The sequence below is a fragment of the Mus musculus genome, chromosome 4 (genome assembly GCF_000001635.26).
Source record: "Mus musculus strain C57BL/6J chromosome 4, GRCm38.p6 C57BL/6J".
Taxonomy (NCBI): domain Eukaryota; kingdom Metazoa; phylum Chordata; class Mammalia; order Rodentia; family Muridae; genus Mus; species Mus musculus.
This window is the reverse complement of record NC_000070.6, coordinates 84112334-84256512: the sequence shown is the minus strand read 5'-3', so window position 1 is coordinate 84256512 and position 144179 is coordinate 84112334. Positions and strand designations below refer to the sequence as shown.

At 45.1% G+C, this 144179-nt stretch overlaps 2 long non-coding RNA genes across 3 annotated transcripts in view; one reads left to right on the top strand and one right to left on the bottom strand.

The window, feature by feature from the left end:
- The first annotated feature begins 35779 nt into the window (after positions 1–35779).
- On the top strand, positions 35780–130808 carry Gm33597. 2 transcript variants are annotated; one of them, XR_390690.3, is made up of 11 exons: positions 35780–35823; positions 38496–38552; positions 38704–38773; positions 42285–42458; positions 43047–43234; positions 99598–99738; positions 120065–120235; positions 122845–123004; positions 123239–126627; positions 130074–130162; positions 130519–130808. It is a non-coding gene; the product is annotated as a predicted gene, 33597 (long non-coding RNA). The 2 variants fall into 2 exon arrangements; XR_390691.2 differs by lacking the exons at positions 99598–99738; positions 120065–120235; positions 122845–123004; ... (1 more) ...; positions 130074–130162; positions 130519–130808 and adding exons at positions 45993–46220; positions 53183–54826 and having other exon boundaries at positions 38496–38773.
- Positions 130809–143350: 12542 nt separating this feature from the next.
- Positions 143351–144179, bottom strand: part of Gm42310 — a 2816-nt gene continuing 1987 nt past the window's right edge. Inside the window, exon 3 of the long non-coding RNA XR_881393.2 lies at positions 143351–143683. This is a non-coding gene — a long non-coding RNA (predicted gene, 42310). The remainder of the gene's footprint in view (positions 143684–144179) is intronic.

Genomic DNA, 144179 nt, shown 5'->3' with positions numbered 1-144179 from the left:
GAGGTGCTCTTGAGACCTGGAACTCTGATCTCCAAGGAGTGCACAGCTTGCCCACTGGTACCCCTGAGGTGGTCCAAGCTATTGAGATGGGGAAAGCCGAGCAAAGTTTAAAATAACTTCTGTTTCAGCAACATTGATAGGCACAGCAGACATGCAGGAAGGGGCAAGTCTATTCTTTCCCTATTGCTAATATCTCTGGAATTAGCACCATTGCCACTGTGAACAGTGATCCAATTGGCAAAGGAGGAATGGGAGTAACACAAGGCCCTACCATCCCTTGAATCTTGGCTTCAGACCTTGAAGACTACAGCACAGAGCCACGAATACTATTAATCACAGTGCTCAAGTTTGGGGTCAAGGAGTCTCCTCCCCAGAGCTATGGCAGATTAGGGAGGTCTCCGAGAGGAGGTGAGCACACACTGAAATCAGGCTTGTCCTCCATAAACTGAGGGACCCCAAGAGCAGAGGCAGAAATACAGGAAAGTTTGGGTCTTCTTTCGGCCATTTTACAGACAGGGGAGCCAGGGGTAGAAGGGCTTAGGAGAGAAAAGAGAGTTACAAACAACTAAAATAATCAAGTAAATGTCAATGTCAGCTTGCCTTCCCTGGCAAAAGTAAGGAGTTGGCAATTATCTTTTCTAAAGTAAAGAAAATGGCTGAGACATGGCATAGCCATCCCTCCTGCTTCTTAATGACACCCCACAGCCTGCTCCTTGTCAATGTATGGAAGATAGCAAAAGGACAGGGTTCCTGACCCTCTGTGTCCTCAGAAATTATCCAGAGCCGTGACTTTTAAGAGTATGTATGTTTATTGCTTCCTTTACAACAGTTTTTCCCAAACAAAATACTTGGGTGCAGCAAGTATTTACCAAGAAGTAAATAGAAGCAGAGAGCCCTGTACGTTGGGCCTTTTCTTCCTCGGCAGATGGAGGAAGCTGTTCTGCTGCCCTAAGAACCAGAACACACTTTGAATGTGTTAACTGATGACCTCAGTGACATTCCCTCTCCTAATTTTTAGATGAGGAAGCTGAGGTACAGAAAGGTCACTGGATTCACCTGAGGTCATCCCACCAATCGATGGCAGAATTGTGATTAAAATGCAAATCTCCTGACTTCTGATCTAAGACCATTCCCATTAGAGGTGAGCAACCACTTAATTTTCTGTCTAAGTCAGGACACATTTTAGAGTGGGAAGAAAAGGCATAAAAATAATTGTATTAACATGTCCCTGCCAGTGGTTACCTGGGACTCTCGGGAGCTAACCAGAGTATGTGGTATGCCTAATGAAGCCACACTGCCTGCCATCTGTCCTCTTCAGAGCACACATTACCTTGATCTTGACCTCTGTGTGTGTGTGCATATGTGTGTATGCATAAGTGCATATGTATGTGCTTGAGTATGTGTGTATGTGTATATGCATATGTGTGCTTGAGTATGTGTATGTATGTGTACATGTATGTATATGTGTGTTTGATCATGCACACGTGTGCATGTGTGTGTTTCTGTGTGTGCCCCATTGCTTTACAATCCCTCCCACTCAGGTTACTCATACAGCGTCTCTCTGTGAAAACTGTTTCTGGGTAGCACGGCCTACACAACAATCCCTTGTGAGCAGAAACTGAGTCTAAGCAAGCCTGGGTTAACTGTGAACCCTCCTTAGCTGGAAGCAGTAGACACCAACTGACAGTTGCTCACAAGAGAGGAAAAACAGCTAGCATTTTACTAACCTCAAGTACCAGACAGGGACAGGAGCAGTTACATACTGAGGTAAAGCTCCCACCATAGATCTGGTCTAAGAGGACTTGTTCTTGACTCCACATCGGAATGTCACCCTGAGGCCCTACATGACATTCACATGTCTACTGAGATGGCTTTCAATCCTAAGAGGCCAAGTTGGGGAGTCTTGGGTGGCCTGTTTCTTGCAAGAGTTGTCTTTGTAGGTTCATAACTCTGTGTGTGTGTGGGGGGGGGGGGTGTGTGTGGGGGGGGTGTCCGTGGTGGTTCTGCATACAGGAATATGCTTTCATCCCCAACACCTATTGTTCCTAGGGGAAGAATTATGCTTCAATGCCTCTCTGACAGCAAAATTAGCCATGTTTCTTACTTTGGCCAATGGAATATGATCAGAAATGGTGCTGATAACTTCCCAGTAGAAGCATCAAGAGCCAACATGAACTGTGTGTCAGCTTTCCTTCTGCTTCAAGAACAGCAGTGTTCCAGATTGGCCTGCCACTTGACCCGGATCCTGCATGTCTGGAAGACGCAGAGCCATTGTCCCATGATATGAGGCAGTATCTAGAATTCAATACTTGATAGCCATAAAGACTGGGGGTTGCTTCCATTTCTCACTCCCACTTTCGCTGAGATTCCTATGACAAGAATTCTCAACTGTGAGAAAGGGTTTCAGAGGCTTAGTGAGAAAGAATGACATTGGGTTAAAAACTTCTTTTCATTTATAAAATCCATCCAAATGTATAATAAAGAGCCCTCCGTCCTTCTTCCTTAAGCTTCCCTTGCTTGCAGCCTACTCAGGGCTGTGTTGAATCCTCACTGGATATTTGGGGTCCAACGTCTGCTTGAACAGAGGAACCCTGGGGCCAAATCAGCTAATTCTTTACAATTCCTATTCATTTTTTACCATTTCTATTCTGTGTTTGTTAGAGAGATTATTTATATTGATCTTTGTTGTGTGTGTGTGTATTTTCAAATCACCGAATGTTAAAAATTGATCAGAGAAGTCTTCCACTGGGAGAGAATGGTTTTTGAAAACACTCAAGGCAGGTTTAGACAATAAAAAATTGTCAACAAGTAAATGGGTGTGTGTGTGTGTGTGTGTGTGCATGTATATGTGTGAATGCAACAAATCTGGTTTTAGATGGATTTATTTCTTTTAGAAAGTTACATTTTTTATTTTAATGTATTTAAAAAAACAAGGAATCTATTATTTTTGAGTTGTATAATCAAAATAAAATAGCCGTAGCTGTTCAGTATACAATTACTTTCCTCTCCTAAGGAAACGGAGCTCAGTACGGTTGCCTGGCTTTCTCCAAAGTGAGGAGGCTCCACACTGATACTCACATCTGCTCAGCATGCCCAGTCCTTTAGACGCGGTTCACAGGCTGAAGACCCCTTACGTCAGAAAGCAGGTCAACCAACAAATTCCAAGAAGAATTCACCTCAAGGGCTTTTTAGAGGAGGTCAGGCAGAACCTGGTGATGGTGCCAGGTGCTGGCTGACCCACAGCAAAGAGATAATTTTGGGGATCCAGTCTCTCATTACCTGAGGTCAAGAGAAGCAGAGCACACTCATCTCAAATGTCTTTGTCTTTTTAAATCATTTCCCTTCCATTAATGAGGGATATTCCTGTGGAACACATTTCTTCTGTCCCTTCTCAAATCCCATCAATCCAGTCTTGACACCAGTGCAGCCACTGGGATACTATGTCGAGAGTCTTTCTCATCAAGGATGTAGCCGTTGGGCTACTACTATGTGTGAGTCTCCCAATATACCCGAGGAGGATGGAGTTATCTATCTATGTGCAGGGTACAGAACGCTATGACTCACTAGTGCCAACACACCTCTGAAAGATAGAGAGGGTCTGTTTTGTAAGTCATTTTGAAAGCTTTGTCTGAGGAGTGGAAGCAAAGGTAGGATTCCTACAGTGAATGCAGAAACAAAGATGGGAGAATTACTTGGATTGGTAAATGGATGGGGTGGGAAGGAAATGCATTGAGCAACTGTTTGGAAGACAGAGAGCTAGAATGAAATTCCCAAGTAGTCAAGGATTTCCACCACCAACCAGTACTAAATGAAGCTCAAGGTGTTGCTAGGAGAGGGTTACCTTTGTATCTGTCCATGGAGAGGCTGTGGATAAACATTACTATGAGGGACACCAAGAACACTTCTTAAATGCTGATATGATCTGTAAGAACCAACTAAGTGGAGGTATGCCATATGATAAAATCCATATCACTTTCTTGAAAATCTCAAGAGAATGATAACCCAGCTACTATCTTGGTGATGATGTAAAGACATGGCCCCTCTTCAAGATCTTTAAACACAAGTGAATTCCCTATTCACTAAACCATGTCTGTCTTCCCCCATCACCCTTCACAATTCTAATAGCAGTGTCAAACAAAGCAAAGGTGTGAAGGGAAAACATTGCGTGTGCCAACAGATGATTTCTCAACAAGTGCCAGAAAGAGGGACTGAAGCACAGAGCTTGGTACTCCAATAATAATACAAAATAGGGACCAGCCTTCATCATAAGGAAAGCAGTGAATAATGTTTTCTCAAGGTTCTCTGAGGGTCTATGCATCATTTTAAAACAGTATTTGGAGCTATCAAGATGGCTCAATGGCTTAACTCACTAGTCATATCAGCATGCTAACTGAGCTCAAACCCCAGAACCCACGAACAGGTTAAAAGAGAGAACCCACTCCACAGAGCTGTCCTCTGAACTCCACATCTGCGTCAAGGCACATGAAAACCCACCCCCACACACCACACACATAATGACAAGAAATAAATAATTTTTAAATTCTGGTGTATCTGAATGTAATGACATAGAAAGATTTGTAACATCTATAACCAAGTTTACAGAACAAGGTGAAAAACAATATCTGAAATTTTGATAGGAAAAAAAAAATCTTCAAAATATAATTACAAGTTTGAATATGTATGTACATTTCCCTTGGGTGGGAAAAGGGCTGAGTAAAGACCTGGAGATAAAAACCTATTTTGTTAGAAAAATTTTAACCAGGAGAATATATTCATGTAGTACTTACATAATTAAAATGCAGAAAAAGTTTCAAGTAATATAAAAATTAAACAGAGCAGTGCATTAGGAGTATAGGTCATTAGGTTTACACACACATAATGCTGACTATATAAATTGAGATTAAAGAACCCGATTTAAATTGCATTCTGATTGTTCACATCAGAAAACACTAGTCCTTGGAAAAACCAAGGATATGGTATGCACACAGGACATGTGACAGCTACCCTCTGGAGACTCTAAAACGTAGGGTCTTGCCACCTGTCGCATTTACACCCTCTCTTAGCAGTATTGTTTAACAGTGGTCTCCTCTTTCACTCTCTTCTACGAGACAGAAAGGAGAGGGTAGCCTGTGTGGGTGTCATAGCTGATCCATTTTGGAAGGAAGCCAATACTGGTCCTCCCGTTAGGTATGAAGATAATGCACACGGCTCACAGGGCATGGATCTTGCTTGTTATTATTCTGAATGCTCTATGTCAGACTTGGATGGAGGTCTTCTGCTTTCTTCTCTTGTGTGCAACTCCTGAGCCCAGTTTCTTCTGTCTCCTATGAATTCTCTTTTCCAAGCATCTTTCTTTCTCTGCTGCTGCTGCCTTCTGTGTGAAATGATGGATGTTAAACAAAGTCTTCTGTTCACGATCCCACCCATTCAACTTCCTCTCCTCAAGGTCTGCTTGAATGCTTAGCCCTTCTTCGCTTTTCCCTCCTCTTCCTCACAACTTCCTCCACTGCCTTCCAATGCTCACAACTTCAGTTCTTCACTTGTCAATTTGTCACTCTTGCCAAGGTCATCAATGCCCTCTCTTAAGTAAAGGATCTCGTCTCCATCCATCAAGATTGATCGCCAAAGTCCCCGACTAAAACTCCCCTGGGCACTGCTTTGGGTTTCTCATCCCTGGAACCAGTGTTTCTCTCGTGGTTCTTTAGGGATCTCCTTGGTCTGATTCTCCATGTCATTTCACCCATAGAAATTTCAACCCAACCCACGCGTTCAGTTCTTGCTTTTACAGAGCTGATCCCACACTGACACCAGAGCATCAGCCACTCTCTGTGGGCTCCGGGTACCCAGTGGCAACATAGCTCCCACATATGAATGCCCTGGTATTTTAGGCTTACTCCGTGTAAATCCGGATTTATCCCCTTCCTCCCTTGTTCTGCTTCTTTGCCCTGAATTTTGTGAACCCCAAAGGGTCAAAAGCATCATCTCTTTCTCCAACCCCTATCAGAAACAGTGCTCACTTCTGTTAACTTCCCTTGATTTCTTGTTCTGTCTTGTTTTATTGTCACTTACACACACACACACACACACACACACACACACACACACACACACTGCTCTATCAGTGTGACCATCCCAGAGCATCAGGATGTCTCTTAAGGAATAACATTTTCCTTCTTAGATCCATCCACGGTACTTCACAATTTTCTGAATTAACCTATAGGGAATTATCTACTAACAAGATCTTTTTACCCTAATGTATGAGTCTAAGAAAAAGAAAGACTTTCCCAAAGTCTGTGTAGAGAGACTGGGCATCCTCAAGAGTCTCTAGAATGTAGAGATCAGAGCATCTCTGGGGTCTGAGCTTTGTCACCCAAGTTAAAGTGACTGCCTCTTTCATCAGGAGACACTGTCCATGGAACCTTTTCCCATGGCCTTCGGGCCTCCCATGTGGCTTCATGAACCCTTCCTAACTGGTTTTCTAAGAAAGGCTGAAGGAACAGACACAGGGCAAACCTGGGAAGCCAAACAAAAATGGTTAAATGCATGCAGGGCTGCCATCAGGGCATGGTGACCACCCACAGAGCTCCCTGTATTCAATTTGACTATCTAGACTTCCCTGAACCCAGAAGCTATTCTCCTATAAACCTGAAAAATCAAATCATCATCATAACTTAACATTTGAAGAATCCCTTCTGGGGCAATGCTTTGCTGCTCTTAGCCATTCCCACTCTGCATGCTGGGCTTTGTCTAAAACCTAGAAGAAAGTAGCTTTTCTGCCAGGAGCATCGTATAGCTTTCTTTTCTTAGCTCTCATAACTGAGGACTTTGTGTTATTTAAATCCACCCCCCCCCATGTGTCCTCTGTGAGGTGAATGATCTTACTTAGCACCTCTCTGTGGATTTACTAACTAAAGTCATGAGCTCAGTGCTGCTGGTAGGGTTCAGATAACGGGTTTCTCTGTGTTCCCTAGCCAAACAATGTTAGTTCTTTTAATCAATGAAGTCTTATTCCTGATGTCTTCTTTTTCCATGTCTGATTTTTTTTATCCATTTGCTATTTATTAATGACATGCTTGGAATTGTTCTGGTCCCCAGCAGTACTGAACTGCATGACCAGCGCCCTGTGACTTCATGAGCACCTTGCTTGTAGCAGTGTTGGGTGATACCTTCCTCCAGCCATATCTGAATGACCCTCTCTCCAATGCCTGTTCCCAGCTGGCAGGACCACCTTTCAGTCTCTGTACTCTGCTCTTACCTCAATTTCTGGTGTCTTTATGCCAAGACTTGTAGCCTATGGCAGTATATGATCTGGGAGGAAATACCATGGGGGAAACACACTTAAGTGCTTAAAGATGCAAGAAGGCTTCTCAAAGTACCCTCATGGAGTCTGAAAAATCATCAACACTCAAGAAGTAATAAGGAGAAGAAATGTTCATCGTGAACTAAAACATTCCTCACCATCAATCAGAAAGCTATCATCAGATCAGTAGGCATGTAGACCAAATTACTGCACTGACCGGCTTGCTGTCTACATACAGCTTGTAGCCAGACTTGAGTCATTTTACATGAATTAGTTTAAACCAAATTCCAAGGATCCATGAGCACTCTGGTGCTACTGTATCTTCTTTTTTTTTCCATTTTTTATTAGGTATTTAGCTCATTTACATTTCCAATGCTATACCAAAAGTCCCCCATACCCACCCACCCCCACTCCCCTACCCACCCACTCCCCCTTTTTGGCCCTGGCATTCCCCTGTACTGGGGCATATAAAGTTTGCGTGTCCAATGGGCCTCTCTTTCCAGTGATGGCCGACTAGGCCATCTTTTGATACATATGCAGCTAGAGTCAAGAGCTCCGGGGTACTGGTTAGTTCATAATGTTGTTCCACCTATAGGGTTACAGATCCCTTTAGCTTCTTGGGTACTTTCTCTAGCTCCTTCATTGGGGGCCATGTGATCCATCCAATAGCCGACTGTGAGCATCCACTTCTATGTTTGCTAGGCCCAGGCATACTCTGACAAGAGACAGCTATATCAGGGTCCTTTCAGCATAATCTTGCTAGTGTATGCAATGGTGTCAGCATTTGGAAGCTGATTATGGGATGGATCCCCGGGTATGGCAGTCTCTACATGGTCCATCTTTTTATCTCAGCTCCAAACTTTGTCTCTGTACCTCCTTCCAAGGGTGTTTTGTTCCCACTTCTAAGGAGGGGCATAGTGTCCACACTTCAGTCTTCATTTTTCTTGAGTTTCATGTGTTTAGGAAATTGTATCTTATATCTTGGGTCCTTTCCCTATTAACGCTACTGTATCTTCTAATGCTATTTTCCGGTACTGACTAGATGCTCAGCAAGTTGTAGCAACTATCTCTCCAAATTACCTTTCTCTGTGATACCAAAAACCCCTGAAAGGCTGGCCACTTTTTCCGCCAGCTTTCGTGTTTGTCTCCTCAGCACAGAGCCTGATATAGACCCGGCTTTCAGTAAATGTTTGTTAAATGGACAAAGGAGTAAACAAAGGGACAGAAAGATATGAGGAGAGGGATTTGGGGCAGTTCATTCTGACACATCAGCTCTGGGTTCAGTACTCCCTACCCCATAATGCCATAGAGTCATGTCTGTGTGAGGCCAGCACCCCTCCCTCACTGTGCCACATGACAGGGGGCCTTCTCTGATCAGCCTGCTTTGGAAAACTGCTTGCACCTGGCCTAGAAGAACACAATTAAAAGATGCCGTAAAAATTGACAGATCCCCGTGCGAAGAGCTGAAAATACATTACAATTCCGATCGAACTATAAATAAAGCCCCTAAATTAAATAAATCTCACACAATTATGGATTAAAACATGTTTAGTGTTAATGGCCTTGCACATGGACCCTGACTCCTGAAATTGTTGCTGAGGCTGCATGGCTGGGGGATTGCATCATAATTAACACCAGGCCAGCCTTCAAGGAGCTGGCCTGGAGTTCAACTGTGAGCTTCAGGAAGAGAGGAGGAGGCCCCACTTGGGGCCACTGGCTATTTCTGGAAAGACTCTAACTTGGAGATGGCAGTTAGCTCCAAAGACCTGACTCTGGATACAGAGGCATCTGGGTCCTGCCTCCTTAGTACATTTTCTTCTACAAAGGTCCACATGGGCCATGCAAATGGCCCAACACCAGAGAGAATCATGGAAGAAATACTTGGATGTCCGGTTATTTGCTCATTTCTAACTCATTGCTTAGAAGTCCATATTTGGATACAAATAACCAACAATAATATTATATATTTAGATAGAGTTTCCCATAGAAATTCTCAAAACGAATTACTTGACCAAGGAAGTCAGTGCCATTTCAAACCACAGGCAAGGGGGTTCTAAAGTTCAGAATTCCTTACAAGAGGAAAACACGGAGTCAAGGAACTTTATTTCTATTATTATTATTATTATTATTATTATCATTAGAATCTAGCATAGAAAAGCAGCTCCAGTCCTGCACTGGAGCATGGCCCCCTTAGCATGGCCAGGCAGCTGAGAGCAGGGCTCTAGAACCTGGTGGATAGGGTTCCCGGCCGAGCTCTACTGCTTTCTAGGTGCAGATTCCTGTTTCTATGTGCGCATCCCTACGGTGATGAGAATACCACTTGACTGTCTTTAGCTATGCATTCAACGAAATACACAAAGTATTTATAAAATCAGTCAATCAAATGTCTCTGAAAAACATCAGTAGATGGTTTTCATCTGTATTTCCTGAATAACATGGTAGAATAACAAAATAACTGTGTGTGTAGCATTCCTGTGGTTTTTAGGGAGTAGGAGAAATAACCTAGAGATGCTGAAAGTGTAGAGTGAGGATGGATGGGCATAAGTTATTTGAAAAATCAACATTATATATAGATTCAATTTGAGGTTCTTTGGGGGTCCTGTAACTAGTCCCCTTTGGTATTTCTGTTGTCTTACCCAACTCCAAGAGATTCTGGAAGTCAGATCTCCTTAGCTCTGGAAGGGCTGATTAAGAAAGCTGAGCCCCATGGAGGACTGTCTTTCAACAACTAGAAGACACTATCAGATGCCCTGGGATTCTTAGCCAGAAATGGTTGAACCCTTGACTTATCTTCTTACAGTCCTGAGCTAGACTCTTAGAACCATGTTGGTCTCCGCAGATATTTTAGAATGCTCATCTTCTCTGGTCATTTTTTTTTTTTTGCTTAAAAAAACAATTGTCACTGGGTCTCCCTTAGGATAAAGTATAAAGCTCCTTACTGGTGTTTACAAAAGAGGGTAATTGATCCATCTTAATCTCTCCATTTTGCGCCCTGCCTTTCAGTCATATTGATGCTATTTACAGTATCTCACTGTCCGAGCTCTTTGCTCCACCACGGAGTTTGCACACTTTCCTAAGCTCCCAGCTTCCTTCCTATTCTTAGGAAACCTTACCTGGTTGACTTGGAGACTTGAGCTGGATGCTGCATCCAGACAAAGCCTGCCCTGACCTAGCTTGCAGAACGTTGGAGCCCTTCCCAGTGTTTCCTCTGGCTCCTGCTCAGCACGCACTACCCACACTTGGATCTACTGGAGTTGTCCACTTACAGGCTTCTATCTTTCACAGAGCAATAAGCTCTCAGCATCAATGGAATGGGGTTTTATTTCCTTCTTCTCTAAATCCTTGTACATCACAGCCCCTTACTGTGAGTAGCACTCAGGAAACACTCACCAAGTGAATGAATGAGCTGCTCATTCTTGTGTCCCTGCTGCTCTGTGACTGTGGCTTTCAGGTATCACCACAAATGCTTTGCAGGAAGCTCAGGGAGAGAGAAGCATGTATCTTCTTCACCCACTCAATACACGGTGTATATAAGGAGGATGGTTCTGTAGCATAGGCAGGCTTCCTGTCCTGTCCTTCATCCTTTATACCTTCTCCAAAGGCCTCATCGGAATGGGACCGTAGGATGTGTGATCTACAGAAGAATCTTTTGTAATGAATGAACTACACTAAAGTATGGAAAGGTGGCATATAATGTGATTATTCTTATTTATTCCCAAAATAAGAATGCAGAAAGCCCCTCCCCAATGCCAGCAAGCAGGCCAGACATGAGTGCCCTTTAGCTTAGGTGCCTGAGTACAGCCATGTGCTTGTTTGTGGCTAATTTCCATGCAATGGTGACCCAGTTGATTGTCAAACAGTTTGACTAGCAACCCTGGGCAAAACAAGACATGCTTGGACCAATATGTTTTAAGCATAATCTGCCCACCACCCCCATCATAGAAGTAGGATGTGGCAAAGACTGCTTCCTTGGGTTAAGAAGTCCCTCTGGCAGGAGGCCTGGTGGGAGCAAGCCCATGGTGAAGAGTTCATAGAGACTGATGCTTGCTAGCAAACTATGAGTGCTGGAACAGGAAGAGAACTCACTGATTACCAGATCAAACTCCCGGGGACAAGAATCATGCATCCTTAGATAATTCCAAAGATGTTCATTAATGAGAGAAAGGAGGCACAGGATCCGCTTAGGCTGAACAACGGAACACACAATAGCTTCCTCATTTGCTTATATATTCAATCATTACTTATGGAGTACCTACAGTAGATATCATGGAAGGCCCTGTCCTAGCTGCTGGGGACACAATAGCAACTGTTTATGACTAAACTTAAGTTTATGACTTTACCCTGAACTCCCTACTTGTAAACAAGCTTTGCAGGTCAGAGGTTAGATCTGTCTTCCTCATGCTTAAAAGAGACCTGGTATTTTTCCCCTAAGATGACAAGTGTCAAGTCCTGGGCGGTGAAACAAGTGTGTCTAAATTGAGGCTGTTATTTGTTGTTTTTTTTTCTTTTTCCTCACTAAAAGGCCAGTTAGTAAATGTGTTTTGTGTTCTTGTACTCTTTGTCACAAGCTTTTAACCTCTCTTGGTAGAGTGCAAAAAAGAGTAACAGATACTACATTGAAAACAATGTAGTGATGTTTTCAGAAAAATACCCACACTTTCTTATTAAAAAGCTGATGGGTGGTGAGGTGGGAGTGGGTGGGTGGGGGAGCACCCTCATAGAAGCAGGGGAAAGGGTGATGGAATAGGGGGTTTGCGAATGGGAAACTGGGAAAGGGGATGATAACATTTGAAATGTAAATAAATAAAATATCCAATTTAAGAAAAGAAAAAGAAAAAAGCTGATGGGCTTGATTCTTCCCCAAATGTTATAGCTGGCTGAGATTTGATTTGATTTTCAATGAAAAACGATGTCTCAGGTCTTCTTTTTACTTTTAAATATTGTTAAAGACACCAAAGAGCTTTTGTTTATAAGGGTTATATTTATTGATGTTTACACAGATAGGTTAAATATGCAAATCTAAAACATATTTATATTATTTAAAATTAACAATAAAAAATCCATTACATGGTAGCATAAATAACACATTTTCTGGAAAACATCTATGTTTTCAAAAAATAAGAGAGATACCATTTGACACTTTTGCAAATCTCCTCACTGTCTGGCTTAACAGGAGATAACTAGATTTGCATGCTTCTGTGTTCAGACTGGTGCAGTGTGCTCTTTTGGTTGGAGAGCTAATATCAAAGGGAATACCCAGAAAAAGCAAGGAATCATGGAACCTCTAACTATCCTAGAAGACACTTGGGAAACCCTGCATACTCTGGGTCCTTGGGAAGCTCCACCTTCACAGACAACTCATCTCCCAGCTTCTCTTGCAGCTTTGGTGACCAAGCAAATTAACTTGCTTTAACCCATCAACTCAGAAACACTGGTTGATGTAATGAACTTTGTTCTTGAAGTTGGAACAACAGTAATAAAAGCTAGTTTACTTGTAAATATCGATTAAGTTGTACACACAAAGCACTTGTTTTAGTATGTGAATGGCACACTTAAGCTGTGAGAGAGTTGATTCGAACTCACATTTGTCTGCTTGGGGTAATGCTTGCTTTCTTAGTAAAAGGGCTGACTTCCCAACTGTGGACAGATCCCTGCCCAGTTCTTTCTGACACAACACTGTGGACAAAGGTAATGTCAGAGAGGGACTACAGCAATGGGCAGAGAGGAGGGTAGAGCTGGGTGTTTGGCATCATCATGCTGACCATGTTGCTAATGTCTCCACTTTATCTTCTAGATCAGCAGTTCTCAATCTGTGCGTTGTGACTCCTAAAAGATCAAGGAAAAACACAGATATTCACATTATGACTCATAGCAGTTATGACATTATATATACAGTTATAAGGTAAACAACAGAAATAACCTCATAGCTGGGGATCACCATCACATGAGAAACTGTATTAAAAGGTTCCAGTATTAAGAAGGTAAAGAACTACTGAATTAGGGGGAACTTTGGCTAAATGTCGCCAAAGGCTCAGATACTTGTTTTAGAAATGGATGACCCTGAATTCTGCCAGTGACCTGAATGGGCCTCGAAGCAGATTTCCACCCAGAGTTTCAGGTAATGAAGTCCTGTCAACATCTTGATTTCTTTTAGTAGAACTTGTGGGACATCTGACCTGAAGAAGGTAGAAATGATACATTTATGTTGCTTTAGCACGGAGTCTATGGTAATATGTCCCCATAGGAACAGGAAACTTATGTATCTTCTCATTTAGCCTTTGGGTTTACATGGATGGACTCACCTTCCCCTACCCTGATCTACCCAAGTGAACACCTTTTACTTATAGTGCAGCATAGACCGACCTGTCCTGTTCCAGGGTCTTCTTGAAAGAACACATGGCAGTCTCCAACAGTGCCTGACAAATACTTGGATTGTAATACATTTTCTCAGCAGTTAATACCAAAATGATGTCATTAAGAATATCACAAAACTTAATTTAAAAAAATTACAAATAGCACACCCTTGTTTCCCTTTATATTTCCTTCAGTAAACTAATGGTTTTCTGGAAGACCTACATGCTGTTTCCCTCTTGGGGTCTCCCTTGTTCCTTCTGCTGATTTGAGGAAAAGTTGCAGTGATAATCAGAGGCAGAGCGAGGTGGCTAGGATAGTGTGATCAATACCCAGGACACAGAAACAGAAGCAGCCCGTGATTCCATTGAGATTCACCCGCATGAGGAGTTCTCCCCAGGCAGAAAACCAAGAAGACATGACTCCACTTCTGGCCTCCTCCTCTAGCTACACTGCAATCAGACTCCTAGATAACCCGAGTTTTCCTTGCTCACAACACTGAATGTTGGGTGTGGATGTTTAGCATCCGAGACAAGCCCCGTGCACACTGGTTTGGGGAAAAAAAAAAAGCAGGTGAATGTACTCACAGGAAGGGGGCCCTTGGTTCACATTGGTCCTGATTTGACTTCTAGGCACCTGCTTCCTAAGGCGTGTGACCTTCCACAGCTCCTGTAGGTGGGAGAGCTCCTTCCCAGCCTCTCAGCTTCTGTGGTGGGAGTGGCTGCTCTTGAACACAGACACTTCAGTTCTCAGCTATTAACAACATACAACAGGGAAGATGCACGTGCAATTTTGATATCTTTTCCTATGCACACTGTAAAAGACCTAACATTCTCCCGGTACTCTCCACACAAATAGAAACATTGACTCTCTTCTCTTGCACCTTAGTCCCCCAGGCCAGGTCCTCCATTCTACAGCACTGAATACCATTTCATCGAAATCTTTGCTAATATAGTAGGGAAAATGATAAAGAGTCTCTGTGGTTTTTGTGTTCCTTTTAGAAATTGATGACAAATAGGGTATTAAAAAGCATTGTGCTAGCTACCCGTGTACCTTCTTTGTCAAGTTTTAAATTGAGTTCTTATTGTTTCTCTTCACATTTTCTACAAATGCTTTAATGATCGCTAGTAGTAACTATTCTCTGGTGGAGTTGTGAAAACAGTTCTGAATCTTACTGATGATGATTTTGGTGTACAAAAGCCAGCTTTCCGTTTTTCAGGTTAAATGAAGATATATTTTCCTAGCTGTTTCTTCCCTTGCCTTGTGTTTGGACATTCTTCTCTCTCCAGAGATTACTAATAATTTATTTCCTTGTTAATGTTTATATAATATTTTTATGCCTAACTTGAATCCAACTAAAATTTATTACAGTTAGTGATAAATGAACTTGAAGAACTGCCCCCAAAGCCCTTTTTCCGTTATGAAGTTATTTATTTTTCAACAGGGAATTATCATTTTTGTCCAGATCACAAAAGGAGTATCTGCTTAATATGACATTCAGATAATTGCTTAACTGTACGGAGTAGAAACGTTAGGTTGTCTATGGTCTCCTCTCCTCTGCATGTCTAAGGATGCTCACCAGTGGAGGTTTGGGATGTGTCCATCTCATTTGTGCTCCACTTCTAAACTTGTGACAATGAAAATGGCTTGTTGCCATGAGACACTTTACTAACCTCGGTCCTCAGTTTGCTTCACCATAGAGAAAACTTTCCCTACTGTACTCAGGCATAGAGATTCAGCTTGTGTAAGACAAAGCGGTGGTATGGCATTCCAGAGAATACTCACTTTATAACCTGTCGAGTCAGCCTCTATTTGCAAAACTAGACACACCTGATTTTCTTAATGGTGACAAGCAGCAGTGGGTAGTCTTACATGTAAATCCTAACACTGGGCAGTCATTGTCTTAGAGTTAATTCTTAGGCAAACTGATGTGTCCCCAGTATACACGTCCATACTTTACACACATATTTGGAAATTGCTTTCTGTGAAGGAAGAGCCATTTTGCCTCCTTTCCGGCCATTTTGTTTCCTCAAAATATTATTGACAACAGATGCCCAATTAGAAAAAATACAGTTTAATTTTAATGTTTGCTCATTTATGGGATGAGTACATGATATGTTTCCTTTGTTCTCCCCGCATAATTTGTGTATGTGTGAATGTGTATGTGTGTGAGTATCTGTGTTAATTCTAAGCATTCTAAGATGAATACATTGATGTTATTTTAAGTTTAGAATCTAGACTCCTAAACGTAGGACTATTTTATCCCATTTATTTCCAGTTAGTTATCTTTTCCTCACTCTGTCTCATGACTTCCTGGTCTAATTTTCTGCAAGTTTAAACAGTAATCATGTAGAACAAATATGTTTCTTACATTACTCATACAGAAAAAAATGTGATTAGTTAGAATAACTGTTGCTTTTAGATGTGAAACTCACCTAATGCCATTTTCCTTTCTTTCAAAAACATCTTTTATGAAGTCTATTTTAAATGTTAGTATAAGTTTTGGAAAATCTTTCCATATATGAACTTATGACTCTACACATTTAAAAACCTGGTTTCTCAGTTGGTCGTGGTGGCACATGCCTTTAATCTCAGCACTCAGGAGGGAGAGGCAGAGACAGGTAGATTTCTGAGTTCGAGACCAGCCTGGTCTACAAAGTGAGTTCCAGGACAGCCAGGGCTATACAGAGAAACCCAGTCTCAAAAAACAAACAAACAAACAAAACAAAACAAACAAACAAAAAACCTGGTTTCTCATCTACCCACCCATTTCCAGAACAGACCACTCTCTAGGTCTGACTTTTGACCCTGTTTGCCTCAGGACACCAGCTTGTGGACACAAGAGGCAAGTAACTTAGCTATGCATGAGGTGAGTGAGACCCATCCACCTATGTTGTAGAAATGTATCTCTGCCATAACCTAACATGCATGATTTTGCAATCGCCCTGATTGGGGCAGCATTGAATAAAGAAATGACAGATACACATACAGAAAAGCTGGGGTCAGGTGGACTAGAAACTCTTACGGTGATGCACCAGCAGCCCAGAAACTCAAAACATTTATTATATAGAACTAAGTAAGGTAGGGGGAAGCTAATCTTGGTAGGGGGTCTCTATAGAGGAGCAACCTCAGTCTGAAGTCCCTGGGAAGAAAAAGCTCTGATAGACAGTTTCTGCTTACAGTGTCAACATCCACACTTGGACCAGGGCAAGGTGCTGGCATTCCCATGGATCTAAGGCACTGGGGCCCCTGCTTGTGTTATTGTCAAAAACATTCATTCATACTGGGGTACACTTGCTCCCTACTTATCTCCAAAGTCAACTTCCCCTTTGCCCAAACCCAGTCCTTCAGTGCTGTGATTTCCACCTTCTTGCCTGCCAGCCAGGAAGGGTGAAGGATGGTGAGGTAAGGTGGACAAAGAGCAGCTTAACTGGCAATAGTCAATTTTTTTTTTCTTACAAGACTGCCAGCATGTGACGACTGCAGTCTGCATGCAGATGCAGTGTCAAAACCCACCCTTTGCACGGTGGGAAAGTTGGAGGCATGACTTATCCAATTTGTTGGCATATGGTGAATCATTCTAAGCCAATCCAAAGATTCTCTGTTCCTTGGGAAAGGAACAATTTGTGCATGTAATAGCAGGGTGCAATTCTAGTTACAAAGGCTTTGTGGGGGTCAGCAAGGGAGGTTCTGTAATGTTTCGGTATTCTGAAGTTCTGCCTGGGGATTTGTATGTATCCTATCCTATGGACCCCAGTGGGGAAGAGCACCCAGGTTCTGTGTCCCAGCTGAATAAGATGTGTGTGAGGGCCAACTAGTGGGTCTATCAGATCTCTTTCTCTCTATTCACCACATTGCTCTGTGTACTGTTTCTGCCAAATCTGTAGGAAGCTGGGGAGAAATACAAAAGATTAAAGGTCAGAGAGATGTGCAGTAGGTGTCCTTCCCCCCCACCCCACCCCCACACACACACCCTGCCTTCTCCTGTCCCTCCTCTTCGATGAGGACTTCCTGTATGGACAGGCTGGTGTCAGAACCAGATTGTATGCTTACATTATTGACAGGTGACCACTCCTAGCTCTGCTCTCTGATCTCATAACTAAACTTCCAAAGGGGGAAACAAGACAAAAAAAAAACCCTACAATCCTCCCCCAAGCCTGATTTGCTCTTCCCTAAAATGGGGTTAAATAGATTTGCTTGGTAAGGGAGGAAACAAAATGAAAAACTAAACATTACCACCACCAGTGGCGGCAGCAGCAGCAGCAACAACAACAATAACAATGGCAGCAACAAGCCTTCTCTGCAAAGCCCTGGCTGGGATGCCCAACCTGGGTCTGCTCTTTGCAAGCAGGGCACTGGCTTCTTCCTTAGCCTCCCTCCAGCTGCCCTGGCTGTAACTCGCCCTCCTCAGAGGCTCTTCTCTCACCACATTGCTTCCTTTGTTCTCCCCTGAAGCTTTTAAGTTCCCTGGAGACATTACTGGGTAAATCTTCAATTCCCCCAAAAGAAGTCCCAAGACCTTCTTGGGGGCAACACATTATTGCTTCAGCTGAAAAATAAATGGAAGACGTGTGTATGTGTTTGTGCATGCTTGCATGTGTGCATGTTGTGCATGTCTCTGCACATACACAAATGCATGTACTTGTATGAGTATCACGTGCATGTGTGTGCATGTTCATATGTATGCTTGTATGTGCATATGTGTCTGTGTGTGTTTCACTGAAATTCTTTGGCTGCTACTCAGATTTTCTTTGTATGGGTTAGTATTTAACCTTGGTCAACTTTTTTGATCTTGCATAACAGTAGTAGTAAAAACTCTAACAGATGAGCCCAAAGCCCTTGGTGTCTGGGCTACTCAACTGTTAGCATAGGAAAATGATTTGAAGAGCATGACCTGCAGGTTCTCCATGAAGCTCGCAGAGCTCCCAGTCAGATAGAGAAAGAGCTATGTGTGTGCCTATTCACGTTATCAAAGACTTCTGTAAAATTGGCAGATACAAAGCACTTCCTCTGTGTGACGTACCCCAAATGCCACCCCAACACATTATTGCTTTGGCCGAAACCGTTGCAGAGCTGATAATCACGGGGTCTTCTAAACACAACATAAGGCACACGCACAACAGAGTCAACGTAGACCTTGGTGCGAAAGAGAAAAGAGCGCACTATGGTCTACTTTACCAGATACGCCACCAAGATTTGCAGCAAAATTGTTAAAAGAGGCCTTGGCTCAGTTTTGTGAAAGGGACCTGGACAAACACCTAAGCTGACCAATATACTTGACAGTTTAGTTTTTCTTATGCACGCAAAGGCTGGGACTCTATGGAATTGCTGGGATGTCTCCCACCATGGCTCTAGTCAAATGGACTGTGCATGAGGAAGCGGGCACATGGGTTAGGAATCTCACAGATGCCTGTTGTGAAGGGGCCTCTATCTTGTAATGGCTCTTGTATGATTTGGTGGCTTTCTTTTAGGTCACATGCCCCCAACACACACACACACACACACACACCCAGTAATGCACATTCATTTTGGCTCTGGCTCCCAACCACTATTCTAGGCTCTGCTCTCCCCTTACCCCTCCCCCACCCCATGTATTCTATTGTAGTTCAGTAAAATACTTTGAGGGTGAAACATCCCCTACAGGTTAATGTATTTGAGCACTTGGTCCTCAGTGTTTAGTGTTTGGAGAAGTTAACGAAGAATGAAAATTGGACTGTGAAGGAGAACATTTTTTTTTCTTCTGATGCGTGTGTGTGTGTGTGTGTGTGTGTGTGTGTGTGTGTGATGTGTGCTTGCACTTATGAATCTAGCCTAAGCTCTCTACTTCCAGATTCACCACGATGGAGCAATCTGTGCTACCAGACTTTATTGCCATAGATGAAAACACTATCCCCTATCCTTTCCCTGCCATGAAGGACTATAATCCCCTCAAACTGTGAGCCTAAATTAATGTCTCCTCCCTTAAGTTGCTTCTCTCAGGTCACACTGAGGAGGTAAGTAACTAATATTCCCAGACCCTTACATTCTTTCTGCCCAGACATCATGTGGCTGAAACAACTGTGTCTTTCCTCAAGGTTTACAGTCAACTCCATTTGCCTCCAGATAAAGCTAATCTCTCTCTTTAATGAGTCTGCAGCTCCTTCTTCAAATGATCTCTTTGTTCACTGAGTTTCTGCCTTCCCTTCTGGATCCTTCCTGTCCTCCCTCCTGGTGGACTTCCCTGCCCTACCTTGGGTCTCTCCTCTGGGTTTTCTACTGTGTCGCTAAATGAATTATCAGCTTGTTTGTATCCCCCCTTTCCAAGTCTTCCTCCAGAAGGCAGCTGAAGGGTCCTGATGAGAAGAATAGATTTCTGTCAAACCCAAGTCCTCTAAAGATTCTTTCCATGTGCATGGGGTGAATTCCACACTCCCCAGCTCCAAGTTCAAGACTTTGCTCCCTTTTGCTCTCCTCTCTGCCCAGTCTTTCTGTCTCCCTGACCCACTCGCTAATTCCTAGAATATACTCAAAATATGCCTGCTTGGTGACACTTTCACCCCCCAAAGGTTTGAAGCAATAGCTTTTCTCCATCACCTTGCCTTCCTTCACCTTAGCTGTCAGAGCATCTCCCAGGACAGTATGCCCACTCACTGTTTTCTCCCTAGTCTAGAACAGCATGTACTTTTGCAAAGCCTGAGATGGCCTTGTAGTCTTGTAGGCTTGCAGTGCTGAGCATCTAGTTGGTGCTTAGTGCACATGCGCCTGACCAAAGAAGGGGCCCATTTCCCCATGACTGACAGAGAGCTGCTTGGTGTCTTCCTGCGTTTGCTTCCTCCTTCTCTTTGGGGACTGAGGCCATTGCTTTCTCTAATTGCCCACAATATTCACTCAGTGCTTGATGTGCATTTGTGGGTACAGGGTGGAGAGGACTGTCTGAGCTCTTAAGAACTAAGATTAATGACATGAGTGCTCACTGGTGACTCTATGGATTCTGCTGAAGGCCCCATAATGTTGGAGTAGAGTATTGCTCTAAGAGGAAGCTACAACTCTGGGAAGAATCCTGCTGCCAGGTCTAGCAGTAGTTAGAGATGGCTGGACCAGAGCGAGGGCTCTTGCTATGTCTTCCCCCTTCCTCAGAAGTGTGGAGCATTCCTTGGAGGAGCAGACCAATGACCCAAGGTGAGCAGCTGACTTGGTCCACGGTAAAATGCCTGCTCTATTTTGTTCCTTGCTCCCCCAGGGATGACTGGGGGAAGACAAATAGTACAGACAGAAGGAAAGTCACTCTTCAGGAACTGTGACAGGCCCTTAAAGCAGGGGTCATAACCAGAGCTCAGCAGGTTCATCCCCCTGGAGATCATCCAGAGTTACCAAGAATGGCTCTTCTTTGAGACCACAGTCCTACCAAGACTCCTCCAGCCTGGAGCTTCGATGGCTATCAGCAGAGTAACTCAAGTCACCCATTTATTCTGCAGTTAACCCCATTTGCCATTTCACTTCCAGGCTGACCTTGTTGCACCAGCTAAGCACAGAGCTATAAATCTTGGTCAGGACATCTGAGTGTGGAGCACCTGAGCAACCCCGATGCTGGTTCCTTAAGGAAACTCATTTCTTGTAATGTGAGCTGTGCTGAGGATGGCCATGTCAACTTATTAGACTGTTTACTTGGTCCTATCGATTCTGCTTACCCCTGAAGCAGCCCATAATGCTGGCTAATGTTATTGACAAGCCATCCGTCTTGCACAGAAGTGTGGGGCTTGCAGCTCTCTCAGAACCACAAAACCCTGGTGGTAGACAGTTGATGGAGAGTGAGAGCGGGACAAGGGAGCTCTTGCACCCTCTGCAAGCCAGGGTGCATTAATGAAAGACATATGCTTGGTGGTGGGAGACAGACACATTTCTACTGAGGCTATTTATGTATGAAATAATTATGAATGTACAGTTGAGTCTCGATTTATTATTACAGTCCATGTCCAACACTATTTCTTGGTTTATATTTTCTTGAAGTGCAGTTGGTTTCACAGTAGGGAGGCAATGGGTGACAGGGTCATGGGACATCTTCAAGAAAGTCCTAAGATACTTCAGCTCTCATCACACCCACCACCAACACTTATTCTTCCTAGCAATGTTTATTGAATGATTCCCATCTGACTGGACCAGCCCTGTCCCCCAGGGGAGCTCATTGTTGATCCTTTCTCAGAAAGCCTCAAGTTTCAGCATCTTAAGCCTTCGAATCAAAGGCTCCCTAGAAGGGCCAGCAGAGCTAGGGCTGCGGACAGGATGTGCTGGAGTGGAAGGGTGGCCCTCAGTGTGGCATTTGACCAAAGGCCAGGGGAAGCAGAATGCAAAACTTTCTGTGCCTTGTACCTTTTTAAAAGAAGAAAACAGACTTTCCAGATCATTTTCCAGGAAAGCCAGGAAGAGAAGGAGTGTTCTGAGTCCCCAGTCCTAGCTACTCTGATTGTCAGGAAGGCCCCAGTGAGCATTCTTGTGTCTCTTCTTTGTGTGTCTACAGTAATGAATACAACACACACACACACACACACACACACACACACACACACACACACACTATTGAGTGGCTGGGAGCAAATGTCCATGAAACCGTTGACCTTGGGCTTTCCTTGGTATTGAGGATACAGAGCAGAATAGGAAAGCTTGGATGGAGACTTCTAGAAGCCATAGGTAACTGAATCACTGTGCACTGTTTAGAGAAGAGCTGCTGGGGAAGCAAACAGTCACACAGCTGTTCCAGAGGTTTGAGGACTGCCTTAAGGAACCACAGTCCTGGTACACGCCATCCCCTCTTCAATCTTTCCAACATGCACTTTACCTCTGACCCACATGTGTCCCTGCCATGTTTGTCCTCCCTCTAGACTGACACTCATAAGGAGCTGACATATCACTTCTACAGCAACTTTAGACCTCAACACAGAAGATGCTCTCCCCAAACGCTGGCAGGCCGGCCAAAGAGAGCTAGCTTCTTGTTACGTTTAAGCTTCTACCAGAAGGTACTGATTACAAAGTCTTTGCTGTCTAACTCTTAAAAGCCTTGTTAGTCAAATAATCCTTGTGGTAGATATGGGAAGAATCTTACCCACAGACAAGATTGTAGAGTTTTTAAAGCACTAGAATGATCTCTTTCTAACAGGACCTAATCAATGTCCCAGTAAACAAAACAGCCCAATTGTAGCTACTTAGAAGAAAAATAAATGGGCGGCAGTGAGACGAGGTCAGAAGCCTTGGGAGCTATGCTAAGATTAGGGCTTCAGTGTGTGTATGGGGGTAATGGGCAGGCACAGATTGACAAACCAAAGATGATTGTAGGTACCTGCTGCCAAGCTTCTTTGTCCTCCTCTCTCTGTGTCTGTCTGTCTGTCTGTCTGTCTGTCTGTCTCATACACACACACTTATAGTCACATAGATACACACATAGATACTCACAAGCACACATACATCACTCACAGAAACATACAGGCTCACAGAGAAGTATATCTGTACAAACATATTCAAACATAGGCAAACAAGAGACACTCACACAAAGATGCAAAAAAGAACATGTTCACACAGAAGCCACGCCCTCTCACAGTATGAAAAAGAGCAGGAAAAGCAAAATTTGATGTCTGTCCTTCAGAAGGTGACCCTTGCCTACCCCACGGTTCTTCACAGACCCTTGACTCCTCATGGCCCGTCTCCTCTTTTGACTCTAAACTCCTGGAGCCCTAGCTTCACTGGTTGCTGGCTTCATGGGTCAATGGTTGATGATGAGCTGGGTAACCTTCACAAGTTACTTAGCCTTTTGTTCCACTCTCTTCCCATGTAAAATGAGAATAATACTTCTTTTGGGTTTGTTGAGAGTATCCAATGATTTAAGGGCTGCAAATAGTTGGGCTTGTGCCTGACACACAGTAAGCTCTCAAATCCCACTCCACAGTAGTTCCCCCTCACAACAGACCTTCAAGGACGATGTATTTTAGATGAGGAAACTGAGTTTCATAGACAAATAATTTATCTCAAGCATCCACCTGCTCATCTTCTCTCAAAATGGAAGTACCCTGCTACACTGCTTTCTGGTTTCTCAGACCTTTAGTGCCAACAGCACCTTCAGCACACTCTGCTGGGGTGGGTGTTAGGGGAGGTCAGCTTTGAAGTCAGTCACAGCCCTGTTTTCAACTTTGTTGTGTGTGTTTGATCTCTTCAGATTTGACACTGCAAGGTCAAGTATGAACCTGGTACCAGGCTTTTTGTACAGAGCAGGGGTCATGACCTCGATCACGATACCGAGTAAGTGCAGTGGAATTTGAGCGCTTACTTTGTGCCAGAGCTTGGTGGCCATTAGGAGCATGTTCTGTCTTTATGGAGAGGGATTTAGAAAACAGATACAGTCAATAGGTGGCGTTAATCGGCGCTACCAAGACTGCTGCATTCTTCAAGGTAATGACCTCCCACAGGGCAATAAGCATGGCTGCTTAATCACTTTGATACTCACAGGCACATTTGCCTTTAATCTCTCTCTCTGTCTCTTTTTAAGATAATGGCACAACTAAGGACTGTCCAACTTTGATTTTCCTCTATATGAATGCACTTTTCTCCCATTGAAGAAAAAGAAGCATTCAAAAAATACAAATTAGGTACAGTTTGGACTGGGAACTTGGTGCCCTGAGAACAGGTGATCAGTCACGTGTTTGCCTTGGAGATGGTCTCTGGGCTTAAAATACTGCTTCTTCCATGGCTGTGAGGATTGTTTACCTTTAGTTAGTCCCTACATTATGTAAAGATCTGTCCTAGAAAGCATTTAGACTGGAAGTAAGACACCACTAAGAGATACTAAGTAACATAAAGATTAAGACAGAACAACAGTAAGAGTGAGTTTGAAAGTAGCCCAGTGACATCTGCCAGGGGTCCAGAGAGATACTTGGGTGAGTAGACAGGATACCACCATCATTGCTTCAGAAATAACCGCCAGAGAGGCCATGTCTCAGAGCCTTGCTCATGTGAAATCACTGGTGAATATTTCATTGTGTCTAACTGTTGACTTGGCACCATGAGAGAAGAGCTGAGGATGGTTCCTGTCCCTGTCCTTCAAAGGTTGAAAATTGTAGTGAAGAGAAAATAAAGTGCTCAAAGTCATCCAATAGCAGTCAATAGGCATCCAATGTCGTTCAATAGCATCCAATAGTTATCCAATAGCATCCAGTAGTCAGCCAGTAGCAGCCAATCATCATCAATAGCAGCCAATAGTCACTCAATAGCAGCCAATAGTCATCTAGTAGTGACCCAAGGTTGAAGCAATGTCTAAATGGAGCACACTGGAGACACTTTGAGGAGAGAAAAGTCAGCATGTGATCCTGATCATTGAGAAATAAATCTGGAAGTCCCAGAATGCTAACAGTGATGACAGGAAGAAAGGGAAATAAGCCATCAGGATTCCATGAATCATAAAGCACTGGAAATCAGAGAGATGGCTTCAGACACTGGTGAGTCGGCACTGTGAGCTAGCATTACTACGAACCACACCCCTTAGAGAAACAGATGTGAGGAGAAATAAAGTTTCTAAGGTTGGTGTGGCTCACTTGGTTTGATGTGGTGGCACTGAAGATGAGCCACTCCAGTGTTGTTGTCACAGAGAAGATCTGTGAGTTGTAACATGTGGGCCCTGAATATTTCCTGAAAGAACACAGACAGCAGACGGGACAGTCTGAGAATGAAGAAGATAAGTAGGGAAGGAAGACAAGAGACATTTCTAAGGTGTGTGTGTGTGTGTTCAGTGGGAACACACACTTCCAGAAACCCTAAAATGTGAAGTAGAAAATGATCTACTCTAGAAGTCAGGACCTTTCTGAGAACTCTAGAAAAAAGCAATTTTGATAGAGTCATGAGAAAGAGGAATTTAGGAAGAGTGAGAGTAGAGGCTGTAGAAGCAAGAGATGGCCACTTTGAGACCCAAAGGCTACGGTCAGTTGAGTTAAGTCAAATTTCACCCACCTGCTACATGCTTGCATGAGGGTGAGGAGACCCACAGAAGCATAAGGAGGCTAGGCAAAGGTAAGCCTGTGAGAAAATTCTCTCAAGAGTTAGGAGAAGAGGAAGGAAACATCTAGAACATAAAGAAGAGTATAAGAATGATCAACTGAAAGACCGAAGGCAGGAGAACAGGGGATCAGATAGAACTCTGTGTTTTCAGAAAGTATACAGTCAAGTCAGCTGTCAACTGGACATTACTAGGGCAAGATTGGTGGGAAGCATTCAGAGAGAGAAACTGGGAGTTCCTCTTTCCACCAAGAGGCAGGTGACAGGCAGCTCCTAAAGCCTGCAGAGAAAAGGGACACAGAAGGAAGCCTTTCTCTCTTTGGACCCCCAAATTAGGGAAATGCACTGATGTAGGGCAGAAGGTGAAGTCTGCATTGTAACTTCAGGAGAAGCAGCAGAAGAGTCTGATTCCAGGGCCTCCCCTCACAGGCAGAGCTTCCAAATTGCTTTCTTTTTGACCTTCTTAATGAGTGTTACAACAATTTTGAACTATCTATGGCTGACGCAGAGCTGGCTGGAGACTGGGAAACAGAAGCCAGCTTAGCATTTCTCAGCAAAGATGAAGGGAACAAAGTGAGGGTCTCCTGGGAGGAAGGAGGTACTGTGCTAAAATGAAGACATCTCCATAGGACTCCTGGCACCTACACAGACTTCTGTATCAAGCCAAATCCTGTAAACAGAAGGGATGCTAAAAGGATGGGAGACAAATAAAGAGAACTCTGTGTATAAATGTCCAAATCAATGAGATTAAGCTTCTGGCCTACAAAATTCTATGTCCAATAACAGAAATAATCCTATCTATCAAGCCTGGGCCTAGAGGTCAAGGGAAGATAACATTTCCTGATAAGAATCACAGGTTCTCAACCCTGATACTACTGCTATTATCTAGTGTATCTGAACGTACTGATCCAGGTCCTACATATGTAATTCACTGCAGACCTAGTTAAAGAAGTCTATTTGTCATCCCCGACCTTCAGACGACTAAACAGAAGCCAAGATTAAAGGGACTTACTCAATGACCCACATAGGTCCTCAACTCTGCGCCCAGGTGGTCAAAGTTTCTTGAGTGACACTGTGAATACCATTGTCTCAAAGTGCATGTGGGATATTGGCCAGGCGAAGGCATTACACTAACGTGAATGAACCGCCTAGCCTTAAGGACTTAGTGAATTGTTGCAAGGTACAACTTTTATTATGAAAGAGCAGTCAATAATTTCCCAGGTTTCAAGGATTCCTGGCTCCTTGTTTCTACCCGTCAACACCCATTTCTGGAGAGGAAGAATGTACAAACACAGCAAAAGAACTGGGCCTAGAAGGAGGTAGAGTCACAGTGTTCCTGACCCAGTAAATGCAGCAGATTCATGTTCTTTGTGAGGAAACAAAGCCTGGAATCTATAGCTAGCAGAGCCTCCTCCAGCCTGTTTGTCTTTCCTTCTGCCCTTGTTCCTCTTTGCCTTTCAGTGAATTCAGTTGCAAACTTGCCTCAGGCCTGACAGGAAGAACTCAACACCACTTCCACTCAGCCCACCCCACCTTCAGGTCTGAACAGTCCGGTCCCTCCATTTCCTCTGACAAGGGTCTTCTGTCTACGGTTTTCTTTACAGTGTTTGCTTTGGTGCCCTGCCTCTGGCTTTCATTATCTCTTATCTGTGCTATTGTAATAGCCTCTGAACAGAGAGAAGCCTGGGATTTAGAGTCAGATGGATCTGAATTTGATCTTGACTCTACTGCTTATGTGCAGTTTAACCCTTGGGCAAATGTCTGGATCTGTTGGATTTCAATTTCCTTATCTGTACAGAATGGAAAACAGTACATTATCTCATAGGTGTGTGAGGGTAGAATGGAAGCATCTACAGCAAGTGCCTAGCACAGGGTCACCCTGATGCTATTATAATTTAAGGGGATCATTATTCCATCTCCCATCTCCAAATCAGACTAGATACTGCTGCCAGATGAATTGCCTCCAAATACAATTCTGATCATGTCAGAAAGACAGGATGTCACAGTCTATCCTTCTGCGAAGCTGTAGTTGCCAATGAAGCAACTGTTTATAATGGGAGCGACTTACCTCACTTTTCCCAGTCTGGATGCCAGAACCCTGACTACAGGTCAGGTAGCTCCTGCTCCACCCACTCACTCTCCCTATAAAAATACCTGGAGAGGTCCTTGGCTTCCGAAGACAATGCAATGGTTTGTTGCCAGTGAGAGGAGACCACTGCGTACCTCACTGCTTGGCTAGGCTGTACACGTCTATGTGATGGGATAAGAATTTTTGGAGATGTTGACAGTCCCTTCCTTCAGTGTTCTCTGGCCCTTTGCCCCCTTCAATTAGGTAGATCCTTCTGTATTCATTACCTTGAGGAAAATAATGTGATGGGAGCATGGAGCTTTTTCCTAGCTATTGAGTTCTCTGGGCCCCTTTGTGGAAAAAAATAACTGGCTAACAAGTGTTAAAGGATGAAATGGGAGTTAAGAACACATGATTTGAAGGGTGTCCTGCTTGCAGGGCCGAACCTTGCCTCTAGCTCTAAGCAGCTAGAAACCCTCTGATTCATGTCATCTACACTCCAGATCTTAGTCAGCTACTCTCCACTTGGTCTCCAAAGGATTCCCAGTATAGCAACCAAAATGTTCATATTAACACATGGACACTGCTCTTCTGTGCACAGAGACTTCACACTTGGCTAACTCCTGTGGACTGTTAGGATCCAGGGATCTCCAGGACAGCAATGGTGTTTTCACTCTGTCACACTGGTCCAGTTCACGCTGAATCCTACACAGCAGGTCTCAGATGCAGGTTAAGCAGCCATGTGTTGGTTCTAGTCAGATAAGAATTGGTGGCCTCCAAAGAACAAAACTAACAGCAAGAGTGCAGAGAGACTTTTGGAGTGGGATACCTGTCTGGTGCTTCTTGAATGGATTCTTCAACTATGATCATAAGAAAGGAGAATTGTGTTCTGTTTAGGGGAGGTCCTTTCTCTTTGGACTTGAGAGGCCTCTCTTCCATGGCCTTCTACTTTGTTGAAGCTTCTGGGGATGGGGAGACTAGTGGGTGGCAGGAGCAGACCTGATCCAGTGTGGTGCTATTTTATTGATATGATGTGTTGTTCTAATTTTGTCTCCTTTCCATATAGGTTCTGAAGTTAAGTCATGAGATACCAGCAAGTATAATGCCTACAGAGATGTGATAAGAAATTATACTTGATAAAAAAAAAAAAAGAGGGCATAATAGGGTTTGCTCTCTTGGGACCTTTCCTTACAGGTCAATTGTAGATGGCTGGAGAAAGAAAATCTATCTGGAGATCTCTGGGGTGTACCAGTTCTTAGCCGCACTAGTTCTCCAGTGGAGTTCCTCGATGAGTATAGGAGCCTGAGAAAACAGTGTACATAGACCAGAGTAGAGCATCCCTTGCTGAGTCCCTCCAGCGTAGCAGGTTCATATACAAATAAAGAGTGCTGTCGTCTTAAGTAACTAAGTTCAGGAAAGATTGCTTTGCAGCAGAGGACAGCTGGAATTTTTTCTTTCTAGGCAATGTATTACCATCCAATTTCAAAAATTTCCCATATGTCAGGGATCTTCACCTTGCCCACTTTGATAGCTAGAGTCTCCATCTCTAGAAGCCCATAGTAGGTGTCTAATAAATATTTGCAGAATTTACCACATAAATCAAATACTACTGTATTATGAGGGTTGATTTTCTGGCCACTTTGCTTCCTTCTAAGCCATGAGCTTCCTATCCTTGAAGCATCCATTTACTGTTGATAAATGGCTGGTAGAGTCCTAAGAGATCTATATATGTGATGCTTTATTAAAGAGAAACTTGACTACATTACTTGTGGAATTTTGGTTGGCTAAAAGATGGGGCAATGAGCAATAAATACTTCTACCTTCTAAAAACTGGGGCCAGCACCTAATAAGAGATGGCTAAAATTATGACTCTTTCCTGAATCTCCTGTCCATTTTTATGTCCAGCTTGTATCTGAGAAAGTCAGAGAGTCGCTGCGGATTCATGAGTCAGGGTTTGGAAACTCCACCAATGCAGCAGGAGTTCCCTGAATCTCCACTCGACCACTTGGAGGCTGGAGGAGCTTGGTCAGATCACTCAGCCACTACACTTTCATTTACTTGCTTGCCAATGGGAGGAATATTGAGAATCAAATGGATTATATGTAAATTTCTTAGAACAGTGTTCAGCCCATGGTAAGAGCTTGAGTCAGCTAATATAAGTTTCACTGAAAAGAACTTGCATGAGAATTATGCTTCCATACCTCCATACTAGAACATACTTTCACATGGAAATACTTCCATGGTGGGAAAAATCCAAGTTTGAGGTTCCTAAAGAAGGATTGACTGGGCATGTACATCCCCCCAACCCTATTCTCTAGCCAATGGTTGGACAGAGAAATGTCTAGCGCTTCGCTGACATACTTAGTGGTGCATGTGGTAAAGAAATTCTCAGCCAATGAAATGTCAATACATGGATGCATCAAGACCGAAAAGTTCTAAGAAGATGGACAGGCAGAAAGGACAGAATGAGGGGGTGGGCTGTAGTGGAGACCTCAAGCTGGGAAGTGAGGATGGTAAGCTATTGAGCTCCTTGGGAGTGCTAAGAGTACAGCCCAGTTGGGACCCTGTCCAAGAGGAGGGCCTTGCTAGAGTGATGTGGAGGATGCACCTCCGTGCCTATGCGGCCAGGCTGAAGATGTCTGACAGAGAGCCACATACAGATATTGGCAGTATCAGCTAAATAGGCTATTCGGATTCATGTTATAGGTGGAATATTTAGATCTTTCTCAAGTTCACATGCTAAATTTTAACCCACGATGGAATAGTATTAAGATACAGGGCTTTTAGAAGCTGATTGGGCCTCATGAATGGGATTGATGCTTATATAAAAGGGCTGCTGCTGGGCTCTCTCTCAACTTCTGAGTGAAAACCCAGGAAGAGGACACCCAGGGAGGCGGGAAGCAGGGTTACAGAGTTTGTTTAGCACTGTGCTGGGGAAGGAGAAGCTTTAGTGTTAGGATGAGCTCAACCTGTCTTTTCTTAATTTCTGAAAGAGGCTGGTGATGCTCTTGGCTCAACCTGAGTCACCCTCCCAGGAGCGAGGTGTGTACAAAGTGGGAAAACAGGAAGGCTGCCACTGCAGCATCTTCTGATCTATCAACATTAGCCCACTTCCCCTCGTAGCCATTTTTAGTGGTAACTTGTTATATTCTTATCTTGTGTGTGTGTGTGTGTGTGTGTGTGTGTGTGTGTGTGTGTGCGCGCGCGCACGCGCTCGCGTGGGATGGTGGTGGTGGTGGTGGGTGGTAAAAGTTACCCAGTTTGCCGAGAGTGTCACATGCAGTAAAGGGAGAGCAGGAGTTCAGTTCTGTGACAACAGAGAGAAGAGTTAAGCTTTCTTGGGAGGTTGCTCCTTCCCAACCTTTTGCATCTTAGTATTGTCCCTATCTGCAGCATACACCAACCCTATCAGGTTACATGTCCCTGTCTATGACCTTAGAAGATTTCATTTTCCAAAAGAAACGCACCATAGTCCCATAAGCCTTATCACACTAGCAGAGGAGAGAAGGGAAGTTATACTTCTCAGTAGCCCTTCTTGGTTTCTTCTGAACCACCAGTCACCTGGGCCCATTGTAGGTAAGAAGATGCCCTGGAAGAATCCAAAAAGGGAGATCAAATAATTGATTCCTGATAGAGTGCCAAGCTTCAAAAAGCACATCTACCCTTGACAGTTCTCTTAAGATCTCAGCAGAGCAAAATTATTTGGCATCAGGAAATACCAATGACCCCAAGGACCTAAATAAAGTAGCAAGCACTTCTTTGTCTGTTTCCTTTCTTTCTCTCTATCAGATGCCATTGAGTGGGATGGGAGAGAGTCCCCCATGATTGCCTCAGGGAGGGAGTGTGGCGTTTATAACTTTCTTTCTTCAAGATTAGTAGATTGCACAGGAAGGGGAAAGAGAGAGAAGGCAGAGCCGGTGTCTAACTGTGAACAGAAAGGAGCTAGGGTTCCCAACACCCTTGGCTTGGGTGTGGGCCCTACTTACTTTTGACCACGGGTGTGTCTGATGTTCTGGGAATTCACATTATTTCAAACAAAAGCTTAAAGCCACACACTGAGAGGGTGGTCTCTGGAGGTTTAAGAAGAGCTGCTCAATTGCCCTGAGCTGCTCCCAGGAAAGCTGCTTCCTGGTTTCATTTGCTCTTCACAGAGCATTTTCACCCGCGACCTTTCATTAGACCCACACAACAACCACCCTGCCTCATACATGGAAAAGATCATTTCTCGGAGTTCTCAGAGCCTTGCTGCTGCCATTAAAATACTTGCCTGGGGTCAAATAGCTAGAGGTGAAGGCACCTACTGGAAATCTGACTCCGTTCTGCTCCACACCCGGTTTCTCCAGTAGGGTGGCCAGCTTTGGACCACTTCCAAGGTCACCCCTAGTTCTTCATCACAACTGGTGCTGGGACTGTAACCCCATTTCCTCTGAATGAGGAGTCTAATCAGTGGGAAAGCAGAATGAAGTTTGTTTTTTCTTTATATGCCTTCCTTACTTTCTTCTCCCATTGTAGTAGACCTAAGACTTTGACACAGCCATGCTCTACCCAGGGATGTAGTATCAGGAAGTATTCAAAAGTGATACCACTTAGGAAGAACATTATTTAGGGTGTTGATCTAGAGATAGGTGCCTGCCATATCGTTCTGAAAGGGGCACATTGAAATGAGCCTGAAGGCATCCTTTAGAGTAAGAATATATTCAATCAGTGCAATAGTTTCGAGATTTTAACTCACATAATGGAGTGGCATTAAACGGCATAGAAAGATGGTCACAATCCATTGTTAAATAAGCAAAATAGTTCATTAAAAGGTATGTGAAGATTTCCTCATGTTACAACCTTAAAAAATATTTTCGCAGATATGTCAACAAATTCCCAGATAGTTACATACCAAAACAGCAATGCTAGCTATCTCCAGCTGGGATGATTCTGGTTGATTTTCATTTCCCTCATGGATTATCTATATTCCAAAACAGCCCACATTTAATGAGAATTGTTTGGTTTGGTTTGGTCTGGTTTGTTCTTGTTCTTGGTGGTGTTTTGTTTGTTTGCTTGTTTGTTTGTTTTGTTTTCTCCCCGAGACAGGGTTCCTCTGTGCAGCCTTGGCTGTCCTGGAACTCAGGCTGTAGACCAGGCTGCCATCAAACTCAGAGGTTGACCTGCCTCTGCCTCCTGAGTGCTGGGATTAAAGACATGCACCGCTACTGCACAGTGGAAATTGATTTTGTAGTGTGAAAAAAGTTCTATAGGATTGGTAGCAAATGATTGGTTGTGCATTCTGACCACTCATATTCATTTGCTTTTATGTCTGTGTTAAATGCCAGGCACTACAAGTGTCGGCCTTGTGTTCATCTCGGCGTATGATTCTCCAGCCACTGTCCATTTCCGGGACTCATGGGGTTGTTCCTTTAGAAGCAAACTAGTATTTGTCAAATATTTATTTAGCAAGATATTCTTCTTAACCGCTCTATTCATTCAAAGTCATTATATAAGGGAGACATTATAATTCCTGTCTTAAAGATGGGAGAATGAGGTGGAAGAGGTTAATTGACTAGGTCACGGTTTTGCATACGTGGGGGTGGGGTGAAGGTTTGCTCACAGCTATGCCCCAATCTACCAGTTCTACTCCAAGCCCTTGGTTGCTTTCCCTGTGACCTTGGTGCCTTCTGCTTAACAAGGACTAATCTCTCGGCCTTGATTGGCTTCTGATAGATGCTCACCACAGTTGGAATTTAAGTGTGGCATCTGCAGCATTTGAGCAGGTGGCTGAATTGTCAGGAGCAGAACTGATGGTGTGATTTTCTGTGTTCTAGTCACTACCGAAAACCAAGCCAAAAAATACAGTGGCCTCATGGAACCTGCTTACATACAACGCTTTTCTCCAGTCTCCCACCTGTGCCGTGTCCGGATCCGGTACTGCTAAGACTAATGGTCTTGATTCCTTAGGATCCCGCTGGAGGAGAGCAGAGACGTCATGCTGAAAAGGGAATTTTCAAGTTGGCATTTAAGATTTCGAAACCTAAAAGGGAAGCATGAAAGAAACAAAACCCAAAATCCAAATAAAAAAAAAATCCACTTGTGAGCAGAGCTCTGGGGATCAAATATTCTCTTTGTATTCTTCAGAGGAAGGCTTCTGCAGCCAGGCAGGGCTGAAGTTTTTGGTTGGCCATGCAGAAAATGCTCCTGGGCAACTCCCTTGAAAAACTAAATCAACATCATTTGAATTTGTGTCCCCTGCTTCCTGGTTCACAATGGAGGGCAAGGTGCACAGCTGAGAAGGAGTGTATTTCTCTCACAAGTTAACTTAACATGCAGTGTGCCGGGGGTGGGGGGTGGGGGGTGTCTGTGCTCACTCAATACTACAGCCCAGAGCTTTATAGAATTCTATTGATCTTCACTAAAGCTGTTTAATTTTTTTAGCTTTAATTTTCTTTCCTTATTTGCTCATTAAGTTGAGGTGAGGGGGGGGGGGGAGACTGATAGCAGGCGGGTTTGAGGGAACTGCAGAGCCCAGTATGGGACTAAGCCACTGGCTGAGCTCCTTTGAGAGCATTTTATGTCCTTTGGCTCAAGGATAAGGGACACAGAGAAATGAAAATCAGAGTATAGAGTGGATGCTGTCTGCCGCAAAGAATCAGAATGAGGGGTCTTTGTGTCCATTCCAGGGGCAAAGCTTAGGTGAATCTGTCATAGCTGAGATCTCCAAGGGACCTCTCATCCGGTGGCAGAGAGAAGCACAGGAGCCCCAGAGCAGGACAGAATCATGCCAGGACAGTCAGAGAGACTCACTTTTTCCTGTTGAAGGAGGCACAAAGCATGAAAGGGCACTATTGCCTATCATTGCTGACACCCTTAAATACGGGTGAAGGAGTTAGTTCTGTGTAATGCCATGTACAGGGCCAGCAGGGATTTAAACAGTGATGGAAGAGAGTGCTTCCTGGTGTTTGGGTAGAAAGTGTGGGAGCTGGTAGGAACAGATGAACTCACTCTGAATTCACAGACTTTTCTGACTCTCTTGTCCTCCCCAGGCTAGGCAGCACTCTCAGAGAGTGCCCCTAGGGACATCCAGATGGGTGGCTAGTCTCCAGTGCTTAGGAGCCTGGGAAGGAGAAGACACCAGCTGTGATATACCTCCAGACTTCTGGGGCTAGTAGAGAACAGTTCTCATCGTGGTTCCCTATAAGAGAAAGTTCATGATGAAGGCACTGAAATGAGGGGCCTTTTGTTTCCTTGATGCTATAGAAGTCCTAAGATTTTGACAACCCAACTGAAAGCAGGAAGGAAGCCAACCAGGTGGTGAATAGCAGAGGCAGCATTTGAAGCTGTTGCTCCAGCTCCAGGAAGCCTAATGCCCACCACTACAGGCCTACTGATGAGAGCACGTCCGTTAGTGATCATGGTTGTATTTAGGAGGTTAAAAAGAATTCTAAGTGGTATTATTTGTAGCCTTGTGTTAGGGAACAAATTTATACCTGATATAGAAAGAGTTCCAAAAAAGAACCATGGGCATTTAGAGTTCAAATAGCTTGCCTCTGATTAGGAAGCTGTATTGTTATAGAGGCTGACGATGGGATGGGAAAGAGAAGGACTTTCGTTCTAGCTTTGACATACAGACAGCTCAGTGTAGACAAGGAGAGCACCATGAGAAGGGATTGGGCAGTAGAGGAGAGGAGAAAGGGAGGTTGAGTCATGCTCCTAAAGGGTTAAGAGAACAGCCCACAGGCTCAAGGTCAAGGGGGACTAGAGTATTTTATCTCCTGGGCTGGGTGGTTGGACAGTGGCTAGCGAATCCATGTCTTTTTCAATGTGAGAGACACAACTTCATGCAACCAGAGAGTCCTGGATATTGGTAGCCCAAAATGGAAATGTAAACGCTGAAAATAGTTAATATGGTAAATTTTGTGTTGTGTCTACTTCATAAATTAGGAGGAAAGGGAGAAGAGAGGGAGAGAGGGAGAGAGGGAGAGAGGGGAGAGGGGAGAGAGAGAGAGAGAGAGAGAGAGAGAGAGAGAGAGAGAGAATTAGTGACATGCTTGGTGTTCCATTCCAGAAGCCTGAAGTGGTCAGAAACTCTTCCATGGTCAGCTGTAGCTCACAGGTATGGAGATACAAGACAGCAGGGCATAAGGCAGAGAGAGAGAGAGAGAGAGAGAGAGAGAGAGAGAGAGAGAGAGAGAAAGAGAGAGAGAAGAAGAAGAAGGAGGAGGAGGAAGAGGAGGGGAGGGGAGGAGAGGGGAGGGAAGGGGAGGGAAGGGGAGAGGGAGAGGAAGAGGGAGGAGGAGGAAGAGGAGGGGAGGGGAGGAGAGGGGAGGGAAGGGGAGGGAAGGGGAGAGGAAGAGGGAGAGGAAGAGGGAGGGGGAGGGGGAGAGAGGGGGGAGAGGGGGAGGAGAGGGAGAAGAGGGGAAGAGAGGGGGGAGAGGGGGGAGGGAGAGAGGGAGAGAGGGAGAGGGAGAGAGGGAGAGAGGGAGAGGGAGAGAGGGAGAGAGGGAGAGGGAGAGGGAGAGAGGGAGGAGAGGGGAGAGAAGAGAAGTAGAGACCAATCTGATTTGTTTGTAGGTTTCTCAGAGTCAAAGAGAAAAGATTTGACCAAGTAGCAGAGTTGAATATAGGCTGAAGGCCCATCAATCTACTCCTGTCCCAAGATGCTCTGCCTGAGGACAGGGAGGCTCTACCATGATGGTGCACATAAACTGATCCCTTCCTGCTTTCCACTATTCCTTCTGTGCACTAACTAACCCAGTATGGATTTTTTGTTTGGTTTGGTTTTGATGCCTGGAAATGGTGACAACAACTGTCTGGCAGTAGCTGGGCTGCTAACTATTTAGGCTTCTTCTGAGTCTAATTCAATCTGTAGACTTCTGGAGTATGTTCTAGAACACACAGTACAAAATGTGGTTCTTCCAGTAGCAACTGGAATCCTAGGCCTGCACTGGAAATTCAAATTAAAAAAAATGTTTCTCCATCAGTTGTTGTTGCTGCAACTGGTAGTAGTAGGGTGTGTGTGTGTGTGTGTGTGTGTGTGTGTGTGAGAGAGAGTGAGAGAGAGAGAGAGAGAGAGAGAGAGAGAGAGAGAGAGAGATCTACCTGAAAATATGGCAACTAAAAAATGCCCCCTGCTTTAATGCAACATTATGCCAAGTTAAAAGCATTCTTGTTTGTGAGTAATTCTATCATTTTATCTACCACCGAGAAAGACAGGGGCTGCCAGCTGCAGGATCTCATCATGCCAGTCACTATCCATTACCAGGGTATTAAAAACACCAGATGACAGCATCTTCGAATCAATGACGTTTGGTTGGGCTATGACAAAGATCTAGCTCCCAGCTGACAGCTCCTATCTATACAAGCCAAGCGTGCTAAGCGTATGTTTTCCAGGATTCCAGAGGAGGTTCTTAAGGCATGAAGTCCTGTATTCAAAACCAGTCTACAATGTGTAACACACAGGTCTGGTCTTCCACTTGGACTGTAAAGCTGAACTTTGGAGACATCTGGTTCTTGGGGGGGAGATTTCCCACCATACAGTGACTCTCAAAACACCACTTTGACTCTTCGTTCTGACATAATTGCTTCTAAATCACGCAACCTGCCAAATGGCCCTGATTAAGCATGTACTGTAAATGCCAAGGTCAGGGAGCCCGGTGATTTGCATTGGGTGGCACAGTAAAACTGGGCTCCGTGTGAGCCTGTGGCTGGCAGAGGTGGAGCTCATGCAAGGCCCTAGCTGATGTCCATAGTCCTGGAATCTGCCCCTCTCTCCATCCTGCTATTTGTACACTTTTTGAGAATCTGCAGTCACAGTGAACTGCCAATCAAATAGGATCCCTATGGGAAACACAGGAGTAATTACTGGGGCTGTAGATTTTCTTGAATTTGCAAACCTGGGGTATTTTAGGGTGAACATTTGAGGAGGTGGGTAGAAGTAGGCACTACCCAAGAGACTGCTGCTTGTGAGTGACAGAAAGTGAGGTTGAATTGGCAATGCAGAATTGACAAATCTAGAGCGCAGCCTTGGACTAGGGGCCACAATGTGATGCTGGCCAGCCTGCTCCTCCCTCCTGTGCCTGCCTTTGTGCAGCCCTCCACTCTGCCTATGCAGCCCGGCTGCCACCACAGGGCTGCAGACTCAGCCATAGAGTTCCCAGGCCCACATATGACAGTATTAGGACCTAGAAAAGACAAAACTCTTACTCCATCTCTATTCTCCCAATAAGAATTCTGATTGGACCAGTTTTGATCATGAGCAATCCTAGAACAATCAGCTGTGGCCCAGGGGCTGGGTGGACACCATGTCCACTCCAACTATAAAATGGGACTTGAGGGATGATAGATAACATCTTCAGATGGTCAGATGTCTCAAGTGCAGGAAGGGTTCTGGCAGACAACTGTCGGAGGCATTTAAACCATCACCTTCACACTCAGAAAAGCCTGGTCATGGTATAAATCGGAAAGGATCTTGGCCATATGGCCAAAGATAAAACAACTACCATTCAAGCCTGGAAAAAGTTGTCTGTTCATCAACTGTGGGATGATGGGGTTACTGCAAATCCAGGGGGCTCTTCTTAGAAGGCAAACTCTGAAAGGCAGCATGTGTCCATTCTTCAGACATTTCTAACCTTCATGATTGCAAAACTTAATCAAGTTCTGTTAGCCCAGGATTTGCTCTTTGCAGAAGAGTTGAGTGTACCACAATGCTCCGAAGGGATAGGTCAGATTTCATTGTCCTAACCTTACATAGACTTTGAAAACTATTGTGGCCTCTTCTACTCACAGGAGGCAGACTGTGAAACTCATCACTGTGATCAAGGATGCTGCAGAAGGTGGAGTTTGGTACGTACAAGGACCCTCAGGAGCAATGCATTATTGTCCACAGCATCAGAAATTGCTGTGTTCCTTCCCTGAACAGATAATTCGTTTTGTTTTCAATGTGCAGATCCTAGATATCAAACCTTCTATGTTCTCTCTTCATGGTGTTGTCTAGGAAGTTCAAAGCCCAAACCCATGGCCTTCTTGTCATGGGATAACCTGGAATCTCTAATGGCAGGCATTTGGTGAGTTAATCTTTTTCTCTCTACTCTCGAATTTGGCTCACCTTATTTTTCCTTTGTCTTCACTTTGTAAGCCAATTGAAACTTTTTAAAGATTAAGGTGGGGATGTGAGCAATTACTTGATCTCTAGCTCAAAATACTCAGAAATTGTCCTGATGGAGCCAGGCACTGAGGATATATATACTCCTCCTGGGACCCAGCTGATATCTCAGAGACATGCTTGATATCAAGTTTCTTCGCAGGGATTCAAATCTCACCCGACAACTTTTAATTACAAGTTATATTGTCGGTATGATTTGCTCCCTACCATTTTTGACTATGAAAACTGAATGTTATCTTGCATTCCTTTGCGTGACTGAGAGGTACATACACTTCCTCATGGTTATTTTATCCAAAAGAGAATTCAGCTTTATCCTGTAAAATAGTGTTCTATGTTCAAAAAAAAAAAAATCTCCAAGCTTTCACAAATCTGTAATTGCTGAGAGGTTTTTAGTTAACAACAAATTTCAGATATTTCACCTCAGGCATCCAAAATTCCAGCAGTAATGATAGCCAAGAGAAGACAATTACGGTTAGCACTGCTGATCCACAGTGACCGTCAGAAGCAGAGACGAGGGGCAAAGTCTTTCTCCACGGCTGGGGGGAGGGGTGAGAAGGTGCCCGAGTCTGCCAGAATTCAAGTGGAAAATTGAATAATATAATTGAACCCTTCGTTTCCAGGGTGGTGGGGACTCTTCCAGAGGAGACTAGTGGTCTTTTGCATTTATCTTCTGGGGAACATCATAAGCTTCTCTTTGTGAGGCATAGGCCTGCATGGACACTGTTGTTTGGAAGTCTCTGGAAAGACACAGTACACCAGGCAGGTTCCTCCTCTGCGGCATGCATCCTGTTGTCTGTGCAAGCCCTTATTTTGGTTGAAACAATGACTATAAATATTTAACATCCTAAAAGCTGTGGCTTTCCAACCTCCACCATCCGATGGGAGACAGCGACGCATGCATTAATTTACAACCCACTCTCTTCCAAGTAGATCGATGGTATTTCATAAGGTAGGAAACCAGACGGCATAATTTTGGTGGGGAAAAGAAACAAGCAAGGGGAGGGGATGGTCTGTAGACCCAGTGCTCATTTTTAGAGAGAGACTGGAAAGTTCTCTGCATTTGGAGATTGTTTCTTTTCCAAATTTTGACAATTTTTTTTTCCAAACTGAGGAAATTAACAGTATTGTTTTGAGAAGGCAAAGTGGAAGTCTTCCTTCTTGGACAGACTCTTCTATTCCATCCTGCCCTGTCAGTCTGTTTGTCTGTCTGTCCGTCCGTCTGTCTTTCTCTGTGCTTACCGAGAGTGTGTGTTCCCACATGTAAAGACGGAGAGTAGAGTAGATGGTATAAAATGACAAGTGTTGCTACCCAAGGGACCAGCTGAGTATGAGAGATAGCGCCATTCCTCCAAGAAACTGGACACAGTATTCACATTTTACCTGGCTGACCAAAAGTGATTTTTTGAAACATCTAAAATTGGCGTAACACTAAGTAATCTTTCTGAGCTTCCTTATTTAAGTGATTACTTTTCCAGCTTGCTGACAGTCTCATACACATCGATTTCACCTTTAGCCTAGAAATGATGACCAATGGAGGGAAGAAGAAGGAGAAAGAAGCCATGCAGATGTTAGCGTCCCTATGCTGCGGGGTGGCTACTCATTCGGCCTGACAAAGTCCACGCTGACAAGGGTAAAGGTTCCTAGTGTTGACGTCTCCCTTTTCAGCTGGGCCTGGGAAAAGTAGTGGCTCAGAAAATAATTTAATTATAAAGATGACAGAGTGTGATACGCACAAAACAGCAATTCAACCACAAAGGAGCAGTCTTTGGTATGGATACTGATGTGTGAACCAACAACTCTTGTTATACATAATTTGTGGGATATTCATTTTTACATTTTTATTTGTGCAGTGACATGCTTCTACATTCAAAAGACATTCAGCAAGTGGCACCTCCCCCAGAGACCGTTAGCAGTTAGCTAGTTAAAGCTGAAGTATCACTGCCTGGTGCCCTGGTGAGGGACGGATGCTGAAGGCTGAGGTCTATGGTAGCAATCTAGAGTCAACCACCTTTGGGCTGGACACTTCCTGTTTCCTCTCCTCCCAGAAGGTTTGCTGGAGGAAAATTGCAACAATGTATGGGGAACAGTGCCACACTAAGACACACATCTACTCAGTCTGGCTAGTCGGAGCCATGGCTCTATTTGGACTCTACCAAGATCAAGTACTGCTAAGTCCCATTCTCCCCTCCCATAATTGATAGCATCTGTTTGAAAATAAATAACTGAAGCAACCATTAGAAAATGAAGACAATGTATCATTTCATGTATTTGAGGAATCTAGCAGTAGGATAGCTTTCATGTCAGACCGGATCCATGGCTCAAGGGCTGTCCCCATGCTCAGCTTCTTTAGACTTCACTAGCTTGCTTAGGTGGTGTTTATGTCATCCCTATCCTGCTCAGAGGTTCCCCTTACCAGCTGCAGTTTCTTCTCTGATGGTAATAAAATGATAGTGGAGCTGTCTTTACACTCAGGAAGAGCATCCAGGAGCTCCGACACAGGACACAGCTTTTGATGTAAGTGCACAGGACCCACCTCTGGGATTGAGCGTGTGATACTGTACACCATTGGAATAAAACAGAAGGGACACAAGGAGCAGATACAGGGAAAGAAAAGCCAAGGTCACTCTGAAGAAAGAAATGGAGGCTGTGGACACAAAGAGGCAACGCTTGCTCAAGCAACACGGCAGCTCCTCTCAGTCCTGCCTTTTACCGCACATCTTGATTTTATTTTCTCTTGCTACAAAGTCACCTGAGGAAGTCCACGGTGAAGCCATTCTGGTTGAGGCCTGGATTAAGTCTCAAATGATCCTTTGATCTTCATTTCCAAGGACTCTGTCTGCAGACTAGGGGACTAACTATCCCGGCAGGCACCTGGTACACAGGCCACCACTCTCCCCTTAGTCCTGTGGCAGACATCATCAATCAATCACAGGACATTTTCCTGTGTAGTCCAGATGTGGCCCCGGAGACCTACTTAAAATGGTCCTCTGGACAGCCCCTACCGATGTATTGGTGTTGACAAGTGAGATAAAACGTATCGCCATCCCTGCCTGGAAAGCATTGCACACCAGCGACACAAACCGCTTAGTATATGCATTTCATCCATATACTAAGAGCACTCACAAACACATACTCAATATTCATGTGCCTCCGTGTTTCTCAATGTGGCTTGCAGATCTCTTGGATCAGAATCTCATGTGCTCTTTTTAAAATGTGCACCCCCCATCACCCACTCTGGCGCTGTAGAATCAGAAGCCCCAGAGTTGGTGTTGAACAGACACCTTGGGGAATGCGTTTTAAGAGTATACTCCCAAAATAAGTTTTGAGCATTCCGTAGGCCACACAATAAAGTACTTACTGTCAGGCCTACCAGGTCTCTGAGATGTTGTCTCACTGTTTATGTATCCTTTCAGCTGAACCTTCATGAGTGCCTCCTGTGGGTGCTGGGCCAGTTTCTGAATTAGATGAGAACTGTGCTGTTAGAGAGTTCCTAGACTTGGTGGAGCATACTAAATCTTCTGAAGGCAGAAAGCACCAGGCATGAGGGATCAGCTGTGTGCTGCGTCGTCTACAGAAAGCCACAGGGAGTGAGTGTCATGGGTGACTCTGTCCTGGAGCCTTTGTGGGTTGGCGTCACCGTTGGGAAGTGGGGTCTTCTGGAAGGAAACGGGTTCTGGCTAGAGGAGAAGGCGTGACCACCCAGGATTACTGGGCTTAGCTGGGTCTGAGGGCAAGAGCTGGTTCACAGTTGGAAAGGCAAGAATAAGTTTCCGTCAAGGAGGGCTCTGTGAGAGAACCAGTTTAATTGGGGAGAGAGGAGGTGTTGAAATAGGAAGATATAGTCTGAAACTGACAGGAAGACTCGGAGTCAGGTAAGCTAGGGACTTAGCTCTGAAAACGTCCCAAAGTCACACAGGTGAGAGGCTGGGCTGAGACCAGGAATCTGGGAAGAATACACGGCCAAGAACAGATGAGTCTCTGGTGGTTTGCCTGCCCAGCAAAAGTGAATTAAACAGGATGTGCAGGGCCATTCGGCAATAACAAATTAATCCTAAATTTCAGTGTTTGCCATAGAATTTTACTTGCTCAACAAGACGGTTGGCAGGAGGCTCTCTGCTCCACCCAGTCATTCGGTGTCTTAGCATGAATGAAACTGACATGTGTTTTTTTCATAGTTTTTTCATAGTTGCATCTTAAAATGTATGTGGCTCTTGGGATCTGAAGAAAAGAGAAGACTGGAGAAGACATGAAGACTTCTGACAACACACCAGTGTCAACGCCATTCATAGTCTGTTGACTTGATTGCAGAGCCCTGATACTATCACAAGGGAAGCTGAGAGGAGTACGGGACATGGAATGTTTGGTGAGCTGCCTCTTCAGTAGCTGGATAAAGGGAATTTCAGAGTTTAACCCTGAGTGAGGAGTGAAAAAGGCACGTGCACAAGCTGCTTATAAACTGAGAGCAAGCTGAGAAGAGGAAGGGGTGGACCCAGACAGCATCTCGGCCGCCCTCCCGGTTATCTGCAGCGTGGTGTTAGGATTCAGGCAGGGACCCTGTGGTGTACCCAAACTGGGTCAATTCTACTTTAGGTGGTTCAGTCCTTAAAAGTCAGTCAAAGGAATGCACCAACTAGGATATAAGAGTGAACATATTCAACATTAGATAAATAAAATCCAGCACACAAGCACACTATCAAGATTTTTTAAATTTTGTTTTATTAGATATTTTCTTTATTTACGTTTCAAATGCTATTCCGAAAGTCCCCTATTACCCCCCTGCCGCCCCCACCACCACCACTTCTTGGCCCTGGCATTCCCCTGTACTGGGACATATAAAGTTTGCAATACCAAGGGGCCTCTCTTCCCAATGATGGCCGACTAGGTCATCTTCTGCTACATATGCAGCTAGAGACACGAACCCTGGGGATACTTTAATCAATACATCATTTTTATTTTTATATAAAACAAAAAAGCAACATCTTCACATCTAAGCCTGCTTTTTTTGTTTCCTCAGCAACCCCAGAGATTTTTAGGAAATACAAATATTTTCAAGGAGTAATAAGTTGCCAGAGAACCCCTTAATTACTATTTTCTCTGAAAACTCACTAAACCCAAAATCCCATGTTTCTGACCTGAACACACTTCCCTCCAACAGTCTCATGGCTGTTGTCAAAGGAAACAAGCACACAGGCAACAGGTACTTCCCACTGTATGGCCCGAGTCCCCAGCACTTTGAGAGAGCCTGGGAATGTGACAGTGGGACGTTGTCCTTTGGGAAGTTACAGTCCACTAGGGAGCTGGACAGTGACTTACACTTTACACTCCGAACCCTCCACACCAACACCCCATGCTAGAGACCACTGTGTTCTCCAAGCAAGCCTTCCAGCTCGCTGTCACTGCTACCTCCCACAGTGTTAGTGTTCCCAGCCAGCCTTTAAACCTACTCATCGGCCAAAGCAAACTAAGTAGCTTGCCAACTGGATGCTGGGGAGGGGGTGGCAGTTAGGGGGACACGTGATTATGGCACTCTAGCTTGTGGGGGGCGGGTACTTCTGATTTAATGTTTGGGTGCCTATCTGTTTTTTTTTCCTCTTGTGCCTCTAAATTCCCATTGCTGCTCTTCTGTTGCCATTGAGAAAGCATGTCTGGCATATAGAGAGGAAAGAGGGGCTTCCTTTTGCCCAAACAGAATAAGATAGATTCGGAAAAAGGGGTAGGGTGCTTTCCAGCCCCCCACTCCCATCAGAACCATTCTGTTCATTTAATAGTTGTGCTTCTAGGGCATATCCAAAGCCATCTTCCCTTTGCTCCTGGGGACAGCGGCTCCGATAGAAAATACTTGGAGTCGTTGAGGGCAGAAACAAGAAGGCTCTCTGGGAACAGAGCGCCTCTGATCCCATTCCTTTTATGCCCCAGGAAAAGAAAAGAGGCCCAGGCGAAAACCCCTCCTGGGGCTTCCCAACCAGTTAAATATGAGGAAGAGAGAAAGGGGGGAAAATTCTAAATAAAAGCAAAGTCTTTGAAAAACTTCAAAGAAACATTTCTCCTGTTCAGAAGTCAAGAGCACATCTGGCTGGCGGTGAACGGCGAAGTGACGGCATCTGGGCAGAAAGGCTCCCTTCAAATCTGTCCTTTAAGGAAGGCAAAAGGGGGGGGAGGCAGCTCAGAAGATGGCTAGCGGAGAAAGCTTCCAGGAGGGAAGGGAAGTTAAAGGGAAAGAGAAAAAAGGAAGGGAAAAGGGGCTCTAAATCTTGTAATGTTTTAGGAGGGCTTATTAGAGCGAAAATTAAGTGTCATACAGAGCTCTGCTCCAGTATTGATGGCTTTTATTCAAAGAGCCATCACCCTGTAAACTCGCTTTAACAACTCCCTTCAGATGAAATATAAAAATTAAAGACATTTACAACACAGCTTAGTAGCAGATGTAGCCGTCCTGGAGGGGCTCAGATCAAATAGTGATGCAAACCCCAGAAGTATAATGGGCCTTATGAAAGACTCTTTATAACAGCCCCCCAAAATCCTGGAGATCTTACAAACGTGTTTCCTGTTCTCTCCCAACCTCGGGTCCCCGCGCCTTTGCTCAGCCTCTCCCCTACCTGTCTGATTTCTTTCCCATTGACATCCTTGTCTGACATTCTCATGAGTCACTCTACTCTTACCAACTGGACCTTAAAACAGATATGGTTCTACACTTATCAACTGGAGCTTAAAGCACACATGGTTGGGCTTCTGGTCATTCTCTTCCTTCAGTCATCGTCCTCATTACCTCAGGGAGTGCCAGGTAGAGGTGGGCACAGCAGCGCTGTGAGAAAATCATAGAACCAGACCTGACACTCAAATGGGAGCACTCTGAGCATCACCTCCCTTGCAAACCTTGTCTCCATGGCCAGGCTTCATTCGTCTACCCAGAGGAGCTTTGGAGGACTTTCCAACGTGATCTGAAAACTGGGTCTCTCAGGCAGGCGGCTGATTTTATATCTTTTATTATATAATAAACACAAGCCCTTCCCAAGATCATTTTGAAGACTTACGTTGGGAACCGTCTTCCTCCACCTGTACACTCAAGTACTTGGGTTTTGATTTTGTTTTTTAAAAGTGTGCTTATATGCCTGACATTCCAGATCACCAGCGGAGTGTAGGGGGCCTGGCATAAAGATCCTGCTGGTTGTTATGATTTCCTTTGCTCGTGGCTTTGGAAACAGGAAAAGACTGGAAAATGGAAGTGGAAAGAGGCAGAAATAAACTCTGAACTGTCCTACTTGGTAAGCCCAGGTTCTCCATCGTTATTGTCTCTTAAACAAAAGAGCCCGAAACTTCTCCTGCCTCATCTGTGTCTGAGAAGATCTCAAGTAAGAAATAGTGCTAAGTGTTCTTGGCTTTTTTTTTATTATTTAATTTTATGTGTATGAGTGTTTTGCCTGAATGTATGTCTGTGCATCACATGCAAGCTTAGTGTCCTTCGAGGTCAGGAGAGGGCATCAGATCCCCTGAAACTGGAGTTATAGATGGTTGTGAGCCACCATGTGCATGCTGGGAATTGAACTCAGTTCTTCTGAAAGAACACCCAGCACATTTAGCCACTGGACCATCTCTCCATCCCCCAGGCTCAAGTTTTTGTCACTGTGTTCCTCTTTTCTGACAGTCATTTATGTCTGGCAATGGTGGTGCTAGATGCTTGGTTACTTGAAGCAGACAGAGATGAAGAGGCCAAAAAAATATGAAAATATCCAAAGAAACTTCAATAACAAGGGAACAAGCCCTGAGCTCTAATCTGAGAACACCAGGGACCGTGATGCAGCAGAACCAACAGGAAATAAATTGTCACCTGGACTGTCTAACGAAGGCAGCAATCAGATGTCCTAGAAAGTTCTGATAGCAGTACAGGAAGTCAGCTTGCATGTCACATGGAACTTAGAAGGCAGGAACTATTCCAGATGTCATGGGACCAGTCTAAAGTCCTCTATTCTAGAATATCCCATCACCCAGTACTAGAAATACAACACAACACTGATAATCAGCTATAAAATGCAAGTCCTTGTTGAGAGGCTTGGTGATTAAGGAAAGGTCTCTTCTGTTGAGTTTTTCAAGAAATGAGTTCAGAGGTAACTGATTGAGTTGGGTATGTGGCTCAGTGGTAGAGCACTGCCTACCTAGGATTTATTCATGAAGCTCTGGGTTTGATTCTCAGTACTGAAATAAAATAAAATAAAATAAAATAAAATAAGTTGCACACACTCGCATATTTCACCTCCTACGCACATATGCACCCTAGCTCACACTCATGTACTTGAAGGTTCAAGAGGCCGTAACCTTTCTGGGTCAGTAGACTCAACTTTAGGCCATTTGTAAAGGAGTAGACACTGTTGGCCTGTACAAATGCAGGTCTAATCTTTGCAGAAAATGTGTGCTTATGTAAAGAATCAAAGAAGATAATAGTTGCAGCCTATGTCACAGGCGTGGACTAATCTTTGATTAAATAATGATATTCAGATGACATTTCTTGGCAACTGGCAGACCAGCTGGAAAAATAAGTCATAATTTCCACAGAGGATAGACTGTTTTGCCATCCAAATCTAGACAAGAACAAACAGCGAAGGTTCTAAGTACATAGGAAGAAAAGGTCCCCAAACTCTGCTTCCAAAGGGGCTCCCTTTTCTCCATCCACAGATACCCTCCCCTCATGCACACACTGCCTTACAGATGTGTCTTGGTCTAGAGGGAAATGTTGCATCTGCTGGCATGCACTATGCCTGTCCTTTCTCCTGGGGCACATGACTTTGACAACTAGTCTAGTTCCTCATGTTTTAGATGAAGAGACTAAGTTCAAGAGAGCTAAGGCTCTAGCAAAACATGGCTTACCTCTCATCAGAGTGATCTTCCAATTGTACCCTCACTGGTGTGAGCAAAGCAAACGTGTGTGCAATCAGGGTGAGGGGAAAGTGTGCACTTTGGCTCCAGGCAGACTCACTCTGAATATAGCAATATAAAAGAGATGGAGAGAACAGCTTGGGGAAGAAGCCATGGAAAACCCTCAAAGGGTGGTGCTTCCTAGAGTCTTTTCTGTCCTTAGCCTTGAAGAAAGCAAGTGGAGGGAGAAACTCTCCAACCCAGATGAGGATAAGCTAAGCAGAGTGGCCTTCTGGGGAGAAAGAGGAGAGATCAATACTGTGTCCTCAGGCTTCTAATTCTTGCTGGTGAGCTCCCTTGGATGAACTCAATAGGAGCTTGTGACAAGGCTCATCATGAGCCTGGAGGAGAAGAATGGCCTGATTGTGTTGGGGGTAGGGTGCAGAATGGCAGAGCACCCAGCTACTTCTCAAGTAGCTTTCAATGTCTCAGCTCTGTAGCTAGGGACAAGAGGCCCAGCCTACTGCTCTGTTTTTCTCATTAGTGTGATAGTTATAACCTCATGGCCTTGATGGGGGCCGTGACACTAGAAACTGCTGTATGTAAAGCTCCAAGCTGCACATCCAGGACACTGTTCTGGGTCCTTCTCACAGCAACACAGAGGCTCTTGCACGGTGCGGCGGGCTCCCACGAGCTATGCCCCACACTTGTGAAGGCTATGATCAGGAATCCCGCTTCTTAAGACTAGTGACAAGGAACTAATCAGGCAATGCACAAAATTGTGCCATTGTCTACTATATCACAATCTTAAATGGAGACAGCTGGGAACAGCTGGTCTGACTGTGTTTACCAGCACACTCAATTGCAAGCAATACAAACTGAAGCTCGATTATCTGAGCTGTAAGTGTTTGAACTAGTACTCGTGACTCTTAAAAGTTGGAAGAGGACCAGAAAGTGTGTGTGGTACAAGACTGTAACAATAGTAGATTGGTCAAACAAATGTCCCTATCACATTATGGCCTACATTTATGTTCACGATGTAATGATATAAAGTGACTAGGAACTACAAAGAAATGACAGCAAATACAAAATGCATATGCAAACATACTCATGTATACATACCAACACATAGATGTGTACATTTGTATACTTGTTCATACACACAAACACACAAGCTGGTTACACAGAAAGAAGTAGAAACTCCCCCAGACTCTTTCAGTTTCTAACACTTAGCAGTTGCAAGGGATTCTGCATCTAACTAGTATTCTAGCTTTACTTCTGTAGACTTCCTGGATGGCCCACATGGAACTCTTGACTTGGGTCTGGCAATTTACCCGTACCTTTAGGTGTCCCTTAAGAACTGATTGTACCCGCCCCAGCACATGAGACTGGCTACTGGTACTAAGATGACTGAGGAAGGTGCCTTATTGAGGCATGGATTATGACTGGGTCCTGGGGCCTGACGTGATCATTGCTAGACAGGGAGCTGAGTGTTTTGTGACTTTAGTTGGCCATGAGGTAAGCACATGACTGCAATAGCTATGTCTATGGTGAACCAAGTGGTTACCATTCCCTTCCAATGGGAGGGGGTGTCACCTTTCCCTCTAGCTCCAGCTACATGTGGTCTTGGGGGTGCTATAGTAAAAATCTGATTGGGGGCTTCTTGGTAGTATAGCTCTATGTAAGTGGTCCACATTAGTTAGGGATTTTTCAGTGATACAGCTCCCAGCGGTCAGCTATGCTCCTGTAAATTTCTTTGTTCAACAAACTGTACGTGAGTGTTCTTTGGTCTATTGGCTTATTAAAGGGCAAAGTTAGGTGGATAATGGGGAATACCCAGTCTATAGCTTGGACCCTGAATAGGAAATTCACCTAAGTTGATTAACCTGACTGAGGCTCATACATTACTTTCAGTTTCTTTTTGCATGTGTGTCTGGGTCCTGACCTCAAGTCCCTCAGCTCTGTTGATTCTGAGGCAAGTCCCAGCTGGGGTGAATGTGTAGGGCCTGAGGATAGCCGATGTCTTCTGAACACCCTCTGTTGACTGCTGGCGTCACATATACTACTATCTGCTGTCTTCTTGGCCTCCTCTCTGATAGGCTAGTGCTCCAGAGCTGCCATAGACTCTGCGCTACTAAAACTCAACTCGGTGCCCGAATTCCAGAGACATTAGTGATCTGTATGCTATTTCTGTCACACAGACAATCTCGTTCAGAGGAATGGCAGAATCTTCTGAGATGGCTTTTCCTCAGGCACGGAGGAGACCGAAGGGCACCAACCGATGGAGAACGTAGTAGCTTTTCCTGAGTCAGTTTCAGTTCACAGAGTAGTCCATAGATGAACTGGGACTATGAGAAGAATGAACACAGACTCTCATTACCTAGAAGTCAGTAAGCTGTGATTATAAAAACAGGAGCAGGGAAGAGGAGGGCATTTGTAAAGGGGCTGACATCTGTATATCATGGTGGCCTCCTGGCCCCGCCCCCGTGAACATCTGTTATGGTCTCTCTAGTCTATATCGTGTACCTTCCCCATGCTAGTCAACACAAAAGCTCTTGCTGTAGTTACCCCTGTCCCTGGGGTCATCCCCATTTCATTGGGAAGGGAGACAAACAGGAATTGCTATGATGTCCCCTCCTGACTAAATGCCCACCACACCCCAGACATGTTTGTGGGGGAGTTGGCAGGTACTCATTCACCTCACTGCAACCTTCTGAGACAGGCAAGGGTACAGATACATCAGCAGGGGCTCTAGAAGCCAATCAACTCCCCTCCCCCGCCACTGCTAAGAAGGAAGATCTCAGATTCAAAGCCACGGCAGATATTTTAACTCCAGAGCCCCCCAGCTCTCCACAGAGTAGGAAGTTCGATAAAGAGATGTGAATTAAATGCCACAAGAACCTCACTCTTCTTGTTAAAAAAAAAAAAAAAAAAACCTTTAACTGATATTCCATTGAAACAGAAACCCAAAATGGAAGACACACATTATTTGCCCCATCTCCTCCTCCTTCTGCCCTACCTTGCTTTTATAAAAGTACCATCAGCCTACAAGCTCCAAAGTAGGAGCCTTGGCTTGTCCTTCCTCCCTCTCCCTCTCCCTTGTTATATCTGTAGGATGGCGGAGTTGACCAAGTTCTGATATGAGTACACTGTGAGGCCTCTCTTCACATCTACTTTGACTCCTGACCTCTTGCTAGGACTGCTTCCAGAATGTTCTCCCATTGCCCGCTTCAATATGTCCTTCACGTTGCTGATGCTCTTTACCTAGTCTACCCTGGTCAAACGGCAAGCCTTCAGGAAGGGCTGCAGACTCTGGACAAATCTATCATGATTGCCTGTGCGTTGGACAGAATCATCCTGACTGAGATTAGGAAGTGACAAGTCAGAGCCAGAGGTCAGTTGTGTGCACTAGAAGTTGTGTCGTGTCTCAAACATTAATACCCCTGTGAGTCAGGTGGAAGCATTGTTGAACTGCGTCCCAGATTCCTTGACTCTGGGTTAAGGACCGGGTCTGCTTTTCTAATGAGGTCCCAGGTGGCTCTGATCCTTCAGGACCATAGCAGGAGTAATAGGGTGTGAGCAGAATTCAGAACAAAGGGATTTCTTTAGTCTACGGCATGATAAGAGACACTGTAAATAACAACAAGATCACTTTTTTTTGACACCAGGAGCATGCTAGACTGTGCTAATGCTTGTTTTGCACTGCCTTGCTTAATCCCTGCCACCCCCAGAGCCTCCTACCATTGTGAATACTGCATGGAAACTGGCTGAGCACTCTGGGGAAGAACTTACCACACCACATGACTGCCAGGAGCTGAGAGGACCAGCAGCTTACCCTTTAGTCCATGTTCCAAAGGTTCCCCTCTCTCCAGCAGGGGGAAGCAGGAGGGGCAGTGGGGGACTAGAGGAAAAGGCAAAGGCTAAGAATCAATGCCATGCTTTTCCTGTGGTGACTGGGTTCTGAAAACTTAGCACAGGCTAGGTCCCTGACAAGTTTGTTTCCAGTCTTTGGGCTATTGCTAAGAACAGTGTTAAAAGGCACTCAGAGAGCTTCTGTGATAGGACAGGGACATTCCAACAGGATGGCCTGATTCTTCGTGCTAGCAGCCATGGCTCAGTCTGAGCTGCTGGCAACAGAGCACAGGTCACAAAGGGTCTGGAAGTCAGGGCCAGAAGTTCTTGCCCTAAACAGGGACTAATAGGAGAGGGATACTCCAGGTACAAGGTCACAGCAGGTACAAGGTCACGGAGGAGTCCTCCTACATGCAGATCTGTGTGGCAGCATGAGATGCACAGCCACAAGTCAGCTCTGAAGATGGACATACACAATATTCATTCCTTATCTGAAACACTTAAGAACAAAACTGTTGCAAATTTCATTTTGTTTATGGATTGCGGAATACATTCAGATATATAGAGGTATCATAGCAACGAGACCAAGTCTAACCAGGAAACTCAATGTTTTCATGGATACCTTAGGCACCTAGTATGAGGGTAACTTAATGGAATTTAGTGTGCTTGACTTTAACTGCAGTCCAGTGAGGTCACATGTAGAGTTTTCCTCAGTCTGGCTGTTTGTCATTGTAGTGGCCCACCATATCATCTCTCTCTTCCTCCTCCCCCAATCCCCACCATAGAGAGACTTTGTAAGGACTGCTGTGTCTGGAAGGCATGGCACTCTTCACCATCTGCTTCCATCTTTGGAAGAGGACGTCAACCTGGGCAGGGGATGGAGGACATCTTTGTGTCCTGGGGCTGATTCTGAGGCAGTGCCTTCCTACACCAGCTCTCTTCAATGCCTTGAAAAACCAGGACAGGGAGGCAGAGACAAGAAATGAGTCAGCGGCTTGTGTCCTGTCCTTGCCTCTCCCCTCAACCCCAGGGAGTGAATACCTCAGTTCCCAAACTCTCTGAGTCAGGAAGGTCACCCTGAGGACATCTGCCTGTTTGTCTGAAGCATGCCAAGCAAGAAACAGCTGCTGAGAATAGCCCAGAAGGCATCACTTCCTGTCTGCTTAGGAGACCAGTCCAGGTGCACCCCAACCCTCCTTCCCAACTCCTGCTACACTGGGCAAGAGGCTTTAGAACACAGAAAGGCATTGGCCACCTGATTCCATTCCAGAGACCCAGACCAGGGTCCTGGAGAGGTCCTGCCAGCATCTTCTCCCAGGATGCTAAGCATCAGAATTACCAGAAAGGAGGCAGGGCATGGAACGTCTCAAACCTTGGAGGCACAGGGCACTGGCCCAGTATCCAAATCTGCTTGGACTGTGTCATTGACCTCAGGCAAACCTTTCCACCTTGTTACCCGTTAAGCCCCAGTTTCCTCCTTTCTAATGTGCCCCCACCTCCCTGGCAGAATAAATGTTTCTCTTCCAGGGAGCCGGGAGCATATGATACATAATTTAATCTGGGCACTTCAACTATACTATGGTTGGCTAATTATGTCTCTCTCTCCCTACAGGCCATCAATGTCTTAAGGCAGGAGGCACCTCTCAGTCTCCCCTGGTACCCCTTTTAGCCCTGAGCCTCCATCATCTTGTCTTAGTTGACTGAACACACTGGAGGATTCTACCAGAAACAGCCACATTTCTCACGTCTTAAGATGCCCACATTGCATATCTACCTGCTGCAATGCCTGTGAAGAGACAGTCCCTGCCCCCACGTAGGACCAGAGGACAGTAATTGGAAATGTCCTCTGTGCCACAGATCTCTGTCCCACCCCTCCCACCTACTGCTGCTGAATCATTTTCTATCAATGGCCTAGTAGTGTCCCATTGACCGATGAACCCTGTAGGGCCCAGAATGCATAGCGTCTCTCATGAGCGATCGGGAGGATTTTGTCTGGACTGAAGAGGTGTGCTCGGCAGAGCCGTTCTGAGGGAAGCTTGTGAGGAGTGAGGAGAAGGCAAGGAAATGGCTAGAAGCAGCACTCGCTTCCCAAGATGCTGTGAGAACTGAGGCACGTCATGGGAGCCCTCAGAATTTGTGTCGATCTCCTGTCGAGGCTGACTTGCGATGGCATTCCTTGGCACCGTGGCCTTGAACTGTGAGTGGACAAGGGAAGCTTTGAGGACTATGTGAAGTTGAATTTGAGCATCCCAATGTGACTGTACTTCCTGATAGAATCTTTACAGAGATGATGTTAAATGAGGTGGCAAGGCTGAGGTCTTTAATACTGAGGATTTCTCAGTACATGTGCACAGAGGAAAGGCATCACGAGGGCCCAGGGAGCAGGCAGCCACCTGCAAGTCAGGCTTGGTCACCAGACACAGACCCTATTGCCACCTTGGTCAGACATATAGCTCCAGACTGTGAGAAAACAAACATCTGCTGTTTCAGCTGCCAGGCTGTGGCTGCCTGCTGTGACAACCAAGCTGACTAATAGCATCGGGCCTCTTTGTGAGCACTGCCTGTCATACCCCTGCCCCAGGGGAGGGGCAGAAGTCACAATGCATGGGAAGAGGAGCAGGCTCTATTGAAATGGGGGTTTGTTTATAAGATGTAAAGTGAAGTGAGTGAAGAAGGTACCACTAGCTCTCTCCACAGGCCAGACACAGTGAGAATTTTAACTCCTACTTAGGAATTTTGTAGCATAGTAAGAAAGAGACCCAGTCATGGGAACAATAATCAGATGACTCAATGTTCAGTAGGATGGCCTTGGAGACCAACACGTAGTAGGGCGTACTAGTTTCCAGTACTGGGAGTTCCTGGGAGCCATGAATCAATCTCTCTTTCTCTCTCTCCCCCCTCTCTCTCGTGTGTGTGTGTGTGTGTGTGTGTGTGTGTGTGTGTGTGGTGTGCACTCAGCTCTTGAAGCCAAAATAAGGGCTAGAAGGAATTGACCAGGCTGTAGGCTGCCATGAGCATCCCAAGCCTCTATCTACATCCCCAGAGCAGGACCACTTAGAAGCTGAGGTAGAGACCAAGCCCAGGCGTGCTGCAATGACTCTGTTGGACCCTTGTACCTACTTGCACTCAGGTAGACAGTCTGGGGTGTTTATAGCCTCAAATGTTATGGGGACGTTGCCCTTCATGCAGGTCGCCTGCCTTCCTCCTCTGTACTTGGTCTTCAGCACTGTGTGCCTACCATCCCTCAAACCCTTACTCTTGCTTCATTTTATTTTTATTTTATTTTATTTTATTTTATTTTTAACAAGTGGAGCCAAACTTCTGGTGCTGAGTAGAACTTCCCATGTGAACTGTGGCTCCTTAAATGTGTTTCTCTCCCCTGATAATGTTGGGGGTGTGTGCATTACTAGGTCAGGGACATCAGAAGAAACATTCTGTGGCTTTTCCAGAGACTGGTCTCATCGCTGTTGATCACTTTATGGGTTAGGATTCACCATCTCAACTATGGGCAATATGAACAGTTCCTAACAACCACTTTCTTGTCACAGTGTTAAAATGTGTTTTAAAAACAATCCCAGTTCAGTCTAACAGCAAAGCTTCACACTGCCCCAGTGCTCCAGATGAGCTCTAAGCAGTCGAGGGGGCTGTCGGGAACTTCTTTCTTATTCCCCTTCCCCCTCCTTTGCTACTGCCTGCAGTCCTGGCTTCTTGGAGTGGGGGGAGGGGGGAACGAATGCACATTCTTTCTATGTGATTGGTTGTAGTGTGTCCATGGGAGCCATAGGTGCCCAGGTGGATCCCTCAGGGTCCCCTGCTGTGTCTTTCCTTGGCCTGAGAGACACAGCTCCATTGACATGCTCTAACCTGTCCTAGTCTCTGGGCCACCTCCATCTATTTTGTTGGAGTCACCTTGCCTCTGGCAGGGAGTCCTCTTAGCTGGAGACCTTGTCAAAACCAGATCCAGCTTACAGAAGCTTTGCCTGGCCCATGGGAATCACCTGCTTCCTCTCTTCACGCCGGCTTCTGTCCTGGGCTCACTCAGCTTCCTTGCACTAAGACTACGATCTCTGTAGGACTCATCAGAGCTGAATTCAGCTTCTTCCTATGGGAACCCCCCACATCTGTCGGGAACTGGGGAGCCCCTCTCTCTGCTGCAGAGAAGTCGTGGAGGGTCGCTGGGTGTTTTTCCTCTCAGGGATCATTCCCACAAGTCTATCAGCAGTCCTCTATGCTGAGAGGAGAAAGGGCGGCCTAGGAGAGCACTGTTCTTCAGCTCGCTGCCTCAGGAGTGTGCAGAGGATGTAGCCTCTCGGGCATTTGTAAGTGGCTATCTAAAGGTTGTGTTTTGTTTTTACCACAGCCTTAAACACTCACAAAGTGTGTACTTTCTGGTATGTTGAACCTTTGGTTTAGAAGTTTTTGTTTTTGTTTGTTTGTTTGTTTGTTTGTTTTATCAAAATCCTCTTGTAAAAGTTTTTTTTTTTTTTAAAGAAGGCCTCAAAATGATGATGATGACGATGCTAACCTGCTAAACTGAGACTTCTATTTAAAAAAATGAAATTTGGGCTTTCTCTTTTCATTTTGATTATCCATACTTGTGATGTCCTGGAGACATCTGCATTTTGACCTGAAGATAAGCAGGTGGGCAGACAGGCTGATGGACAGGTGGGAAGGTGGGAGGTAGGCAGACAAGGAGGTGGGCAGGTAGGGGTTGGGCAGGAGGGCAGGCAGAGAGGGTGGGCAGGAGGGCAGGTGGGGAGATGGGCAGGTGGGAGGAACAGGGGTTTGCAAGGGTGGACCACTTATCTTAAAGAGTCCTTCCTTCTACTCCTGCCAGACTCTTTCTGGGAATCCCACGGCTGGTGCCGTCAGGATTTTACAACCCAGGGAAATGGAAAAGTCAGAATCAAGATGGTCAGAACCTTCATTTTGTGGGAAACTATAAACCACTAGTATTTGCCTGGACCGACTGCCTTTAGGAAAGGCTGTTTAAAGGAGAGTGGCCAGAAAACAGAGTTCTTGAAGTGATATACCGGCAGCAGTTCTGGGAAAGTGTGTGTGCCCGGGGTGCCCCACTGGAAGCCTGCTGGCCTGAGAGTGGCTGCACCTTCTCGGATCCCTCGGCAGGTGCTGCACAGGTGGCCTGACAGCACGAGGTAGGATGTGATGCTTTAGCACTCTCAGGCTCAGAACAGAGCTCTCTTTTGAGGGGAAATGACAGGAAAGTCCCCTCTGACCATCTTGCTTGGCTCACAAGGGTCTGAGTAAAGCCTGTGGCCCACAACCCCACATGGGAGAGTCACCCGTCAGAGTCCCTGCTACCATTGTCCCTGCTCCTGCCCCTCCCTGTGTGGGAAGGGGTGTGATGGGGAATTCTGGACTGAGCAACCATTTCCGTGTGGTCAGGGCTTTGGTGTGGGCGGCAGTGGGAGGCACAGCTGGCCAGCAGGGGCTGGGGGATGTCTCTGGGGGACAAGGTCTGGGCCAGGGCAGAGTGTGTCAGCCAAGTGGAATCCCGAAGGCCCCATTTTCAAAGCCATTTGCAGGGCTGAGCTATGTCTTTGTCTGCACTTGAGGACCCCCCACTTGCCGCCCCAGCCTGGGAAAAATGTGTGCAGCCAGGGCCACCACCGTGGCCTTGAGAAGCAGCGGGAGTGGGGCAGGCAGCTGCTCCTTACTGAGCCTCTAAGGAATCGGCTGTCTGGCCCATCACCAACCCTTCGCTGGAGTTGGCTTCTGCTGGAGTGGTGAGAGTGGACAACACAAAGATGGACTTGATTCAAACGGCCTGTCGTGCTTCCTGGTCACACACTACAGGGTGGGGCGCATGTCCTAGGTGCCATGTATTCGTCAAAGGTTTACTTAGGAATGTAAGCCTCAATCTCCTCTCCAGACATGGAAACCTGAAGTGTTTATGGGCTTTCTTGAGGTTGGGGATGAGAACAGAGGAAGGAGGAGCTAAACTGTGGCCTAACAGAAGACTGGAGGGGCTGCCAGGTCTGAGACTGAGATTCTGTGGTCTGAGCCCCTCTGCTCGGCTTCACCCCACCTCACACTGTGCCAGGCAGTGATGGTCAAGCTTCAGGGGAGCACTTGCAACATTTCTGATTTCATGGCTACTGGCTCAGGACGCCTAGGGAGATGGCCTAAGTCACTCACTGTGAAGGAGATCTCTGTCCCAAATATCATTCCTATGGTGGTCGCCCTGGGTGTTTCCTCATGGAGGCTTGGGTAGGGAATAGGTTAAATCCATGAAGTCATCCTCCAAGTGTGCTCTACTAGATGAAAGCATCCCTGGTGCTAAGGTGTGCTGCACTCTGGAACTCCATCCAGTCTGTAACAGGAATAAGTGGGGTGATTGTAGATAAGATGTGGGCAGAGGGAACAAGAAATGTGGCTTCCGTTGTCCATTGCCACGGGAATACCAGCATTCAGCACTCAGTCTGAGCTTGGGCCTATGATCTTAAGAAGTACTGAGCTAACTCATTTCTCTTAGCTGGGGCGGGATCCCTTTTACTTCTGCCTGTAGCTCTGCCCAGGCTCTACTTTGAACCACAAAGCCCCTGGGTCCTCCGTCATCACTCATGCAGTTTAAGGAGAAGCATGAGGCCAGCAGTGTTGGTCATGGGTGGACACTTTCTTTCCCTTCAGGACTAGATCAAAACCTTCCTTCAGGAAATCTGTCTGTAATGGTCCCTTGGGGCTCAGCTTACCATCTAGTTGTTTTGCATTGAGTAATATTCTCTCTCTCTTTCTGTCTCTCTCTGTCTCTCTCTTTCTGCCTCTCTCTCTTTTTCTGTCTCTCTCTGTCTCTGTCTCTCTCTTTCTGCCTCTCTCTGTCTGTCTCTCTCTCTCTCTCTCTCTCTCTATATATATATATATATATATATATAGATATAGATATAGATATAGATATAGATATAGATATAGATATAGATATAGATATAGATATAGATATAGATCAACATCTAGCGATCCCAGCCTGTCTGGCTCTGGACACTGGATGCTGATGTGACAATCAATAGCTTGGTTTTGGGTGGTCTTAGAAACCTAGACTAGAATGTAGAAACTCTACAGCTGCCTTTTCTCTTCACCTAACCTCAGTTTTCTCATGCAGAATATGACCTGTCCTAAGGACTGAAAATGATAAAACACTTGTAAAGTTGTTGTTGTTTGCTTGTTTGTTTTTTCACTTTTTGAGGGTGGATCTTTCTTGCTGCAGACGACAGGCTGTCTTTGGACTTGAGATCCTTCTGCCTCCACCTCCTGAGGTCTAGATTTTAGGAACATCATGCCTATCCTAGCATTGGGATTTTTATTCTTACAAGGCAGTCAGAACCTGATGCTCAGTGCATGCTAATTACTGTGATTGGTATTAATGTGTTTCTCCTGCAGGCTTACATGTCTCCCATGTCTCAGGTGCAAAGCCAGCTTTGGGAGATAGCTGATTAGGAACCTCTCTGCTACAGAGCCACTCACATGACAAGGATCACCACCAAGATTTTGCTAGGAGGATGCTAACCTCCATGGTTTGAGCTGAGATCAGGGGCAAGAATGGCTTCCATTAGAGACAGATGGCATTCCAGGGAGAAGGTAGAATACTTGAATAACTCCTATCTAAAAAGGGAGGTTCCTATCCCACTGGGATTGAACATGGATGTCTGGGAAGGGGCTGAACACCTGTTCAGTGAGAACTCTTCTTAGTCCATCCACAGGAACATGAAAACCAGTCCTTTAAATGGTGTTAAAAGCCATTGAGTCCGGCCTTGGGAAGGCTTGTATAGAGACCTTACCACACGTCAGATGGAATACTTACAAGAGTCTCAGCACAGGGTCCTGGCTGTGGACTGTCAGGCAATAAGACCAATAGATAGAAGACCACCCGTGCATCTCAGAAAAAACAGTGATGATGGAACATACAAGTCTCAAGTGACACACAGAGAGGTAGACTTGTTTTCACTTTGCTCTTGTCCTGTGATAATCTAAGGCAAGCCTCCTGGTGGTGGGAACCTGCCATACAGCAGGCAGGTCTAGGCAGATCAGGTGGACCTGTGCCACGCTCTCCAATGTTAGTCATTCTGTTAAAACTCATGCATCACATCAGCATGGGGAAATTGGAGTTCTTCAGTGTGGACTAGATCCATCACCTTCTAAGTCAGGTAATCAGCCTGCCACTCAAATGCATCACCTTCCAATGCCATGGACTCCCAGATGGGTGAGCAACATCATCGATGGCATAGGATGCAGCTCTGATCGAATCAGAAGCCACACTTCACCTAGTCAATCATCTAAATAGTCTCCACATTACGAATGTGCAGTGGTGGTCTCCATGATATGCTTAAGAGAGGATGTGTTAAAACCGCTGTAATGTTTAAACACTTACCTGCAGAAACAAACTCAATACATCTGTCACTGTAGCCAGAATCACCACCCAGACACACCCCCTTTACACCCAGGAGTCCTTTCTCCTGAAACATGCTGAGGTGAGCAAGGAGGCCCGGTCACAGCCCAGGAGACACTGGGAGAAAATCGCAGGCACCAGTCCAGATGTGTTTCAGCCGGCAGGCAGCAAGCAGTTTTGCTTAACCTGCACAGTTCTTCAAAAACAATGAATGCCTCAAGATTAGAAAAGTCACAGAAAAACATAAACATACGGACATGGACACACATGCACTCATACATGCACGTGCACACGCACCTCCTCCCACCACCACACAAATGAAAACAGTAGATTTTTTAGCTTCTTTTAACAAAATAAAACTTGGTAATAGCAAGATGTGTGCCCACTATCAGTTACTATCAGAACAATAGTAACCATGGCCAGATATGGTTTCATACACTGTTCTTTGCCACATTGGTAGTAATGGCTCAAGACAACCTTACTATGATATATAGTAACAGACTATTACTTCTACTCGAGGACTCTGAGGACACAGAGAGGGCATGTGACCTATTAAATCACACAGCTGGCAGTGGGAGGGGCAGGTGTGTAGCAGCTCTCCCACCTCAGGTGCTGTAGATTGTCTATAATATGGTAGTATGACAGTCAGTCCTGCCACCATCTTCTCAACACTGAAGCTTGCTGTGTGGGTTTATGTCAATGGATTTATACATGCCACATTTTCTCTGCGTCCTCATCTGCCTGAGTCTGGTCAGCATTTATGTTTGCAGCACAGTTCAGACATGTACTTCCATCTTCTCTGGGATGCCTCTGCTCCTTGTGCTGAAAGAGTAGATCCTGAATCTGTGAAAAGCTGAAAATACTCTACAAATATATAGAGTCCTATATAGCCTGCATCTGATTTTTATATGGTAGGTCTGCTTGAGAAATTTAGTGGACTGAGACAATGGATCATAAGTTTGAGGGCGACAGGAGCCATATAGGAAGACCATCTCGAACAACACATCAGGATAGGGATGAAGATTTAACTCAGTGATGGAGCACTTGCCTACCATGAGCAAGGCCTTGGTTTGGTCCTTTGCAGAAGAAGGAGAAGGAGGAGAAGGAGGAGGAAGGGGAGGAGGGGGAAGAAGGAGGAGGAAGAAGGAGGAAGAAGGAAAAAAGGAAGGAGGAAGAAGAAGAGAAGAAGAAGAACTGGAGGAGGAGGAGAAGGAGGAGGAGGGAGAGGAGAAAAAAGAGGATTAGGATGAAAGAGTCTAGCAGAGCACATGCTGAATGGTACAGATAAGGACTGGTCAATCATGAAACCTGTTTCATTCATTTGTAACTAGTTTATTCTTAGGGTCTGGGTTGCTTAAAACCAACCATCAGTTATGAAACAGGAAGACAGCCTGAATGAACAGTCCAGCCAAGATAGAGCCTCAGAGCTTGTGTTTCTAGAGTGCAGACAGGGACGATGACCCAGAGGTGGCAACGAGAAGGAAACTGGACACTTAGCTCATATCCATGCATGGGAGAAAAGGGCGCATGGGAGAGACCTCAGCACTGCTATATGTGTAGTATCCATGGCATAGGGATGAAGGATGGGAGAAGGCTGAGGATGTGGGGAGAGAGCTTATGGAAGACAATCATGACAAACTGGTCCAGAGTTGGGAGGTATCAAATGGGGTCAGAGTAGCCAATTACTGAGCTCTGCAGAGATGCAGAGATGTCTGCAGAGATGAGTCCAGAAGCAGGAGTGGCCTGGAGGTCCTGGACATGACCAGTTGACAAAGGGCACAATGAAATGGGAAGGTTGTACCTTCGATGTCCTGATTTCAGATGTTACTTATTACTTCTTCCAGTTTCTACTCTGTAGAGTAGGCTCTGTCTGAAGGGGACAGTGCCGAAACCCATGACCACTTCTGAGTGTGTGTGAGCAGCTGCTTTGTGTAGCTGCAGGGATGGAAGGAACTAAGGGTTTCAAAGTTGGGACTGACACAGTGGTTGCCATTGCTTGGAAACTCAACTGGGCTGCCTGGAGAGCTGGCTAAGAAGATGTGAAGGGGACTTAGGGGTAATTCTGAGGGGTGAATGAGGAGGCTGGCCTTGTGGTGTCCTCCTTTCTGAAACAAATTCCATGTCACTGTGCTCCAAAGCCTTCTCCATCAGTAGGTGCTATCAAAGATGATGTTCAGGCCAGAACTGTGTATTCCTTTCAGAATGGTCTATAGAGCTACACAACTGTCCTGGCAGACATGGAAGATATGTTCATTATACATTATGTCCTTAATACCCTGAGACTGGAGTCCTACCAGAAGACATGGACACTTGGCCATTGCACTGCCCCGTGCTGCTGTGCCTCTGTGGAAGTGTCAGTTTCTTCAATGTAAGCACTAAACAGAGCACAGATTAGGACCCCATGCCCTGGTTTTGCTTTTGAGTGTGGCAGAAACTCCAAAAAGGATGTGTTCTGGCCTCTTCCCCTGGAGATCCTGTCCTGGGCAGTCCAGCGGTCAAGGCTGCCACACAAGGCTCACCAAGGCAGTGTCTTCTTGTTCCTAACTGGTCTGTTTCCTTCTGTGCTATGGCCCTGTCTCCTGAAGACTGGAGACTATAAACCAAGGAAACAAAGCTGACGGCTTTGCATTGCAGTGCCAGTGGATGCCACCCAGGTCTAGACAAGCTGTGTCAGGATGACAGGGACTTTTCAAAGACCCTGGAGGCAAGCCTATGGAAGCTCAGAGCACTTTGGATCTCCATGAGCTCTGCCTTTAGGTCTTGTAGGGTTGTATACAACCTGGATGGCACCATCAAGGCTATGAATAAGGACGGTGTCAGAATATAGCATCCAGGAGCCAAAGGCCCAGTCTAATTTCTGCCTGAGCAGAAAGCAAAGATGTCACCTGCAGGTCTCTTTGCAAATGAGTTCACGACCTGTGTTCATGCTGGCCAGCTGAGACCATCATAGCTAGCAGCCAGCCCACCAGGGTTCCCCTTTTCTTTCCTGCTAGGAGGGTCTGACCAGGCATTCCCATGGGAAACAGACCCATTTAATCATTTGGAAAATAACCCTTCTGAGACTGCCATCACCATGTCCCCTATGTGTCAGTCTCTTGTTGTTGTTGTTTTTGTTGTTTTGTTTTTTGTCACTATAACAAAAGTTCTGAGAAACTATTTAGAAGAAGGTAGGATTGGATCTGGGTGCCAGTTCCAGGGTTTTCAGTACAGGCAGATTTCTGAGTTTGAGGCCAGTTTGGTCTACAGAGTGAGTTCCAGAATAGCCAGGGCTATACAGAGAAACCCTGAATTGAAAAACAAAAACAAAAACAAAAACAAAACAAAACAAAAGCAAAAACAAAAACAAAAACAAAAACAAAAACAAAAACAAAAACAAAAACAAAAATGAGAGAATCAGAAAGAGCAAGGCCAGTCAGGGCCTAGGGAGGCTAATGGTGGAGGCTGACAGGAAAAGGACCTGACATCGTCACACTGACCACTCAGTGCAAGGGAAGTGATGTCATATTTTCTCAATTTCTGCCCCCTAGGATCTTGATTTAGTTTCATGTCTCCTTTTTGCTATGGAATCTCTAAAGCTTGTCCAATTTACAGACTACCAAAATCGAGGCTTAGATGCGTTCACTTGCCTAACCAAGATCCCAGAGTTAGCAGACTACAGAGCTGGGTTTGCATGCAGACACAGCTGTGCCTTGTAGGACCTAGAAGTGAGTGTTAGATCCTGGGGCTGGTTCCAGGTGTGCTACAGAAGAGGCTATAGACAGTAGGTAACTAACGCCTGGGAAACAAACAGCCGCACCATAGGCTGCTTCCCACTTCCCTATCCCACCCTGGAAAAGGGACTCATTCCCTTGAGTGCCTGGAGGTGGGTTGAATTGGTTTTGGGAAATGGTTGTTGGATCTGGCATGCTCTGGGGTAAAGCCTGTTGTAAGTTCCTTCTGACCAGCCACACCCCCTTGGGTCGCAAGAAATGCAGCTGGAGGGAGGAGGGGTTTGCCTAGTGTTCCTACTACCACAGGGCCCCAGCCCTCCTCCTTCCTTGCTGGCCTGTTTTTTGCAATTAGCAGTCTACCACCCAGCTACAACAGACAGCCTGAACTTTTCTGCCTAGAGCAGCCTTCCCTGCCTGAGGCCCCTGGAGATTTTCAAAGGTCACAAGAAAAGGGCTGCTTCTCTGGGTTCCGGCTTATTGGTCTGCAGGAGTGCTGCATTCAAGGTGCCCCCTTTGTATAGAAGTGTTGAAGGGATCTTATGCATTGAGGCCACAGATGTGCAACTGAGAGGACATCAAAAGGACCTTGGCCCTATCTGCCATGTCTCCAGTTGGCACTGTTGTAGGATCAGTGGCTCTCAACTGTTGTTTAGCTATAGAGTCTTACTCAAGTAATATTTCATGTAAAAATCTAGTTGGTAAAAATAGACAAAAGTAGGCCATCTCTGTCTAAAGATCGTAGATGCAGGAGGCTTGAATAGGAATTCAGAGCCTTTGTCTCTTGGGCCTTTCCTTGTCCTAATAGCAGGACCAAAGGACCCCGACCCAGTTTCCCAAACATCTGGAAACTGCTGTGCCACCAGGGAGGAAACTGTGATCCTTAATTCGTGTTTCTGCCTTCTGGACAACAAACAAACAAACAAACAAACAACAAATGAGAGTTGGCTTGTGCATACTGAACATGGAAACCCAAGTTCCTCTTCCAGTTTGGGACTTCTTGTTGGAACTCTTCCTTTATTATGCTAACTTATCAGTTGTGAGAGTCAGATATGTAGTCTGAAGGTATCCTTCATGGGGCACTGTGAGAGGACAGGTCAGTGGCCACCAGAGACCCCCCAAGCATAAATGGGGTGTTAGTGCAGTTTGTATAAAGTGTTATGGTATGGTTTGAATAGGAACGGCTTGAATAGGAGTGGCCCATAGACTTAATGTGTTTGAATGCTTTAGCCCATAGGAAATGGCACTATTAATAGCTGTGGCCTTCGTGGAGTAGATGTGGCTTTGTGTGAGGAAGTGTGTCACTATAGGGGTTGGCTTTGAGGTCTCAGATGCCCAAGCTAGACCTAGGGTGGCATTCACTTCTGCTGCCTTTGGATAAAGATGTAGATGACTTGGCTCTTTTCCCAGCACAGTATCTGCCTGTGTACCACCATGTGTCCCACTATGATAATGATGGACTAAACCTCTGAACTGTAAGTCAGACCCAATTAAATGTCTTCCTTTATTAGAGTTGCCTTGGTTATGGGGTCTCTTCACAGCAATAGAAACCCTAACTAAGACAGAAGGCAATGCAAGAATCTCTTCTTTGGTTCAGCCTGAGAAATGAGGATAGCCTTATAACTTGAGTGGAAAAGAAGAGGAAGGCAGGATAGCCTTTGAAGGAATGAGGCAAAGGGCTTTCTTTCCAGGGAGTACTAAGGTCAGATAAGAACCTGAGAGCTTAGTGCTGTGAATGAAGCAACATGGCCGCAAAGAGGGATGTAAGGCAGAGAAAGGCTAGAAAGGATGCTGAGGCCTGGAAGGCCAAATCAACGAACTCGCACTTCATTCCTAGGCAATAAAGGAAGCAGATTTTTCAAGTACGGTCAGTGCAGTTTAGGATGGGGCCTTCTGGCTGCTGTATCTGAGGTGCAAGTATGATATAGAGAACACTTGTTACAGTGATGTAGTTACTGGTGAGTTCTGATGAGGGCCCAGAATTAGTTGCACAGGTAGAAAGACCAGAAATACCGACAAAACATTTCAGGGAGGTGAGACTGGGTTTGGGAAAGGATGTGGGGAAGAAGAAAACAGACAGGCAGGCAGACAGACAGACAGACAGACAGGTGATAGACAGACAGATAGATGGCAGGCCACCGAAAGTCTTGAATAGCAATACTCATGTAAAATCTGGAACACGGGCAAACTAAGGAGGATGTGGCTAGGGCAGGGACTCCTGGGCAGGTTCCATGTGATTGGAGGGCCACCAGGCCACAGATGTATATCTTTGCCCTACCCCGATAGCTTCCCAGGACACTTGGGAAACCTTTCCAACATGGTGAATCAGCCTTTCCTTCACATGACAGTCAATAGAAAAGTTCCTGCACTGGGGGCAAACTGGAGTGGAGGCTTGTGTGTGGTGACCAGCTCAAGGTCTCCCAAGTGGTCTCACTTATGGTTTGCAGGTAGAAATAGCACATGTGTCTGTCACAGTGTCTTAGTATAGTATATTCAGAATACAGCAACTATCATGACCTGGGGGTGGGGGTGGGGCGGTAATACATGGCTACATCAATTTTTTTGGTGCCAGAGGCTTAGAAGTCCAAGGTCAAGGTGTTGGCAGCTCCAGGGTCTGGTCAGGCCCACTTTCTGGCCATGAGACAGAGATTGTAGTCTCATAGAAGGCAGGGCCTGTTGTGTGAAGCCCATAATACCATTTGGACAGCTCTGCTGCAGTGTTAACTTACCTTGAAGATGCCCACCCTGAAATAGAGTAGCATCACACTGGAGATTAGGTTTCAGCGCAGGAACTGGAGGAGACATGCTCATGCCAACCACAAAATGGAGCAAAAAGAGAAACGGTAAGCCGAGGGCCGGATCCCGGAAGCACGTTTAGGAGCAGTTCTGGAAGCCCAGTAAAGAAACTGCTAAAGTCAAGTTGCCCCCGGTTGCCCTCTCAAAGCAAGGGGTTAAAGATTTCTTTAAAAACCCTACAGTGCCTTGGAAATCAGCTGAATGGCCTTTCTGTACAGCTCCTAATGTCCCGGGTGCACTACCTGGCGTTCTGATGAGATATAAACGGTGGGTTTTATGGGCAGCGGCATGGGCCAGTGGGCTAAGGACAGGCCAGGGAGTCAGCAAGGACGCAACCTGGGTGTCTGGTGACCGCTTGACTCAAGGTGTGACCTTGGGCTGGTTGCTTAACCTGTTTACACCTTAGTTTCCTTGGCTGAAAAATGGGAGTTCTGACACCACTGGGCCTCACAGGGGGGCCGTGAGCAGAGCTAATTGATGGCTGAAGTGCACCCTGGATGTCTGGTGCTAGTAAACAGCTAAGTAATTACGCGGCGCCTTGAAGCTGGCAGCCCACACGCAGGGCACTCTTCCCAGGCTGAGGGGCCGCGGAGTGAGGCCCAGAAAGCCTGGCTCAGCTAAACGTCAGCCACTCACCTCGCCAGTACCTCCCCGGTGAGTCTCTCTCAAGGTCATTCTTCATCTCCTGGAGAGCTGTCTCCTCAGGCACTGACATCTCTTCTCTCGGACCTGTTTTTAACCTTCTTTTCTGCAAGGTGTGGCTTTTCCTCCCTCTTTAAATTGGCAGTCGGATGAACAATACCGTTCACAGAGTGGACACTTTACATCGTGCTCCGTGGGTGTTTCGCGCAGCTTCTTTGATAGACTCTTCCCAACAGGAACAGGGTGGGTGGCTCCGCTGTTCCTAGTCAACAGATGTGGACGCAGAGGCAGGGAACCAGGGCTCTGTGCGCTGTTTTCAAGAGTCTGTCCCCCGTTGGGCTTTCTTCATGGAGGAGCTTGCGCAATGGGGAACAGTATAGAGTTTGCCCCAAAGTTCTCTGGCATCTAGGACCTTAAGCCCCCTCTTTCTGTTTTCCCTGTTAGCCTTTCATTTCCTGTGGTAAAGATAAGGAGAGACATCATGGGTGCAATTAATCGTGCAATCGCTTCTTGTTTCTACCTGAACTTAGGGTTAAGGCTTGAAGCAAACCACCTGGCCTTTCTAAACACATTTCTTTCTGCTGATGTCTCTTTGGGTTCTGTGTAACTCTGACCACAGTAGGGCTATAAATTGTACCCAGGACACACACTTCCTGTTTATTCTCAGATAAAATAAAAAAAAAAAAAAGGTACCTGCTGTCCCTGGCTAGGCTAAGTGATCTCATGGGCAGAAACTGTTTTATGTGTAGTGCTCTGTTATATCGTGTGTGCATGCGAGAACACACATGCTTGAACACACACACACACATGCATACAACTCAAACACACACATATATGCTGGAACATACACACATATATGAACAAACATGCATGCATATATGTTGGAACACATATACATGAGCACACATGCACGCATGCACACTAAATTTGGAGAAGTACATCTCTGAACCCAGGAGCAGAGCAGAGTCCCAATGATGAGGCAGAAACATTAGCAGCAGATTTAGGGGTGCTGTGGATCGTAAACTGACAGATGTGGTCTTCTGCCATTTTAGATCTACCTGATACACTATCAGTGGGCAGGAGTGTCTGAGCTGTGCTCCAGAGATGGCTGCCTGAGAAACCAGGTAACCCATGAGTTCATCTAAGAAAAGAGAAAGAAAGAGCTGGGCACAGGGATGCACTGTTCAAATCTTGTCAGGAGGGTTGCCTTGGCTGTTGGCAGAGAGTCTTCTACTGTTTGGACACTGAGTCCTAAAGGAGACCAGTGGCCCTCCCTTCCAGGAACTGAGAAATGACATCAGCCCTCCCAGCTGCTCCAGAAAGACAGGGAGAATCTGAAGGGACAGTGGACACATCCCCACCGTAAGCTGGCAGACTGATGGCAACACCATTTAGTTTATATTTCTCAAACTGTCCATGACAGATGACATTGTGACATTTAGACGCTAAACTGCTCAAATCCAGGACAGGCAGGGCATCCTCAATCTTTGAGCATCACCAGAATAGCAACAGTAATGAGTGTATTCTGCCAGAGAACGCTTTTCACCCTTCCCGCATAGCTCCTCCTCACGTCTCCTTACACTCTGAATGAAAGGTTGGTGACAGCAACATAGTCCTTGGTGGCCCACAGGGCAGGACCAGAGACCATTCCACCACCTTCCGTTCTCCTCTTCCCAAACTCTGATGCTCTGCCCTGCACACAGCCCAGCCACGGTCCACACTTCTCCCTCTGAGCCCCGAGGAGAGCAACTGCAGGAATGTGAGCCTCCGTTAAAGCCTGCCTTCCTGAACCTTTCCAAGTAAATGGGATCAACCATCACTTCCTATTAGCACAACTTGGCCTCTCTAGCAATGACGGGCAGCCACAGGCTACTTCCTGGATCACTTAGAGTCATAAAAACTGTGCTGTGGGCTCCTACTGCATCATGGAGGGCTCCAGGGACCAGCCAGAGAAGGCTGGGAGGAGCAGGGCATTGAGAGCTTTGTGCCTTGCACTAAATTGCATCTTTACCCAGTGGCCCTCCCTGAGGCTCAGCCCTCTCTGCTAGCTTAGTTGCTACCTATAAGGTAGTACCTGGAACCTTCCCAAGACAGGAATAGTAAGTCATAGCAGATGAGGGAGTGACTGCCACCTCCAGAGCCTGTGTCAAGGATTGTTTTCAAGTCCTATGTAATTCTGCACTGGCCTACACTACGTTTAAAGACAGAGTTGACTAAAGTGCTTAGAGATCATACAAGGGACAAAACTGGGATTCTATGGGCCATGTGGTTCTTGTTTCCACGAGAGCCTATGAGCATGCCTATGGGGAGGGCCCTGGGAGGTGTCTTAGGTCAGTGGGAATAATTTCTTCTAAAGAGCAACATCACTAGAGCAGAGTCACTAGTGTGTGCTGTGTGGCAGTCACGAGAACACACCCCGGGCCTCCGTGGTTAATGGTGAATACAGGATGTATTTTTCTTCTTCCAAATGGATCTGTACAGATACCATTTCCTTTTATGTTCTCAAAGGGGTGTGGCCAGAACTCCAGACATGGACTGTCCAGGCTTCTGCTGAGTCTGTTGTACCACTATGCAACACAGAGAGTAGGGTTGCTGCCTGACCAGAATGGAAAGGGGTCTGCACCAGAGCCCCGATGTAGAGTCACTGTGAGCTGGTCAGAAGGCAAGCATAGGAGGGCAAGATCTGCAGGCCATCCCTCCCTTTCCACTATGTCTGTCGTACATCAACAGGCCAGTGGCCAGGCCACTCTGACAGGAGCACGTTGCTGTTGCAGAGAAGTCTCAATTTGGCCTGCATCCTGGAATCCTTCCTAGCATGACACTTTGCCCCTTCATTCTTTGGGTACAAGTTTCTGCCAAAGGAACACAGACGGAGAGAGGAAAAATCGGGGTTGGATTTAAATAAAATAAAAATGTTCAAAATGTCAACATGTTCATCCTGGCAAAGCTTATAGTAATATTGGATCATTATAAGGTTTTTTTTTTTGGCGGAAAAACACAGAGAGAGAGAGAGAGAGAGAGAGACAGACAGAGAGAGAGAGAGACAGAGAGAGAGAGAGAAACAGAGAGACAGAGAGACAGAGACATTGGAGAGAATGGCCATTAGGTAGGTTCTTATCATCCGTGAGCTATATCTGGAGTATAGGTGCTCTTTGGAAACATCATAGTGTAGGGATGACCCTCAATTCCAACTCCTGGAGGCTCCTGGACCACATATGCTCTTTTGTGTTCTTCTCATGCAAATGATACCTCTTCTTTTCCTCTCAACCCCCCACATCTATGACTGCAGCAAGCTGGCATGTGTTGTGTAACTGTAAGAGGTGTGAGATCTGTGTTTTGGTAAGCTGATGTGGAGTACCAGTTGGGGCAAAGGGGCATCTCTGACAGTGGGAACCACAAGCAAATACCACAAGTGGCTCCTGATTCCACTTACCTTAAAGGTCTGCTTTGAATGTAAGGTCTCCTCTGCTCTCCTTGCTCTTTGGAGTCACCCCCACAAGGCTTGCAGGTGCAGGGTGATTAGAAGTCCCGGATACTGCTTCCTTCATATCCCAAGCATCCCCACACCCAGAAGAGGTATGTTGAAAATGGGTGTGGATCTGGTAGCAGCTGAGTTTGTGGGGAACAGGACTGTTGACCTAACAGGGATGTCCGGTCCTGCCCCAGGGGTACCCAGAGCCCAGATGAGAGGGCTGAACCTGATAAACCACACTGGCAGCAGAGAAAGGTCAGTTGGAGGAAAAGATGAGATGCTGAGAGAAATGGACAGCAGGTTCATGCCTTTGCCCTTTCTTCTCCTGAGCACTGGGGCTTGGAATTTGAAGGCCCTAGAATGTGACATGGCCTGACATTTGGCATCTGAGTTTATGGGAACCAATGAAATGACAAGAACAACCACTATGCCTGAGGCTAACCCTAATGTGGACAGAGCTTTCTCACACCAGTTCATTGGGGGTTTGTGGTTATGTGGGCAAAACTTCTCAGTTCAGAGTGTCAGATTGTTCTTCTAGAAGTTTAAGTCAGGGTTACTGTCAACATCACCAGGTATGTAAGTGGCAGAGACAGGACTAGAACCCAGGCCTTAAAACCTCTAAAGCCTCATCTCACTGCCCCCCCCCCCAGAACTGTGGCACTAACCCCAAAGGTCAGGACTAACACAACAGCAAATACTGTGCAGACACCAGCTGTAGAGACTCCATTTACTTAATCCACTTTCTAGGTAACAGATGTTTTTCAAAGGTATGTTTACTGAAATCCACAACACAGTGAATGAGCCTGGCACCCTCCTCTATCACCCTCTCTCTGAGTCACTCCTTCCAACACAACCTTCTCTAGCATATTCCTTCCTTGTACACATTACAGCTCCCCGCAGGTAAATTATTCTTGTTATCAGTCCAGGGACTTTGTTCCCATGCCTATTTCACACCCTCTCTATCTTGGGGCAAGCCTTATTGAAACGAAGCGACATAATAAAATGTTCTGTAAACATCATGGCGTGAAAGCGGGAAGGCGAGTCTTCACTCCTATGTGAACCACATTAAATATTTCTTAGAAGATGAAAAGGCCCTGGGTTGCTAGAAAGCCTTGCTGGGGAGTGGAGCGTGGGTGAAATAGAATTAAAGATTGGGGGGTGTGGTTGAACACATTTTAGAGTGAATCTCCTCATCTTTCTTACTCTGAAAGCCTGAATTTCTGCATCACTTCAAGGAAATGGAAACTGGAAATACTAAATGATGCATTACTGGGTGGGTGTGGTTAACTCAGGAAGACAGTTGGGCACGCCCATCCATGGCCCCGTACTCAAAGAAAAAGCATTGGATCTACATCAAAGGACAGTGAGTGGATGCACACTTATATGTTTTAAGTTAAAATGAAATGTTGAAGGTGGATAGTATAATTTTCTCTGATTTCTCTCTTTAACCAACTTTTTCCATTAACTGACCAACACCAGTCTATACCGTGTCAGATAAAAGGGATCCTGATCTAATAGCTAACAGTTATTGAGCAATTATTTGGTGCCAGACACTATACCAAGTGCCTTTTATGTAGCATCTCTTTTAATCCTTACAATCTGCCCACGAGTTAGATACTAATAGCATCCTAGGGTGGCACATGGGCCAGTTTTTACAGGTCCTGGGCTCTCCTGCCTCCCACTTACCTTTCCATCTTTTGCCAGCCAACACCCCATTACTGAACTGCGCCTCTGCTATCCAGCACCTTGACTCCTACAGCTGTTTGCTAGAAGGTGCAGAGTTCCCAGACTCCTTTAGAAGACCCCCGATAGAACCGCAGGAAAGGGACAGAGTGGCTTTTAAACTGCTTCAACACAGGCTTCAGATTTCATGCCTGGAGATGAGGAAGTTGACAAAGAAACCCGAAGGTGGGAGCTGTGACACAGAAGAGCTTTGGAAATTGCTCAAGAATAATAAAGCTCAGAATCTTGACCCTTGCTGTGATGTGGAGTTAGGGTTAGGGTGAGAGAGGGTCTCTGGAAAGCCCACTCTAGGCACCCAGGGGAAGGGTTACATGGAAAGCTAGCTGGGTGGGAATCTACTGTTCCTTATAGCATTGTAGGTCAGAGGACAGCTTCCTGGTTAATCCTGGGATTTATATATGGAGACAGTAATGTCAGCCAAAGGAACAAAGAGTAGTGCGTCTGTCAGCTAGGGCCCTGTGGAGCTCACATTTCTACAGTAGACTCGGATTGACTGGATGGAAGGAGTCTAATGCCTATTAAAGTCAACATGATAAGAATGAATGGACGGCACAGGATAGCAAGCATACGCAAACACATGCTGGGGAGGGGCATTCGCTGTATACATATCTGACAAGGTACTTAAATCTAGGATGCACAAGGAACTCTTATACTATAGGGTGATTGGATACATAGTCCAGCTAAAAATAGGCAAAAATTATTTTTTTGAACAGATGCCTCACAATGACTTCAACTTCATTGGTGTTCTGGAAAAGGCAAATTCAAACAATGGTGAGATAGCACATCATCTCCACTGAAGTAGCCAACCTTGAAAATTCTGATCTGGCCGATGTTTGTTAGCAGTGGTCTACCAAAGGTGCCTGGGTGAGAGGATACGTGGACTGTGGGGAACTTAAATACGACAATGAAAACCACTGGAAGAAATATGCTTTTCCTATTACCACGTATCCACCATTCAAAACAATGTCAGTGATAGGACATTGTGCCCCAGCTAGGACAGGTTTGCCCACCCCTACCATGATCCCTACTTGGCCATCTTGACCAGTAGGTGATGCCACATATGTGTGAGGATGCTCATCAGGCCAAAGTCCCCTTAGAGAATTGCTCGGCAGTTTCTCCTATAATTTAAGTTACACTTCTGTCTCAGTTAATTTTCTGTGCCTGTGATAAAGAACCATGGCCCAAAGCAACTTATAGAGGACAGAATTTATACTGGCACATGGCCCCAGAGGTTGAGTCCATGACAGCAGGCAACAGGTAGCTAGAACGGGAAGGCGAGAGGTCTCATCTCCAGCACATACTGAAACAGAAAGAATGGGAAGCAGAATAAACCTATGCATCATCAAAGCCCACTCCAGTGACATACTTCCTCCAACAGCTCTGCCACCCTAAAGATTCCATAACCTCCCGAAACAGCACCACCAGTGAGGGACCAAGTCCTCTATTACCCCACTTCCTGTACTATTTTGAGATACAGAATGTGTTATTGTTAACTCTACCCAAGCTTCCATACTACACAGCATCAGAATTCATCCTATCAGAAAATCGAACTGTGCTTATAGATCAGCCTCTTACCACCCTAGCCTGATCACCGCTATTCTGTATCGAACCTTTGTGAGACCAACTTTTTTTTTTTTTTTAGATTCCACATATAAATGAGATCATGTGAAGTTTGACTTTGCGTCTCTACTTTGTTTCACTTAACACAGGATCTTCCAGGTCTATCCACACTGTCGATAATGGCAGGATTTCAGGGTTTATAAATGTTTGAATAATAGTCAGCTGTGTATATGCACACATTCTTTGTCCACTGGCCTGTTGGTGATCAGTGGGGTGGATAAATATCTTTGCTAGAGTATTGGTTAATCTTCTGTCACTGTGATAGAAGACCATGAACAACATCAATGTAGAAGCGGGAAAAGGGCTTATTTTTTTAATTATGGTTTCAGAGAGATAGAAGCATTTGTGGCAGAGGAAGGCATGGCAACAGGCGAGGAAAGTGTGGTGGCAGGAGCAGAGAGATAACTGGTCATATGTTCCACATACAGGAAGCAGAGAGAGAGGAAACAGGAATTGAGATGAGTCTATGAACCCTTAAACTCACCTCCAGTTGATGCCCTTTCTTCAGCAATGTTCCATTTCCTAAGGATTCCAGAACTTTCCCAAACAGCTCGACCAATTGGAGATCAACTGTTCAAAGGCATGAGCCTGTGGGGACATTTCTCATTCAAACCCCCACAGCTAGGGTACAGTGCTGCAGTTGTCACAGGTGAGTTGGGCATGCTGAAGACACTCCCTCTGGTTAAAAGCCCAGCACTGGATCCTGCAGTAGTTCTGTTTCTGGCTTTTGAAGACCCGCGATATTGTACTGATGGTGATTCTAATTACATCCTCACTGTGTGTGAAGTTCTTTTTTCCTCCATACCCCTCTCCCCATATCTTTTCTTTCTTTTTTCTTTTTTTTGGTAATCTGATGCTGTGTTCATGGTACAAAGCCCCCAGGCCTCCATCCCTGGAGAAGCCAGACCACACAATCTGGTGCTAAACATACATGTTACTCAAGAGCTCATGTGGTTCTTGCCCTTCCCTTCTCCGCATGAGCCCCCATCACTGTGTTTCTCCTCCTACAGGCAGAGCCTCCTGTTTCTCAGGCTGCCTTTCAACTTGAATTTACGCTGGGGATGAGGTTGAACTTTTGCTCCTCCTGCTTCTACTCCCTACGGTCAGGTTTACACGCATGTGCCATCATGTCTGGTTTCTGTGGTCCTGAGCATTGAACCGCTAAGGCTTTGTGCATCTTAAGCAGGTACTCTACCAACTGAGCCACACTCCCACACCCTGAACAGTAATTTTGTAGATGATGTGGGCTAGTCCCGTGCCTTAAGCATTCTGCCAACTGAGCCACACTCTCAAGCCCTCACACGAGCCTTCCTTCCTTTGCACTTGTATTGTTCTGTGATGCGCAGCAGGTATTCAGGCTCACTGTGTGAGGAGAACCTGTTAGGTTCCTTATGGTCACTTGCACAGTCAGACTCCTTCTCCTCACAGGGGCTGGAGGCAGAAGGAATCCCTCGATGGCCTCCTACTTCTGACTCTGGTTCTACTTATTTCCACCATTCCTCCCCTAGGATTCAGTGAAATTTATTCTTTCATCTGTGACCCTGACCGTACACATCCCCTAGTACATTCTAACAGGAGCCTGTGTTCCTTCCATGCCTACATTAGTTAAAGAAGTTATGCAGGACTCAGCGGTATCCTGGAGGAATTTTCTCAATTCCACTGTGGTTTGCACTGTGAGTCTCAAAGTGCCAAAGTGGGAACCAGGCCTGTTTGACAATCAAAGCTAGACATAAACAAAGAGACAGGGCCTGCAAGCTGGTCAGGCTTTAAGTTGGGCCAGCTTCAGCTTCCTATGTGAGACCTGTCTAGAGGTCTGGGAGAGGACATAAGAGGATAGAGCAGCCCCCTTGCTGGGGAAGAGTTATATCCGTAGATGAAGAGAGAGGAGAGATAATGGAATCCAATAGTGTTTCTGCAAACGTGTCATCTTGCTACTGCCAAAACCCTTTGAATGTGTTAAATCCTTAATCAGAGTAGCCTAAAACTGCAATGACTACATGGAGACACGTTAGTCCAGATAAATCCTTGAAGGTTTCAAAGATCTGAAGGGCCCACGCACTTCTCTCTGCTGCAGATGCCCTCTGCCCTCGCCTTCGTGATGTCATTATTGAAGTTTCGCTCTCACCGTGCATGGTGTAAGTTGACATTGACAGTTGTAGCACTCTCACACTGACTCTGGAGGGTTATTAGCTTTGAAGCTATTTGGCCTTGAGCACTGAATTCTTTTTTGAGCTCACACTGGCTTATAATATCTGAGAAAGCTTGCTCCATTCTGGCCCCAGCTTGAATTAGGAGAAGAGGCCGCTCTCCAACTTGGAATTGACACCAGCAGGGACAGAATGGAGAATATTATCCACTTGTGATGGGCAACAAAGTTAGTGTTCTTGGGTCCCCCGAGACCTTCCCACCGAGTTTCCACTTTAACATCAGAGTTCGCACTGCAGCCTGGGCTGGCCTTTGACTGTAATCGCTGCACAGCCTCACAGCTGGACTCAGAGGAGGACTCTCAGAATACATGGTGTCTTAGTCAGGGTTTCTATTCCTGCACAAACATCATGACCAAGAAACAAGTTGGGGAGGAAAGGGTTTATTCGGCTTACACTTCCATACTGCTGTTCATCACCAAGGAAGCCAGGACTGGAACTCAAGCAGGTCAGGAAGCAGGAGCTGATGCAGAGGCCATGGAGGGATGTTCTTTACTGGCTTGCCTCACCTGGCTTGCTCAGCCTGCTCTCTTATAGAACCCAAGACTACCAGTCCAGAGATGGTCCCACCCACAAGGGGCCTTTCTCCCTTGATCACTAATTGAGAAAATGCCTTACAGTTGGATCTCATGGAGGCATTTCCTCAACTGAAGCTCCTTTCTCTGTGATAACCCCAGCTGTGTCAAGTTGACACAAAATTAGCCAGTACAATTGACCCCTTGTCAACTTGACACACAAACACATCACTAGTAAGCCTCAACCCTTACAATCTTATTCATCCCCAAGATCTAAATAACTTTAAAAGTCCCACAGTCTTTACATATTCTTAAAATTTCAATCTCTTTAAAATATCCATCTCTTTTAAAATCCAAAGTCCTTTTACACTTAAAAGTCTCTTAACTGTGGGCTCCACTAAAACAGTTTCTTCCTTCGAGAGGGAAAATATCAGGGTACAGCCACAATCAAAAGCAAAAGTCAATCTCCAACCGTCCAATGTCTGGGATCCAACTTACGATCTTCTGGGCTCCTCCAAGGGCTTGGGTCACTTCTCCAGCCATGCCCTTTGTAGCACACGCGTCATCCTCTAGGCTCCAGATGCCTCTACTCCACTGCTGCTGCTGCTCTTGGTGGTCATCTCATGGTACTGGCATCTCCAAAACACTGCATGACCCCTTCAGTCCTGGGCCATCAATTGCAACTGAGGCTGGACTTTCACCAATGGCCTTCCATGGCCTCTCACAGTGCCAAGCCTCAGCTGCTCTGCTCAACTCCTTCATGCCTTCAAAACCAGTACCACCTGGGTGACCCTTATACATTACCAAGTCCAGCCACAGCACAAGGTACAACTTTGGCTATATCTGGAACACAGCCACTGTGCTCTCAGAAAACACTTCCCAGAAGATGTCACCTCAATGATGCTGGTCTCTTCTTAATCACTGCTAATTTCTTAGCTCCAGCTAACCAGCATCAATAGTCCCAGTAATGCAAAGTTTTTGCTTTAGTAGTTCTGGTATCTTGTTAATCACAGCTGATTCTTCAGCCCCAGCTAACCAGAACTACAGAATCTTCACAATCAAAACAGCAATGGCCTTGAAAAGTCTTTAATTTTCCCTCTGAAATTTCACAAACCAGACCTCCATCTTCTGCAGTGTTCTCAACATTATCTTCCAAGCTCCTACACAACATCTGACAGAGCTTTTAACAACGGGTGGATCTTCAAGCCCAAAGTTCCAAAGTCCTTCCACAGTCCTCCCCAAAACATGGTCAGCTTGTCACAGGAATACCCCACTCTGCTGGTACCAATTTGTCTTAGTCAGGGTTTCTATTCCTGCACAAACATCATGACCAAGAAACAAGTTGGGGAGGAAAGGGTTTATTCGGCTTACACTTCCATACTGCTGTTCATCACCAAGGAAGCCAGGACTGGAACTCAAGCAGGTCAGGAAGCAGGAGCTGATGCAGAGGCCATGGAGGGATGTTCTTTACTGGCTTGCCTCACCTGGCTTGCTCAGCCTGCTCTCTTATAGAACCCAAGACTACCAGTCCAGAGATGGTCCCACCCACAAGGGGCCTTTCTCCCTTGATCACTAATTGAGAAAATGCCTTACAGTTGGATCTCATGGAGGCATTTCCTCAACTGAAGCTCCTTTCTCTGTGATAACCCCAGCTGTGTCAAGTTGACACAAAATTAGCCAGTACACATGGTCCTCTGGCCTCTAATCTGTTTGTTATTAGGCAGTTGGAAACCCCTCAGTGGGGCTGGAAGCTGATGTCAGAAGAGTATAATTCAAGTGTATGTTTTAAAAAGAGCAGGAGGGGGAAAAGGTCCCTTCTGTGATAATTTGCATGTGGTGAATGTACGTGTCTGGAGGGATTAATTAGCTGAACAAAGCTGAAGAAGGGACTGCCAGTGAATTGGCAAAAAGGATGACCCTGGGAGCTTCTGTCTAGCGCTCCATTCTCTCAGGATTTATGCAAATGTTCTGGGGAAGAGTCGCCCACCTTCTCCATGGCCCTCTATGAGCAGGTTCAGGCTAAGGTGGTTTTCCAGGATCAGAAAAGGCTGGATTATCACTGTCCCCAAACTCTCTATTTCCCCCAAAGCAGCTAGGGCACTGTGGCAGAGCCGTCTCAGTTTTCCTGGGTACTGCCAATGGTAAAGGGCGACGAGCCTTTTGGAGACTTCCAGAGTGCTTTCTTACAAAAGAAATAGAGAACTTCCAACTTTGCTGGCTGCTGATTTGGGGAGAAGAAAAGTTTTCTTTGGATTATCACTTATTTATCTACATGTTCTTATTTGTCTCACACCTATCACTTATTTATCTGTCTGTGTGAAGGTCAATCTTCCCCAATACTATTGACGTCCATAATTCATAGGCTGCATCTCCCCTGATAAAACTGGTTTGGAGAATGTACCAGCCTCGGAGCTTAAAGAAACCCAAATCAGATAACTTCAGATTAGAGCCTGCCTCTGTGCTTCAGTTGCCTGAAATGAAGTCAGCACCAGGGCTGAGCTTCAAAGCTAAGGAAGTAAACATGCCCAGGAGAAGAAGCGAGAGTGTGTGTCCCCCTGGAAGCTGGGATCGTGGAGAGCAGCTGGAGGGAGCGGGTTAAGTTCAGATCTCAAACAGAGCAAATGAATCCTCCTGGTAGCTTTCAGTAGGACTGGTCCTCTCCCTAGTAGCTGTCAGCGGGGAGAGAAAAATATCCTTGCACGTTATTTCTTTGATACTCAAGAAAATAAAAAGGAAGGATTTCCCAAATCCTAGCAGACGTCCCACCTGTCATTTCTGAGGTTGTTGAGGACATCAATTAAATCAATGGCTACTGAAGGCATGATGTTGAGTCTTACCGTCAGTGTGACTGCAATAAGAAAATACATTAGAAAATAAATAGTCTAATCTTTGAAAACGCTGCTGAGACCCATGGTTTGTTCTTTAGTTCATGAATGGAGAAAGTTGTTTTGTTTTGTTGTTTTTTTTGTTTTTTGAGACAGGGTTTCTCTGTATAGCCCTGGCTGTCCTGGAACTCACTTTGTAGACCAGGCTGGCCTCGAACTCAGAAATCCGCCTGCCTCTGCCTCCCGAGTGCTGGGATTAAAGGCGTGTGCCACCATGCCCAGCTATGATTTGCATGCAGACTAAGGTTAGACTGCCTGGCTGGCTGGCCTATAGGACATTCACACTGGGAGTGAGTGGTGTAGATGCTGACACTTCCGTATTCGCTTATTTAAGCAACTGATGGGTGTGTCTAGTCATGGTTTACTCAGTGTGGCAAAATGATAAATTGCACTCAAAGGTTTCTCTTTTCTTTTTTTTTTTTTTTTAACCTCAAGAAAAATTGGTGAACTTTGAAAATGAATCTCTTCTGAATCTGTTACTAATTTCTAAAGAAAAGAACAGCCAATGGCTGAGTTAATAAGCCATTCTTGATGACGATTGGGAAACTGAGCAACACTATATGTGAGTGTGTGTGCTTCTGTGTAGGAACCCATAATTGTTGCCTAATTAATCCTCTGACTTAGGAGGCACTACACTGGAAGGTGATTTTGCACCTAACGGTGCTGTACATACACAGATAATGACTTAAAAAAATTAACTAGTCTCTAGTGTTAGAGGTGTGATAGTGAGCGACAAGTGAAGGGTGAGAATGGTCTGAGGGTAATTTAGTCATTTATAGCCATGGCTGAAGCCGCTGAAAAGGGTGGGGGTATCTGATCAGCAAGTGTTGAAGGGCCACCCAACAAAAATGTTTTGGTTGGAGTCCTTTATCAAATGTGGGGAAGAGGACTTGGTAGATTTTGAGTCTTATCCAGCAAAGGAGCATATGATTTTCTGAAATAGAATCTGTGCTATTATCTTAAGTGGGAGGACACAGAAGCCAGGCATTACCTCGCATTTTAGTGCAATCACTGTAAGTGGGAGCATGAAGGGGTGGGATCAGATGACGTCAACTCCACGTCTAGCATAGTGATGAGAGTTGAGGAGTTGAGATCTGTCCGACTCGGACAGTAATGCGTGTGGATTGCATGAGCCCACCCCACCATGTACTTTATTTAATAAGCTTGTCCCATTTTGCAGCCTGTGCTTCCTGAGTCTATGAATTTGGGGGTTGCCTTTGAGTAGAGTAGTGGCCAATTCCATCACATCTCATTGTTATACATTTGTCAAAGTTCCCCTAAATCCCATCCAACCCTACTGCCCAGAGCCCTGGGCCCACCTCTTCTGTCTTTTAAGTAGCTGGACTCCTCTCTGCATCATGCATGGCTGGCTCACCTCAACAGATTGAGTCCTGGTTTTATCAAAAATCAACTGTACATGAAATTTGGTTGCATGTGGTAAAGAGTGGAGAACTACCCTTCTAAATGTGCTATGCTGCAGAATGCCTGACCTACAGACAGGGACTGGGCCAGTTAGGCTTTAATCTTCTTCCCTGCTCAGGTCTGCAGAGCAGAAAGTTCCCGAGGCTCTGTGTGTTTTCTTAACAAGCCAGGCTTCTTCTCGTGCTGGGCATGATTTTTTCAAAATCTTTGCTGCAGAACAACAGAGCTGGCAGAGGCTGAATGGGCTGCTTCGGAGTGTGGATAGCTTAATCAATGCAGTTTATGACATTAAATGGTGTTCAATAACATTTTAGAGCTGACCCAACATGCATCCGTGTGCTCTTACAGTCCCAGGTATGGATAGTCTCATAAACAAAGACCGGCAGGCCTCAAGGGTCAGGTGAAGATGTGGGTTGAATCTCTGCTCGCCAGCTCTAGAGAGCTACTTTCATCTTTCTTCTTGGGCGAAACTCTGTCTGCCTGGTGTACCATAACAGAGGTACCAGACTTCACCAGGGCAATGGGCTCTCCTGATTTTTCCTTCCACATCCCCTACTTCCTCCTGACAACCGGTAACACTCTCCTCCCAAAAGAACGCGCCTGTCCACATCCACTTTTGCACAGAGTATGAGGGGCTCAGCTAGTCTTTCCAGAGTCTTTGATTTTAATTCAAGGGATACAAGCCTTGAGGACTTCTCAAGAGGATATCTTGAAACTTCAAATTGCTCTTGCCTTTTTTGGGACATTAAAGCAAGTTTCTTGTGCCCCTAGGCTTCCCGGAGGACACTTCCAAACACCAAATTTGCTTTGACTTAAAGGGAGTTGACATGTGTGCACTCAGTAGAATGGTAAGGAGCCGTGAGGATAAAGATGTAGTGGGTCACAGGCTCACACTCTATCCACATGCACAAATCCCTTGTATTTCTAGACACTGATCTCAGCTTCCTTAATACCACCCCACTTGTCAATTAGCCCTATACATGTCTCTCCTAATTTAAACTTTTTCATTAAAAATGTTTTTTAATTAAAAGTTTCATTCCTTTTCAGAGGTCTTCCCTTTTGGAAATCTCTGTCCTGTTTTGGGTAAAGGCCCATTCTCCTTCCCAAGCAGGAGTGGAATGATTAAGAATGTCTCGGAATCAGTTGGTGGGGACGACCCACCTGGGGTCCTTTGGATCTTTACTGATCTTCACCGTTGAGTGGTCTATGTGGGCAATCTCTGTAGGGCTTCTGAGGTCATCTGCTGGCATTCAACTCTTGCCTGTGTTTCCTGGTCTCATGGCATCTGAGAACACCTCTATCCTGATCATGGTATTCATCTACTACATCAGAATGTCTAGAACATTCATAGCACGAGGACCCCATTTCACTCTCCCTAGAGTCCAGAGGCTCTGCATTGATAGATAACCATGCTACCCTCTGTTTTCATAGCTGCCCCGTTGCTGCTCACTCTGCTGGCGGTGACCATGCAGATGACTTCTTTAAGCCTTGTAGTCTTCCTCTGGAATCCTCAGAGACAGTATGATGTTAGTCTCCTGATGCTGTCGCCTTGCTCGGATATATCTAACATGACCTCTCATTGTCAGGACCCATAGCTGAAGGGAAGAATGGAGGACACAAGGACATATACAGCATGCCTCATCTCTACTTAGCCCTTCTGAATTTGTGATCCAATCCCTCAGGCTATGAGCACCCTCTCTCTACCCTCTCACGATGGCATATAGTAAATTTCTAGGATCTATTCCACCAGGTATGGCTCTCAATACACTAATGGGAGCTAAAGGAATTTAGAAAATCCCTTTCTTTCTCAACAATGCTTAGCTTTGAAGACTATTTTCTTGCTTAGGAGGTCAGGGAAGTCAGCTTTGAGATCCAAGCTGATCAATGGCCTCTTTGTTCTAGGCAGTATCCCTGGGGCCATGAGCCTTGTGCCTCAGCCTTGGAGGTGGAAGACAGCAGGGGAAGGTGATTTAAGATGAAACTAAGAAGTTAGAAGTGTAGTATTTGCAAAATATGGTTCTTAGCTTTCATGAAGCACAGTTAAACACTCCCCTTTTAGGAAATGTCCATTTATACAATTTTCCTGTTTGAAACGGTCCATAATTTTCAACTTCCTTCCTAAAACTTTTCCCCCAGAGTCCTTCCTATGTACTTTGAAAGACTGCCTTTGAAGGATTTCATTCCACATTTTTCCCGCTGTTGTTCTGCTTTTTAACAAACAGCACCGAATCATCAATACACATGATTTCTACTTATTTGTGCTATCCGGAGGACTCAAGCCTCTCCTTGTGCTGAGTGCCCCTAACACCCTTGGATCCTGTGCTATAAGGACACTGTGCAGAACAGAATTCCAGTCTTGTGCCTGACAGGAAGTGTGATGTCTTGGTGGTAGCGCGCTGGGTGGTAACGTGATTACTGTGAAGAAAAAGCAGCCAGCTTAGTTTTCAGTAGGGGAGTCAGCTTTCTCTTTGCATGCTATCTCCATGGTAATCGCCATGACCCCAAAGAAAGGGGCCCAGCATTGAGAGGAGCAGGTTTTCCTCATGCTTGTCAAAGCCTGTCAGTGCTCTCTGGCGGAATGTGGTACAATCCTCCTAATGCAATTAAGCAGAGCCTTCATTTTTCTTTTTTTCTTCTTTTCCATGGAAATGCACACTTACAAATGTCAGGCTGGCTTTGCGGTCACCAGACTGGGAAGACTTTTGTTACAGAACCCAAAACCTGGCCTAACTGCATGTTTTGCAACAGAACCCCAAAGTTCTCATGAACTTTTCAACTGGTGAGTCTGATTGGGAGTGTCATAGATTCACTTGAGTTCTTTAACAGGCGAGTTTGAGTTTGGTATTGTACTCAGCCCCTGGTTTCATTTTCCCCAAAGATTTCGAACAGGAAAGTCTCATACTCAAACCACTTTCCCCCAAAATCACTCTGTCAAAAGGATGTACTCTCCAGGAGGGCTTCAAGTAGAGAGCATTTGGTCTCTGCACCTCCACACACCATTCAGTTCTGCCTGGGTTCTCTTCCCTCAAGCTGGGCCCCCTTGGCACATACAAGTTAGGCACATACTTCGAAGAGCACAATTATTTGCAAGCCCTTACATGAATTTAGATATGTAGTTATTATTGCAGACAATCCATGCTTTTGGGCTTAAAAACAAGCAGTAAGTGACCCATGTGTGTCCTTTGCCCCTCTATACCAAGTGACTCTGACATTTCTTAATCCCTGCCATTCCACCTTGGAATGGAGAAGGAGGGTTTATTTTGTTTTTGCCCAAAGATGATGGAGATTTCTAAAAGGGAGGGACTGGGGCTTGAGGTAGAAGATTAAAGTTGCAACCAGAAAAGGTTGTGGCATAATGGTACTCCACAAGGCTCTCCCATCACTGTCCGTGCAGTGTCTATAAGAACTGAACTTTCCTTAAGGGTACGGCATGTTCTAGCACCTAATAGCATCAGCACTGGGTTATCTGCATGTGTAGAGCACAGTACAAATGCAAAAGGGGGGAGTCCTTCATCAGAAACAGGGAAGCACACTATTGATCATAGACATGCAAAGCTGCTTTTTCTACATCGTGGTCCTTTTTCATGATTCTCATGACTTGTTGGTTGTCTGTTTCTGTTGGCTGCATGACCTTACTTTGTAACCTGGCTGGCTTCAGCCTCTTGCCAATCCTTCTTTCTCTGCTTCTCAAGTGCTGAGTTACAGTATAAGCTACTACATGCAGCCCAGAAAGTATGGTATTTGCTATTTAGTGTCATTTTATATGCAAACAAAAACAAACAAACCAAAGTCAAAATGAAACATTAAAACCTTAACTTTGGAACACACCATTTACTGTTTCTGTTTTGTGTTAGAACATTAAGAACATTTAACTCACTTGTAATTGTCAAAATCGCACAATTCATATTTCAAAGCTTGTGCATGGGTCTTGTTACCAGCGTAGTGGAAACACGGTGAAGAACTACATCAATTGATCTGTGCCCATTCTCCTGACATGCTGCTCAGCGCTAACAGCCCGGAAAAGAAGGGTTGAGAGGAAGAAGGAGTAGGGTTTTCCTATCCCTCCCTTACTTCAGTTACCATTTTTACTGGAAGTGGTTGCTTAATAAACTGAGGCGACAAGGGTACGAAAGGGTACGATAGGGTTCACTGACTGTTTGTGTTTCTAAGAATGTCATTGGCTCTTTCTGTGTTTGAAACAAGCTCTGGTTCAAATGAAAGTGACATCACCTCTCAGGGCTGTCAGCATCCCCCATTAATCTTAGTTGGAGATGTAACACACCTCACATTCACTTGGGTCTTGCTGAACTCTCAGACATTCAGAATCCACTGAACTTCTCTGCCCTAGAGCGCCCCAAATGCCTTATGTCAATGGCAGCAGAGAGCTGTCTCCTGGGCTCACTATTGTCCTGTCAGGTTTCATTTTCAAACCTCAAGATCAAGGGGAAAAATATTAAGAATTTCCAAATAGTGACTGGAGCACATTTAGCCATGTGCCCACATACCTCCTCAGGGTAGGATCCTGAAGTGACTGGGAGATACTTGTTTCTCTGAGCTTAGTAGGACTCTCATTGAAAAACAATGATATGTCAGTGGCTCCAGTCATCTGATGCCACAATCCTTACATTTCCTCAAAGTGTCTCAAACATCTTAATGACTGTAATGGTAACATATAAACACCTTTAAGATGACCATATTTGGTGACACATTCCCTTCTACAATATGCCACCCCTTGAGCACTGATGGAGTTGGTGACAATTGTGCTATAGGTAAATTTCTCGTCTTAGTTCCTTTTCGTGTTGCTGAGACAAAATATTCTGACAAAAGAAAATTTTATTTTATTTTACATTAGCTCATGATTCAAAGTATAGTCCATCATAGCGGGGAAGTAAATACAACAGAAACTCGAAGTAGCTGTTACGTTACATCCATCATGAGCAGAAGAAATGAATGCATGCATTTCGATGCTCAACTTGCTTCTTCCAGGATCCTCTAACCAGAAAATACCCCTGCCCACAATTAAGATGAACCTTCCCATATTCACAAACCTACTAAAGATAACCCCCGCAGTTATGTCCAGAGGCCCTCAGGTAGTTCAGGATTCCATTAATCAATACTAGCTAACACAACCTCATCCCTTGTCAATTTGATCCCTAACACACCACTTTTAAACCATACCCTTCCACTCCTTGTTCCCATATTCCCCTGTTTATCTTATAATGTAGAATATAGTCCAACTTTTAAATGTCCCATAGTCACTAGTAGTTCCAACACTTTAAAAACTCCAAGTATCATAGCCATGAACTAAATTAAAATCAAGTTACATACTTCAAACATATAATGGCACAAAGTAAACCTTCCTGCTCCACAAAAGAAAGAATTAGGGCATCACAAGAAAGGCCAAATCAAGACAAAATCTAAACCTCACAAGACAACCCCAGATGTTGCAGTTCCATGTCTGGCATGTGGGGATCATGGTAATGTAAAAGGGTAGGCTTGGGTAGACCTAGGGAGTCCTCTAGCTTTGCTTTTTGCAGCACACATAGATTTTCTCTTAGGCCAGCTCTAGTCCATGCCTAGAGCCTTTCTTGGTGGATGTCCTATTGTCCTGTTATCTTCAATATTCTGGGGTTTCTATGGCAGCTTAGACTTTATACAAAGTTCTCTCACGCCCTGTCTTCATGGACTCTTTCCTCTGCCTGCCCTGCCTGGCCTCGGTTACTCTCCTCTATCCCCTCAACCTTCCATCTTTCATAGTTTTAAAATCAGTACCACAGGATGACACTGTCAGCTTCTCTTCAATGGAACCAGACTTGGTAAGAGTTCCAACTACTTTGTTACATGCACTTTGCGGATCCCAAACTTTAACCCCCTCACATACCTTTCCTCTGCCAAGCAAATTAATCCAATATCTTTAAATTCAACTTTACTCAAGTTCTCAGGACATACCAAAAATGAGGCCACGTTAATGGCTATGATGCCACACTAATAGCCTCTTACCTGTATTTCTGCCAGAAGAATGGAAAATCTATGAGCCAAGGCTCCACAGTCTATATTTCTCTTGGCATTGCTCTTCTCTCTCTACTAACCTCTCCTTCCAGAGTACCAAACTTCTCCACATTCCATCTACAAAAAAGTTCCAAAGATCTGAGAACTATATGGTCAAATTTGTCACAGCAGTGGCATCACTGCTTGGTACGAATTTCTGACTTCATTTTGTTTCCTAGTGCCACAATAAAACACCTCTACAAAAGCAACTTAAAAGAGAGTTTATTTTGTCTCATAGTTCAAAGTGTCATTTATGGCAGGTATGGAGATTTGAATAAGAAAGGCCCTCTAGGTTCACATATTTGACTGCTTAGTCACCAGGGAGTGGCACTGTTTGAGAAGGATGAGGAGGTGTGCAGTGGGTGTGGCCTCAGTGGAGGAAGTGTGTCACTGAGGGTGGGCTTTGAGTTTTAAAAAAAAAAACCCTTACTAGGCTCAGGCTTCTCTCTCTCTCTCTCTCTCTCTCTCTCTCTCTCTCTCTCTCTCTCTCTCTCTCTCTCTTGTGTGTGTGTGTGTGTGTGTGTGTGTGTATGTGTTTTGTAAATCAGGATATAGAACTCTCAGCTACTTTTTCAACACCATGCCTGCCTACCACCATGCTCTTTGCCATAATAATGGATTAAGCCTTTGAAACTGTAAGGAAGCCCCATATTAAATGCTTTGTTTTTTAAGAGTTGCCTCAGTCATGGTGTCTGTCTTAGTCAGGGTTTCTATTCCTGCGCGCGCGCGCACACACACACACACACATACACACACACTCACACACACTCACATGCACACGCACACGCACACACACAATATCATGACCAAGAAGTAAGTTGGGGAGGAAAGGGTTTATTCAGCTTACACTTTCACATTGATGCCCATCACCAAAGGAAAGCAGAACTGGAACTCAAGCAGGTCAGGAAGCAGGAGCTGATGAAGAGGCCATGGAGGAATGTTACTAACTGGCTTGCTTCCCCTGGCTTGCTCAGCTTGCTTTCTTATAGAACTCAAGACTACCAGCCCAGGGATGGTCTCACCCACAAGGGGCCTTTCCCCACTTGATCACTAATTGGGAAAATGCCTTACAGCTGGATCTCATGGAGACACTTCCCCAACTGAAGCTCCTTTCTCTGTGATAACTCCAGCCTGTGTCAAGTTGACACACAAAACCAGCCAGTACAGCAGGACTCTGAAGCAGCTGGTCACATTATGTCTACCGTCAGAAGAGAAAATACATACATGTTGGTCCTCAGCTCACTTTTTCTGTTCTTATCCACTCCAAAATCCCCAGCCTCTGCAATGGTTCTGCCCACAATTAAGATGAGCCTTCCTCTATGAATTAATAAAACCAAGATAATCCCCCACAGACATGTCAATAGTCCCATCTCTCAGATAATTTTTAGGCTACATCAAGTTGACAATTGACACTTAACTGTCATACCCACAATGGACAAGAATCCCACTTTACATCCTTCATAGTCTAGTGCCTTATCCAGGACCTAGCAGACAGTAGTATAGAGCAGTCGGTTCAGCCTTGATTAAACAACCTGTCCAAGTAAGTGTGGTTTCCTGAATGTTTGTCTCTGCCCAAATTCAAAGTTAAAAGATAACCTTGAAGGTAATGATGGCCTTAAGAGATGAAATTTTGAAGGGTACAATTGTATCACAAGGTTCAATTCCCATGAGTGGAGTTAGTTAGTGTCCTATGAAAGGAGCCGAAGGGAACTATTCCAACCAGAAGAGAACCCATTGAAGTATCATATCTGAAGATCAAACCTCACAAAATACCAACATCTACAGCAACTTGAGCTTGCATTTCCACCATCTAGAACTCTGAGCAGAAATTTGATATTGTTCATAATCACCCAGCCTAAGATAACTTTCTTCCTCTTCACAAACTTTACCATTTATGAGGGGAACACCAAACTTGAAGGGGTAGCAATAAAGTGTGAGTTCTACCAATGACACCCCTGGGAGCCATGAGGACACAGGAGCACAGAGATAGTCTGAGAGGTTCAGGAAAGGTCAAAGAGGTCTGGGAGCTCTGGTCTGGGAGGAGTGATGAGAGATCAGGAAACAACCAGAGGTCTTTTCTGGTTCCTACATTCTGTGAAATACTTGAGCCTGCAGATAGAAGTTAGCATTTTTTTCCCTCAATAAGTTGGAGATAATCAAAACAGATTAGCTCATTATCGGGGTATAGTTGTCCCTTTCTTGCTTTCTAGGGGATGAGAAGGACCCTGTGCTGCTGGTAGATCCTGGGTTATACAGTCCTGAGACACTGTCATGTCACCTGGGTGAGAACAGTCACTTCTGCTTCCATCAGGCTATAACTAGAATGCCTGCTGAGTGGACAGGGAAACCAGTGTATCTGCTTAGCCACTTTCACAAGACCTTTCCTGACCTGCCTTCAGGCTGTGTTAAGTGGGTGTCAAGAGAACTGAAAATGATCCCCTGGCTCAGTGGGTACAAAGCAAATAATTTTATACCAGTGAGAAGAGCTGTGGAACGCTCCCTACCCTCAAGAGACATGGCATCCTAGCTGTCTACGTCTCTTCAGTCTGTGATGACCAAATGAAATGGCTTGGGGCTTACTTCTAATATGAATGTATTTCTCTCCATTCTGGAGTCTGGCAGTCAGAGCTCATAGGGATGGATGACTGTGTTCTGGCCAGTGCCACCTCAGGATTGCAGTGGGAGATCCTGTGTTTTACCTGCTGGATAGTAGAGAAAGCTCTCTGGGGCTCCTTTTACACGAGCACCAATGCATTCATAAGGACTCCACTCTCATGATTTAGTCACATACAGGGCGATAATTCAGTCACACACTCCCCTGCAATTCACACACATCCCAAAGGCTCCATCTCTCTCAATACTACCAATTTTTAGGTTTTGATTTCAACAATGGAATTTGGGAGAACACCAGCTGTCAGTCCTCGGTGTTCCGGTTCCTGGTACCCTGTGTGTGCTGGGAACTCTGGTGGACATCCTCACACTATTCTGGAAGGTGGATTTTTTTTTTTTCATATGAGTAAAAGTGTTCATAGAGTTCTGGTTACGTTTTTCAAGGATTCAGAGCTAGTTAGTGGCAACTCTGGGACTCAGATCTCAGCCTAACTATAAGGTTACCCCATTTTTTTTCGTATCACGCATGCAATGTCTCATCTGAGTTTAATACTTGATTATAAGAAGAACTGACAGCCTAGCACCCTTCAGACTTCTGCAGACCACTCTTTCCCAGTCATACCATCTTTGATTTCTTGATTTTTGCTCATCGCCCAATCCATTCTTACATCAATAGATAAAGAAACAGTAACCATGTACCTACTTACAAGTACCATTCACATGCCAGCTGCTGTGTGCTCTGGTGCTGAAGTGAACAGACCATGTCTGAAATCCAGTTCAATGTTCACCAAACTGCATTAGATAGGTATCGTTGCAGCCCACTTCAGAGAATCTAAATACTGTTATTGAGTCCACATGGTTAGTAGATGGTAGAGTATGGGTTTGAATTAGGGAAGTTTAGATCCAGAGTCTATGTTCTGAAGCCTTTGCATTTGCAGGATGTCTAAGTCTACACCACCTCCAAAGCCTGCCTAGAATCTGTCTCTCCCATTCAGTAGTGACATCTTCCTCTTGTAGGCACAAGACTTGATTTTTGGCTAATAAAAAGGAACACTATCTTGGTGGGTCTGACCTAATCAGGATAAGACCTCATGTGAGAAAGAAGAACAAAAGGACTGTCTTCTTATATCCTTGGTGACACAGTCTCCTTGAGTGTCATAGCTACAAAGAAATCTCTACTCAGGAGCTTGGAAGAGGATACTTAGCCTTGAGGGAGAAGCCATCTTTTGTGGATCTTTTGACAATATCTTATAACATCTAGCCAGAGGACACAGCTAACGCATGCCCAGATTTCTGAACCATGGGAAGAATGGAGTAATACAGGTCCTTTTGTGGTCAGTTGTGGTTTGTGGGAATTTGCTTTGTAGCAAGTATCTGTAACAGGCCCCTTCACCATGCCCTATCGCTCACCCCGTGCTTTTCCTTACAGAGTTTTCTGCTAGCTGAGGTTATGTTATGCAATTATTTAATCTGCTTGCCTGGCCTGCTGCAATTTCATTTCCTGGCAGGCAGGGACATTGGCCTGCTTGCTATTGAAAGCCTGCATCCTCAGAGTGACAGTGATTTGCATGCAAAGGATATTCAATAAATATTGTTGAATAAACTCATAAATAAATGAGTGTGCTTTCTGTGTTTACCTAATTTATAAAATAGTTCTTATAGGTATATTTCAATCTAAGCAAATGTGGCATGTGGAATCTCAATTTATGTATAAGAAGAGGTTAGTATTGATTTTTATTTTCTAAAAGATCATAAAATATGAAACAATTTACCCCAAATTCCACTTCAGTGCAACTTCTTTTGGAGGCCGTGAATGGCATAAAGTAAGGCAAGCCTGGCTGTTCAGAGTCTTGCTGCTGTTTCCTTTGACAAATGTTAGTGTATCTGAATGTCAAACATACAGAAGCAGGACAGAAGACAGGCAGCCTCGACAGCCCATGCTTGTTGAAAGACATCACTTCTAGGACAGCAGGTTGAGTGGAGACACACAGGCTGAGAGGCCATCAACACCATTCACCACCAATCATAAATTCATCTTAAAATTTCTTTAGGTGATGGCAATATTCATAGCAATTTCATGTATTCTTTTAAAATCTTATCATTCTGAATTGCCTTATGAATTAGAAACTCAGCCACATGATACTGGAAAGACCTAAACTTGCTAGTGCTTAATGCTCCCCACTGTCAGTTGGTGATAGCTGGCATTCTGGTATGTTTTCAGTACTTTTTAAGAGTATTTTAAGATTTGAAACCATGAGTACCAGAACCAAGGGCTTCCCAGGGCTCTGAGGGCAAAATGCATCCTGCATAGATTGTCTGCTGGGCACCTTTTGGGCCATTTCTGTGGCCTGGGGAAGAGGACTCACAAGTAAGAGTCTTCAGACTGGGCCCCAGGATGTCCCTTTGCTTCCAGAAGGTACTTGTAGTGTTCTCCCACAGAGTCCCAAGAGCAGGAAGCCACTTCTAACTTCACAGGCTTCATGGCTTTTGCTGCACTGATATATCAAGTATGGGGAAACCTAGCTCTGGAGCCAGACATGGTCACAGAAGCACTCTGAACATTTATTCCTGGCCTCTATACACTCACCCTTTATAATGTTACAATAAAAGGACAAAGTGTTCTGTAAACTTACCTGTAGGACAGACCCTGATTATTTATATTATGGAGTTCTTTTCAGCCCTGTAGTGCTAGTCTTCCGATCCTCTGAGGCTCTAGAGTGTTAGGGCAGGGTTCTGTAGGCAGCTTGAACCCCAGCATGCTGCCAGGATTGTCCTCTGTGTGTTTTGTGGGTACATGGTTCCAGTGTGTCCATGAGCGAAGCTGTGATGTGTTGCAACCTTCCAGAAGAAAGGTCCAATGTAACATAACTAGACCACTAGCTGCTCTTAAAAGGGATGCGTGTTAGCACTGTGGAGCAAGGTAGTTATTCTTGCAGGAGTTGCTTAAACATGGCAAATCTGCCCTGTGACTCTTGGGCATTGTGTCTGGTCATGTGCTCTCTCCCACACCTATGCTACATCACGGCACCACCTGCCAAACCATGCAGAGTCAGGGGAACTTCATCAGAGCCAAGCATAACTCATGTCATGCTTTTGGACCTCCAAAAAGATAGACTAAATAGACTTCTTTTCTTTATAAGTTACCCAACCTCGGACATTGTGCTATTGAAATGGAAAACATACTAATATTTTACTGGTTAGTTTCCTATTGCTGTGATAAAATACAATGCCCAAAGCAACTTATAAGGGAAGCACTTAATTGGGCTATAGCTCATAGTCGCAGAGGGTTAGAGTCCATGGTTGTGAAACAAGTACTTGGCAGTAAAAACAGCTCAGCCCTCACCTCTCCATTCACAAGAGACAAGGGACAAGTCTTTTGAAGCCTCAAGGCCTCCTCCCAGTGACATACCTGTTCCAATAAGGCCACGCCTCCTAATCTTTCGCAAATAGTCCCACCAATCGGGGACCAAGTGTTTAAACATATGAGCCTATGAGGGGCATTCTCGTTCAAACCACCACACATGCCCTTCCGTAACTGTGCTGAGGCCTGCCTTAGTCCTTAACCCTCTTTACTTCTGCCTTGGAGTACCAATTGTAATCCTCACTTTATTTTTTTACCCCCTATTCTAGACTGCATGCCCTCCTAGGGGATGATCTTCCAAGTACCTAAGAGAGGAGACTGTTCAGCAATGTACATTGATTAACAAGAATACCAGACACTTGAAAGGGCTCGACTTGTATGAGGCTTTCCTGAGTGGTGCTTGTCCAGTAACTCACAGTAATCCTACAGGGAGGCACCATTATGGTCAGCCTCGGTTTCTTTTCTGTTGCTGTGCCAAGATACCCTAAGCAAAGCAACTTAAGGGAGAAAGGATTATTTGACTCATTTCAGATGATGGCTCATCATGATGTGTAGTCAAGGCATAGTAAACTCAAAGCAGATGGTAACATTACAGTCACAGACAAGAGCAATGAATTAACACACATGCCCTAGTTCAGCTTGCTCTCTCCTTTCCATTCAGTTCCAAGTCCAACTCATGAAAGGGTACTGCCCACATTTAGCATGGATCTTCTTACCCCCCAACTAAGAAAAGCCCTCACGGGCAGGCCCACAAGTCATCCACAGAGCTTTTCAGAGATGTGCCTAGAGATCTGAATCCCAGGTGTCAGGCTGACTATACTAACCATATTTCTGTGTTTCAGGTGAAGACCCTGAGATTAGAGAGATTCAGTAACTTGCCCAAATTGACATACACGAAAGTATGGAGTTGGTGGGGTGGAGGTGGGTCAGTCATGATAGAGAGAGAGCCAGCAAGATAGGATGTAGCCAGATGTGCCAACCTCAAGCTCCATTTTGCAGAGGGAGGTGCTAGAAGGCTTATCCAAGGCAATGGCCACCCATATGATCAGGTCCTGCCAGAGTTCCACAGATGAGACAGTATCATACAGGGCAGAGTGGATACCCTTGTAGAGGTGCCTACTCTCCCCCAGAGAACTTAGGTCCCTTCTGAATACTGGTTCTCTACCTCCAGCTAGAGGAGCAGCATTAGAGTTGTTCACAGGAGCTGGTGAACATCTAAGAAGTTGTAGGGCTAGTTCCCAGAACAGCACAGGGGGGAAGTGGTACCTTCACACTGGGGCTTGCCAAGGAACTAGAACAAGGTGGCCCTTGTTGGTCCCTGCGGCTCCCACTGGAGGGGGAAAATGTACATTTGGGGCAGCAGGAGCTATGGCCCTCATGGGAGCAGAGCTGCGTCAGGGAAGCCCTAACCACAGAAGGTTGAAATGGTGGTAAAGCAATAACAGAAACAGATTGCAGCTTGGCAGTAGACTAGAAGGCAGGAAGAAAAGGGGGGCAAGGGTGTAAGAGGGCAATTCACCCATGAAACACAGATGCCCCACATGCATCGGAAATATATCCTGCTTTACTAAAGGAATACAGACAGAAGCAAAACAAAGCAAAGCAAAGCAAAGCAAAGCAAAGCAAAGCAAAACAAAACAAAACAAAACAAAACAAAACAAAACAAAACAAAACAAAACAGGGTTTCAAAGCAAGTTGCTGTGACGAAGCTTGCTTGTGATTGTTGAAAGAGGCAGGCTGGTCCAAGGGAATCGCTGCATAGTGTTTCTTTCCTTTTATTATTTTTTTTCAGGGTCTTGATCACTAGGCCAGCACTCCATGACTGAGCCACATCCCCAACCCAGGTATTAAATCTTTGGAAAGTGCTTGCCTTAGGCAGCTATCTTACAGGAATAATGGCATACGGTGGCTCAGATGCACAAGCAGTGAAGTCTAATCAGAGCAATCTTTTACAATACTATGAAATCTAGACTAGAATGTGCATCTATTCACAAAGGCATGGGCAGGTAAAAGTGGGTAGACCTTTAATGGTTGCTATGTGCGCTCAGCACTCATAGAAGAAATGAAAAAAAAAAAAGAAAGAATGAAAAAAATCTCATTCAGTAAAGAATATAAGACTCATTTTTTTTCATTTAAAGAAGCAGCAATATACATTTCTGCATGGAGTAAAGTCTTGAGAGATGACTGATATTGGGATTGATCCAAAGTTCCATGATTGTGTTAGTGCATGTGTGGGTGCATGTGTGTGTGTGTGTGTGTGTGTGTGTGTGTGTGTGTGTGTGTGTGTGTGCGAGAGAGAGAGAGAGAGAGAGAGAGAGAGAGAGAGAGAGAGAGAGAGGGAGAGAGAGGGAGAGAGAGAGAGCACATGTGTATGAATGTACTCACTGTTAACTACCTACAAGGGCCTGATTCCTGCTTCTTCCTATCAGTACTCCAACATTATCTAGATATTAACCCCTCAATGAAAGAATTCTAGTCAAGTTCTAGGCTGCATCCTGACTGCCCTACACCAATTCTAATACTTTCTTTCCCCGTCTGGTAGTGATTGGTTACCAGAGTCTATGTGACTTGGTCTTAACCAGGAAGAGGTGATGGAAATCAACTCCTTGATTTCTAGGAAAGATTACATTGTTTTTCAAAGTGGAGTTGTGTCTTCTCCAAAATGGGCTTATCTGAATGTGCCACCGAGAAGGACGTTTGCAACCAGAAAAAAGCCAACCTAAAGAGCGAGTCACGCACAGAGAACAGCAGAGAGAAAGCGTCTGGGCTCTAGTTGCTGTGAGTTGCTGCGTTGGCCATATCTCAAACTGGTGGCTTACAGACTTCAAGGACATAACCAATGATGATTACCCGCATCACTGGAAGCCGCACATGGTCTCTTCCACACGTTAACTCGTGCTTGAGGTAGAAGAGCAGAAGGACTTTTACCTCCTATTTGTAGAGACTGAGTATAAAGACCATGAGGTTATTTGTAGAGTTCACTTCTGCTTTTGATACTTCCATAGCTTACAAACAAGGTATAAAACATACAACTGCGTATGAATCTACCCTCCCACACCCAACAAGGCAGTAAAGTTAGCCCTGACTCTGGGGTCAGGAAAACTTTATCTCTGACATACAACATTTTGTCTGGAGCAGAAAAGATAGGCTATGGTTGAAACACTTGCTGTGCAATCTTGAGGATCAACATGTGGGTGTCCAGCACCCACATAATTATAGGTGGGCCAGAGGACCAACCTGTAATCCCAGGGCTTAGGAGGCAGAGACAAGGATCCCCTGAGCGAGGCGGCTAGATTAGCTGAATGGCAAGCTTCCTGTTGAGTAGCTAAATTAGAGAGAGAGAATGATGGGTACTACACATCACTTTTGCCTTCGCACACACAAAGATGCCCACATGCATATGTGTGTTCTTTTCCCGAACCTCCACATACACCAAAAACAGGTGCTTTAATTTCTTGCTTTGGCCTCATGCATGAGAGGAATCCTGGCGAGGATGAAACATATCTGACAACTCAATGGTTCTTTCTGTTCCCCCAAACTCCCAGTTCTAATTTTTATGAGGAATTTAGTGGTCCTAGAAAACTGGAGATTAAGAGTAAAGATAGGAGACCAGGTTTGATAAAGGATGGGTTTTTAAGGACTGGTGGTGTAGCTGAGTGCTAAAGTATTAAAGTGTTTAGCATGCACAAGACCCTGGCTTTGACCCCAAGGCAGAACACTGAGAGAGAAATAAATAAATAAATAAATAAATAAATAAATAAATAAATAATCAAATAAATAAATAATAAGGAAAGGAAAAAAGGGAGAGCGAACAAATATCTGCCAGACACAATTTAAAAGAGGAAGAATTTATTTGGGGTTGTGATTCAGGTGATACAGTTCCCTGTGGTTGGAAAGGTATCCTGGAGAGTCTGTTCCTACCCAGAGAGTCTCAGTCTGGAAGCAGGGTCCAGGCTACAAACCTCTGTGCCGATCTGTTTGTGCCCCAGCTACCCAACTCCCCCAGTGATGCTCTATTTCCAAAGCGCCATCAACAATTGAGGACCTTTCGATAAAATCTTGCTAGTGTATGCAACTATGCCGGGGCCTAGCAAACACAGAAGTGGATGCTCACAGTCAGCTAATGGATGGATCACAGGGCTCCCAATGGAGGAGCTAGAGAAAGTACCCAAGGAGCTAAAGGGATCTGCAACCCTATAGGTGGAACAACATTATGAACTAACCAGTACCCCGGAGCTCTTGACTCTAGCTGCATATGTATCAAAAGATGGCCTAGTCGGCCATCACTGGAAAGAGAGGCCCATTGGACTTGCAAACTTTATATGCCCCAGTACAGGGGAACGCCAGGGCCAAAAAGGGGGAGTGGGTGGGTAGGGGAGTGGGAGTGGGTGGGTATGGGGGACTTTTGGTATAGCATTGGAAATGTAAATGAGCTAAATACCTAATTAAAAATGGGAAAAAAAAAAAACAATTGAGGACCAAGCTAGACTCCCCAGCCTATGGGAGACTTTCTACACTCAAACTAGGTCTTGTTTAGATCACAAAGGCCCAGGTGATGAACTCAAATTACATCGGTCAGGGCCTCATTACACAAGCCTGTAATCCCAGATACTAGGGAGGCAAATAGCAAGCCAACCTAGGCTACAGAGTGAATTCAATGCCAGCATGGACAGTTCAGTGGGCTTTATATATATTTTTAATTAAAAAATAAAATAAGAAAGGAAAAATAATTGGTGTTTACACTAGGATATTTGGTCATGTCCCCACCCCCTAATACATGACATCTGAACACAGCTCCTTGTAGCAGTTTGGCATTGTGAGTGTAGCAGGCCATGCCTGGTCCAGTGTTCCAGTTTAGGCAGCTACAGGGGAGCATTGGAGCTGACAGTCTGCTCTTTGCAACCTCTACATGATTCAGCTCCAGCTAAGCTTGTGGCCTCCACCCACTTCATGATTGGTGCCTCACATGGATTCAGAGGCAGCAAATCCCCCACAGCTCCTGGGCCCTTCTGCTCAGTGGGCTATAAAACACTATTACTCTCAGCAAGCCTGGTCATCAGTAATAATGAGACGGCTTTGAAATTGCCACTATGAAACCCTAAACCAGGCACAGACCTGAATGTTGGGCCAAGCACTTGGGAAAGGTTGGCCAAGGTTCGCACACACTAGCTTGGGTTTGAAGGCAGCTTTTCTCAGCCTGGGTTTCTTTAGGGCCTGGGTCTGTTTCATCAGATGCTGGGCTGGGTGGTTGTGAATGGACTGATTTACTGGGCTTGGGAAAAAAATGCACAAAGCCTGGGGCTGGGAGTAGTTTTTGCTTTGAGGTTTTGGGGGAAGTGATTGAAGCTGGAGTTTTGCCTTTGGAGGGAATTCTGGTCCTCCCATTCCAACCACATTCCCATAAGTCTTATATATTTCTCTCACCCATACCCCAACCTTCCAGGACACAAGGCGTGAGTGAAGGGAGCTATGTTGAACAGATTGGCTTTTCAATAAATTGTTAACATATTTTTTATATGTGATTTGGATCTGGAACTTCAGACGGGGCTGGGTTTCTCTTAATAAGATTGTTAAAGTCAGGCTCGCAATGGTCCAGCACAGCACTACTTACTTTGAACAAAATTTGATAAATAATATCTGGGTTGCCTGTGGGCATCAAGAAAGATTTGCCCATGGTTAGCCTATATGCCCAAGCACTAGGGTGGTCTCACAGATGAACTGCACAGAAATGGGAATATAATGTTCCCTTTACATTACATCCTGTGGATGTTTAAAACCCCAATTTTACAGATGGAGTGCCAACCAGAAGTACTAGCATGAAACTAAGGCAAGAACAGGATAGTTCCAGAAAGGAGAAGGGAGGGCGACAGTAGCCAAGAGGGCCATCTGAGAAGCCACAGCTCTGCTCGTCCTGTGGTAGAGTAGGAAGCAAACTGGACATCAGAACTCTACTTCCTTCTCCCATGTCCTGATTTCCCATTGGTGCCTCTCTAGAGCTAAGTACCATCAGAGCGAGAAGGCAGGGAAGCACACAGAGGTGTGGTCCATAAAAGTCCTGTTTCCTGGCACAAGAATGCAAAAAAAAAAAAAGCAAATCCTGGATAGTTCTATGATCTGGTAAGAATCTGTAATTCTTTACATCTTTACATCACAACAGGGCATCTCTGTTCATGGTGACCCCATTCTCTTCCTGTTCAACGCTGTTAGCGAGATTGATACATCAGTCAAGCCCTGGCTGGTGTGACTGTCTTCCAGGCACTTTGCTAGGTGAAGTCTGGTGGAGAGTCAGGAAAAGCACATCTTCTCTGAGTAGGCTTTTCAATGTCCCTTGCTTCTGGGGAAGAAAAATAAAACCCTCTATTCATTTGTAGCAAAATAGTAAGACTTCTGGGACAGTCTCTGGCATTACCAGAGTCTTTGTACATGATGTATAATTTCTCTGTGTTTTAGTTCCTTCACTTACAAAATGGTCACCATCCAGGTCTTCTTCCACCAGAGTCATAATAAGAAATGAATGAGCTGATATGTGGATATATGTCCAAAGATTTTCACCTCGTATACATTCAATATTGTCATAAATTTTACCGTTTTTTTTTTGTAGGTCTTTGTCAATCACTGCTTTTATCTGCTGGCTCCAAAATAGCAAATATCCAAGGAAATACCAGATCTTAAGCTCTATTCTCGCCATTTTTGAACATGAAATCCTTGCTAAGTCTGTGCATAATGGGCTGTAGTAACACAGGTATGGTTACCCTTTCCATGTATTTGCTCCATATATTTTTGTGTAATTTTTAAGATACAAAGAATGCTCATCTGGGTGCTAGGAATTTGGAAATAATTCAAGAGTAATGATTTTAATTGAAAGAAAACAGGATGGATGGGAAAGCTGAAGAAGCTGCAGACAGTAGTGCAGAGTGATGGTTGAGGAGCCATCATCTGGCATGGGGTAGACCATGAGAGAATGGCAAAGTATCTTCTTCAGAAGAGAGAGAGAGAGAGAGCAAATGGGAAGCAGAGAATGTGGCAAGAAGGATTTCCCGTCTGCCATGGGGGATCATTCCCTCAACGGAGATATGTGTTCACTAAAGAGCAGGCTGTGGAGCCCTTTGCTGGCTCAGAAGTACCCAGGGTTCTCAGCACGGTCTGTGAAGTGTTCCCCTGTGGGACCACACTTGAATAGGTCAAGAGCCAACCTGAGGCCAGAGGGATAGACAGGCAGACCTGAGTAAAAAGCTACATGACATGAGGCCTCTGGCCCCACCACATAGAAGTGGGGAGATCTGGGGCTATGTTACAGGGCGTGTGCAGATCGTTAGGCCCACCTGAAGCTCCTATTCCCCAAGGGTGTGAGCCCATGTGGTGCACACCTTGCCAGTTGGCTCACCTCCTAAAACTCTGAAGTCCACTTTGAAGATGAAGAGTCTTTGTTGACTGGTCAGTTGAAAAATCATCAGACACACACATGGAAATTGTGTATGGCTCTGGACACTTTTTTGGCTCAAATCTGATCCACATTGCAATGTTTTTAAAGGCTTTCCACCCGAAGGCGAATGCAGAAGTGCAAGACTAAGAGTATTGAGATTAGGAGTAACTGGGTCATGTAACATATCTTAGGTGAGCCTGGGATAATAGCTGTTGTCCAGCATGGCCAGGGGCCTTTAGGTGGCAAGACGCTTTGCTGTCTTTGGTGTTCTGAGGTCTGGACATGTAGAGAGAAGGTCAGAAATCTGTGCTTTTAGCAAAGCACTGGTATAAAGAAGCACAAGAAGTCAGGGTGGGTGAAAGACATGCTTATATGGCAGGACCGGCCTGCCCTCCAACCTTGGGATCCACCCCTCACCTTGCCAAAGTCATGGAGCAAAAAACCTGAGTCAAGCTGAAAGACTCAAGCACAGGAGAAAACGAGGAAGAATCATGGGGAAGAAATTTAAAAGGGAGAAAAGGCCTTGAAATCTGAGAGGCTGTGAGAAGGTCAGATGCTCTCTGTGAAAGACTTAACTCCACGTGAAAACAGAGTAAAGAAGACAAAGAAGAGGAAGAGGAAGAGGAAGAGGAAGAGGAAGAGGAAGAGGAATAACAACAACAACAAGAACAAGAAGAAGAAGAAGAAGAACAAGAAGAGGAGGAGGAGGAAGAGGAAGAGGAAGAGGGGGAAGGGAGAATTCTGAAAAGGGAGATGGGGAAGAGAGAAGAAGGAGTAGGAGCAGCAGCAGCAGCAGCAGTAGGGCAGGTATAGAAATTCTGAGTGTCTCACCCTTTAGCACCGTGTCTGTAGTATTAGGAGTGTCCTGTTGAACCTATAATAAGATGTATCTTAAAGCCTTCTTGCAGACCAGAGTTGGCAAATTCTCTATAAACAGCCAGATAGCAAGTATCTTAGTCCTAGCAGGCGTTTCAACCACTCAGTTCTGCATTCCTGAGTGAAGGCAGACATAGATGATCTAGGAAAGAAACAAGGTTCAGGCTGGGTTTCAGGACGACTTATTTTCCAAAGCAGGCTGGCTGAATTTGGTTGTAGACCACCAGCTCACCCAGGATCTGAGCTTTGTTGTATATACATGCTGATCACGTGAGGAGCTGATTTTCCAGCACTGGTTACTGGCCTGAGAGAGTACACTTGAACATACTCCTGGGTGCTGCTGCTCCAGACATGATACTATAAGAAGTAAGGGTTTAGAAGCTTCTATCATCACTGCTGCTAATACAAAGGTCAGAGGGAACCACAGTTTTCAGGGAATGGAAGGGGTTTGTGCTGGCCAAGAGTTAGGAGCGGCGAGCAGCCTCTGGCCTTTCACGGGTCTTGCTGTCCCCTGCTTGTGTGAACACTGCTCTGACTACACAGTTATTCTCATTCAGAAGAACCCAGGTGTCTACAGAGCCAACTACTGATTTTCTAAAGGTTGGCTCTAGGGTTTAAAATCTGTACACGTCAAATAAACACAGATTTGGAATGGCTGTCGTTTACACCGCCACCCGGCACTTCTGGCTCCAGACCCTTGACCAGCTACCCTGGACAGTGCTGTGCTTCTGGTCCATGACAGGAATGTGATGCACGTCTCAAGCCAAGGCCAGGAAAAGAGGGAATGGTTTTAATTCTATGAATTATGTTGGTAAGTCTCAAAAAAGCCAAGCTAAGAGTGCTTCAACATAGTGATAGTAGTGGAAATACCCAAGGCCTTTGGACAGATAAGTACAAACTTGCAAATATTCTGAACAGACTGACTCTACCAAATCTTTTGTAAAGACCGATACCTGCCAATAGGGTGTTGACAAGCAACTTTTCCAATACTCTTGGGCTAGTAACCTAAATGCTAGGATTTGAACCCAGATATTTAAGACCCTAAAGTCAATGCACTCTCATGTACCCTCTTCAGTTTTGACAGAGATTCGAAATAGAAAGGGTACAGCATGCCATTTCCCCCAAGTTTGGACGAAAGCCACATTTGTAAGCCATAGGCACAGCCAATGGGACATTATTATCTGAAATATTTACAGGTGGGAAGGATTAAATCGAGTGTTGGACTATTGAAGGTTAATACCATCTTTTAATATGGAAAAACTACTCTCTCCACAAGAAATATACTTGTGGGATAATCTTGAGATATGTGTGTGCGTGCTCAAAATGTCATCCAGAGCTTCATTAATTTCAGCCTCCCCCTAGAACACTACATTATGGTTCCGAGGCTGCGTGTTGGCATGCTGACACAGGCGAGACCCGCGGCGCCTGGCCCTCAGTGGATTTATGGTGTGATGCGTGAGGAATCCATCATGCATTTGGCCTGTGCCCCCTGTTCTTACTAGGAGATAGGAGACTCAAGACAAATGCTGCCTCCGTGGCTTTGGGTGGTGTGTCTCAGCTTCAGGCTCTGCCTCATCACTACCAATGCTCCCACCAAGCAGGTCAATTACTGAGATGACTTAGCATCTACACTTTGGGGAAAAAGTGCTTCACCCTCCCCTCCTCCTGGGCTGCCAGCTAACTGGCTGAAGGTTCCTGTTGTAGTACTTTTCTGGAGATCAAAGGCTTTGTGAAGGTGTTTGAGGCACAACCTTTTCTATTCTGTTTGTGAACACCACATCCAAGGCAAAGCACAGCCAACTACGGAAGGTTCTGGGCCAGCAGTTCCATCATGGACATTGGTTTACAAGCTCATATTGAAGATTCTTCTTTCTCCAAGTTGGGTACCAAGATTGAGGGAGCCCCTAGAGCAATGATTCTTAAGCGTAGGTCGCGACTCCTTTGGCAAACTTCTATCTTCAAAAATATTTAGATTTGAAATCATAACAGTAGCAAAATTGCACTTATAAAGTAGCAAGGAAAACATTTTATGGTTGGAGGGAGGTCACCACAATATCAGGGGTCGCAGCATGAAGAAGGCTGAAAATCACTGCTGTAAAGGCATCTGACTCAGAAAACCACTGCTAGATTGTGACCTCATTTGCAGGTGCCCCCTGTGTGAGTTTGTTCTTGTTTAGTGTCATGACTACAGGGACCAGCTCCAGAGAAGCTGGAGCCAGGTTTGAACTTCTGGTCTTCCCCTCACCAGCTGTGCACCTTGGACAAATTGCCCTAGTGGATAATCTTGTCTTCTCAGTGACGAGGTGAACTTGAACTTGCTTTGGAGAGCTGTGGTTAAGATTGAATGGGCACCAAGGTAGAGAAGTGACAGAGCTGAGACAGGAACAGTGTGACACCCCCACACCGCCCCAGTCCCATGCTAATCCCTTTCTTGGCTTTCCAGAAACACCCCGCAAAAAGTGTTCCTGCCCTTTTTGTAGAGGAGGAAAGCGCCATTCAGACAAACTGAGCCATTAGCATGTACTCACACAGTGTCAGACAAACAAAGCCGGACTGTCCTCTCTAGCTACACCGGTCCTGTTCCTTACTCCGAAGCAGAACTCAATGCTCATGGGCCTGTGTGGAGTAGCAGAGAACAGAGGTATTTATCTAAGGGTCCTTAAAGAGACGGTACATTTTTCTGTTATTGCCCCTGCTGGCAGCCTGGGCTATTTTGAACAGAGACTTAGGCAGTGGAGAGACTTTGCATTGTAGCTGGTGTCAGCCACGGAGAGCAGAGTTTTCTGTGATGAGAGTTAGGGGTGGGGTGGGGTAGGAAAAGCGCATACTTCTCACCATAAACCAAACAAGCGGACTGGCAGAGCACTGTAGGGAAAATGACATCACTGCAGAATTTTAGGGCTAATCATTTAGCTGGATTAGCCCCAAAGTGCTGTGTCTAAAATCAGCATCCCTGCCTCTTTATGTACTCCAGATGAAACACATTAGCAGAAATATGGCAAGGGACACTCACAATGCACGGTTCTACACTCTCAGCAGTTTTTGCAAATCTGCAATTAGTCTAAAGGGCCCGGGTAAATTAGGCCTCTTGATAAATGAAGCACCTAGACAGGCCTCAGATTTATTGGATCCTGCTGTCCCGCTGTCCAGAGCCCTTGTCAGCTCCACTGCAGACTGGGGACTGTACAGAGGAAAGAAAATGGAGCCAAATGGAGGTTCAGAAGTGACCCCAAGCTTTGAAAAGCTGAGCTTCAGGTCACTACTTCTTTAGCCTCGTAGGTTTGTGCCAGAAGCATGGTGGGTGAAGCAGGGAGCCTTTGCCAGGAAGTTGGTAGTGGAGACAGGGGAACCCTAAAGGCAGAAAAGGAGACAGGGAAGGCAGCTCTGTATAGAACTTGTTTCTGCTATAACTGAGAGGGGTCTGTGACTTCTTACTCTTTGCCCATCCCACTTGGGACTGCCTAGCTGCCTGCTGATTGATGCCAGACATTAGGGATGAGGAGCAGTGGGTACCACTATCCTCCCCTCCCAGTGCTCCATGTCTGCCTTCTGGATCCTAACTTGTCACTTTCCTCAATGTCCACATGCCTCGTGAAGTCAGAGTCATGTAAGTTATAGCCACACAGAGGAGCTATGTGGGTTCCCGAAAAGCATCCCAGTGTTCAGCCGTCGTGTTCACAGTGCTCTAAGGCAAACAGCCAGAAGCCAGAAGGTTGTCAGTGCTGTGGCTTCGATGAAGGGGGCCTATGGGGCAGGGATAGCATGGACCTATTATTCTGATTTATGTCTCCAGATCACGAGAAGCAGTTCATAGCCATATTGGGGTGACACCTGCTAACTGCTGCCGTTGCTGCTGTAGGGGTGCTGAAGTCAGCTGAACTAAGCGGCGGAGAGGCCAGCAGATGCACAGATGTTTTTGGGGTGTGGAGAGTTATTTTTTTGTTGTCTCCTGCTTTGTTTATGCTGGAGAATTCTTTTGCATGGATGTGTTGCAGTGGTAGGTGGGTACACAGTCTGGATTTTTTTTATTTAATTAAAAATTAGGAAGTAATAAGGCAAATGATTTGGAACAGAATACTGTGTGTATACTAGTTTATCCCTTCCTGTCTTTACAGTCTTTACAGGCCCAGGTTCTCCTGACTCCTCTTTCCCTGCAGCCCAACAGAGCATGCCTGGCTCTCTCCTCCCATCTCTCCTTTGCCACTCAACCCTTGACTGCTCAGTCAGTCATCAGGTTTTCTGGGAGTCAGAAACACCCGGGAGTGTGAGCTCTGCAAAGCCACCCTCTCCCAGATGCCTCAGAAATAGCCTGGCTGCCACCTGCCTTCAGCCTGCTGTGATTCAGTGTCCCGGGTTTGCAGATGAGCTGGGTGAGCGCCCTGTCAGTCCACATTGATTTTCCTGTAGATTACATTACCTCCAATCACAAAAGAAATTGTGCTCCACTTCTGGAGTGTCAGGGCAGAATGGATAGCAAACATTTTCCCACAGGCAGCTCTGCTCTCTTGTCCAAGGCTAAGTCTTCCTCCCCCTGTCACCAAACCTTTTCTCTCTGCTCAGGGGACCAGTCACCAGGCTAAGATGGGCATCACTTCCAACTTGGATCGGGCAGGATACCCAATTACCCCTCAGTGAGATTGCTCAGTGTCTTCATACCTGCTAAATTATGGAATTAAGAGGGCTTAGAGGGGGAGGAGAGCTGGTGACACCAGATGTGTTAGGAATTTAGAATGTGCTGTCTCAGATTTAAAAGGAACCTTTGAATAGCATCAAAGAGATTGAGTGATTTTTATTCCTTTTAAAAGTCTCTTTGAGTACTGATTGGGGTTTCCGGTGTGTGTGTGGTATGGGTGGTTGTGTGTGTGTTCTGTATATGTGATGTGTGGTTTGTGTGTGTGGTATGGTGTGTGGTTTGTGTGTGTGTGTGTGTGTGGTGTAGTGTGTAATTAATGTGTATGTGCTATGTATGTATTGTGTGTACATGTGGTATGGGTGGTTTGAGTATGGTGTGTGTGGTGTATGTGTAATGTCTAGTTTGTGTGTGTGGTGTGGTGTGTGGTTTGTAGTTTGTGTGTGGTATAGTGTGTAATATGTGTGTGTGCTGTGTATGATGTGTATATGTATGTATGTGTGGTATGTGCATGGTTTGTGTGTATGTGTGTGTGTGTGTGTGTACACATGTGTATGTGTGAGGGCTGAGGCCCGGGGACTCACTTCCTGTGCCTGGTTGACTGTAGGTCCATCTTTGGCAGCCCTGATGTGTCTGGAGAGCCTTGCTCAAGTGGACAGTTTTGGCACCAACTCCAGGCACTGCGGAAAAAAAGAGGCATCAGCACTTTTCAAACAACGCCCTTGCAGCAGAAGGCAGGCGCCGACCTCAAAAGTGGGCTTCGTGGGGGAGAGAGGTGGGTGTCTTGGCAAACAACTGCTCTGTAGAAGCTGGACAAGGAAAAGCAGAAGGACCTTTGACCTATCTTCGAGGGCACTGAGCTAGCCCATGCACACATTCATGGCTGAGCTCGGTTTGTCATGTCTCCCACAGGAAAGTATTGAAAAGTCACAGCAAACATTTTAGTTAATAATTAGCCACCACTTCTGAGCAAATACCAAGGGACAAGCACTGAGAAAGTGCTGAGCACCTGTCTGCCCTTCCATGTGGTGCCTGGATTTAATCCTAACAATGGAAGGGGTAGTGCTGTCCCTGTTGACAGCACTGGGAACTGGGATCCTCACTGCATGACAGTGGCTTAGTCAGGCTAGGCTGATCTGGGAACAGTGTGGGGGTATATTTCTGTGATTTGCCAAGGTGTGATGGGTTGAATTCTGTTTCCTCTCAGTGTTATTGAAGTCCTAACTGCCACGTTCTGTGGGCATGACCTCATTCAGGAAAGGTGGCTGGCAAGCTCCTTACCCTGGACCCATTGCAGTTTGATGTGACACACCCCCAATACCTCATCTCCGTCTGGCGATGCTGTTTGAAGGGTTGTGGAACCTTTAGGAGGTTTGGGGGACATGGTTCACGACAGTGTGGCATTGAGACTTTATGGCTCGACCACATTTCCTGTCCTCACTCTGAGTGCTGAATGTGAATACAGTGACAGCCAGCTTCCTGTTCCTATTGCCACGCCTTCCAGATCTTCTGCCTAAGTCTTCTCGGTCATGATGGACTGTATCCCTAAGGAGCTGTGAGCCCAAATAAATCAGTTCTCCCTGAAGTTGCCTTTATCAGAGTGTTTTATCACAGCAACAGAAAAATGGCTTAATTTAATTTTACTGGTTTCATGAAAACAAACAAGAAATAGGGCACTTTGGATGCAGAAGAAAGACCACATGAAGACAGAGAAAAGGCGTTCTTTCTATAGAACAAGGAACACCAGTCATTGCTAACAAACTACCAGAGGCTTGGGAAAAGTAGAGACAGGTCCCATCTCCTCAGCGCCTGGGAAGACCCAGCCCCGCCTACTCCTTGATATTAGAGTTGTATCTTCTAGAGTACTCGGAAGACGCAGTTGTGATTTTGAGTTCACTTAGCTTATGGCTTCAGGAAATTAGTGTACAGGGTTACAAAATGAGGATGTGGTAGAAGCCTACCTGACCACCCACTGTCATGCAGTGAGGATCCAATTTGCTTTGTCCTTGAAGCACCCAGCCAGCACCTAGGTCTCTTCAACAGGGCTGCCTTTTGGAGTTGATTTGTGAGGATGGCTTGGTGGGGGGAGCTGATTTATTCACAATTTATTACTCTCTCTCTCTCTCTCTCTCTCTCTATATATATATATATATATATATATATACTTTCTTATGATGATATATATATATCATATGATATATATGATATCTTATATATAAGATATATATATCTTATATGATATACATATATATATATATATATATATATATATATATATATATAATCATAAGAAATTTAGAAATGTACCTACTTGCTCCTTCTTATGATTTTAAGTTCCTAAATCAAAATCATGTTAATGTCTTCTTAAAAACTACTTATAGAACAATTTAAAAATAAGACAGTAGTAAGCACGGGTACAAGCTTACACAGGATCATTTCCCACAGCACTGCTATGGCACAGAGGAAGGTATGAAGTGTTCCACTTCTTCATTTGTCAAAGTAAAAGGATGTCTCAACGAAGCCAACACTAGCCAAGGGCAGTGAGACAAAGTCTCAGACCTTCTTCAAGAGGTGTTTCAAATCTTGGCAGTGTTTCCACACCATGGTACATGGTGCTGGCCCGATGGACGGCTAGCCAAACACAAAGCCAACCTTGTGTGAGGTCATTCAGACTGCAAGGCCTATATGGGTCCAATTTCCACTAAAGATCAAAATTTAGCTCTTAGCTCTCTTCCTACTCTCAGGGAACCTCCAGCTAGGGAGTAGCCGATCTCCCCTTGACGTCTGTGCTCCACACCCTTCAGTTCCCTTGTGGGGGAAGTGCAGCCGATAGGTGTTAAGGGTGCTGTCTGAAGCACAATGCCCACTAAGTCATGTTCTTCCTTAAAGAAAGGAAAAGGCCTTAAGATATACACTGTACTCTCCACATCTGCATCTCACAGCTAATACTAAAAGGAGTTATTTCATCTTTCTCTCATGGGACCACAGAAGCCAAAACAAAACAAAAGAAAACAAAAGGACAACTAGGCAAGGGAGCAATGTTCTCTTTGAAGGGTAAATAATCAGTAAAACCTTAGAGTGGCAATTTGTAAATGTGCAATAGCACCAACTGATAACATGACTTTTTAGATCGATACTACGCACTAGATATAGACCTTCTGTCTTAGGTAGTATTTCTATTGTTGTGAACAGACGCCATGATTATAGAAACTCTTGGAGGTGGCTTTTTTTTTTTTTTAGGATTTTCGAGACAGGGTTTCTCTGTGTAGCCCTGGCTGTCCTAGAACCCATTCTGTAGACCAGGCTGGCTTTGAACTCAGAAATCTGTCTGCCTCTGCCTCTCAATTGCTGGGATTAAAGGCGTGCGCCACCACTGCCTGGCTAACTGGAGCTGGCTTACAGTTCAGAGGTTTAGTTCATTACCACCAGCGTGGGAAGCATGAAAGCATACAGGCAGGCATGGTGCTGGAGAGGTAGCTAAGAGTTCTACATCCAGATCAGGAGGCAGCAGATAGAGAGAACGAGGCCTGGCTTAAGCTTTTGAAACTTCAAAGTGCATTCCCAGTGAGATACTTTCTCCAGCAAGGCCAAACTTCCTCATAGTGCCAGTCCCTATGAGCCTAGTGGGCCCATTTCCATCCAAACCACCACACCCTTAAAGTTTTAGTTTGCCACACAGAAGGTAGAATTAAAAAAAAAAAGTACAGTATTCATTTCTATTATAGATAACATGTGTTTTCAAAGCTTAGCCACTTAAGACAATACATTCTTACATTTCATAGAAATGTAGGAATTCCAGCAGGCTTGACTGGTTTTTCTGCTCAGGATCTCATAACACAAAATCAGTGTGGGCCAGGCTATCCTCATGGACAGCAGAATCTTTTTTTTTTTTAACCTAAGTGAGATTTTTGGCAGAGTCAATTCTCTGTTCTTGTAAGAACTGGTTTCAAGGACTCCAGAGCTAAATTTAGTTCTTAGAGATCCCTCAGACTCATTCAGTAGCCTTCGGCACATACATATACCTCACTACCTTCAAGGCCACCAATAGGAAAGTTCCATCATTTCTGGTACCTTCCATGCTTTCAACATCTGTCCTCAGGAACAGCCTGTCCCTTTGGAGACACCTCTAGTTCAGTCGAACCCACCCAGGAACATCTCCATTCCTCTAAGTCAACTGTGTCATACCGCATCACCATCATAAGAGTGGGCCTTTATGCTCACATTCAAGGGTCTCTTCAGAGCCCTAAAACAGATTATCAGCAGCGTGTGTGGCCAGAATCCAGCTGTGTAACATGTATGAGCTCATTAGAGCTCCAATGTGCTATTTCCCTTGGCATAAAGGCTTTTCTCTAGACATTTTGATTTTTTTCTTCTTCTTGATACTTTCTTTTAAAGCATTTTATGATGATCTCGTACTACTTTCACAATCAAAGAAAGTCTCAACATCAGTTAGATAAAGAACTGGTTCTCAAGCCATGATATGAATATATGACTGATAGGTACTGTCCTTTGGAATTAAATGTCTGTAGCTGGCAGCTTGCTTTCTATAGATATTTTTCATTCATCTATCCATCTGTGGTGACTTGAATAGGTTTGGCTCCCACAGATTATGTGTTTGATGGCTTGGCCCACAGGGCGTGGCATTATTAGGAGGATGTGTGTCAATGTGGAGGTGGAGTTTTGAGGTATTAAATGCTCAAGATATGCCAAGCGTGAAGCAGATTCAGGCTCTTCCTGGCTGCCTGTGAATCAAGATGTAAAGTTCTTGGCTCCTCCAGCACCATGTCTGCCTGCACACTTCAATGCTTTTCACCAAGATGATAATGGACTAAGCCTCTGATCTGTAAACCAGCCCCAATTAAAGTCCTGCTGGGTACCTTGACTGCTCTCATAAGAGTTGCCTTGGTCATGGTGTCTTTTCACAGCAATGGAAATCCTAACTAAGGTTCCACCCATCCACCCCTTCACCATAGATGAGCGTAGTTACAAGCTGACTTACCATGTAATATTGAACCACTTTTACAGAATCTCTCTGGAATAACTTCAGATGTTTTGACAAAAAAAAAAAAAAAAAGATTCCAAAAGGCAAACTGGCATTAAAAATTATTATTCCTGGGGGAAAATATTGAAAGTAAGTTGTTCAAACTGCTTGAGAAATACTTTGTGATTTTTGTTTTCCCACTGATAACCAGACAACTTGATAATGTTGAGGATTTTGAAATTTCCCATTTCTTCCATGAACAGAAAATACCAGCTTCTCAGAAATAGCCAAAATGAAGCAGAAGAACTCTTGACTCCAATTTACTTTGCAGCATGGCATGTCAGAGGAGCCTGAAGCCAAAATTCTCTCCCAAAGCAGAAGTGTGGGCCTGGGAAAGCCAGCAACACTAAGGATGCAGAAGCCCTGGTGGTGGGAAGCCCCTCCACTACCATTCAAACCAGGAATTTATTGCTCAAGGAGGGGAAAAGCAGCATGGGGCAAAAGCCTGCTTGGGTGAATTGACTGGCTCTCAGGGAGCCCTGCTCTGCCTATAGTGTGAGGCTCAAGTGAGAAACAAAGAACACGCAAGGTAATAGAGGTTTGGAAAAGCTGGTGAATGCCCTCGACCAGGAGGCAACACTGATATAATTTGCCTGTGGACTACTATTTTCTTCTTCTTCTTCTTCTTCTTCTTCTTCTTCTTCTTCTTCTTCTTCTTCTTCTTCTTCTTCTTCTTCTTCTTCTTCTTCTTCTCCTTTCTCCTTCTCCTTCTCCTTCTCCTTCTCCTTCTCCTTCTCCTTCTCCTTCTCCTTCTCCTTCTCCTTCTCCTTCTCCTTCTCCTTCTCCTTCTCCTTCTCCTTCTCCTTCTCCTTCTCCTTCTCCTTCTCCTTCTCCTTCTCCTTCTCCTTCTCCTCCTCCTCCTCCTCCTCCTCCTCCTCCTCCTCCTCCTCCTCCTCTTCCTCCTCCTCATCCTTTTGGCCCCTTTCCTTCTGCTTTGGTTCTACTCACGTTCAGGCACCTCTCTGGATCTCACCTACTCTACTTCCATCTAATACAGAGACCAGTATGGATTGTTTTTTGACAAAGATCCTTTTAGGAAAGGTATTACATTTTAATATGTAGTTATGAAATGTGGGAAAGTCTTGATTATAGCAAGAAATATTTTTTCTACTAGTGGAAGGATCAGTAAGGAGGTTAGTTTTGCTCAAGGACCCTGTTCATTTCTATTCTGAATTGTCCATCATGTCCATCATATCTACCACAACTGCTGGATATATTTTTGCATACTGTTGTTCAGGCTCAGGCACGGGCCACAATGATTCTAACTTGTGGAAACTTTATATGGTGTTAATAGTGGGATACGACATTAAGAGATACCAGAAGTTCATTCTGAAATGAAAATGAAAATGTGAGGCATCTTCCACACTGTCAACAGGAGCATCAAAGGAGACAACAAATGTGTACAGCCTTGTGAAAGACTCAGCAATGAACATGTGTAGTGTGGTATTAGGATATACATGTTAAACAGCTGTGCCTAGGAGAGATGGAGCAGCCTGGACTCAAAAGTCCTTGGGCTCTAAGGCTGCTGCCCTCTTCCCAGCCTGCATTATCTTAGGAATCCTCTTCTGAGTATGATTTTCAACTTGAATGTCTTGGGATAATTGACTGCATGCTTACTTGTGCCTTGGTTTCTCTTTTGGTAGACTGAGACAGTTGCGAATGGCACTGCAGTACAGAGCTTCCTTCAGTAGAAGTAGGGACTGTTAAGAAAAGGGAACAAATGGTTGTTGCTGTGATTGCCATTGAGTAAAAACCAAGGCTATTGTCACCCCACCCCACCCCAACAATCCTGAGTGTAAATTACTACTTTCAATGCTTTAAATTTTTAAAATAAAAAATTATTTTTTAAAATAATGCTTCTTATTTTCATTTTTATCATGGTTTTAGGAACTATTACTTATGACTTTTTTATATATATAAATATGGCCTTTCTATGTAAACCTTGCTGGTCTGGAAATTATAATGCAGACCAAGATGATATCTAATTTATACTAATCCTCCTTCCTCTCCCTCTAAAGTGCTGGGATTATTACACGTGACAATTTCACTTACTTTTGACTTCTGTATGAATGAAACAAACATGTATGTATGTTTTTATGCCTGGCTAGCTCTGCTCAATGCAAGTCGGTTCAGTGCTTTTCTCACTACAAACTCAGTAGCTTTTAGATTACACTTAGGGCTTGATGAGGTTGTGGTGGTTTGACAAGGTGTTTTCATACTTGGTCTTGGTTTGTGGTACTATTGGGGGGGCATAGGAAGTGAGTCTTTGCTGGGGGAGCTGTGTCACAGAGAACAGGCTTTGTGGTTTTACAAAGTCACGTACCATTTCTACTTTGCTCTCTCTGCTTCCTACTTGATGTTTGAGATATGAGATGCTGTTCCTATTTGATGTTTCTATCATGATGCTGATGGGTCCAGTCCTCTGGAACCATAAGCCCAAATAAATACTTCCTTCTACACTTGGACATAGAGTTTTGTCACAGTGATAGATAAGTATCTAAGACAGAAGTGGGTGTCAGGGAATGGGTCAAGGCTGTGCCAGACTTGATTACATTGTTTTTAAAGAAATGTTGAAGCTTTTGAAGCTTTTAACTAGGAAAGCAATTGAAGTCTGTAAGCAGGGCTTATTAGATTATCCTCGTAGTAGTTCAGAAAACAATACAGAGAGCAACATAGACTGCAGAGGCCGAGTACAAGAACTTTCAGAGGGAAATAATATTAGTAGCTAGGATAGAGAGCTCTCTTGTGAAGTTTTGGCGAAGAATGTCGCTGATTAGTACCCTTGTCCTAAGAACTTGCCTGAGGCTAAATTAAAAACTAATGGACAAATTTCTTTGGCAAATGAGATTTCAAGACAGCATAATATTGACTCTGTGTTGTTATTAGTAATCATTCTTATTAAGGTCTACAGGAGTGGAAGAGAAAAAGTTGAAGAGAAAAGGAGGATCAGAAAACTTAATGTTGCAGCCAAGGTTTGCGCTGAAAGAGACAAGAGAGGCCTGGTTTGTAGTAGAATAAAGGAAGATCCACCCAGAGAAGCCTCTATCTTGTAAAGGGGCGTGGCCTGAGCCAAGCTGCATTCTAATCTTCTTGAAGAACTTGGTAGTGTTGTCCAGGGAGCACTGTGTGTGTGTAGTCATGAAGGACGCACAAGTTAATGGGGTTGTGGAATCTTCCTCCAATGATTCAGAGAGCCACTGAGCCCAGGATTGTGGAATCCTTGTATGGAGGCCTTGGGAGGACACTGGGTGAAGCCTCAGTTGTATTGGAGACCCTTAAATGTTGGGAATGCAAGAGCCCTGGTATATCTGCCAAGGAGAGCTGGAGTGAAATGAGCCTGAAAGAGCAGAGAAGATGGGAGGAGGGGTTGGGGTTTACAGACAGAAAAGCTAGAAAGGCAGAAACATGTAATGTAAATTTTACATTAGACTAGAGCTAGAGAACTTAGTGTTGGTCCTATTGAGTTTTGGTCTTACTTTGGTCCAGCATTTCTTTTTTGACTGTTTCTACTCCTCCCTTTTGAAATTGTGATATTCTGTATAAAATTGCATATTCTGTGTCATTATATGTTGAAAGTGTGTGATTCGCTTCTTGATTCTGTAAAGGGTTCCAATTAAGAGACTGCCTTGAGTCTCAGAAGAGACTTTGGATTTTTAAACAGTGTTGAGACTGTGAACGACGACAGGACTTTTGAAGTTAGTCTAAATGTGTTTAATTTTAAGATATGGCCACAGACTATGGGGGTCCCGGGGTGGCATGCAGTGATTTGAATGAGATGCCCCCACAGTTTTGGGAATTTGCATACTTGCATACTTTGTGGCACTGTTTGCAGAAGCTTGGGAAGTATGGCCCTGCGGAAGAAACTGTGTGACATGGGGCAGGCTTTGATGTTTTAAAAGCCACACACTATTCCCAGTTCATTCACTGTCTTAGTTAGGGTTTTACTGCTGTGAACAGACATCATGACCAAGTCAACTCTTATAAAGGACAACATTTAGTTGGGGCTGGCTTACAGGTTCAGAGATTCAGTCCATTATCATCAAGGCAGGAACATGGTAGCACCCAGGCAGGCATGGTGCAGGCTGAGCTGAGAGTTCTATATCTTCATCTGAAGGCTGTTAGTAGAATATTCACTTCCAGGCAGCTAGGATGAGGGTCTTAAAGCCAACACCCACAGTGACACACCTACACAAGCAAGACCACACCTCCAAATAGTGCCTCTCCCTGGGCCAAGCATATTCAAGCCTTGGCATTCACTCTGCTGCTTCAGTTCAGGGTGTGAGCTCTCAGCTGATCCTGAAGCCATGCCTGCCACATTTCTCTACTCTGAAGGTGATGGACTCATATCCCTCTGGAACTGTAAGCCCAAATAAACTCTTCCTTCTCTAAGTTGCCTTGCTCATGATGTTTAATCACAGCAGTAGCAAACTAATACAAGGGCTTTCTTTTGGGTTTCAGAGATAGGGTGAGAAAGCTCTCTTGGGGCCCTTTGATAAAGTTGCTAACCCCATGAGAAGGTTCCCCAAAAGGCTTTCTAAAGTCTCTACCTTCTTTCATGATCTACTTTTGGGCTAGCAGTTCAAAATATGAATTGGGGTAATCACAAACATGCAGCCAGAGGAGAGAAGGAGAGGTGTGGTGCTGGAGCAAATGGTTTGAAAGAAGTGATTTGGGAATGAGCCAGCCTCCCCTGCTCTTCGCTCTTCTAGTATGTATAATTCTTGGGGGCAGGGTATTTTGGGGCTTAAATGGGGAGTTAAATTGGTGTGGTGGCTTGAATGAGAATGTTCCCACCCATAGGTTCACACATTTGAACACTTGGCCCCAGTTGGTAGAACTGTTTGGGAAGAATTAGGAGGTGTGGTCTTGTTGGAGAAATGTTTCTCTCACTGCCTCCTGCCTTTGGATTAAGATGTGAGCTCTCAACTGTGTTGGGAATTAGTTCTAAAGCGTTGTCTTAATTCGACTCCCAAAAGCTGTGCTTCCAGACCTGAGGGTCCCTGCTCCCAGCTGGCTTTGACTGGTAATAAAGAATTGCGGAACAGCCAATGGTTGGGCAGGAAGATGGAGGCGGGACTTTTTGATTGTGGCAGGCAAGGGCCAGAGCTAGAGGAGAATCGCCATGACTCAGAGGGAGAGCAATCAGACTTAAGGCTGCAGGAGAGAAGGCATCCAACAATGTAGGTGGAAAGGGAATGCAGCCCTGTACAGTGGCTGCCCAGAGGGTAACAGGGCAGCAAAGATAAAATACAGATTTAGAAGATGTTAAGCCAGGAATACCAGAGGGAGTGTGAACTAGTAGTGGGGAGGTTTAGAAGTGCCCGACCATTGAACTAGTCGAGGCATATCAAAATTAGTTGGCGTGTGTATCTTTCATTGTTGAATCTGGAGCTCCAGGGCAGGTGCAATGTGCATGCAACCCCCCAGGAGCACCAACCAGTTTAATTCACCGCTCCGCTCCACGACTGCCCCTTTGAACAGCTGCCATTAGAAACCCGAGTCTTCTGAGACTATAAGCCTAAATTAAGTACTTTTTTGTAAGTTGCCTTGGTCATAATGTCTTTGTCACAGCAATAGAAAAGCAACTAAGACAGTTGTTAACTTCAGAGTTTCTTCTAAGGCAAGCCTTTATCCCGATGAGTTACTCACTTGTTTTGCGTACCTGATGTTTGTTCCCACTGCTAAAGATTCAGTGGGGGAACAGAAGAGATATGAAGTATGCCATCACAGCCCTTTTAGACTTTAGCAGGTGCCAGAGAGAAAAGTCATCAAAGCCCACACAGAAGGTGGTTTTCCTTATGCTCCTTCATCTGCAGTATGTTTCTCAGTACAGTGACTTCCATTTCGCCCCTGCTTTCTCAAGAGCATAAAGCTTGTATGCATTGTAGCATATCAGTTCTCTATTGGAAAAAAATGCATGTGGACCAACAATGTGGGTGCCTGGATAAACCGCTTCACTTTGTTCCCCTGAGAAATTTGACGGTATTCCCTGGAGGACTCTCTAACTCACAATCCCCTCACCTCAGCGTCCTCAGTAGCTGGGACTTCAGATACACACCATGGTGTGCAATTTGGACTGGTCTTCCTCAGATGGAATAGTCAAAGAAAGCCTGCTATGGATGAAATTGAGAGGACCCAGCTGGGGATTTAAGAGAAAGCACATTCCAGAACGATGTCCTATAGAACTGCAGCCTCTGGGAGTAAGACACCTGTGCTAGGCTAGGTTCAATGGTTTGTTCTGTTTCATTTTGTCAACTTGACACAAACTAAGTCATCTGAGAAGAGGTAACCTTAGCTGACTGAGAAAGTGCCTCCATCAGACTGGCTTTAGGCAAGTCTGTAGGGCCGTTTCTTGATTAATGATTGATGTGGGAGGGCTCAGCACATTGTAGATGGTTCCACCCTGGGCAGGTGGTCCTGAGCTGTATGTATTTAAAAAAAGAAAAAAGAAAAGAAAACCGAGCAAGCAATAGGGAACATGCCAGTAAGCAACACTACCCCATGGTCTCAGCTTGACTTCCTGCCCTGAATTTCCTCAATGATGGGCTAAGATGTGTAAGCTAAATAAACCATTCCCTCCCTGAATTGTTTTTGGTCAGTGTGTTATCACAACAGAAAGCAAACGAAGTCCTCAATGTTTATGCAACTGGAGGGGGTTCAGGGTCAGGAAGCCGGGATCCAGATCTCCATCACTGAGCAGAGAGGTGCTGTGTACTGTGATCCAGTGGCGGCTTTTACCCTACCTGCAAAGTGAAGGAGCCAAAGGACTCGTAGAAAGTGGAGCAACGTGGTCAGATCTGGGTCTCCTTAAAAGATGACCTGTTTGGTATGAGGAGAATGGATAAAGGAGAATTCAAGCAGAAATGTGACTATTACACCTTGTGGGAAGTGATGGAGCATAGGCCAGAGGGGCAGTCACTGCGAGAAGGAGAGTCGCTTGGTTCTTAGTGGGGTTTGGTGACACTGAGGATATTGCTCTGGCTTCTTTTAAGTGGCAAATGTAACCGCCACTGAGGATAATGACGGAGTAATCAGATTCCCTTCACCAGAGGGAATGTTTGCAGAAAATTGGGCTGGTTAGCCAAGAAAATAGTAGAAGACTGTAGGCCTTTAATGAGAGACACTACAAATGCTGAATATCTTCTTCCTTCCTTCCTGCACTCTCTACATCCTTTATCCATGTTATATATATATATATATATATATATATATATATATATATATATATGTATGTATGTATGTATATATGTGTATGTATGTATATACATATATATAAAATTCTGAAACTTTTGTTTGAAGATACACTTCTCTCCAGAGGCAGATAATAAGCATCTTCCACAGCTATCGGGGCTTGCGGGGAGAGGACACTGGCCCAACTCTTCCTCCAAGCCTGGGACAACATTCCCAACTTCAATTCTCTCCTGCAGAGCCTTCCTGCCTGGAAGAGGCACCCGAGATGTTTAGTAGTCCCCCAACCTTAGCATGGGCTTTATATCTCCCTAACAATATACTGCCCATTTAAAGTACCATAAAACCCGACGGAGTGGGGACTACTGGTGGCTGTTTAGTATGCTTTAAAATTCTTTAATTTGCTGTACCACAATAACTTGCACTTTAATAAAAGCAATATCTCGTCTTAATAGCCACACAATAAAGAGTTATTTATATGAGTCACTGTGCAGGCCCTCGCCTTCCAGGTGTGCCCCAGATTTTCAGCACTCCAAGCGCTTTGCGGGGACTGGCGCTGCCTGATACAGCCTGTACAAGCAAGCCTCCTAAACCATCACTATTCTGCAATGTCACAGCTCCAGGGCCGCAGCCGGCCCCAGGCTCCCGGCCCCTACACCGCCCACTCACGCTGATTTATTTCAGTATTACATTTAATTGTTTCCTTCTTGTTGAAGCCCTAACATGCGATGCTTGTAAATCTGACCCAAATCCTCCATATGGCACTCTGGTTTTCCATTTTCAAATGCATTCGCCCTGGAATAATGACTGTGGTATAACTCAATTTGAGCTCTGCTGCTGGGGACTTTATTACATAATGCTTTCTAATTGACCCTCATAGTTTAATAAGACAGAACATTTCACCAGAACATTGACAAAAGTTATTAATTTTCACTTCAGCAGAGACCCATGTCCCAATTAAATCCCCTGATAATGCCTGACTGACTGACCTCATTATGGCTAATGCTTATTAGTCCTGCAGAGAGGACAGCATCACACACTGTTAAAATGCCTAAATGAGCACATACGACCATCCAACGTGATTACAATTTACATACATGACAAATTTTACTCCCCTCTGCCTTGTCTGGTGCAGTGAATGTGGCCTGCTGCTGTCACAGCACAAGATCAGCCATTGAGAGTTTGGGAGGTGCCATAAAAATGCCCTGGAGTGTGCTGAGGTCCACCCGGTGAAATGTTGTCTGTCTTTCTAGGAAACTATTCGAGTGTGGGCGTCTTTCTGTGAGGAGATTGCCTTGTGCCTGTTTTGCCTTTAATATGGAACAGCTCGTACCTGTTTGCTTGGTGGAAGTTTGTTTGTTTCCATGATGTCTTTCCCTAGTCTACTGAGAAGAAAAGAAAAAGGGGTAAAGAGATGAAGCAAAGATAAAAGCTGCCACTAGGACAAACCCTACCCTAGCTTCCTGTCAGTTGGCTCACTCCTTAAGCAGGTTGTTCTTCCTTGATATATATATATATATATATATATATATATATATTATATATGTGTGTGTGTACATATGTGTGTATGTGTGTCTATATATAGATGCATATATATATATGTCAATGAGAGAGGAGGGATATATTATATATTAATATATTTATATATAAATATATGATTACAAATCAGTTATATACAAATATAGAGCTAATATATCAATTCTATATAATTATATATTATAATACATAATATAGTCTAACACAATTATATATAATTATATGATAATAAATAATGTTATATTTATATAGATGAATATATGTGTATACAATATTCATATGCATACAAGTATGATACATATATGAATTTATTATGTTTATATACAATATTTAATATATATTATATCCCTCCTCTTTCATTTTATGTTTTACAGTGAACAGGATAATCACCACACCTGACTTGGCTGGGTCAGTTTCCACGGATGAACATTGTATATACCATCCCACCCACCAAGGACTAGAACCACAGACTCACCCTGAGGGAGAGGCAGCCTGCAGCCAATCGGAAGAAAAATGGATGTTTGCACACACTGGCAAGATTGAAGGTTTGTAGTGGCAAGAAAGCGAAAGTCACTCAGCCTTCCAGTGTGGAAGGAAGCACTCAGCTCTCTGTCTTTGTCTTCCTGGTCTACAGGCAAGGTTTGTTTCGTAGGTGGTCTGACCATGGCTCAGTCGGCCTTTGCTGTGTATCATAGTCATTCGCTCTGGCCTGGGTGATTTGACACATGCCAACAATCTAACAACGAGATCAAACTTCTCTGACTCACGCCAGTGTAACACGTAAAGTGTACTGACACCCAGGGAAGCATATTCTGAAAAGCAGGGTATCAGGTGGGAACCAGACACTGAAGCTGAGCAAGAGATAGCTTAAATCACAGGCTTCGGTTACCCACAAAGATGAAGCCCGAATCCCAGTAATGATAACCAGCTGGAAGCTGCAGTTCGCTGACGTTGCTGCCTCTCACTTTCCCCCTTTGGTACTCTAATATGGAAAGCAGGACTTCTGCAGGAAAAACAATAGTAATAATTGCACTAAAAAGAAAAATATAAACTAACCCTCCCGCGAGGATGGTTTAAATTACTCCAGGTTTTGTTGGGTCGTGCTTTCTGCAAGTATTTCCTTTGTGTTAGACGCTGTTCAGAGCACTGTAGTCTCTGAGCAAGTGCGAGCCTATTCTCTCACCTCAGCCACTGAACCAGACACAGGACCTCATGACGTTTGTGGTTTAACACGGTCTTGCATAAATGAATTGTATGTTTACAGCTGGATTAATTCTACTACTTATAAGGTTTTTGAGAACCTCCAAAGGGATAACTAACTACAATTATTGGTTTCATGGGTTAAAATAGTCCCAGAAGAGATTTGTAGAGGAGGTGACATTAAAATTGAATGCTGGATAGAAGGCAGAGGTGTAACGAGAGGAAGTAGAGAAAACACCCTTTCTTTCCCCCTATGCATCTGACTAGGAGCATCTAGCCCTACTATGTGCTGAATGCTCTTGAAGCTGTGTGCTTCTGGTACTAAAAAGTGACTCTTGGTAGTGATGTCTTCATCCCTGAGAAAAGGGTTCAAAGGATCGCCGTGACGCACCCGAGATGCTCATTGCTTGTATGTATAGTGAGTGACTGAAGGAATTGTGTACTGGTGAAAAGTGAACATGTTCACTCCAAAGAGAAGAACGATCTAAAGGAGGTGTGAACTGGGCTGGGGGGGGGGGGTTAAAGGGAGGGAGCGGAGGGTGCGCTTTGGTGTGCGTGGGAGGAGCAAAGCAAACATGGTAGGAGAGGAGGCTGCTAAGCCTTGCTTTGAGTTCTCAGACTTGACTCAGCATCTTCTCTCCTGAGGTCTCCTGCTGATGGTTCCAGGCAAGCCCACAGGAGCCAGTTGTGCCTAATTCCCATCATGCTTAGAGGCAGCATGCTAATTAGCCATGATGGGAGGAGTTATACTAGAAATTGGTAAACAAACCAAGACTCTTCTCTTCCATGCCTTCTAGTGGAGCCTGTAGATAAATATGAATTAACGCACAGTTTATGAACAAAAACTGATAGTCATAAAGCCATGTGTGGTGTTGTATACCCACGATTCCAGCACTTGACAGGCCAAAGCTATAGGAACAGAAGTTCAAAGCCAGCCTGTGCTGCATAGGGAGCCACTGGCTCGTGAAACAAACAAACAAACAAACAAACAAGAAACAAAAAAACTATGTGACACTAAGTAAAACCATTGATCTTTCTTAGAATCCTAGCAGATGCTTTTCCCACAATGCAAAGCCCTAGAAGAACTCTGGATGCCTGTATGCTTTCCCTGTGAGACCTCAGAGTATTATCCAACTGGGCTTTTACTCTTGGGCTGTCAGCACCAAGAAAGAGGGTCTCCTAACTCTACTGAGAAGGCTCGGAATTACTCAGCTTCCTGAAGTAACTGCTGGAAACCATTTACAGAAATTAAGAGAAGATAATCAGGCTGTGGTTCTCAGAGGCACATTACTCAAGTGACAAGATAGAAAAAGATCACTGTGTGTGTGTGTGTGTGTGTGTGTGTGTGTGTGTGTGTGTGTGTGTGTGTGTGAATGTATGTGTCTGTGTTTGTGTGTGTGTGTGTGTTGCAGGGTGTGTGTATATGTGTTTCTGTGTGTCTCCGTGTTTGTGTGTGTTGCAGAGTGTGTGTGTATGTGTGTGTTTCTATATGTGTGTATGTGTCTATGTGTGTCTCTCTCTCTGTTGTCTGTGTGTGTGTGTGTTAACAGGGTATGTGTGTGTGTGTGTCTGTGTTGTCTGTGTTTGTGTGTGTTACAGGATGTGTGTATATGTCTCTGTGGGTGTCTCTGTGGGTGTCTGTGTGTCTGTGTGTGTATGTTGCAGGGTGTGTCTGTCTCTGTGTGTGTCTGTTTATGTGTTTCTGTCTGTCTGTGTCTATGTGTGTATCTGTGTTTGTGTGTTACATGAATGTGAGTTATCTAGATCCCCATGGGTAGCATAGGAAGTAGGAAGTAGAGCTGTATTTGGTGAACTTTCAACTCCACAAACTTCCTTGGAGAATATGGCCTAGCTTACAGTAAGGTAGAATGAGCCCAGGCAGCCACACAGAGCCATTCAAAACAAGACCAACACGGTTCAAATTCAGTATTGCCACTCTCCATCTTTCTTGTAGGAAGAGCAGTCACAGGACGGGGTTCTGACAATGGATCAGCGCCATGTGCCCAGTGGAAGTTCTGCTTCCTGAAGGGAAAGTGTACAGGAGGCTGGGCTTTGCCCAGTGCACCCCCTTTCTTCCTGATGTGCGAGAGGAGCAACCATTCTGTGACCATGAGGTGAGAGGCACATAGATGATAGCACGTGTCAAGGATGATTGACAGGACAGAGAAGGAATGAGGGCCTTCTGGGGGCACCGTGGGGCTTCCATGTGGTTCTCCATCCTGTGTAACAGAAATTCTCACCATGTGAAATGAAGTCCAAACACTGGGTAAGCTACAGAAAGCTTCACCTTCCATTGTATCAGCTAAACATATTGTTCATTTGTTTTTGTTTTTAATTTTTTGAGACAGATCTCACTGTACAGCCCTGCATGTTCTGGAACTTACTATGTAGACCAGACTGTTCTCAAATTCAGAGAGATCTGCCTACTCTGCCTCCCATGTGCTTGGATTAAAGGTATGTATCACCAGGCTCCATGTGTATAACTGTTTATCTCCATGTATATATATTGCATGCCACTGAAGTGCCTGGTGCCCCTGGGGTCCAGAAAAGCACGTTAGGCCCCTTGGAACTGGAGTTACAAACAGCTGTTAACCATCTCTCCAGCCAGAGCTGATCTTTACTAGTCCAGTTACTGGTTAACAGACACAACATTCAGATTCCAGAGACCTGAAAGACAGCAGCAGCAGGTACGTGACAGGGGAGGGACAGCTCTCAGGAGAGCTGGAAACAAAATGTTAATAAAAGACAATCAAGAAATGTAAGTTTGCTTCTGAGACCAAGTGGCTAGAGAGGGCACAAAAGGCCCTGGGATTGGGGCAGGATGGAAAGAAGATATGCCAGGGACAGGAGCACAGCTTGTGGTGGGCAAAGTTTGAATGGGTTGGGCCTCTTAGGCACAGCCAGGAAAGGGGAACAGCTTGTAAGAGGATTCTAACAGCTCTGGACTACAGGTGGCAGTTTCCAGCAAAGACATGGGGTCTCCATAGGACAGGCTGAGATCACTGATGGAATTTTTTAAGTGTGAGGTGTGCCGTCCCAGGGGAATAAAATCTATGGCCCCTCCCTGGGTGACAGAAGTGGCTGACGATGGGCAGTATGGAGAGATGGATGAGGAGCAAGAGACTTCCCAGGGCCTGGAGCCCCCCAAGCCCAGAGCACAGACAGGTTTGAGAAGAAAAGGGCAGTTAAGAGTGCCAAACGCAATGGAGTTGTCAAAGAGGATGAGGAATGAAAATTAGCCTATGGATTTGGCAATTAGGATGTCAGTTTTTCTACTAAAACGACTCCCACTGAGGTCACTAATGAAGCCAGAGAAATAGAATGATTTGCCCAAAGTGGCATTGTTAGAAATGAGTCTATCGTTAGAAATCAAGGCTCCCGCCTCCCTGCTAAGTGCCCTTTCTCTTTCATTACACATACTTTTAGCCTGCTCCAAATCACGAAACCCGGCTGCTCATTTCGGAAGACCAGCTTTGGGGTCGTCTGCCATCAGATGCAAACAACTTCGAGCTGTCTTGATCGATAAGATGTCCCTAAATAAGTGTCATTTTGTTCCCAGATTAAAGCATCTCCTCCACAGATATTTGATGCTGCACAGAGGCGGGGAATGGAACCAAGGCGCGCATGTTGCCATGTCTTGCTTGCTAATCCAGCACACTGATACATCTCCTAGCCTGGGAGTGCTTTTTTTTTATCGGAGGAAACAAAGAACCTTTCCAGACACTCCTGAGGAGACTTGAACCTGGCCGTGGGTCTGTACCAATCACCACAGGGTACACAGCCTGGGCAGGTGACAGTCTAGACAGAAATTCTGATTCTGGGTCCATATCAAACCACTGAGCTTGATTTTTCTTGGGGGGGGTTGTTTTTGTTTTTGTTTTTGTTTTTGTTTTGAAAAGCCAGTCTCAGCTGCAGGGTAATCCATTTTGCAATTCTTAAAGTTGAGACTGAGCTTCATGTTCTCCCACAAAAACACAGGTCAGAAAGGTCAGAAATCGAGTGTCAAAGGTGTCACAATTGCAGTGTAGTTAACCTGCCTCCCCCCTAGATGTTCATACCCATCACTACCAAGGCTAGAGTACTGCATGCACTGACAGAAAGAAAAAAAAAACAAAAAGACTAAAAAACCCCTTTGTACTTGAGAACAGGAGAGTGAAACACAGAGACACCTCAGGGCTGTGAAACACTCCAGTAGCCACCTCCCGTCCCAGGCTGACAGGGGGTGAGTCAGCAGATCAGATACATTGCTGGCAGTTGGCAGAACATCCTGATAGATTGGCCATGGGCACTGAATAAAGGGTGTGAGTGTGAAGAGCCTGGGAAGACGACACTGTTGTGAGTTGCTATTTCTTCTCTTCAAACAAACTCTGTTGGTGTGTGCCCAGTACAGAAGCCACTACATATCTGGAGACAATTTTTTTTCTTAGTGGACAGGGTAGCCTGCACTTCTGACTGAGGCAAGGAAGTAGCTACTATTTCCTACCTCTCAGAAGAGGGAACATAAAGAAGGAGATGAAGCCAAAATAAACAGATGGCTGGATCAGGTGGGGGATGCTGTCGTGAGGCACCACACAGGTATCTCAGACCCCAGGCAACCACACAGAGCCATTAAGAGGAGCCAAAACTCAGCAGAGAGTTCTAGAACCCCAGGAAACAGCGTGTGCCCTGCCTGAGGGAGGTCGCGTTGGAATTGTCACTGATCCAACGGTAGTGAAGTTTGCACAGAGCAGGGCAACCCAGCAAGCTAGCAATCCTGGACACCAGGAGGACTGGAAAGGAAGGGGAAAAAAGGGTAGAAGTGGGAAGAAGGGTGTGTTAGCTGAGGCAGCATAAATTAAGAGTCCCTAATGGCTGGATGGGTGGTGGCATAGCAGAGAGGGTTCTGTGCCCATTGACAGTTGGTTTCCACAATCACATCAGAGCCATTGAGGCAGCTCTTTGGACATTATTTACTGAGCACATTTGGGTGTTAGAGACCCACTTCTAGAAATCTCTGGTCCAGGGAAGAGATTATTTAGAAGAGAGAAATGTCACGATGACACGATAAATACGAACCATGTCCTGAAAGATGACTAGGCAGAGCTGCTAGACAGGGATTCCAAGAACACTTAAGTTGGATGGTGAAGCTCTAAATGCATTTACCAGATCAAGATGCAAAATTTGTATCATGAGCCTGTTGTTGGGTAAACTGGGTGGTTGTAGTTAAGACTCTGGCTGCAAAGCAGAGACGTTTAGTTAAAGCAGCAAAGCTTCAGGGCACATTACCAATAAAGTGCAGCAGATGATTTTACAGAAGAGTGAGAGGCTCTGAGAGTACCATTGGGCTCCCTGGAGACGGACGCTAGGAAATCACTAATGTCCCACATGGCACAAGGACTCTCCTCTTCTTGAGACAAGTCTCAACCTGTAACCTAAGATGGTCTGAATCTTACTGTGTAGTTCAGGTTCGCCACAAGCCCACAGCAAGTCTTCTGCTCCAGCTACTCAAGCGCTAGAGTTATAGGAAAGGAGCACCATCCTGGCTCTCGTCCCTTTCTTTCTGAAGTTCTGGCTTGCTCTGATATCAGCTTCAGGACTAGTTCTCTCTGACCTTCTGATTTAAGAGCCCGAAGATGCCTGGGTGTGCCTCAGCCCGTCTCTGTGTTCTGATCCCAAATTCTCAAGACAGATCACTGGATCCATGTCTATCAGGGCAACGATATCTAATCGGTAGATCGTTGGCTGTAGCTCAAGTGGGGTAAGTACAGATGGTTCATAATGTCATTCTTCAATGTGTGATAGAGTATGGGTAGAAAATGGAGACTGGCTTATTTGCTGCTGTGAGCTTCCTTCTGTGGTAGATCTTCATCATAAGTGCTCTGGATGGACTTGCAATGGCTTGATGATCCCATTGGCATTGGTATAAGCATTTAGCTCGCCATCAAAAATACTTTGATAAAAATTATCTTATTGTGGATCACTCTTCACAAGAATTTAAGCAATATTATTAAGGATTAATACTATAATCATGTATATTGTTGAACTCGCATAATATCTGGTAAATACATAACTGGATACAGGTTGGCGAACTGTTGAATCATCTGTCACCTTCATTCTCAATTTTCCATTCTACAACCATAAGCATGTTGAGAAACAGACATGCTGGGAGATGCTGTGTTGGCTGACAACTGATAGCATAGTATCTATAGTCTACTGCTCTATAATGAAGTTCAGAATCCAGAATCCAAATGGAGTCATAAGTCATGAGCATCGTGGGACAGCATCATTTCTGATTCAAGATCTTACAACACAAATGCCAATTTGGACTAAATGGCTTAACCAGTAGAAATATATTCCTCCTAGAGCTGGAGAAGTGGAGGTGCCAGCATGCCTGGTAGGAATCCACTTTCTGGCTTACACAGGCTAGTCTTCTGATGTTATCCCCTAATGGCAAAGAGCAGAGGGAGAGAGTGAACAAGCCCTCTAATGGCTTTTTATGAGGCCACTAACCCCATTCATGAGGGATCTATCCACATGATCAGTTATTTACCTCTTAATATCATCATACCAAGGCTTAGGGTTTTAAGATGCTAACCTGCAGATATAGGGTGCAAATAAAATCAATACAAAAACTATAAGCACACTTGAGTATGTCAGTTCAAACTCTCTTTACAGAAGGTATTCAGGAGCCCCCTGTGGAGACCTTATCACAGTGATAGATAGACTAAGTAGATGATTGTAGATGATTGTTATCTCGATGGCAAAGAGGCCAATAGAGCTTGAGTGTGCTCACCCAATCCACAGGGGCTGCTGTCTGAGAACAGAGAAGGGGAACTGCAAGCTACTGGAAAAGCAGGGCAGGGCACAGGCTGGAAAGACAGGGACTTCTTCCCAACTATGGTGTGGCTCTGAGACATTGAAATCTTCAGGCTGGGCCAGGGCAGGGCAGGTATCTGACAACTGTTAGGTGATGGACTCAAACAATGTGACAATGCCCAGCAGAGAAAGTGGCAGTGCCCAGCATTGACAACAGTGCCCAGTGAACACAGAGGCACCTGGAATATAAACCCTGGCTAAGGATCCTGGCAGGACACCACCATTACATTGACAGGTCATACTAGTTGTGCTAGTTATTTTTACGTCAATCTGATGCAAGCTATAGTCATCTGAGAGGAGGGAATCTCAACTGAGAAAATACCTTCATAAGATCAGGATGCAATCAAGTCTGTGGGGCATTTTCATAATTAGTAATTGATAGTGGGGACAGGGGTAAACCCATTGTGGGTGGGCCATTCCTGGGATGGTGGTTCTTGGTGCTATAAGAAAGCAACATTCCTCCATTGACTTCTGCCTCAGCTCCTGCAACCAGGTTCCTGCCTGTCCTGAGTTCTTTTCCTAACTGCCTTTATGATGAACTGTGATGTTGATGTGTAAGACAAATACATTCTTCCATCCCCAGGTTGCTTTGGTCATGGTCTTCCATCATAGCAATGATAACCATAACTAGGAACATAGTAGGAATACAGGCTTTATACCTTTGGGGTCCATTGACCCACCCATAGAAGTGCTTGAGAAGGGTTGACGTCTACCTGTAAATTATTTTACTTACACTGATAACAATTGAGATTGTGGAAACTTGGTGGCACCTAGCTCTCTATGTTTACTTATAGTCCAATGTCAGGAAGTACTGCTCAGCTTATGGACCACATTCTATTTCCATCCTTAAAACTCATATGCTGTATTCCTAACTCCTCATACCACAAAATGTTATAGTGTTTGGAGACAGAGCCCTTTAAGAGATGATGAAGTTAAAAAGAAAACTATAAGGAAGTGCAATGTGACTGATGTAAGAACAGAAAAAAAATGGGGCTTGGGGCATGGCTCTGTTGGTAATGTCTGCTTTGCAAGAATGACTTCAGCCCCCAGAACATATGCTAAGAGCTGAGTGTGGAGACTCCCTCTTGGAATCAGGCAGCCAGAGACAGGTGGCCCCAAGGACTCATTGACCAACCAACTAGTGTGACTGGTACCACTCCAGACCATTTACAGAGCCTGTCTTAAATAAGGTCAACAACATTTTACCATATTTGGCAAGCCATCAGAGGTTGAAAAGACTTACAGCCTTTTCACATGTCACCATCAAGGACAGCACATGATGGAAGTGTGCAAGGCTGGGCTATTAAAAGAAAACCACACGGATCTCATCCTCTCTGCATCCCTTCAGTCGCCCCAGGAAAGACAGAAGCTGCATCTTAAGGATTCTTTGAACAGCAGAAGGAATGAAACCTGGACTCTGCTTTAACAACTCAAAAACAAAACAATCAACTAAAACTGGATTAAAGACTCTAAGACTGGGAACTATGTGTGCATGTCTCCACACACATGTACCCCCTCTACATATGTACCCTGCCCCCCCCTCCGGAGAACTTGGGATGTTCCTGCATGGAGAAAGACTGAATGTGTGAAGGAGCAACAATGTGTGGGTAAGGAGAATGCTTACCCACAGGTCATGGACTCAGAACACAGAAAAGATCAGTTCTACTGGCATTCTAACTCCAAGCTCAAGGAGAGGGTAAACTTCTGTTCCTTGAACCACAGCTTAAATTCCTCAGCTACCCTTGTGGTATTTTGGTAGGACAATCCTGCCAAAGGAACAGATATCCCGAGACAGGCCCTCTTAGACGTACGCACAGAGAGAGGCTGTCACCAGAGGTAACAAAGTGCATCCCAGCAAGACAATCCAAGGGCACAAGAGCAGCTGCAGATGGAGAAGCATAGTCACAGAAATGTATAGAAACCACTCAAAGAATACATGTGCCCTAGCAACAAAGAGATAAAGTGTGGGAAATAAGCCAAAACACAGCTCTGAAAGGATGTGTAGTGGTCGGGAAAATAATCAAAACTAGGAAAGCGAGAAACTATGAAAAAAAAAAATCAAAGGCTGATTCGGCTAGAGAAATTATAGGACAGAGTTAAGAAAGTGCAAAAGCATGATAAGGAACTCAAAGGTGAGGAATGAAAGGGAGAGAGCCAGAGAGGCCAAGATAAATAATAAGGCAGTTTCCTAGCACAAAAGGAACAAGAGGTCACTGCAGGAGCCAATGGGGTCTCTAAAAGCTGCCAGAGGTAATTTATTGACAGAATATGAAGACATTGCTAAAAATATTAAAAGGCTTCCCCCCTCCTTTCCTCTCTTTTGCAAAGGGAGGTGGGGACATACGCTGGAGCAGACATCAATTTCCCAGGAGTGGAGAGAAGACATATTGAAAGAAATCAGGATCGTGTCAGCACAGGTGATCCAGAAATTAGGACATTAGAAAACCTGCCCAAAGTGTAAAGCCAGGCCACAGTCTCTTGAAATGAGGGTCCAGAGGCCACCAGGGGAGGGGGGTCTGAGCTAGTAGGAGCAGAAGGGTCCCGCAGACAAGCCAGAGTTGGAAGCACTCTCTGTAGATTTCTTACTTCATCTTGTAGGTAAGTTTCCATCTCTGGTCCAGGGAGAGGATTCAGGGTTTTGTCAGGCATTTATACCCCAGTACCGGTCGGTTGTGATTCTTGATTGGGGAGCCTGTTTACAAGATTCAGCATGACCCACGGTTTTTCTTTTTTTGTTGTTGTTTTTTTTTCTTCACTTTTTTTTCTTTCAAAGGGAGATTCCAGAGGCAGAAGTCTCGGGTTTCAGTTATAACAGCGACTCAGGAGCCTGTCTGTGACTTCAGGATATTGATCTGAAAACCATGCACAGCTCTGCACATGTTCAGAGAAGATGACATGGAATTGAAGTCTGAGGCAAGAGGGGAGATCTGAGAGAGTGTGTAACAGAAAGAGGGAAGCAAGCTTCTGACACAAAGGAAGTCTAAAAAAACAATATGTAAACTATACTGTGTTGTCAAACTTCTGCCTCTGGATGGTTTTATCAAGAGCATTTTCTTTTTAAAAGATACTATTGTTTATTTCTCAAATATATAAACATGTCTCTGTCTCCCTTTCTCTCTGTCCCTCTCTGTCTCTGTCTGTCTGTCTGTCTGTCTGTCTCTCTGTCTGTCTCTCTGTCTCTCTCTCTGTCTGTCTGTCTGTCTGTCTGTCTCTCTCTCTCTCTCTCTCTCTCTCTCTCTGTGTGTGTGTGTGTGTGTGTGTGTGTGTGTGTGTGTGTGTGTGTGCACGCCTGAGTGTTATGCACACATGGGTGCAGGTTCACGCAGAGGCCAGTTCAGGGAGTCAGATCCCCTGGAGCTGGAGTACTAGGCTGTTGTGAGCAGCTTGATCAGGCTCTGGGATGCTAGCTCAGGTCCTCTGTAAGAGCACCAAGTGCATTTAACCCCTGAGCCATCTCCCCAGCTCCTCAAAAGTACTTGCCAAAGCCGAGAATGTGGTTTTCTCTCCTGTCCCCCCGCTTGACTAGACTGTCAGAAACTGCCAAACAAGCCTGGCAAGAGAAAAAACAGAACATGCAATATCACAGGAGAGCAGAGCTGCTCTGAGAGAAGCCTGGAAGGGTGTTCCATTGCTTTATGAACGTAGGGGCCCTCTCCTCCCAGGGATTCTTCGGTTGAGGGCAGTGCTGTTGGTGAGCGTGAAGTACCAAGCAGAACTGGCTATGGGCAGTTTGCCTGCCTCTGGCTTCACAGACTCTGTGCAGCAGGTGAGGTCGGAGCTGATGAAGCTCGGGACAGATTCTGTACTAGCACCAGCCCCGCCTGAAACCTGCTTCTTTCTGTTTCCAAACCCAATATTTGGAATCATGCAACAACAACAACATCAGAAATGCTTACTGGCACACAGTGAACTCAGAGTAAAAGCAAAGGCTAACCTCTCTTTCATTCCCCAACATACTTTGAATTCCACTATATAAAAATGCAGGGCCTGGGTAAGTGGCTCAATGGGTAAGGGCACTTGCTGTGCAAACATGAGGACCAGAGTTCAAATCCTGAGACCCCCATGTAAAAAACAGTCATATCTGTGCATGTCTGTAACGTTGTCATGGGGAACAGAGGCAAACATCCCTGAAGGCTCACAGGCTGACCAGCCCAAGTGAAACACAAGCTTCCATATACTGAATGCCCATCTCAAGAGAATAAGGTAGAGCTTTATAGAGTCTCCTTTGGCCTCTCTACACCTGTGTTCAGAATACGAGCACCTGTACGTTCATATGCACGCAACACACACACACACACACACACACACACACACACACACACACACAATTTAATATAAAAAGATACAAACCACTAATTATCTTGGATCAGAGGGAACACTTCTATGGTGATTTTCACAAAGAAATAAACAGAAGAAATTAGACTTCATTTTGTGAACACTCTTTTAAGAAAATGAACCTTCAGATGTTCATCAGACAAGTTGAGTGCTAAAGGAATTATAAGAAGCAAGAAGGACTAGGCTTGAGTTCAGGCCGGTGTGTACTGAAAGTCTGCTCACTGATTGTGACATCGAGGATATTTGGTTTCTCAGTTGCCTTATGTGTGCTGATTGTACTTCCAGGTGGTGTCATAAGAGTAAACTGAGACAGTCTAACTAAGTCGAGCCTTGTAGCTACGCCATGGGATCTTTCCAGAATTGCTGTTCCTCCTTTTACCTAAAAAGGTGATTTTAAAATGTGCACTTGTTTGTGTCACTTGCTTTAAGATTCTAGTGGTGCCAGTTTGTTGTTTTGAGAACTGATTTCCACAATGCTCCTCTCTTAAGAACAGTATGTTTGCAGCGTATTCCCCTGGTTTCACCAGCTTAGGTGGACAGAGGCAAGATTCTGCTGCTGCTGCTGCTCCTCCTCCTCCCCCTCCTCCTCCTCCTTCTTTTTTTTATCCTGCTGCTTCTGCTTTGCTTTCCTCCTCCTCCTCCTCCTCCTCCTCCTCCTCCTCCTCCTCCTCCTCCTCCTCCTCCCCCTCCTCTTCCCCCCCTCCCCCTCCCTCTCCCCCTCCTCCTCCTTCTCCTCCTTCTTTTCCTCCTCCTCTTCCTCCTCCTCCTCTTCCGTTTTCTCTTATTAAAACTGGATTTGTTTCATACAATGTATTCTGATTATGCTTCCCCTCTCCCAGCTCCTTCCAGTTCCTTGCATCATCCCTCCCATCACTCCACTCACACCCATACCCTTTCTGTCTATTATTACAAAACAAAGCATCTAAAATAATAATAATAATAATAAAATGAAATAAAATAAGAGAAAACAAAAACAAATCAGATTCAGTCAGAATAACCAGAAGAAGAAAAAATACCAGAGGAAAAGCATAAGAAACACATGTAGACGCACAGACTCACATGTTCACATACTCAGGAATCCCACAGCAAAATTGAAAGCCCATATCTGTGTGTGTGTATGCACAAAGCCTGTAAAGTTTAAAAAAATAACAAAATATTATGAGACAAAGAACCTCCAGAGATGCCATTGAGTTTATTTTGTATTGGCCATCTATTACTGGGTATTCGGTCTGCCCCTAAGTGTGGTTTGTATACCCAATGAGACTCCATTGAGGAAACTAACTTTTTCTCTGCAACTAGAGGTGGCTTCTAGGGTTAAGAATTGGGCTTGTGTCCATGTCTCCTCTCAGAGCTGGGACTCCATCTGCTGTAGACTCATACGGAACCTGAGCGTGCTGCCTCAGTCTCTCTCTGTGAGTTTGTATGTGTCCCATGTGTGGTGATGAGAGATGTCAAGCTGGGGCTCTCTCTCCCCCATTATTTGGCAATTTCATTTAGATTGCCTACATAGATGTATATATTTTCGGATGCTTTTACTGTATTAGGTTTCCATATGACCCCTCAAACGGCCCTCGGTTCAAGCTTCCCATATTCTCTCCCTCTCCTCCCTTTTCTCCCCTTCCCTGTCTGATCCCCATTCTAGTCACATATACACACCCTTGTCCCTCTATGTCTATTGTATTTCCACTCCCTAGGGAGATTCATCCATCCACCAAGTCTCTTACTCTGTATCTAACCTCAGTGGTTATACAGATTGTGGGCTCTACCTGCTTAATTCTTCATTTGATTGGAGTTGTTTCTAAGCTTGGTCATAATACGGCCCATTGCATAGCTGGTCAGTACTCCTGGAGACAACAGGATGATACCAGAGAAGCCTCCTGGCTTTATGGAACTTTAATGTGAGTCGTGGAGTCACGTGATACCACAGCTGCATGCTTATGCTATCACTTACTGGAAGGCTCCAACTATTCGAGTAGGTGCAAGGTATTCTGGGAATTTGAAACTCAGAACTTGTCTCGGTTAGGAAGCTCAGAAGTTATCTTGAGGATGCAGTGCTGGAGCCTAGGGAATGGCCTGCCAAGGATGAACAGATGGAAGGGGAAAGAAAAGCAACAATGACAATAAACGCCTGTGGGTGGAGCAGGTATTTAATGCCTTGCAACCCACAGGGCTGGTAGCCCATGCCAAGTACCCCGGTGTTCCACTTAGGAGCAGTGCAGCCCTGCCGGGGACTTGATGAGATTAGACTGATGTTTTGAAATGAGTACTAGAGACAGAAATGGGGAGACAGGCATGTAGATATTAGAGATGGGGTAGCCAATAGCTTGAAGGGAATGTGGGCAGAGCATGACAAAGAGAGCTAAAAAGATCTGAGGATCATGTAGGAGATAAAACTAACAGGACAGTGAAGAAGGTGTGTAGGGGCCTCAGGACAGGGTGGTCAAAGGAGAAGTTTTGAGGGGGAAGGAGGGCCTAATTCCTAATACTCTGTGAGGTGGGTGGAAGGTAGAGACTGGGTGGGACCCACTGAGATGGCGAGTACTGGAAGGCACTGACAACACGGGGACTCACTGAGTTCTCTTTTGGGCACATCGACCTTGTGAACACCATGAAAAACACAAGCATTGTCAAGGAGCAATTTCATTCCGTGGACCTGGAGGTTGGAGAAGTCTGGGCCGGGTGTAATTGAAACCATGGGTATTATTTTTGGATGCGGTCCTTAGAAACACCCAGAGGTGAGGGTCGTGTGCAAGTTCTAATTAAGGCTGTGTTCCTAGAGGAGCCTGCTGAGGGGCTGGCGCGGATCAGGGAAGCAGCAGCCAAGCAAGGGTGTGCTCTCAGGAAAATCCCGAAGAGGGTGTGATCTTCAAGGGGGCCCTGGAGAGTAAATTATCCCTCACAGCTTCCCCCAGTCCAACGCCAAGGAGACTCTGCAGCACGAGGATACAAAATCTCTAGGATCTTGAGGGTACTTTCTCCCCCACAGGCTCAGGCATGACTGGATGCTCAGCAACGCACAGCACAGAAGCCTCACAGAGAGACTCCAGGGCAAGGACACAGAGTGCTGACACGCCACTCCTCAGCTGGACATGGTTGCTTAGGGAAAGGGAGGGAGATGAGGGGAAAGATGCTCAAGGCCCTGTGGTGAGCCATGGCCATGTGCTGACTGGAACAGAATTTATAACAAAGACAGTTGTTGTCTCACTTCTGCTTTGCAGAAGCTCAGGACACGAATTTCTGTCTCCATTGAAGGTTCAGTATAGGCTTGGGGAGGCTAAGAACCCATCTAGCTAATGGACAGATGGGAGTTCAGCACCCTTCCCCCACCCTTGACCTAATGTTCCTTCTCATAGGACAAAGGATGCTGGTGGGATGGAGCAGAGTAGGCAGGGGATACAACCTTCTTCCCCGAATCATTAGACCTAGTCAGATTCACGATTAGTGCTCACCGACCAGAATCTCACAACTGGGGGTAGGGCGGGAAGGGAAGCTTGTATTTTGGAGACCCCGACATCAAGCACCCTAGAATTATGATTTTGTATGAGTCAGAGGGGTGAGGGAAGAGGCTTGGAACATTCAAATCAAGACCATGACTTTGCATGCTCAGCAGCCTAGCTGGGCTCTGGAGCCACCCCTCTGCACCCTGGGAGACAAGAGAGGATACAGGGAAGGCATAGGGAAGCATGTTTGATAGTCTCTGCTGCTCAGAGCACACTCCCCGGGCCTGGACTCACTGTACCCAGGCTTTGAGTTTATTTTCTTCCCCCAGGGAAGCTGTATTGACTTTGTCCATTAAGCAGGCTTGCTTGATGTCTGCTGACCCAGGTTCCTTCTCCCTCAGGAAAGCCCGTGGCCTGAGATCAGCAGAGGTGTGCGAGTCCCCAGGCTTCTCGGGTCCAGAGGGACAGTGTCTGGAGGCCTTGGACTCTGGGTTGGGATGCAGGGGCATGCCTGTGGGAGACGGAGCATGACCCTCTGTTTGCCAAATCTCCAGCTCAAGGACCAGTGAAGAAAATTGGAACTAATAATACCTGCCCCCGGAATTGCCTGGGACTAATTAGGAGACTGATAACGCACAGTGTGTGCCTAGGATGAAAATGAGTTATGGTCTCGTTATTAATATAGCTGGCTGGATGATTAGTTTACATAAAACAAGGCCACTTCTCAATAAGCCAGAGGTCATTAGGCATCTGCCCAGGGTGACTTAAAGAGAACAGCCTATGCGTGAATTTGCAAAGAATTACCACAGAGCTGGAGGCAGCAAAGCAAAAATGTCCTGCCCTGCTTAGTAAATAAAACGCAAGACTCCAATGTGATGCCATGTGCTATTTTTCCCCTTATAGACAATACTTTCCATAGAATTAGACATTAATATTAAAAGTAAAAGGGGGTGGGGGAAGGTGAAACTTAAAACCAATGTAAATTGGAAGCAAACTAGTGTTCATTTCCTGTGGAGGAATTTTATATTTTTAATGGAGTTACTGTGGCTTTTTATTTCTGCGTAAGGGTGAAGAGTCAAAGTGTGTGCATTTCAGGCTTCCAAGTGTGCGTCGTTATAGGAGCAGGCCCTTAAAATCACCAACACGCCCCAGGCGTTGCTCCCGCATAACTAATGTCACCCTGGCAGGGCCAGGGAGGGCCCTTTGACTCCCCTGGAAGTTATGTAGGGGTGAGGGAAGTGTCAAGAATGCAGGATTAGGCCCCATAATTGAGCCTGTCATTAGCAGGAGAGGCAGGCTGGCCAGTGTGCCTTCCTAAGCTGGAATATTTTATGAGATGAAGACAGGACTCCTTCGGTATAAAGCAGATAGAGGGTATTTCTGTAAGCTGGCAATCTCACAATCTCACAATCTCTCTCTCTCTCTTCCTCTCCTCCCCCCACTCTGTGTATGTGAGTGTGTGTATGTGTGTGTGTGTGAGTGTGTGTGTGTATGTGTGTGTGTGTGTATGTGAGTGTGTGTGTGTGTGTGTGTATATGTGAGTGTGTGTGTGTGAGTGTGTGTGAGTGTGTGTGTGTAAGAGAGGAGACTATGCTTGGCTAGCTCTGCAGCATTCTCTATATTCTTTATAACAGATCCCAGAAATCTGAGATTATCCTTTAGATTAGAGTAAGCTTCACTTCAAACACAAAAATCAGAAAGACATTTCAAAAAGTTGGCCCTTCTTTTACCCTTTTAAGAAGCCAGCTAGATCCCACTGAAACTACCCCAACTCTGGGTGCAGCATAAACAGTGTGGGGGTCAGAGGAAGAGCATTGTCTCTGTAAGTCCCAGGTAGACTGCCATGCTGAGACATCCACCACTCCCCTTGGAGGATGGGGATGATGAAGGCAGAGTACCTGGCCACAGCATGATCACACTGGCTGGGGCAACCTGAATTCTGCAGCCACTTCTCACATCCGTACTAGTGCTTTCTAAGTAACCTTTATCTGCTTATTTATTTAGAGTCTGCCTCAATATGTAGGCTGCTTCCCTACTGCTAGCACAAACACACACACACATATACACACACACACACAGACCACACATTACACCACAAACATACACACACACACCACACACACACACAGACCACCCCCTACACACTACACATACCATACACACACAGACACACACACACACACAGACACACACACACACAGACACACACACACCAAACTCACCAAACTCATACACACCCTACACAGACCATACACACACAGACCACACACCACACAGACCACATATAGACCACACACACACACACACACAACACACACAACATATACCCTACACATACCGACACATCACACACATATACATACCAAACCACACCACACACACACACCATACACACACACACACACACATACCACACAGCACACATGCATACACATACCACACACCACACACATACACATACCACACACCCCACACACACAGACCACACACACATACCCCACATACACCACACCATACCACACCACACACCACCACACCACCATACCACACACACTCACATATACCACACACATACCACACCACACCACACCACCACCACCACCACCACCACCACCACCACCACCACCACCCCCCATACACACACTGTCCCGGTTGGACAAAGCAGGAAGGTCACCTGGAAACCTCATGTGCTACCCTAGTGTTTTAGATGAGGACATTTCTAATACATCCAGTTTCCCTCTAGCTGTCAGTGATGGTGACTGAACTTGGTGGATGTTTGGGATGTAGGTTCAGAATAGATGGTCTGTAGTTCATCTTTCTGGAGTGATCGGAGAGCAGAACCTGCTCTCTATTGAGGCCACTCCCAAGACATAGAAAGAAAACCATGGCGACGGCATTTTAAGGAGTGTTTATCTTTCTGTTCTCTGGAGGGAATCGAAGAGGGCAGGCTGAGCTATCTGGGAGTCTCTAATGTGGTAGCATACTATTGATGTTCAGTGGCAAAGGAGCTCATTTGAATAGATTCATTTTTCATCCCTTTGGAAACTGTGATTCAACCTAGATTCTTCTACGTTCATTCATCATGATATCCCTGGTGCTTGGCCAGTGTCAGGTACAATGTAAGCAAGGAGTAATTATCCAGTGAATACGTGTGTTACCCTTTACGAGACCTCTTAGTTTGTCACTCACTGTCTTGCTTAGGGTTTTTATTGCTGTGAAGAGACACCATGACCACAGTTAGGCTTATAAAGAAAAACTTTTAATTAGGACTGGCTTACTGTTCAGAGGTTTAGCCCACTATTGTCATGGTAGAAAGCATGGTAGCTTGCAGGCAGACATGGTACGGGAGAAGGAGCTGAAGGTTTTACATCTTGATCCACAGGCAGCAGAAATAACTGTCACACTAGGTCTAGCTTGGACCTCTTCCAACAAGGCTACACCTCCTAAAAGTGCCACTTCCTATGGGACAAACATTCAAACACATGAAACACAATAGGGTCATACCTACTCTAACCAGCACAATGCCCTAACTAAGTTTTATGTCATGATGGTAAGGTGGCAGTTCTGTGTGTGCATTGAAAGAGCACTTTGCTGGCCAAGTCAGGCAGGTTCTGCTGGTATACAAGGGTCTTTGGTCATCCTGCTATATCTGTCTATAACCATTCCTTTATCAGCAGGAAGAACATCTTTCTCTTATTACAACTCTTAGGAGAAAGGAGAAGAAAGAGGAAGGTGCTGGAGAGAATGTTCTATCTGAAGTCTGGTCTGCTGAGAGGGTTTGAGCCTGGGGATGTGTCATTCCAGATGTGGGACTAGACTGTGAACCTTGGTAGCAGTGGCTTGGGAGGCCTCTCTTGTCCTTGATTCTCCTCTATCCACAGCTCTGCTCTGAGTACACTGCACCAACAGTCAGGCTTAAAAAGGGTGCTCCAGTCAGCACTAAGAAAGCCAGGGCCAAAGAACAAGGAAGGACAGATGGACTGCTGGTGACCATGAAGCAGACTTGCATACTTGTTTAAGTTAGGGTTTTACTGCTGTGAACAGACACCATGACTAAGTCAATGACCAAGCCCCAGTTGGGGCTGGCCTACAGGTTCACAGATTCAGTCCAATATCAAACTGAGAGCATGGCAGCATCCAGGAGGCATGGTGCAGGAGGAGCTAAGAGTTCTACATCTTCATCTGAAGGTTGCTAGCAGAATACTGGCTTCCAGGCCCACACCAACAGTGATATACCTACTCCAACAAAGCCATACCTCCAAATAGTGTCACTCCCTGGGCCAAGCATATACAAACCATCACAACACTGTAGACTCACCTATATTCTCTTCTGGACTCAGAATCAAACAGACTCTTGGAAGTTCTCTATTTAGTTTTAAACTACTGTCCCCTCCATGTGTGTGGGTGTACTTGTGTCTGTCTGTCTCTCTTCCTCCATTTCTCTTTCTCACTCTCTGTGTGTCTGCACTAGCTGAGAAACCTGAGAAATTCCGTGTTTGTACTTCCAATTCCTATCTTTTTATTAAAAGCAGTCAATGACATTGTAGATGTCTCTTCAGTAGTTAGTAGATAAGGAAAGGGCAAACTTCATACCAAAACACAGCCGAAATTTCACACAACTTCATCTCTAACTTGGTATGGAAAAGGGTCTGTATGCAGAATTAAATCCAACCTAACAAGAGCAAGAACAACAACAGAAACAACAGCAACAACAACGTAGTCTTGAGCATCAGTAGTAGCAGCCTTAACAAGCACTCTTCCAATAGTACTCTTTATAGGTATTAAATTCTGAACAATTTATGTGTTTTAGCTAGTTTAATCCTCCCAACAATTTTATGACTTGAGAAGTCATGTTATGTCCACTTTACAGATGAACAAACTGAGCCACAGAAAAGCTAAGTAACATGACCAAAATCACATAGCCAATATGTGGTCCACTTGTAACCTCAACCCTAGAAGTTTATTTAGTTCCACAGCCTGAGCCCTTGATCACTATGAGGTCTGTATTAGTTTTGTTGGTTCAAATAATTATGTTGCCCAATTACTTGAGATTTCTAACTAGATACTAGAGGTTATTTAACTAAGCGACTCAAGTTTTATCATTAAAATGCTTTGTAAGTTTTCTTAAGCTAGACTAATTTTAATTTTATGTATATGCGTGTTTTGCCTGCATGCATCTCTATGTACCACATGTGTGTCGTGGCAGTAGAGGCCAGAAGAGGGCATTGGATTCCCTGGAACTAGAGTTGGTAGTTGGTTGGTAGTTGCCACGTGGGTACTAGGAATCAAACCCAGGTCCTTGGCAAGAACAGCCAGTGCTTTTAAGTGCTGAGCCATATCTCCACACACGTTCCCAATGCTATTTTAAATGCTTCTATGTTGTATTATTTGGAAAGAAGGGAAAATGTCTGTTTATCCACAGCACACCGCAGAGGCCCTTCCTCCAGGTCTTGGTGAATTATAAAGTCTCTTCTGACATGTCTCTTTTCTATTTATCATCAACTGACACAACTTCAACTACACCTCAAGGAAAGAAAGGGACTATACCCCAGCACCTCCCCCCTCCAATCTAACCCAGAAGTACATTTAGCTTTAGCTGCAAGTAACAGAAAATCTGGGAGGGGCTTAAGCAAAATTAGACGTTTCTTCCATAGGAAAAAAACCTTGAAGCCTGCTTTCGTAACACGGGAGTGTCAGAATTGATTCTCTGTATTTGTCTTGATGTTGACATGAGGTGACATATCTATGTCCGAGATGGAAGGGGACGCCAGCCTTTACAGAATTCCCCAGCAGACTTGGGTTTCTACTTTATTGGCTGAAAGAATTACAAAAGAGGCTGAGGAAAATCCTATGTAACTTTCCCAGATGCTTGGTTGAAAAGAGGTAGTAGAAAAGTTAAAAGACATGTTAAGTGAAAAAAAAAAAAAACATACATGCTTACCACATTTTCATTAACAAGGGAAGCTGGACAATCTAGTGAGGTAGGATGAAGAGGCAACGCTGGGGGAGAGGCTGGCACAGCCCCTCTGTCTGCCCACGTGGCTTTCTGTTCCCAGGCATGCAATTTCCCTGACCCACTCATCTCCCCGCAGACATTGGTTTGGCTTCATCATGCTTGAGCGCATGTCTGGATGTTTTAATGATGTGACCATCTTGCATTGTGACATGATGTGGTCTCCAGACACTGATCAGAACCAATCTGTCTGGATGAGCCATGGCCACATCTCAGCAAGTTTGGCCAGGGACCCAGGACCAGCTCGCTGTGTCAAGGGAGTTCTATGGAGGGTTTTTAAATCAGTTTCTCTGCATCAGGATGAAGAAGCCTGGGGTCAGACTCAGGGCTCACAGTTCTCCCTCTTCCTGACTCCCTCCCCCAAGCTCTGGACATGCAGATGGCTCTCAATAAATACTTGATGGATAAACTCACATTCCTGGTGACTGATCAAAGATGTGTCACTTATTATGAAGTATGCCAAGAAAGTCACTCACCCATTTGTCCAGTAAGCACTTTAGTGATTTAATCTGTGAACCAATTACTTCAATACAGTCTCTAGAAATGGACCTGTTCATCCTTTGAAGTGGGTTAATTGTCAACTGACATTTCAACTGTGTTTATTGACCTGACAGTCACTGGGGCCTTCCATAACATCAGGCACAGTGCGTGGCACAGGAGAACACAGAAGGAAATGAGATGCTGCCAACCTGGACCGAGAGGGGAGTGGGCTCAACATTCATGGCAAGAATGCGACCAGTCGCAGGGGAGGCTGTTATCAAAGCTTGGTGGATTCGAGGAGGAGAGTGACTCACAGCCTGGAGAAATTGTGGGGCTGTGTAATTAGATTGGCTGCAAGAGTCCTTAGATATTCTAAGCTGATGGCCAGCCTGGCTTCAGAATGGTGTCTGGGGTATGGCTCTGTTGGGATCCCTGGTTGAGTAGAGAGTGAGAGCATGCTGTGTCTTGGAGAGCAATTTCACACGTGCTTCAAGTTGCTCTCTTCAAGACACAGGATGAAGAAGACCATCAAGAGGAAGGGTGCTGTGGGAAGCTCAAGGCCGAGTCCTTTCCCAAAGGATGGCAGGGCACACATTTAACTTGCTTCCTTTCCCATGATCCACCTGCACAACTTTGTCTTCTTGGAGGGAAAAGAGGGAGGTGTGATGGGATGCTGAGGAGGGGCAGCCCATGGGTGAGGTGGTCTGAGGCAGAGTGACTCTACAAAACACTCCTCACAAATGGGCCAATTGGAGAAGCAAACACAAACATATTTTGGGGGGCATTTTCTTCATTTATAGGAGATAACTTTATCACACACACATGGATTAGGAGGGAATGTGTGTTCTTGCAATATACACAGAGTCTTTGGTGACTGTTGCAACAGAGCTCAGGAAAGCCACACTACTCCATGGCCACAAAGTGTCATAGTGGATCGTAGACTTGGCAGCAAAGGGCAGTATGCAGTCTGTGTTAAGAGATGGGCAGGAAATCGTGCCATAAACCTGTGGGAGAGGGTGGAGCTTGAAGTGGGTGGCCCTAGAAACTGATGAATGGCTCCATCTCATATATATAGTTAGTTTCTGACTCATAAAAGGAAGCTGAAATGAACCTCTGGGACATTTCTAAACTAGCTATATGTGAGCCTTTAAGAAAAAATCTCCATCCACAATTTCATATCACATGCACGTGTGTACACATTCCATGAACTCCAATCATATTCACCCAATGTACTTCAGCATAGTCCATTCCTGTCCCCTTCCTGTTCCTGCTGAATCCTTTCTTTACAGGTTCCCCTTCTTCTATCATGACTGTGTGACCCGCTGTGTTTAGTTATGGTTGTTTGCATGAACATGACAATGACGATGATTAATGGAACACAGGCAACTTCTCAGTGACAATGATGGTGATTAATGGAACATGGGCAACTTACCAGTGACTATACCCCAGGGACAATACCTCCACTCCCCAGCAACTGTTGACAACCCGTAGTTTTCAGGAAGGACTGAGGCATCCATGGCAACAGGTAGATTTACTTTGTCTAGAAGTTGTCCAGAGGTTTGTCATCAGTATTGGCCCCAAGGTGAAGTATCTCACTGAGCATTCCGTGTGCTGCCTAGACAGTGTGGATGCTGTTCCAAGACAGTCCCCTTTGTCCACTCACTGCTGTCCTAAAGATGCAGAAGCTGAGGTAAGGGAAATCATGCAGCATTAAGGAGAATTGATAGCACTGAGTACCATGAGGTCCAAGCATCCAGGTTTCCAGTTCCTGGGCCAGAAAGTAAAACCAAGCTTCCTTTTCCTCTCATGGGAACAACTGCTAACACCTTGGCTTCAGACTTCTACTTTACAGGGCTGATAAAAAAAAAATGCTGAAAAGGTGGTGAGGTGCTGGTTGCTCAGCTCTCCAGACAAGGGTACTTCCTTGAAAGAGCATTAGAGTAGGTTAATGCACTCCAGATCCAACTCTTTTCTATCAGTTCTAGCGATGGCCATCAACAATGTGGGGTCAGAGAGCAGAGAATAAAAAGGAAAGCCTAAGCCTGGCATACAGAATTCCTTTTCCCTTTGCCAATTGTCTTTAAAGTGTTACTGAATTCGTTAGGCAACTTAATGAGTCAAGTTTACTGTTGGTGGAATGTTCATAGAAGAATTGTGTGCCTCTGC